The sequence below is a fragment of the Oncorhynchus keta genome, chromosome 5 (assembly GCF_023373465.1).
Source record: "Oncorhynchus keta strain PuntledgeMale-10-30-2019 chromosome 5, Oket_V2, whole genome shotgun sequence".
Classification (NCBI taxonomy): Eukaryota; Metazoa; Chordata; class Actinopteri; order Salmoniformes; family Salmonidae; genus Oncorhynchus; species Oncorhynchus keta.
In genome coordinates, this window is record NC_068425.1 from 2,225,711 (window position 1) to 2,357,497 (window position 131,787).

Sequence of the window (131,787 nt, forward strand, 5' to 3'; positions counted from 1 at the left end):
GTGTCTTCCTCCAAGTAGTACCTCCACTTTTCCAAAGCCCAGACCACTGCAAGGCACTCTTGCTCTGTTGTGGAGTAGTTCCGTTCTGCTCCATTCAATGTCCGACTGGCGAACGCTAGCACTTCTTCAGTGCCAAGTCCAGTCTGTTGGACTAGGACAGCACCAAGTCCAACATCACTTGCATCAGTGTAAACAACAAAAGGGCAATCAAAGTTGGGATGACCTAAAATGGGAGGTGTGACGAGATGTCGTTTCAGGGTTTCAAAGGAAGTCTGGCACTCTGCCGTCCATTGGAATTTCGCTCCTTTTCGCTTCATCGCGTTGAGGGGTTCTGCCACCTGGGAGAAGTTAGACACAAACCGATGGTACCATCCAGCCATACCAAGGAACCGTTGAAGGGCCTTGAGTGTGGTTGGCACAGGGAAGTCTTGTACAGCCTTTGTCTTTTCAGGATCCACATGAATGCCGTCGAAAGACACAATATGGCCAAGGAACTTCAGGGAGGTTTGGCAGAAGTTGCTCTTCTTCATATTTAAGGTCAGACCAGCTTCTCTTAGCTTGTCCAACACCGCTTGAAGATCTTGAAAGTGTCTTTCTCTGTTCTGAGAGTAGATAATTATATCGTCCAGGTAGACGAAACAGATCTTCCCTTTGAGCTCACCTAACGCAATCTCCATGAGTCTTTGGAAAGTGGCAGGGGCATTCTTTAATCCAAAGGGCATCACCTTAAAGGAAAACAAGCCCTCGGCACAGACAAACGCAGTCTTGTCCTTGCTTTCCTGGTCCATCTCAACCTGCCAATAACCACTATTGAGGTCAAGGGTAGTGAACACAACAGCGCCAGACAATGACTCCAGGATCTCATGGATGGTGGGAAGAGGATAGGCATCAGTCTGGGAAACATTGTTGGTCTTCCTATAGTCCACACAAAATCTAAGACCACCAGTCTTTTTTGGGATGAGGACAACAGGAGCAGCCCAGGGAGAGGAGGAACGTTCTATTATATCTTGTGTTAACATATCATTAATGAGTCCCTTTTGGATGATTAGCTTCGCTGGGGACAAACGATATGGCTTTTGCTTGATCGGCATTTCCTGTGTAAGGAATATTTTGTGCTTCAGGAGCCTGGTGCGTCCCAGCTTTGAAGTACATACATCAGCATTATTCTGCAGCTGTTCCAACAGCCTTAACTCCTCTGGCTGTTCCAGCTGAGCTCTTCTCACAGCCTGTAAAAGGAGATCGTCAGAAGGATTATCGAGGGTTAGTGGTACCGGAGCAATGGCAGAGAAGACTGCCACATTTGAACCCCAATCATGTAACTTCATAGCTTCTGATTGGAAGAAATGCTTCTCGCTCGGATTGTATGGAAACCAGTAGCAATTGTGTGCGATATCAATCTGGACACCACTGAAGTACATGAAATCAATTCCCAACACGACAGGAAAAGCAAGGTTCATGGTTTGTAGGATAACAGAAGGAATCATATAGGAGCGGTTACACAGGCGGAACTCTACCTCACTCCATCCAAGGGGTCGTCTAGCCTCACCATCAGCCAGATAGAGTGGACCTTCTGTCCACGGCTTCAAGTTGTATTGTGGACCGTTAACCTCCTTCCACAGTTTCTCATTGAGCAGTGTGTAGGATGACCCGGTATCCAAGATGGCTCTTCCTGTCCATGGGCCTATGGACAGGGGTAACACCAGTTGGTGCGGTATTAACTGAAAGGAAGGGGATGTCGATGGGGGGGCGTAGGCAGTGACTCTTGGGGTTTCAGCTCTGGTTAAAGCACCCAGAGAAGGATGGTCATTGCTGCGAAGAGAGTTAGGTGTGTTGGCCTGTTGTGATTTGTGGTTTCTGGAAGGGTTTACTTGATACGGTCTTGGACATGTAGCTGAAGAATGTCCCTTTTGGCTACATCTCCAACAAAACATGAGAGGGGTCTTGGCTGGAGACTCTGGCTGTTGTTGATGGTCTGTCTTGGGTAACTGTTTGGGTGTCTGTTTCTTTCTCTGGTCATATTGCTGTTGGCATTCTCTGTCCTTCTCAAACTGCTGTCCCAAGCGAACCAGTCCATCGACAGTGGTGACTCGTTCTCGGAGTTGACTGGCTAGTAGTGGGTTGATGTTCTTCAAGATCAATTTAATGACCTCTTCCTCCTCAATGCCAGGTTTCCACCTTCTGCACAGGGAGTGGTAACCGTATGCAAAGTCACGGATACTCTCTTTCTCTCCTTGTACTCGATTTCTGACTCTGTCTGCCAATTCATCTGTGTAGTCCTCAGATAGAAATGCAGAGGAAAACTTGGCCTCAAAGTCCGCCCAGGAGGTAGTGGTGAGACGTGCCACATCCCACCAGTCTCGAGCTGTTCCATGCAACACATTCCTCAATGTGGCAAGGAGTTCTTCGTCAGCCAGGGGATTGAGGGCAAGAAAGTCACGACATCTTTCTAGATACATTAGCGGATCAGGACTGTCATCTTTTTTCCCAAAGGTGGGAAATTGCAATTTAATGGGCATCGCCCCCACATGACGTCTACTCAAATCACCATGAACAAACGAGCTAGGAGGGATTGAGGAAGTAGAGGGGAGGGCGTTATCGGACAATGAAAATGAACACCAGGATGCATGGTGGATTGCATCCTGCAAGGGGTGGCTGCAGCATGGCCTGGTCTTGGCTGTTCAGAGGTGCCAGCTTGGCCCTCAGTGGTCTGAACTGAAGTGGACACCAGGGAAACTCTGTGTAAGGAGTTGTGCCTAATGGAGGCCATGTCCACAGACACGTCATCCAACATTTTAACACAATTAGAGAGCTCTGTCTGCAAGTGGTCTACAGTGTTAACCATGGGAGAAAAACAGAATTAACGTCCTTGAGGACCTCAGTGTGGTGATGTTGCAGGCGCCATTGGAGAGTGGCAGTGAGTTGGTTTCGTTGGTAGTCAAACTGCCTGTCCATGGCACCAGTCATTTCCGTCTTCCACTCTCACTGAGCTCTGTCAGCGTGTGGGTTAGAGTGCTCAGTGAGTTTCTGAATTCCATGGCACTCTGTTGTTGCTCTTCCCTCAGACATTTGAATTTATGGTGGATAAGAGTTTGGAGATGTTGTTGAGTCCGACGAATATCAAGGATGTCACCTTGAAGTTGTAAGACTACAACCTCTGGAGATAAACCAGACAATGGAGGAAGGTTGGGTGTCAGAGGGAGGACTAGCTCAGTACTTCCACACAGATCTATGTCAATAAGTGAGTAACTGGTTAGACCTCCTGTGGCCTGTGGCTCAGGCCGAGCATTCAGATTCCCAGGGCTCTGGCCCAAATCAACTCCATTATCTCCATTCACATTATGATTTGTATTGTCAGCTTGATGGTCAGAATGGCCCTGTGTATTCCCATTGACAGGTATGACATGGATGAGCACATTATCTTGGGGTGAATCCATTGTTTTAATTCCACACAAAATATTTGCTTTGGTTAGTTCTCAATGTTGAGCTGTCCCATCTGGGGTGCCATTTTTTATGTAACGGTTTTGACTTGAGGTTATTATTTATAGGGGTGCCAGGTAGGTTGTGCCTACCAGAGAAAACATTGGTTTCTCCTTTTAGTTTGGGTGGGAATGAGTCCCATCTGGTCCGTCAAGTCTACACCAATACAAAGGACTTATGTAAAAGTCAGGATGGAAATAAACTTTTCATAAACCCTTAAAACATTGAAAAGAACTTCAAAAACAACTATATTCTGTTGCGTGGGTTGTATTAGCAACAACAATGATTACACACACACATATAATAATATCACAATGAGTTCTGGTTCCTCCAGAAATGTCCTGTACCTCGGGCCTAAAAAGAGTCCTGCCCGGTAAAGGAGTTCAGTGAACTCAAGTGACTTTTGTCACGCGATGTTTGTCCGTTCATTCCGTGTAGTGTAAACCCAGTATTAAACATACAATCAATATAACAATTACTTTACCACAGAACCTTAAAGCGGATCAACTCTTAATTAAGTCCTCAACTACCACTAACTACACAAATCACAGTATACATCACATCCAAACAAATGAAATACCGTATACAAAAAGGTGGTAGTCAGTCGGTCAGTCAGACAATCCAATCCGCCAATAGATCTCCAGCGGAGAAAGGCCACGAAGAACGGAGAGGTGTAGTCCAGGGACCGAAGAGTGGATCCGATCCTGGGTAAACTCTCTTAGGCTACAAAACACACGTTTAACGGCAACAAAACAAACGGAATAGAGAAGCTTCGGAACTGAGGGTTGAACACATCCTCATGCACGTCTCCATCACAACCCCCCTTTCGTGCAGCTGATGCTGGCTATTTAATTGGGAATTAAAGGGAAAGCGCCCTATTGGAAGGAGCTGCACTGAGACGGTTCAGAAAAATTCAGGGCCGTGACAACACGTGAACCGCGGAATTACGATATGCCTGTCATTTTCCTATGATTTGCTTAATTGCGTTGCAGACTACACTTTACTCCACAGCAATTTCTCAATGTGGCAACCGTAGTGACCGCAACCCCCTGCCCCTTAAACAACCAATGGACAATTTGCAATGACATCTCAGTAGGAAACCTCCCTAAATGGGTGCCAGGAAGAGATGGGAAACTAAAACCAAAATTCTCTCCACTACAACGTGACAATGTTGAGCGCTAGCGAGACAGAGAGAAGCAAATTTGAAGAGGCACCGCCGTCTTTCAAATCCGCTCTGTGGGAACATTTTGGATTCAGCGTTCAATACGATGACGAGGGTAAGAAGACCGTAAACAAACAAAATACAGTCTGCAAGCATTGCTTTGACACTGTCGGCTACATGAGTGGAAACACTTCTAACATGATGTCATTTAACGTAAACTCACCCCCTTCCTACAAATGTGCGCAACCGCAACATTCAAACCAGGCTACAAAGAAAACTAATGGGACTGTGTTGACGTCAAAATCGGGGCTGTGAACTAGGTTTCTACTCAAGCGTTGATCGACATGGTGATGGCTCTATCCTATTGGAGAAAAGTTGGAAAAACTGACCCTCCGTTACATCGTGACGTGTCATGCCGTAACGTACAGCACGCATAAAGCAACTATTTCTGTCTTACAATCTCTCTCCACCAGGTGTATGTAGCACTTCTCTCATCATTTAAAAACAAGAAATGGACAGTGACAGGGTAAGGGGGGGATACCTAGTCATTTTTTTCTTCATCATTGCATGCGATCATCATTCTCAAAGCCGCTGTTTACTTCTAAGATCACTTTAGCACCGCCCTAAAAACCCGATTCAAATTCGACAAAAACCTTCAAATAGGTATGTAAATGACACATTTTATAAACTCTATAGTGTTTAATTTACATTTTAGAGGCGATAAGGTGATACGCTCTCCTTCTCACTGTCACGCATTAGTTTCGCTTCCCCACCTGCCATTTTTAAAAGGACCCTTGCCTGCTTGAATTATGCAGAAACGGGCAGCGTTTAGGTCATGTAATTGATTCTGTTGGAAAGGGGAGAAATTGTGCTTTACAATGGTATTGATATTACAGTTGATCTGGAACAATCTCTCGCTGCTGCCTTCCAACAACAAAACATAAAGAAATAACAAAAGCAGTGGGAGTATTCATAGCCAAAGATTGTATAGGCAATACAAGTATGTACCCTGTTAATTTAAAATAGAGAAGGCAAAGCACCTACAGGTTTTCAAAGCTAAGAAGGACTTTTAATTTGAATGTTTTTCTCCCCTGGACTCCCCTAGCCAGTCATGCTGCCATTTTCTGAATGGACAGTTGTGTCTATAGGAAAAATAGAGTTCATTGTTTAAAGTTTATTTTTTATTTTTTATGTTTTCATAAATATAAAGATACCGTACCGTTACCGTGGGCCACAAACCGTGATATATACCGATCCGTGGGCCCACTATACTGTTGCATCCCTAATGCACACACACACTGCTGTGTTCTAGAGTCTGTGGCATAGGAGGTCGGTTTTTTTTTTAATCCCTAAACATAGCACACCAAACCATCAAGTCACCTGCTCGAGAGTTCAGTAAGGTACAGTACATGGAAATCAAATTATATGCATAAAGGTGGTTGATTCTTGTTCCAATTAAAATGTTCCATTTGTGTTCTAGAATAAAATATTAAATACAAACACACATGCAGACTAGCCTAATTAACTTAGATTTTTCATTTGGTTGTCTGGTGTGCTGTTGCCAAATTTCTGCCCTGCTAGTGTTACGGTTTTCTTGCGTCGAAGGAGAGATGGACCAAAATGCAGCGTGGTTACTTAGATTCATGTTTAATGAATAAGAACACGAACAGTACAAAAACAATAAACGTAACACAAAAACCTAAACCGCCTAATCTGGTGCAAACTAACAGAGACAGGAACAATCACCCACGAAACACTCAAAGAATATGGCTGCCTAAATATGGTTCCCAATCAGAGACAACGAAAAACACCTGCCTCTGATTGAGAACCACTTCAGGCAACCATAGACTTTTCTAGAAAACCCCACTATACCACAATCCCAATACCTACAACAAAAAAACAAGACTAAACACACTACATAAACCCATGTCACACCCTGGCCTGACCAAAATAATAAAGAAAACACAAAATACTAAGACCAGGGCGTGACAGAACCCCCCCCCCAAGGTGCGGACTCCCGGCCGCACACCTAAACCCATAGGGGAGGGTCCCGGGTGGGCGTCTGTCCACGGTGGCGGCTCCGGCGCGGGACCCCACTCCAACAAAGTCTTAGTCCCCCTGCATCGCGTCCTTAGATTGGCGACCCTCGCCGCCAACCTTGGCCTAATAACCCTCAACAAGGACCCCACTGGACTGAGGGGTAGGTCGGGACTGAGGGGAAGCTCGGGACTGAGGGGAAGCTCAGGTAGGTAGTTGGCTCTGGCAGATCCTGGCTGGCTGGTGGTTCTGGCAGATCCGGGCTGACTGGCGGATCTGGAAGATCCTGGCTGACTGGCGGATCCTGGCTGACTGGCGGATCCTGGCTGACTGGTGGTTCTGGTAGATACTGGCTAAATGGCGGATCTGGAAGATCCTGGCTGACTGGCGGATCCTGGCTGACTGGCGGATCCTGGCTGACTGGTGGTTCTGGTAGATCCTGGCTAACTGGCGGATCCTGGCTGACTGGCAGATCCTGGCTGACTGGCGGCTCTGACGGATCCTGGCTGACTAGCGGCTCTGACGGATCCTGGCTGCTCCATGCAGACTGGCAGCGCTGAACAGGCAGGAGACTCCGGCAGCGCTGTAAAGGAGGAAGGCTCCGGCAGCACTAAACAAGCGGGAGACTCCGGCAGCGCAGAACAGGCGGGAGACTCCGGCAGCGTTGTAGAGGAAGGCTCTGGCAGCGCTGGACAGGCAGGAGACTCCGACAGCGTTGTAGAGGAGGAAGGCTCTGGCAGCGCTGGACAGGCGAGGCGCACTGTAGGCCTGTTGCGTGGTGTTGTCACTGGTGGTACTGGGCCGAGGACACGCACAGGAAGCCTGGTGCGGGGAGCTGCCACCGGAGGGCTGGTGCGTGGAGGTGGTACTGGATAGACCGGACCGTGCAGGCGCACTGGAGCTCTTGAGCACCTAGCCTGCCCAACCTTACCTGGCTCGATGCCCACTCTAGCCCGGCCGATACGAGGAGCTGGTATGTACCGCACCGGGCTATACACCCGCACTGGAGACACTGTGCGCTCCACAGCATAACATGGTGCCTGCCCGGTCTCTCTAGCCCCCCGGTAAGCACAGGAAGTTTGCACAGGTCTTCTACCTGGCGTAGTCATACTCCCTGTGAGCCTCCCCCCAAAACATTTTTGGGGCTGACTCTCGGGCTTCCATCCGCGTTGCCGTGCTGCCTCCTCATACCAGCGCCTCTCCACTTTCGCCGCCTCCAGGCGATATTCTCCAGGCTGTGCCCAGGGTCCTTTACCTTCCAATATCCTCTCCCAAGTCCAGAAGTCCTGTGATCGCTGCTCCTCCTGCCGCTGCCTGTCACCACACCGCTTGGTCCTGTTGTGGTGGGTGATTCTGTTTTCTTGCGTCGAAGGAGAGACGGACCAAAATGCAGCGTGGTTACTTAGATTCATGTTTAATGAATAAGAACACGAACAGTACAAAAACAATAAACGTAACACGAAAACCTAAACCGCCTAATCTGGTGCAAACTAACAGAGACAGGAACAATTACCCACGAAACACTCAAAGAATATGGCTGCCTAAATATGGTTCCCAATCAGAGACAACGATAAACACCTGCCTCTGATTGAGAACCACTTCAGGCAACCATAGACTTTTCTAGAAAACCCCACTATACCACAATCCCAATACCTACAACAAAAAAACAAGACTAAACACACCACATAATAAACCCTGGCCTGACCAAAATAATAAAGAAAACACAAAATACTAAGACCAGGGCGTGACAGCTAGAGCTGCCCCGGTCAAGTGTAAGTGCTGTTATTGTGAAGTGGAAATGTCTAGGAGCAACAACGGCTCAGCCACAAAGTGGTAGGCCACACAAGCTCCCAGAATGGGACCACCGAGTGCTGAAGTGGGTAGCACGTAAATATCATGTCCTCGGGTGCAACACTCACTACCGAGTTCCAAACTGCCTCTGGAAGCAACATCAGCACAACAACTGTTCATCTGGAGCTTCATGAAATGGGTTTCCATGGCCGATATGCCGCACACAAGCCTAATATCACCATGCGCAATGCCAAGCTTCGGTGAAGTGGTGTAAATTCACTGCCATTGGACTATGGAGCAATGGAAACACGTTCTCTGGCGTGGTGAATCACGCTTTACCATCTGGCAGTCCGACAGACAAATCTGGGTTTGGTATTTTATTAGGATCCCAATTAGCTGTTGCAAAAGCAGCAGCTTCTCTTCCTGGGGTTCACATAAAACATAATACAGAATGGCATAATACAAAACATTAATAGACAAGAAAAGCTCAAGGACAGAAGTACATACTTTTTTTTAAAGGCACACACAGCCTACATATCAATGCATACACAGAAACTATTTAAGTCAAATAGGGAGAGGCTTTTTGCCATAAGGTGTTGCTTTCTCTGTTTTTTTTCTCAACCAAATTTGCTGTTTATTTGAGCAATCTGCCCAAATGCATAGTTGCAACTGTAAAGTTTGGTGGAGGAATAATGGTTTTGGGCTGTTTTCATGGGTCGAGCTAGGCCCCTTAGTTCCAGTGAAGGGAAATCTTAACGCTACAGCGTACAATGACATTCTAGACAATTCTGTACTTTCAACTTTATGGCAACAGTTTGGGGAATGCCATTTCCTGTTTCAGCATGACAATGCCCCCGTGCACAAGGCAAAGTCTACACAGAAATGGTTTGTTGAGGTCAGTGTGGAAGAACTTGACTGGCCTGCAGAGAGCCCTGACTTCAACCCCATCAAACACCTTTGGGATGAATTGGAATGCCAACTGTGAGCCAGTCCTAATCACCCAAATCAGTGCCCGACCTCACTAATGCGCTTGTGGTTGAATGGAAGCAAGTCCCCGCAGCAATGTTCCAACATCTAGTGGAAAGCCTTCGCAGAAGAGTGGAGGCTGTAATAGCAGGAAAGGGGGGGGGGGCAACTCCATAATAACCCATGATTTTCGAATGAGATGTTTGACAAGCAGGTGTCCACATACTTTTGGTCATGTAGTGTATGTATTGCGTTCTTTCTTTCAGTAAATCCCCAGCTGTCTTCCTCTGTTTTAATCTTCCTCATAAACATCCTCTATCTAATCTATTTTAATAAACACAATACTCAACAGGTTGGAATTCTCCCCGGGGGGTGTCAAACATCAGCCCCAGCAAACAGGAAGGAGTGGAACCCACTGTTTCAGGACCTCATCACCCCCCCCCCCCCACACACTTTCCATACTTCGCCCCCATTCATATCCTCTCTCAGACCCTCTATTGATTATTTCTTACATTCCATCCCTCCTCTCTCCTTCATCTCGTCTGGCCCTTTACAGTGGTGACACAAAAAGATACACATCTCTCTGCTTTGAATGAAAGATATGTGGTGAATACTGTTACCGTCTGTGTTGTGGGTTCTGCTGAACTCATGTGGGTATGTGTATGACACAGGGTCAGTTCTCTTGCCGGTTTGCCATCGCCTCTGTACGCCGATGACATCATCGTTTGTACTCTTGAACTTATCATCCCCGGATCAGAGGCGGAGTATGGGTTCGATGCAGTGTGGGACAGCTCCTTTTCAGGATTGGGGTATATAGAGCAATATACAGGACAAGCTGTTTACATGTCCACCTTCTAAACAAGTGCTCTGCAGAGTGAGAGGGAAACAAAAAAAGTGTATGTGTGTGTGTTTACCAGAATGGAGTGGATGAGAAAATGAACCCAGAGAAAAAGGGTGGGGTGGGGCTGCTGACTATAAGTGCATCCTATTGATCTATACAGTATGTCCATCCATGCGCAGGCCCAGCCTAGTCTCAGGGGATGTTGCAAGAGAAAAACAGACCGAGACAGAGCTCTGCTAAAGAAGCATCTTCAACTATTCTGAGGAACTGTTCTCCCCATCTTGTGCTTTCTCTGCTTACTCAGGAAAAAGGTTGTTTATATCCATTTATTTATTTGATTCATCAGAGTTATCCAGAGAGCTGCAAAGGTTTCAGGTTGAGTGTCCACCGAGAAGCCAACGGTTATGAGTCAAGCATTTGACTGCTCAAGTGGTCACACACTCTGTGGAATGAAACGGACATCCTGTGTAGCCCATCTTTACGAGAGGTCGTGGTGAGCGAACGCATGTTCAGGTTAGTTATGTGTTACCATCGTCTGCTCTTGGTGAGCGGAGCAGGGCTCCTTCTAACAATCTCCATCGGGCTGTGTGCCCCAACGGCTGACCAGTACTCTCGTGGAGTGGTAAGTAGGAAACCCTACACGCTTCTTCCAGTCCGGTAATGACAACCAATTTAATAACCTTCATTATTCGCATTTATGACATTCCCTCAGATTCATATGACATGTGAGATGTACATAATTAGATATTCAATACGTTTTCATACAATAGACATTGTTCAAATAGCCAGATTGGCATACTATGTTCAATGCTAGTATTGGGACTCTACTAATGATTTACACTAGATCCTTACTGCCATTTGCATTGAATTATTTGACTGTGGTGTTGCCCATAAATGTTATGTTTCAGTTATGTGTTTTAAATGTAAAGAAAAGCACATGGTAGTTATGTGTTTTAAACAAAAGAAAAGCTCATTGGACTCAAATGTGGGCACGCTAATGTTTAACAATAAATTGCATATAGTGGTGCGTGTTTACAATATTCCTTGGAACTGAGGCCAGTGTATATACATACTGTGTGTGTGTGTGTGTGTGTGTGTGTGTGTGTGTGTGTGTGTGTGTGTGTGTGTGTGTGTGTGTGTGTGTGTGTGTGTGTGTGTGTGTGTGTGTGTGTGTGTGTACAACGTGCGTGTATGTTATCATTCTTGAGCTGTCTTTTTCCACAAACATTTGTGTTTCTTCCACATGTGCAAACACACTTAATCACTACTTATTCTGTAATATATCAAGGAATTAGGAATCACTCTGTGGAATCACTCTGTGTCTCTCTCTCTATGGAGGACTGGCTGAGTCGGTATGGGTACCTGCCCCCTCCGGACCCCCGCACAGAGAGGCTCCAGACCAGGGAGGGCATCCAGAAAGCTCTCCGCCAGATGCAGAGGTTTGCTGGGCTAGAGGAGACAGGAACACTGGGTAAACTCTTTAGCATACTTTTGCAACGCTGAGTCTATGTTTAATTGAAAAAAAAAAACATGTTTTAATTGCTAAATGGACAAAATAACTAAATGTTATTAAACAAAATAGTTTAAAAAAATGTTTTATTCAAATATATATATCGGACTGCACAGTGAAGGAAAAGTAGCCAACAAGTGCTCAGAATATGTGTGACTTCCTTCAAGACTGTTGGAAAAGCATTCCAGGAGAAGCTGGTTGAGAGAATGTCTAGAGTGTGCAAAGCTGTCATCAAGGCAAAGGGTGGCTATTTGAAGAATCTCATCTCGACACTTCTTTGGTTACTACATGATTCCATGTGTTCTTTCATCGTTGATGTCTTCACTGTTATTCTACAATGTAGAAAATAGTAAAAAATAAAGAAAAACCCTTGAATGAGTAGATGTTCTAAAACGTTTGACCAGTAGTGTGTGTAATTATATATATATATATATATATATGAGTGAGCCTGGATAACTTCATCTTTGTTTCTCCACCCTAACTGTTATTGTACACACTGATGAAAGAATAGAATATAATTATAAAAATATGAATGTCCTCTATCTCTCCCCCTCTCTCTGGCCCCCCTCCCTCTCCTCCCTCAGACCATGCTACTCTTTCTTTGATGAAGACCCCTCGCTGTTCCCTGCCTGACATTGTCGGAACGGAAGACCTGAGGAAGAGAAGGAGGAAGAGGAAAAAGAGATATGCTTTGACCGGGCTGAGCTGGAAAAAGAATGATATCACCTGGAGGTATGATGTCGCTGAAAAATACTAGTTATAAACTGGTTGGTTTGAGCTCTGAATGCCGTGGTATATCAGACCGTATACCACAGGTATGACAATAAATTACTGTTTACTGTTCTAATTACGTTGGTAACCGGTTTATAATAGCATTAAGGCATCTCAGGGGTTTGTGGTATATAGCCAATAAATATACCAAGGCTAATGGCTGCATCCAGGCACTCTTTGTTGCGCCGTGCATATTAACAGCCCTTAGCCGTGGTATATTGGCAATATACTACACCTCCTCTGGTTTTATTGCTCAATTATACACCATGTTTGTTGACAATGTCTAGAACACAAGTTACCAGATTCTGAATGAACTTAGTTACCAGATTTCGAAACAACTCAGTTACCAGCTGTTTACGTGGCACATACTAGGCCATAATAATCTCCACTCGATTTAACATTTAAAAAACAGAGACGTGCTAGTTAAAAAGCTCAGATTTAAAGTGTGCTTCTTTTTTTTTTTAGAAATGGGTCTTGCCTGTCCCTAAATAGCAAGAAGCCAATTGTACAGTACATTCAATTTTCCTGCCAGTTCTTGACTATTGTGACACCATTTACCAGAATGCAGCAGCCATTACTCATAACCCTTTGGATGCCATCTACCGTAGTGCTCTTCATTTTATCACAGGTGATGGATTTAATCCTCATCACTGTATCCTGTATCAAATGGTTGGCTGGTCCTCATTATTAAAATCCCGTAGATCACTTCATTCCTCCCTTTTTGTTTCCAAAGCTCTACTACTAAGCTTCCGATTGACCTAACTTGTTAAAGTATAAAATCATGAGATACCAAACCTCAGGTCCTCACCGAACTAGGATAATCCGCTTTTAGTTTTACTACACCTCATTGCTGGAACCAACTACAAAATACATTAGAATTGGATGTTCTGGTACAGCTCGGTAATTTAATATAGCTTGGGGACCTTACTGAAGAATGTACGTTTTTCTAGAATATTTATGTTGTGCTGTATTTTATTTTGTTTGACATTGTATCGTAATTTCATTGATTTTGTCTTATGAATTGTATTTACCGGGGTTTGAGTTTTAGTGAAGTCCGGAAAGAGAGGAATCTACGAACACATAGCCTATTAGCTATACAATTGTAACGTTATACCGCTAAAAGGGGGGGAAATATGATTCATTATTCACAATGACACACAGAATCAGCAACTGTTCAGTCAGTTGGAATGATGAATTGTATAAAATCATCAACCCTTCACATAGTTATTTTCTCAAACGACATAGCGTTCACGTTTCTGTTCCTAGGCATTACTAATCAAGCTCCGCACAAACAGACATCAATGGAGCACACAGTCATTGCATTATCACATTCACATGAAATATTAGACTATTAAGATTTTGTATTAATATCAGTGATGTAGTGGTAAAAAAAAGTGGGTAATTAGTAAACTATAAACTCCAGTGGGCGATTGAGATAAGATGAACATCCATCGATACAAACTAAGACCTATTACATTTTTAGAACTGGTATTTATGCATTTTCATTTCATTTTAATGTAAACCTATAGGGAAGATAGGCTATGTGGAGATGTTCATATTGAAACATATATATATATTTGAAAGTTCCTAATAGGGGTGTATCAGTTCACCAAACCCACGTATCAGTAGGTATTTGGGGTTTTACGGCCACAGTTCGGTTTTGGTACAGCGGGAAAACAATGTTCAGCATTCACAATGTTCCTTGCATTGTCTGCTCTGACCGGATTGTTATATTGGGCAATGTAGGTTCCTCGAGTGGCACAGCGGTCTAAGGTGCTGCATCTCAGTGCTAGAGGCGTCACTACAGACACCCTGGTTCGATTCCAGGCTGTATCACAACCGGCTGGGATTGGGAGTCCCATAGGGCGGCGCCCAATTGGCCCAGCTTTGTCCAGTGTAGGCCGTCATTGTAAATATGAATCTGTTCTTAACTGATTTGCCTAGTTAAATAAGGTACAAAAAAAAGTAACGCTTTCACTCTGATGCTGCGTTTTTAACCATGTGCGAGGTGGAAATTTACCAGTAGTGAATTTGTAAATACCAGTTGGATGCATTCATGTGATTTGAACTAGTTGAGAAACACAGATTGGCTAATGGCCAACAAGCTGTGTCAACCATAAACTAAAAGTACAGCTTTCAAGCTTGTAAACAAATTATAGAGTTTATAAACCACGAATAGATTTATTTTTTATAAATAGTTCATGCATTTACAGTGCCTTCAAAGTATTTTGTGGGTTAAAATGGATTAAATTGAGATTGTGTCACTGGTCTACACAAAATACCCCATAATGTAAAAGTTGAATTATGTTTACAGAACTTTTTACAAATTAATACAAAATTTGAAGCTAAAAGTCAATAAATATTCAACTCCTTTCTTATGGCAAGCCTGAAGAAGTTCAGGAGTAAAAATGTGCTTAAAAAGCCACATAATAAGTTGCATGAACTCATTCTGTTTACAATAATAGTGTTTAACATGTTTTTTGAATGAATACCTCATCTCTCTCTGTACCCCACGCATAAAATTCTGTAAGGTTCCTCAGTCGAGCAGTGAATTTCTAACACAGATTCAACTACAAAGACGAGGGAGGTTTTCCAATACCTCGCACAGAATCTTTCGAGGGGAAAGAAGATGAATGGACTGTTTGGATTGAACAATTTGAGTTAGCAGCGCAAGTGAATGGATGGTGAGCGGTAGATCGTTTGAACTTTCTCATGCTGTTGCTGAGGGGAAATGAGCAGAGATTTTGTAGTACTTTACCTCAGGATACCAAGAATGATTAGAACAGTGTGAAAGTGGCTTTGCAGGGGCATTCTGAGCCACCGGCACATGCTGACTGGAATCATGCATTTTTTCAGGACAGAAAAGGTAAAGTCGTTGAGTGCATTCATGACTTTGGGCATGGTTTAGGCAGGCTAGCTTCAAAGGCTTATCCAGATTATAGCACGAGCACACGTAATTCGCTGGCACGAGACCGTTTTATTACACACATTGGGTGCAGTGATCTGCGTATGCAAGGCAGTGCCAGAAACGTTGGAAGAGGCCATTAAGCATGGCTACAGAGCTTGATCAGATAACGCAGATAGAAATGCTGGAAAGTGAAGACACTGCACAATAAAAAAAGTGAACATGTGTGGGACAAGCAAGGTAACTCTGCCTCAAGTTGGAGAGAATGTCAGAGTTCCAAAAGAGATGTTTGAGTCATTGCATGAGAGCGTTGCACAGTTGCGGACTAAGGTGCAGTATTTGGCAGCCACATCAGAGGCGGACATACCAAAGCAGCAAAGTGTTTCCAGGGTCTTTTACAGTAGCGGCAAACGGCAAACGCCACGGGAGGATACAGACCTGACCAGGGAGAGGGAGATCTAGCTTCCCCGGGAGCGACAGAGGATGACCTACGTCGACCAATAGCAGGGCCTGCTGGAAATGTCATTGCACATGAAAAAACTGTCCTTTCCTTTTCCGTGTCAGCACAGCATCGGATTCAACTACATGCACAGCTGACCAGTCAACAGCGAGAATTACATCAAGTGTGGTGGAGAGTGAGGTTTACCTGGAGTGCAAATTTGCCGACTCAGAGTATGAGTTTGTGGTGGACTCGGGGTCCAGGTTTCCATGGAACATGAACAGGTATGGAGAAATGCTACTGGAGATAAGTGGTACATTGCAACCATACCAAAGCATGGTTAAACCTCTCTGGGATATGTGGGACGCTAACGTCAAAAGCCAGAGAAAATGCAGAGCGCCAAATTCAAATTAATTCATATAAAAATAACATTTTCATGAAATCACACATGTAAGATACCAAATTAAAACTACACGTGTTGTGAATCCAGCCAACATGTCAGATTTCAAAAAGGCTTTTCGGTGAAAGCAAACGATGCTATTATCTGAGGATAGCACCACAGTAAACAAAAGAGAGAACATTTCAACCCTGCAGGCGCGACACAAACTGCAGAAATAAAAATATAAATCATGCCTTACCTTTGACGAGCTTCTTCTGTTGGCACTCCAATATGTCCCATAAACATCACAAATGGTCCTTTTGTTCGATTAATTCCGTCCATATATATCCACAATGTCCATTTATTTGGCACGTTTGATCCAGAAAAACACCGGTTCCAACTTGCGCAAATCTCAAAAGTTACCTGTAAACTTTGCCAAAACATTTCAAACTACTTTTGTAATACAACTTTAGGTATTTTTAAAAGTAAATAATCGATAAAATTGAAGTATTGATCTGTGTTCAATACAGGAAGACAACAAACTCAAGCATGCTTTCTGGTCTTGCGCCTCTAGCAAACATGATGTGACACTTGTTCAAGATGGCCGTACTTCTTCATTACACAAAGGAATCACCTCAACCAATTTCTAAAGACGGGTGACATCCAGTGGAAGCGGTAGGAACTGCAAACAAGTCCCTTAGAAATCTGGAATCCCAATGAAAACTCATTGAAAAGAGGGTGACCTCAAAAAAAAAAAGGAATGGTTTGTCCTCGAGGGTTTCGCCTGCTACATAAGTTCTGTTATACTCACAGACATGATTCAAACCGTTTAGAAACTAGAGTGTTTTCTATCCAAATCTACTAATAATATGCATATCTTATCTTCTGTGGATAAGTAACAGGCAGTTGAAATTGAGCATGCTTTTCATCCAAAATTCCAAATGATGCCCCCTATCCTAGAGAAGTTTTTAAAGTAGCAAATGGACAGTTTCTCTCAGTCTTGGAGACCTGGTCCACAGTCATGAACATTGAATCTGACCTGGGATTTTGTCGTTGCTGGCAACGCAGACCAGTGTGTACTGATAGCGACAGACTTTCTGGTAAAATATGGGGCTGTACTTGACATGAAAAAGAAAACACGTGTTTTGGGGAAGCAGATTCCCTTGATTTTCAGGGGAGTGGCAGGGGGAGTGTGTTAAGTGGTGTTGATGAATGGCACGATTATCCCCTCCAGAAGTGAAATGTTTATAACTGGTCAAGTTGAGGGTATAGTAAACAATGACAAAACTGAGGGTCTTCTTGAGGCCTGCGTTAGTCACTGATACAAGTAACCTGTTGGTAGTGTCATGGAAATTCTTCACTTAAATTAATAATTATTTATTATCAGCGCGCTGGAGATGTTCCAAAACACTCAATGCACAAAGTACACATGTCGATCAGGAGCTCTCCTGGGGCAGTCTCGTTAGTTATCTTATATAGATTGCAGCCAGCTAACTGCGGTGCAGCTGAGAGCTGTAAAGGAAATGGTGGGGCGGTATGTGGGAATGTTTAGCACTGGTGATTTTGACTTGGGATGCACTAAACTAGTCCAGCATAGGATTGACACAGGGAACACCAGGCCTATCAAACGAGCATTGAGGCGGGTGCTTGTTCATCTGCAAGCAGAGTTTGACGAGCATTTGCAGGATATGTTAGAAAGGGGAATAGTTAACCCATCCAGCAGTCCATAGGCAGCACCAGTGGTGTTAGTAAGAAAGAAGGACGGCTCAATCAGGTTCTGTGCGGATTACAGAAGGTTAAATGAAAACACTAAAATATGCTTATCTATTTCCTATGATCGATGAGACCTTGGACTTGCTTTCCGGTGCTCAGTGGTTTTCCACTTTAGACTTTGCCAGTGGTTACTGACAAGTCGAGATGCACCGCGAGGATCGTTGCAAAATGGCTTTTATGACAATTAGAGGACTTTTCGAGTTCCAGATAATGGGGTTTGTGTTGACAAATGTTCCAAGCAGCTTCCAGCGTCTAATGGACCTGGTTTTGGCTGATTTACAGTGGACAACATATTTGGTGTACTTAGACGACATCATAGTATTTGGTCGTACATTCCAAGAGCATGTGAAGTGTTTAGACAAGGTTTGGATCATGCAGGACTTAAGGTGAAGCCATCTAAGTGCCATTTGTTCAGGTCACAGGTGAGCTACCTGGGACACATCATCTCGGCTGATAGTGTCGACCGACCCCATGAAAACAGAGACAGAATCTTTTTACGCCTGGCGTCATACTACAGGAGGTTCATACCAGATTTTGCAACTATGGCAGAGCCTTTGTACAGTTTGACAGATAAGGGGGAAATGTTTGAGTGTAACGCAGCGTATGAAGTTGCCTTTAACAAATTAAATTCCAAGTTTACCACATCCCCCCCATACTTGCTTTCCCTGACCCAAATCTAGATTTCATAATGGATACTGACGCATGTGACACAGGCATGGGGCAGTCTTCTCCTAGAAACACGAGGGTAGAGAGAGAGAGTAGTAGCATATGCCAGTCGGTCACTGTCAAAACAGGAGAGGAAGTATTCACCTACCAAGAAGGAGCTTCTTGCTGTGGTAGTGTTTCTTATACATTTCAGACAACATTTCAGTTTTTGCTGGGGAGGAAATGTATAATGAGAACTGATCACAGCTCACTGAGGTGGCTGAGTAACTTCAAACAACCTGAGGGACAGTTGGCTAGATGGTTGGAGAAACTGGATCAGTTTGACAATGATATTGTCCACAGGCCAGAGAGACTGCACAGTAATGCAGATGGTGTGTCACACAACACACACAGACAGAGAGTGTAGACACAGCTGACTCACAGGAGGCCACTGCCTCCTGTAGGCTATGTGAGTCATACATAGCCTACAAGCCACTGATGCAGACCTGTGGAACATCTACATTTTAAAAGTCTAATTAATCCATGTAATATAGCCTACACCTTCACAATAAATACCATTATTTCAGAAGAAAATAATAGCATACTTTGAGTGGTCCTGATGTGGTTATGCCACACACCTGTGGGCTACACTAGTTAATTTAGCAAACAAGATTTGCTTAGAATTCATGTGGCATTCTTTTATAGTATGAAGAAAACAATTGAACAAATATTTTCTCCAAACGATTTGAGAGAGTGCGCACATACGGCTATTCTGTGTTGAGCGGTTAACAAAGAAATAGGTTGTCACGTGAGATGATGCTGGAGAGACGAAGCAGGTACGGGGAGTAAAACATTTAATAAAGACGGACATGGAATGAGACAGCGTCAGCAAACTAATAAAAAAGACCAACAAACAATACAATGCAGCAGCAGGTAACAGAGCTGGGGAACTGACAAATATAGGGGAGGAAATTAACAGGTGATAAGTGAGTCCAGGTGAGTCCAATAACGCTGATGCACGTGACGAGGGAAGGCAGGTGTGCGTGATGCAAGGCAACCTGGCACCCTCTAGCGCCAGGGGGAGGAAAGAGCGGGAGCAGACATGACAGTACCCCCCATCCCCCTCTTGGGGCGCCACCCGGTGTCCCACCTGGGCGAACCGACAGAGACATGGGCGCTGGGCAAGCCGGTTGGGGCGTGGCGTGGAAGCCCGACGAACCGGCAGGAGCGTGAGAGCCTGGCAAGCCAGCTGAGGCATGGGAGCCTGACGATCCGGCTGAGGCAAGACGCCTGTCGATCCCGCTGCAGAGAGAGAGAGAGCCCGATGATCCGGTGGAGAGTGACGTGGGATGGGAAGCCGCCGAGTCAACCGAGGCAAGGAAACCTCTCGAGCCAGCCAGGGCGTGGAAGCCCGACAGGCTGGCTTAGGCAACTCCGGTTCCATCGGCAGCGGAATCCACCCAGACGTCACCAAAAAACTCAAGAACTGACGATCCGGCTGAGGCCCAACGTGGGATGGGCGCCATCTGAGCCAACCAGGGCAAGGAACTCTCGAGCCAGCTAGGGCATGGAAGCCCGACGAGCTGGCTAGGCACCCCCGGTTCCATCGGTGGTGACCCAGATGCCACCATACCAACCGGAACGCCAGTACTCTTGCTTTGTATGTAGGCTACTGCATTCTGTCACATGAGATGAAGCTGGAGAGACGAAGCAGGTACGGGGAGTAAAATGGACATGGAACGAGACAGGAACAGCGTCAGCAAACTAATACGAAAGAAAAAACAATACAGTGCAGCAGCGGGGAACAGAGGGAGGAAATTAACAGGTGATAAGTGAGTCCAGGTGAGTCCAATAACGCTGATGCACATGACGAGGGAAGGCAGGTGTTCGTGATGGATGGCAGGAGTGCATGATGCAGGACAACCTGGTGCCCTCAAGCACCAGGGGGAGGGAAGAGCGGGAGCAGACATGACATAGGAACTCCTAATATGCTTAATTTAGAGTTATTAATGTAACTTTAGTTGTTCTACAAACATTGGGCTTTGTTTTGATTTTTAAGACTTGAAAAAAGTCACTTGAAAGTCATGAGCTCTGCATTGTTTTGTTTTTTTTGCGCAGGCTGTAAACACTCCAATAGTCTCTTATTCACAATTTGACAAGCACTTGATAATGCCTAAATTTCACGGCGGCATCGCCTTTGTTGTCGTAATGCACCCTATAAAAAAATACATGCTTTTTGCGGCCTGGAGTGATGCATTGTGCCCTTCTCCCTGAGTGCTGCGCAATCCGAAGTGCCTCTCACTCAAATGTTTCGCCGACACGTGATCAGCTCTTTCTCACAGGCTACAAATGAAGACAGACACACCGGGGACACAACTGTGCACGTCCTTATCCAATTCCGAGGTGCATATTGAAGATACTGGAAGAACTGTCTATCATTTACTTATCTTCAGCCAACAAGATGAGTAGGTCTAACGTATAGCAAAAGCACTAGCCTATTGTCCCCCATAGTACAAAAGTTGACCCTATTGTGCGATGAATAAATATTCCAAACATAGTCTGGGACAGTTGTGGGGTTCAATAGATCACAAATGAATATAGCCACAAGCATTTTTTTGTGGCTGACGCAATAGATCAGGACGTTGAGATAAACTATTAGGCTATTTCTTCACATTATAAGCGCAGCAATGCACACATGGCAGTAGGCTATAAGCGTGAATGTTCCATTAGCGAGAAAACACCATTATCAAAAGTGACCTCAAATGAGATTATGCACGTAATGCTTTCATTATAAAGTTGCATTTTTTGGGTGAAAATGATCTTTCCCTGACTTGAAACTCATGCCCTGTTTATGTAAGTCAGTTAGGCTTTAAACCCCTTATAAAGCGGATTAATGTGGTTAATTTTAGAAGTTATTTGGCCACATATAGGCCTATGGGCTAGGCTACATGAGGTGTGCGAATATGAATCTAAAAAGTTTAGGGGAAAAAAGCAGTCTCTTATGCTGGGCATCATTCAAGTGATAATATATCATTCATATAACAACACAGGGCGAGACCCAGATGCAGACACAGGAGGCAGATGGTCAGAGTCTCTGATATTTATTAGAATACAAGGGGCAGGCAGGTCGAGGACAGGCAGAAGTTCATTAACCAGGTCAGGCGGGATCAGTGTCAGGGCAGGCAGAACAGGTCGGAACAGGGAGGGCTAAAAAACAGAGAAACACGCTGGTAGGCTTGACAAAACAAGGGAAACTGGCAACAGACAAACAGAGAACACAGGTATAAATACACTGAGGATAATGGGGAAGATGGGCAACAACTGGAGGGGGTGGAGACGAGCACAAAGGCAGGTGAAACGGATCAGGGTGGAGAGGAAACAAGCACAAAGACAGGTGAAACAGATTAGGGTGGAGACAAGCCCAATAGTCACTCAACTGCAAAAGGTCCTGCAAAGACAGGTGAAACAGATCAGGGTGTGACATCACAAGTGATAGGCTAATATTGTCACCCAACAGACTATTCTTGATTTAATATTTACATATACTAAATAATATATGTGTGAAATTGGTTTTGATTTATAATGGACCATTATCATGCACCTGTCTCAACAGGATCGGTGGGAAAAAAATATGCACGTAAATAGCAAATGGCATTTTTTATGACATCACAAAATAACAACCAAAATGACATTCGTGTTCTTTAGATCACCTCTGACCATTCCCCACGTTCTATGTTCGAAATATTGTTCCAGTATTCGCTTTAGAACGTATTAGAGTTTCGGCGGGTAAAGTCTGTTGAAACATTGGCACATTCCTTTAATGAATTTGGAGAGGGAGACCTGAATCTTCTACCTTGATTTACAACAGGGCGCGAGTTAACCCCCATCCAGTTTCCTCCTCCCCCTTCTGCGGGTGAGAGGGCATGTGGTTGCAGTCATTCATTGCAAACCTGATCTGACCTATTTGGATTTGAACAGAACAGTCATGACAAGATAAACAATGTGCTTAATATGGGGTTAAAAAATATAGTAGGCCTAGTCTATAGAAAGCTGAATGGATCCTCCTTTTTTTAGTAGAGGCTATCACTCTGTTTTTTCACGCAGTTGCATAGCCTATAGAAATATTGCACAACGTGAGCTCATGGGCTCTCATTAAGTGTTTGATTAGATTTTTGAATACATTTGCATTGATGTCAGAGTGATTAGAGGGACAATAGATTGCTGAGTACCAAGCAGTTAGCAAGTTTGATCAGCAGCATCAGAGCTTGGAGAAGCCTAATTACCGTGACTAGACAGTCACATGGAATTTGACTGCCTTCATGACTCGTGACCGCCGGTGTGGCGGTAATACGGTCACCGCAACAGCCCTAGTTGCACCAGATGAGCTCTTACATAGATACTTACCTTCCGTCTGGCCACTCTACCATAAAGGCTTGATTGGTGGAGTGCTGCAGAGATGGTTGTTCTTCTGGAATGTTCTCCGATCTCCACAGAGGAATGCTGGAGCTCTGTCAGAGTGACCATCAGGTTCTTGGTCACCTCCCTGACCAAGGCCCTTCTCCCCCAATTGCTCAGTTTGGCCCGGGCGGCCAGCTCTAGGAAGGGTCTTGGTGGTTCCAAACATATTCCATTTAAGAATGATGGAGGCCACTGTGTTCTTGGGGACTTTCAATGCTGCAAAAAAAATGTTGGTAACCCTTCCCCAGATCACAATCCTGTCTCAGAGCTCTATGGACAATTATTTCGACCTCATGGCTTGGTTTTTGTTCTGACACCCTCTGTCAACTTGCGACCTTATATAGACAGGTGTTTTCCTTTCCAAATCATGTCCAATCAATTTAATTTACCACAGGTGAAGGATGATCAATGGAAACAGGATGCATCTGAGCTCAATTTCAAGTCTCATAGCAAAGGGTCTCAAAACGTTGAGTTTGTTGAATTTTTATACATTTGCCAACATTTCTTAACCTGTTTTTGCTTTGTCATTACGGGCTATTGTGTGTAGATTGATGAGGAAAAGTTTTTATTTTATCCATTGTAGAATAAGGCTGTAAAGTAACAAAATGTGGAAAAAGTTGCACAATAGGTTACCTTTCGGGGTAAGCTCCGCCCCGTCTATCTTTCAGAGGTTTATGGAAAATCTGATGAAGGATCTTGATTGGATGGAATGAAAAAGAGCACCCGAGGAACCTGCGAAAGGTCCTGCAACGTCCTCAGGAGAACGGACTCCAAGTGAAACACAGAGAAAATCAAAGCTATCCAGGGGGCACCTGCGCCTACAAACGTGTCGGAGCTATAATAATAATAATATAATATATGCCATTTAGCTGACGCTTTTATCCAAAGCGACTTACAGTCATGTGTGCATACATTCTACGTATGGGTGGTCCCGGGGATTGAACCCACTACCCTGGCGTTACAAGCGCCATGCTCTACCAACTGAGCCACAGAAGGAGCTGAGGGCCTTTCTGGGTCTTGTTAACTACTATTGGCGTTTTGTGCCACAGCAGAGCACAGTTCTAGCGCCACTGTACAGGTTGCTGAAAGACCAAGTGACTTGGCGTTGAAAAAAACTGGAACAGGATACCTTCAACAAATGAAAAGAACTGTTAACGAGTGATCAGGTCTTAGTCCACTGTGACTCAAAACTACCCACTGGGCACACACTGGTTGAATCAATGTTGTTTCCACGTCATTTCAATGAAATTACATTGAGTCAACATGGAATAGACATTGAATTGACATCTGTGCCTCGTGAGTACCTCTTTCTTTGGCTTGTGACGCATTGTACAGTATTGAAGCCATCATCCAGCACATTATGCCAAATAGAGATTCCCCAGCTGAGAAGAAATGCTCACAGATTGAAAAGGAAGCCTTGGGACTAATCTATGGACTAAAAAAGTTCCATCAGAATCTGTGGGGGAGACAATTTAACTTATTGACTGATCACAAACCCTTACTTACCATGTTTGGGGAGCACAAGAGCCTCCCTACAATTGCATCCAGCGGTGGCCAACATTTTGTCAGCGTATGAGTACTACCTGAGACCAGTAATGCCGGAACTGTGTCAGCTCACATTCACGCACTGCTAACAGAGCACTTTGAGGCAGCACTGCTGAATGCTACACAAATAGCCAGGGCAACACACATGGAGAGGGAGCTCTCAAAGGTCTACAAATATATCATGGAGAGTTGGCTTGAACAGGTTGAAGTAAATGTGAAATTCTACACACAGAGGAACGAGGGTGTTTCTTATGGGGCAATACACACAGGACACCAGGACATTGTACAAACGAAACCACTTGCTCGCAAATACTTTAAGTCAGGTGGCCAGAACGATATAGAGAAGTGGACCCGGTCTGGAAGGAGTGTGAAATACCATGACAGGTTTTGTTGCATCCATCGGAGTTCCATGGTGAGTGTTAAATGTTTACACAGACTTTGCAAGCCCATGTCTATGATAGTGGTTGACGCACACTCTAAACGGTTAGAAGTGTTCAGAATGTCACAAATCACTTCACATGCTACCATAACCAGACTGAGAAGTTGTTCCCATCATTCGGGATACCTGAGAAAATCGTAACGGACAATGCGAAGACTTCCAGACGTTTGTGAGGTAGAACGGAATCCTGCCCTCCACCAGCACGCATGGACACCCAGCTTCAAAAGGGCTGGCAGAGAGGTATGTTCAGACATTCAAAAATGGTTTTAATAAAGCCTGCCAGTACCACTCTGGACATAAAGGACAAGATCTCCTTGTTCTGACTGCAGTACCGCACCACAACGGACTGCACAACAGGACAAACGCCCGCTGACCTCTTCTTGAGCAGACATGTTCACAATGCTGTGCTTCGCAGGAAGCAGTACAAGTGAAAGTAAAACCAAATTTAAAATATTGTCACATACATCGGATAGGTGCAGTGAAATGTGATGTTTTACAGGGTCAGCCATAGTAATACGACGCCCCGGGAGCAAATTAGGGTTAAGTGTCTTGCTCAAGGGCACATCGACAGATTTTGAACCTTGTCGGCTTGAGTAGTCAAACCTTTCAGTTACTGGCCCAATGCTCTAACCATGACCAACGTACAGTGGAAAGGTCATTTGGAGTGGATGATGCCGTGTACCTGTGAAATACAACGGGAGGAGGACCGAGATGGATACCTGAGTTTGTCACACAACAGACAGGTCCAGTATCTTACGAAGTGATAGGCAGAGACACTGACCGTCCACATGTGACACAGGGATCAGCTGAGAGCATATGAGTTGCTCCTGAAACACCATCTCTGGTGGTAACTGACTCTTTGACTGACTCGTCTCACCTGTACAGTGTCAGTTAAGGACATTTGAACGCAGACACACAAAGCCTGCGTTGCTCTCACCGGGTCATCAGACCACCCCAGCATTACAGCGCTTAAAGACTTTTACACACACGCATTCACACTGATGAGGCTGAAAAAAAAAGAGAAAGAATTGTTATGATGTGAAAAGATGTATAGACAAAGGTTGTAAAGAAAAAGAAACGCATGATGTCAAACTGTTCATTTAAATGTTTAAAAGATACATACTATTTTAGTTGTTTACAGTACAAGCGTTTCAATTTTTTTTTTTTTTTTTCATTAGGCAAGTCAGTTAAGAACTAATTCTTATTTTCAACAATGGCCTAGGAACAGTGGGTTAACTGCCTTGTTCAGGGGCAGAACAACAGATTTTTAACTTGTCAGCAGCTCTGGTATTCGATCTTGCAACCTTTCGGTTACTAGTCCAACACTCTAACCACTAGGCTACCTGCCACCCATTTAATAGGGATCATTTGTTACTGTTTCTCAGACTAAAAGGAGACGATGATGTAGTGTATTAATTAGCCAAGGGTTCAATTATGGTATTACATTAAAGGGTTAATAGTAATATTGGTACACACAGGTCACCATATGTACCATAGTCAAGGTCAAAGTGCATTATGAGAATGCACATGTCAATTCATTCTGTTATTAAACTTGACGCTAAACAGCATGGCTGCCTCTTGCCTCGTTAATATACCACAGGTAGTTGACCAAAGTTACCGGTATCTTCAGTCATTTTGGTAATTTACAGAAAGTCTATCATAACTTTGGTAATTTATATTTGTATAACAAAAAAAAATGTATTTATATATAGTATCATTTCTGTTGTATCTGTTTCAATACAGTTTCCATATATATAGTAGATAGACCAAATATCCTAATGAAAAAAAGCATCTAATCAACAATGGCATTATTTTCAATTAACTCTGCAACTCTTCCAACTGTTAATGTATTTCACAACTGCCGTCAGCTTGATGCCAAAACATTGACAAAATACATACTGACATAGTAAAATAAATAAAAGTGTGAAAAAATGATTTAAAAAATGATTATTTAATTCAGAATCAAGATGATTGCCGGAGAACAAGGCTGATGTTTTACATATTCCTAACCAATCGTTTTTTTGTTTGTTTCTTTGCGTTGTTTGTAACTTATTTTGTACATGTTGCCGCTACCATCTCTTATGACCCGAAAAGATCTTCTGGACATCAGTACTATGATTACTTGTTTTCCTTTAACGCGTCCGATGAGCCCCACGTGAATGATATACTGCTTCCCCTGGAACAGGCCCAGTTCCCCATCATTTGCGTGAAGAGAAGGCGGAGAAAAAGGGGCCAGAGGGCGGGCTGCATTCTGAGAATTCGTAGGCGATCGAATAAACCCCTACTTCCTTCCATTCTGCTAGCAAACGTGCAGTCTTTGGAAAATAAAAACTACCGGGACATTCAAAACTGTAATATCTTATGCTTCACGGAGTCATGGCTGAATGACAACATTATCGACATACAGTTGGCTGGTTATACGCCGTATCGGCAGGACAGAACAACGTCGTCTGGTTAGACAAGGGGCATCGGACTATGTATTTTTGTAAATAACAGCTGGTGCACGATATCTAAGGAGGTCTTGAGGTTTTGCTCGCCTGAGGTAGAGTATCTCATGATAAGCTGTAGACCACACTATCTACCTAGAGTTTTCATCTGTATTTTTCGTAGCTGTCTACATACCACCACAGACTGGCACTGAAAGCTGGCACTGAATGAGCTGTACTCCGCCGTAAGCAAACAGAAAAATGCTCAACCAGAGGTGGCGCTCCTAGTAGCAGGGGACTTAATGCAGGGAAACTTAAATCAGTAATACCAAATTTCTATCAGCATGTTAAATGTGCAACTAGAGGGGAAAAACTTTGGACCACCTTTACTCCACACACGGAGACGTATACAAAGCTCTCCCTCGCACACCATTTGGTGAATCTGACCATAATTATATCCACCTGATACCTGCTTACAAGCAAACATTTTAAGAAGGAAGCACCAGTGACTCGATCAATAAAAATGTGGTCAGATGAAGCAGATGCTAAGCTACAGGACTGTTTTGCAAGCACATACTGGAAAATGTTCCGGGATTCCTCCGATGGCATTGAGGAGTGCACCACATCAGTCACTGGCTTCATCAATAAGTGCATCGATGACATCATCCCCACAATGACCATACATACATACCCCAACCAGAAGCCATGGATTACAGGCAACATCCGCACTGAGCTAAAGGCTAGAGCTACTGCTTTCAAGGAGCGGGACTCAAACCCGAAAACGTATAAGAAATCCCACTATGCCCTCCGATGACCGATCAAACAGGCAAAGCGTCAATACAGGACTAAGATCGAATCGTACTACACCTGCTCCGACGCTCATTGGATGTGACAGGGCCTGTAACCCATTACAGACTAGAAAGGGAAGCACAGCCGAGAGCTGCCCAGTGACACGAGCCAACCAGACAAGCTAAACTACTGATATGCTCGCTTCTAGGCAAATAACACTGAAACATGCATGAGAGCACAAGCTGTTCCAGAAGACTGTGTGATCACTCTCTCCAGAGTCGATGTACGACCTTTAAAAAGGTAATCATTCACAAGGCCGGAGGGCCAGACGGATTACCAGGACGTGTACTGCAAGCAAGCATGCGCTGACCAACTGGCAAGACATTTTCAACCTCTCTCTGTCCGAGTCTGTAATACCAACATGTTTTAAGCAGACCACCATAGTCCCTGTGCCCAAGAACACTAAGGTAACCTGCCTAAATGACTACTGACCCGTAGCACTCACATCTGTAGCCATGAAGTGCTTTGAAAGGCTGGTCATGGATCACATCAACATCATTATCCTAGAAACCCTACACCCACCCTAATTTGCATACCGCCCCAACAGATCCACAGATGTAGCCATCTCTATTGCACTCCACACTGCCCTTTCCCACCTGGATGAAAAAAAGGACCCTGGGACGAAACACCTCCCTCTGCAACTGGATCCTGGACTTCCTGAGGGACCGCCCCCCAGGTGCTAAGTGTAGGTAACAACACAGGGGCCCCTCGGGTGCATTTTCAGTCCCCTCCTATACTCCCTGTTCACTCATGACTGCACGGCCAGGCACAACTCCAACACATCATTATGGTTGCCGATGACACAACAGTGGTTGGCCTGATCACCGACAAAGACGAGACAGCCTATAGGGAGGAGATCAGAGACCTGGCTGTGTGTTGCCAGAACAACAACCTCTCCCTCAACATGATCAAGACAAAGGAGATGATTGTGGACTACAGGTAAAATGGGCCGAGCACACCCCCATTCTCATCAACAGAGCTGTAGTGGAGCAGGCTGAGAGCTTCAAGTTCCTTGGTGTCCACATCACCAACAAACTAACATGGCCCAAGCACACCAAGACAGTCGTGACGAGGGCACAACAACACCTATTCCCCCTCAAGAGACTGAAAAGATGTGGCATGGGTCCTCTGATTCTCAAAGGTCCTACATCTGCACCATCGAGAGCATGGTAGCATCACTGCCTGGTATAGCAACTGCTTGGCTTCCGACCGCAAGGCACTACCTTCCCCCCTTTACACCGCTGCTACTCTCTGTTATTTTCATCTATGCAAAGTCACTTTAATAACTCTACCCACATGTACATATTACCTCAACTAACCGGTTCCCCGCACATTGAATCTATACCGGTACCCCCTGTGTATAGTATTGCTATTGTTATTTTACTGCTGCTCTTTAATTACTTGTTACTTTTATTTATTGTTCTTACTCATATTTTTTTCAACTGCATTGTTGATTAGGGGCTCGAAAGTGAACATTTCACTGTAAAGTCTACACCTGTTGTATTCGGCGCATGTGACTAACACAATTTGATTTGATTTGAATCCCTCATATTACACACCAATGGTATTCACTAAGTTCATGGTTCATATTCTGAAGTGTCCTAATGGGCCAATAGATGTCTTGTGATAGATTACATAAAACCCTTGAAAGATAATTATGGTAGTTTACAGGTAAACTTAGAAAGTTTCCAGTAATATACCCTCTCTTTGCAACCCAAATCTCCTCTCATGCCCTCCCTCATCCTCCCCCACTCCAGTGTGCTCAGCTACCCCTCCCCCTCCCGGTCCCACTCCCTCCACCCCGAACTGGTGGATCTCATCCTCACCTATGCCCTCCGTGTGTGGAGCAACCCCACCCCCCTCAACTTCCAACTTCTTCACCCCTCCCGGGACCACCCCAACCAAGAGGGGGACTTCAGAGTGTCCTTTCCCAGCTCCTACCACGAGGACGGGTACCCCTTCGATGGCAGAGGGGGCACCCTGGCTCACGCGTTCTTCCCCGGGACGGCGGACATGGCCGGGGACACCCACTTTGACAATGGGGAGAGCTGGAGTTACGGGTATGGAGGTGAGGGAGAGGCTTAGGGCGTAACACACATAAACAGTGTGTACTGTGAACAACATAATGAGATTTTAATTGCTTAATTGCCTATCTATCCATCTACCTCCTTTCCTCCCAACATCTCTTACGCTCTCTCCCTTTCTCTCCCCTCCCTCCATTTCTCTCTTCATCTTTAGCTCCCCCAACCTCTGTCTCACTTTTTTTTCCCTTCCTCCATTTCTGTCATTCTCCCGCTATCGCCAAATAGCCTATACCTACAGTATTTGTATCATCTCGGTACTGGTACCCCTTGTATATAGCTAAGTTATTGTTACAATTTATAATTTTATTCATTGTGTTATTATTTTCTCTTTGCATTGTTGGGAAGGGCACGTAAGTAAATATTTCACAGTCTACACCTGTTGTTTACGAAGCATGTGACAAATACAATTTGATTTGAGGTCTATTGTCTCTTTTTCTCTCCTCTCCATCTCTCTCTCAGATGACATTGGCACCACTGATCTCTTCACGGTAGCAGTGCATGAGTTTGGCCACGCCCTGGGCCTCTCACATACCTCTTCCAATCCCTCCATCATGAGGCCATACTACCAGGGGACTGTGGGGGATATCCAGAGCTACACACTACCTACAGATGACAGACTGGGAATACAGGCTATATACGGTACACACGATCACACACAGTGCACACACACATTTGAAGTCTTTGTTTGGGTCCTCAACAAAGGGAAATATTAGAAAGACCCATATGCAGAGACACAGGAACACAAATGCTCAAAAATACTGAAATGGTATTTCATAGGAAAGAGAAGAAGGTCTGCCACGCATCCCACTCCGGCCCCAACCACTCCCAACCTACCTTTCCTGCCCAGTCCTCCATCCCCAAGACTAACACCACAGTGAGTGTATAACTGGACAAATACTGCAAATACTACAACTTGTTATGGTTAAGATACTATATGAAAATATCATGAAAATATCATAAAGATACAGTACCCTCTCTCTACCGCCCCTTACAAACACAGCCCAGACCCTGCTCTGCCAGATCGCTGTGAGGGGAAATATGATGCCATTGCCAACATCAGAGGAGAAGTCTTCTTCTTCAAGGGTAAGAAGAACAACCATTTTTCATGTTAACTATAGAAAAATGTATGGGCTTGGGACTGTCAGTGTCTGTGTGGCGCCATTTTCTCTTAATGTTCTCCCACGTGGTCCAGCCCCCTAGCAATTTGAGTTTCAGTCGGTGACCTTCAGTCCCTCGCCATATGAGTGACAGCTAGTAAAATGAGAGAGAGAAATCATTTGAGAGATAGCTAGCAAGATGCACACACAGCAGAGGGAGAAAAAAAAACACAGGAACAGTTCCTCTTGTGTACTACCTATATCCTCCCACTAGAATCCACATACTTTAATGAGGACAGCTTCTCTATCTTGGAGGGGGAAATCAATCATTTCCAAGCCCAGGGACATGCACTAGTCTGGTGTCCTAAATTCCAGAACTGGAAAGAAACCTGACACCCGCAGCACACACAAACACCTATCTGGAGGAGACAGCATTTCCTCCCCCATATGCCCCCCTCGGCACAATTACGACAACATAACCAACAAAAACGGGTCACAAATCCTGCAGCTCTGTCACACATAGTCAATGGTAGGCTTCGAGGGGACTCCTATGGTAGGTACACTAATAGCTCATCTCTTGGCAGTAGTACTGTAGACTACTTTACCACTGACCTCAACCTAGTCTCTCAGAGCGTTCACAGTCACTGCGTTCACTGATAACCCCATCAGACCACAGCAAAATCACAGTCTACTTGAACAGAGCAATACTCAATCATGAGGCATCAAAGCCAAAGGAACTAAATAATATTAAGAAATGCTATAGCTGGAAGGAAAGTAGTGTGGAAACCTACCAAAAAAAACAAATTGGCAACAACAAATTCAATCCCTTGTAGACAACTTCCTGGACAAAACGTCCCACTGTAAGAGTGAAGGTGTAAAGTATATTTGACCTCTCAGCTTCCCAATCAAATCTAAAAATGTCAAACAGAAAACCGAAGAAAATGAACAACGATGACAAATGGTTTGATGATGAATGCAAAAACCTAAGAAAGAAATTGAGAAACCTATCCAGCCAAAACATAGAGATGCAGAAATCCTGAGCCTACGCCTTCACTATGGTAAATCACTAAAACAATACAGAAATACACTACGGAAAAAGAACAAACAGCATGTCAGGAAGCAGCTCAATGTAATTGAAAAATCCATAGTCTAACCACGTGTGGGAAAATTGGAAAACCCTAAACAAACAACAATACGAATCTATCCATAACTGATAACTTCTCCTTTCTTTTTGGTCGTAGAACAAACAGCAAAAACATATACATGATCAAATACAAATCTTAGAATCACCTATTAAAGACTACCAGAACCCACTGGATTCTCCAATTACATTGAATGAACTACAGGACAAGATATGGTATCCTCAATGATAGGATCAAATATACAGACCACAAATTCCAATTGGCTATACTTAAACTCTTTAACATCATCATTGGCTCTGGCATCTTCCCCAATATTTGGAACCAAGGACCGATCACCCCAATCCACAAAAGTGGAGACAAATGTTACCCCAATCGTTGGCAATAACAACTGCCAGAGTTACACCAGGAATGCACAATCCCTCCATCAGTGCTCAGACTGTCCGCAATAGGCTGAGAGAGGCTGGACTGAGGGCTTGTAGGCCTGTTGAAAGGCAGGTCCTCACCAGTTATCAGCTGCAACAACATCGCCTATGGGCACAAACCCACCGTCGCTGGACCAGACAGGACTGGCAAAAAGTGCTCTTCACTGACGAGTTGCGGTTTTGTCTCACCAGGGGTGATGGTCGATTTCGCGTTTATCGTCGAAGGAATGAGCGTTATACCGAGGCCTCTACTCTGGAGCGGGATCGATTTGGAGGTAGAGGGTTCGTCATGGTCTGGGGCAGTGTGTCACAGCATCATCGGACTGAGCTTGTTGTCATTGCAGGCAATCTCAATGCTGTGCGTAACAGGGAAGACTTCCTCCTCCCTCATTTGGTACCCTTCCTGCAGGCTAATCCTGACATGACCCTCCAGCATGACAATGCCACCAGCTCGTTCTGTGTGTGACTTCCTGCAAGACAGGAATGTCAGTGTTCTGCCATGGCCAGCGAAGAGCCCGGATATCAATCCCATTGAGCACGTCTGGGACCTGTTGGATCAGAGGGTGAAGGATAGGGCCATTCCCCCCAGAAATGTCTGGGAACTTGCATGTGCCTTGGTGGAAGAGTGGGGCAACATCTTACTGCAAGAACTGGCAAATCTGGTGCAGTCCATGAGGATGAGATGTACTGCAGTACTTAATGCAGCTGGTGGCTACACCAGATACTGACTGTTACTTTGGATTTTGACTCCCCCCCCCCTTTGTTCAGGGACACATTATTCCATTTCTGTTAGTCACTTATCTGTGGAACTTGTTCAGTTTATGTCTCAGTTGTATGAATCTTGTTATGTTTATACAAATATTTACACATATTAAGTTTGCTGAAAATAAACACATTTGACAGTGAGAGGACGTTTCCTTTTTTTGCTGAGTTTATAATGGCTGACCCAACATTGGCTACCATGATATTCTGCAACTTATATCGGCCAATAAAGATCACAGTTCAGCAAAAATAAAGACATACCTTGAAACAAACGATGACATTAATCCAATTGGTATTTGACCATTTATTTTTGCAAAACGTGCAGTGTTGATGGAGTTGTTGTAGCTTGCTTGCTAGCTAGCTAGCCTATTCCATCCCCAAGCACCATGCTAGATCTGAGTGGGCCAGTTCGTTTTGCATGGACTGTTTAAAAAAAAAAATCTACTAGCAACATAACATAACCAAAGTCTTTGGGCAATTTTGTACCTACTTACCCAATTCGCCTCCATCACCGAAGCCACCAGCAGGCTTTTCCTTTCTTGACGTCAAAGCCCAAAGTATTGTTGCTATCGGAGTTTTTGATAAATGTAAATCACATTGCGAAAATAGAAGTGTATATCATTTTTTTTGCATGAAGACTGTTTAGATAAAATACAATACATTTACTTTGTTAGATTTGTGGAACATACTGTCTATCATACTGTCTATCATACTGTCTATCATACTGTCTATCATACTGTCTATCATACTGTCTATCGTGCAACTTTTCCTTTGTCACTTATCTAAAGTCAACTGTAACCTGTACATTGTACACAAATACATATGCATAGTGCATACACTTACTGTATACTGTACACCCAAAACACACACTTTCCCATTTTCTCTCCCCCCAATCTGTCCTTCTCCCTTTATTGTCTCTCTCCCTCCCTCTCTCAGGTGCTTTTTTCTGGCGTGCTCAGCAGTGGGGTTCTCTGGTGTCTTTCATCCCAGCATTGATCCACAACTTCTGGGTTGGGCTCCCCCTAAGGCTGGACCGGATCGACACAGTCTATGAAAGGAGCGACGGACACATCATCTTCTTCATTGGTGGGAATATATTCAAAAATATATAATACTGCATAATATGATATGTTATACCGTAAATATATAGTATTCTCAATTGTATATTGCTTACTGTTATGTGCTTGTGTGAGTAGTATATGAATGCCCAAATGAGCGTCTTCTATCTGTTTATGTCTGATAAATGATATATTTCAATGTGATTAATCTCTCTCTCTGGTTGTCCTATGTCCTCTCTACTCTCTGTGCAGGAGCCCAGTACTGGATGTTCAAAGACAGGGCCTCTTTGCCTGGGTACCCACGCTCCCTAGAGGAATGGGGCATGCATACCATGGAGGGTCGGCCACTGGAGAGGGTGGAGGCGGTGTTTGTGTGGGCGCACAATGGGAAAACGTACGTGTTCAGCGGAGGGGAGTTCTGGAGATTTGACGAAGGGGGGCAGGACAGGAAATTGGAGGGGGGGTACCCCAAAATGGCCTCCCTCTGGACAGGGGTGCCCTCTGACCCAGATGACATCATCAGCTGGGGAGACGGTAAGAAATACGCTTAAGTTAGTGTTTGCACCTAATCACAGATCCAGGATTAGATTGGCCTTTACCCAAATCCAACCATTTTACCCAGAAATGGGCAACCGGCTACCCCCACTTTTGTAGGCCTGCGGATCCATTTGTTATTTGTTTTAGGAACTCAATTGGGGTCGCAACTTACTGTTGAGAGCTGGAACATGGAATACAAAAGGTGCTATTTCAAAATGTTGCATCATTTCTATTATGTCAGTCACTGACAGTCACTCAATTACAGTAGCCCGTGTCAGCTAACATTTTTTAGATTGGTAAATTAGTCTAGTGGCCAGCTATCTAAACTTGTAGTAAGCATGGTCGAATTACCGACCTATGGCAAAATGTGTAGAATTGCAGGAAATTAGCTGTAAAACTGCAAATTCTTTTCCCCGCCCCTTGGCAAAATGAGTAGAATTGCATGAAATGAGTTATGAAATTGCAAAGTCTTCTCTACGCCCCATAGCAAAATGCACCATGCTCTACCAACTGACCAATACAGGATCACACTACAGTACTCCGAGAGAAGCTTTGTGGGTCCTTAAGGCTTAGTAAAGGGAAGTTCTGTGGCACTTTTAGTACCAGTCAAATCTTTGGACACACCTACTCATTCAAGGGTTTTTCTTTATTTTTTAAATATTTTATACATTGTAGAATAATAGTGAAGATATCAACACTATGAAATAACACATGGAATCATGTAGTAACCAAAAAAGTGTTAAACAAATCTAAATATATTTTTGCCTTGATGACAGCTTTGCACACTCTTGGCAATTTGTCAACCAGCGTTATGAGGAATGCTTTTCCAACAGTCTTGAAGGAGTTCCCACATATGCTGAGCACTTGTTGGCTACTTTTCCTTCACTCTGCGTTCCAACTCATACCAAACCATCTCAATTCGGTTGAGGTCTGGTGATTTTGGAGGCCAGGATGCAGCACCATCCCTCTCCTTCTTGGTCAAATAGCCCTTGTGTTTTGGGTCATTGTCATTGTCCTGTTGAAAAACAAATGATAGTCCCACTAAGTGCAAACATATGGGTTGGTGTATCACTGCAGAATGCTGTGGTGGCCATGCTGGTTAAGTGTGCCTTGAATTCTAAATAAATCACAGACATTGTCACAAGCAAAGCACAACATCACACCTCCTCCTCCATGCTTCAAGGTGGAAACCACACATGCGGAGATCATCCGTTCACTTACTCTGCGTCTCACAAAGACATGGTGTTTGGGACCATAAATCTAAAATTTGGACTCATCAGACCAAAGGACAGATTTCCACCAGTGTAATGAACATTGCTCATGTTTCTTGGCCCAAACAAGTCTCTTCTTCTTATTGATGTCCTTTAGTAGTGGTTTCTTTGCAGCAATTCGACTATGAAGGCCTGATTCACACAGTCTCCTCTGAACAATTGATGTTGAGATTTGTCTGTTACTTGAACTCTGTGAAGCATTTATTTGGACTGCAATTTGAGGCCCAGTTAACTCTAAAGAACTTCTCCTCTGAATATATAATATATAATAATATATGCCATTTAGCTGACGCTTTTATCCAAAGCGACTTACAGTCATGTGTGCATACATTCTACGTATGGGTGGTCCCGGGAATCGAACCCACTACCCTGGCGTTACAAGCGCCATGCTCTACCAACTGAGCCACAGAAGGACCACAGCAGAGGTAACTCTGGGTCTTCCCGTGGCAGTCCTCATGAGAGGCAGGTTCATCATAGTGCTTGATTGTTTTTGCGACTGCACTTGAAGAAAGTTTCAAAGTTCTTGACATTTTCCTGAATGATCTTCATGTCTTAAAGTAATGATGGACTGTCGTTTCTCTTTGCTTATTTGAGCTGTTCTTTCCATAATATGGACTATGTCTTTTACCAAATAGGGCTATCTTCTGTATTACATTTACATTACATTACATTTAAGTCATTTAGCAGACGCTCTTATCCAGAGCGACTTACAAATTGGTGCATACACCTTATGACAACCAGTGGAACAGCCACTTGCATCTAAATCTTGTTGGGGGAGAAGGGGGGTGAGAAGGATTACTTACCCTTACTTACCCTATCCTAGGCGTTCTGGATGAGTTGTAGGGGTTTAATGGCACAGGCAGGGAGCCCAGCCAACAGCGAGTTGCAGTAATCCAGACGGGAGATGACAAGTGCCTGGATTAGGACCTGCGCCGCTTCCTGTGTGAGGCAGGGTCGTACTCTGCGGATGTTGTAGAGCATGAACCTACAGGAACGGGCCACCGCCTTGATGTTAGTTGAGAACGACAGGGTGTTGTCCAGGATCACGCCAAGGTTCTTAGCGCTCTGGGAGGAGGACACAATGGAGTTGTCAACCGTGATGGCGAGATCATGGAACGGGCAGTCCTTCCCCGGGAGGAAGAGCAGCTCCGTCTTGCCGAGGTTCAGCTTGAGGTGGTGATCCGTCATCCACACTGATATGTCTGCCAGACATGCAGAGATGTGATTCGCCACCTGGTCATCAGAAGGGGGAAAGGAGAAGATTAATTGTGTGTCGTCTGCATAGCAATGATAGGAGAGACCATGTGAGGTTATGACAGAGCCAAGTGACTTGGTGTATAGCGAGAATAGGAGAGGGCCTAGAACCGAGCCCTGGGGGACACCAGTGGTGAGAGCGCGTGGTGAGGAGACAGATTCTCGCCACGCCACCTGGTAGGAGCGACCTGTCAGGTAGGACGCAATCCAAGCGTGGGCCGCGCCGGAGATGCCCAACTCGACTGTATACCACCCTTACCTTGTCAAAACACAATTGATTGGCTCAAATGACAAGGCACACCTGTTAATTGAAATGCATTCCAGGTGACTACCTCATGAAGCTAGTTGAGAGAATGCCAAGAGTGTGCAAGGCAAAGGGTGGCTAATTTTAAGAATCTCAAATATAAAATATACAGTGGGGCAAAAAAGTATTTAGTCAGCCACCAATTCTGCAAGTTCTCCCACTTAAAACGATTAGAGAGGCCTGTAATTTTCATCATAGGTACACTTCAACTATGACAGACAAAATGAGGGGGAAAAATCCAGAAAATCACATTGTAGGATTTTTAAGGAATTTATTTGCAAATTATGGTGGAAAATAAGTATTTCATAGTTATGATGTCTTCACTATTATTATACAATGTAGAAAATAGTAAAAATAAAGAAAAGTCCTTAAATGAGTAGTTGTGTCCAAACTTTTGACTGGTACTGTATGTGTTGTAGGACTTATCGGAAGATCCGACTGGGAAGTTTCGCTTGAATGACCCTCCAAATCGTAATTACAAGTGGGAAAACAAGTATTTTTTGTTGTGACGTTTTACCTTTCAACTTTTCAATCAAAAGATGAAAATAAATCAATTTGACAATTACAAACTTAGCAATGTGAATATATCAAGTTTGACCATATTGTCAATGTTAAGAAAGCTAGCTAACTTTATTATTAGCAATGTTAGCTAGCTTATCTAGCTACCTACATTTTGTTGGTTTAATAATTGTTCCGACTTTAAAAGCACTTGAACGAAATCTTGTTGGACTTATAATTTCGCATTTCCCACAAGCACATGAATGCCCCATTCGTCACACGAGTAGAATATAAATATAATATATGCAACATTACTGAGAGTGTGATATTGGGAGATTCTCATTTGTGGAAAAGTCTGTCCTCTCCTTGACCCCTCCATCCTTCTCTCCTCTGTGACCACAAAACCGATGAGTCATGGAGGAGAGTGTATGCTCTCTTCCTCGATTACCTACTTCGGCAGAGGATGCACAAGAGTTTCTTCCCTGCAGCTAGTGCAGAAGTGTTTAAAAACAAATCTACCACACCCTCTCGAAGGAGAAAAGCATGCACTCATTTAAAAACTATACAGTAGTTATATAACCATTTTATTTTTGGATTCCTCCCCTGTAAATGTAATTTGCCTGACGACGCACGAGTGGAGGAGAGTCTAATTTCATACAAGCGCATTTCTTTCAACCTTTCCTCTTCTCGCCTCGGCTTCTAGATTACCTTTGACCTTTTTCAAAAGGAGGCGAGGAGATGAAGCGAGGAGTCGAGCAAAACCAATTGAGAATCTCCCAATATGTTTAGTTGACCACATCTCTCCTCGAAGTACACAAACCATACCACAATCATGCTCTTCCCTCTGCCCCTCAGGAGATGCTTATTTCTTCAAGAACACCTCCTACTGGGTGCTAAAGAGAGGGGGGTTGGACCAGGGAAGTATCACTCCAAAATCCACAGCAGTGGATTGGATGAAATGTAAGGTTGGTGGACCAACTCCCACCCACTTACCCAAGATGCCTCGCCCTACAGGCAGAGACTGTGACCGGAGCAGAACTGTAACAATACAAGCATCTTATTGGCTAATCATAGTGTCTGTTTCTGTTTTGTTGTTATTTTCTGTTTCTGTATGTTAGTATTCACTGTTTTCAATGTTTTTTGTCTCTGTCAACTACAATGATTTGGTGAAAATTAAATAGATAAAAAGACAGACAGCAAGCAGGGTTCAGGAGTTGTGATGATTTCAGTGCTCAGAGGACTATAAGACATTTACAGTGTATTTAAGTATGTCCATCTGGTCATTAGGTCTTGTGATGTACTTTATGTCACCTGATATGATGTTATCTGTACACCAAGTATGCCTGTCCTTTGTTGCAAAGACAATTTACACATGGGATATGAAATTATACTATTCTATCCTATCCCGTGTAATGCCATGATTGGTTCAATTATTATTTAGTCGTTCTGAACTTAACTTAGGGGCACGTTCAGTTGATTGAATGTTTTGCTACATTTGCGAACAAGAACACAGAGATGTTGGTAAAGATAAGATATCGAGAACAATGATGTAATTCAAATCAACATGTATTTGTCATATGCACAGGATACACATGGTGTACAATTAAATGCCTTCTTGCAGGTTCACCTCTTAGATTGTATTAAAAAAATAATAATCAAGAAATGTAAATGAAAAAGGCTGAGATTTTTTGGGGCATAAAACACATGAACAATAAGTCCCAAACACAAGATGTGTTGTGACAATACTGAATGCAAAGTGTGTAAATGTGCCCATATAGTTTCATAAACATATGATCCAAAAGCAAATGAATCATCACTAACAAAAATGAATGATTAGCAATAATGTTGCGGGTAACATTATATAGAACTCAGCAGTGTCAATTCCCATGAATTGACAAATGACTGACGGCATCAGATAAACAATGCTAGAACCATTACATTCTAAACCGTCAACATGTGAGCTAACAATAGCTGAAACTTAATAGCCTAAAGCTAGCTAGAGATTGGCGAAGCTAAATTCAGTTAGCATGAAGCTAGCGAACTGTGAAATACTATTTCCTTAAAAATAAACACTTTCAACACATTTTAATGTAATGTCGGAAGGGATTCAGACCCCTTCACTTTTTCCATATTTTGTTAGGTTAGAGCCTTATTCTAAAATAGATTCAATGTTTTTTTCTCTCTCAGCAATCTACACACAATACCCCATAATGTCTTTTTGTTGCTAATAAAATAAAATAAAAATGTCACATTTACATAAGTATTCAGACCCTTTACTTAGTACTTTGTTGAAGCACCTTTGGCAGCGATGACAGCATTGAGTCTTCTTGTATGATTCTACAAGCTTGGCACACCTTTATTTGGGGAGTTTCTCCCATTCTCTGTAGATCCTCTCAAGCTCTGTCAGGTTGGAAGGGGAGCGTCGCTGCACAGTTATTTTCAGGTCTTTCCAGAGATGTTCGATTGGGTTCAAGTCCGGGTTCTGGCTGGGCCATTCAAGGACATTCAGAGGTGTCGCAAAGCCACTCCTACATTGTCTTGGCTGTGTGCTTAGGGTTGTTGTCCTGTCGGAAGGTGAACCTTCACCCCAGTCTGAGGTCCTGAGCGCACTGGAGAAAGTTTTCGTCAAGGCTCTCTGTACATTGCTCCGTTCGTCTTTCCCTCGATCCTGACTAGTCTCCCAGTCCCTGCCACTGAAAAACCTCCCCACAGCATGATGCTACCACCACCATGCTTCACCATAGAGATGGTGCCAGGTTTTCTTCAGACGTGAGACTTGGCATTCAGACAGAGTTCAATCTTGGTTCCATCAGACAAGAGAATCTTGTTTCTCATGGTCTGAGAGTCCTTTAGGTGCCTTTTTGGCAAACTCCAAGTGAGCTTGCATTTTACTGAGGAGTGGCTTCCATCTGGCCGCTCTACCATAATGGCCTGATTGGTGGAGTGCTGGTTGTCCTTCTGGAAGGTTCTCCCATCTCCACAGAGGAACTCTGGAGCTCTGTCTGAGTGACCATCGAGTTCTTGGTCACCTCCCTGACCAAGGCACTTCTCCACCGATTGCTCAGTTTAGTCGGGCGGCCCGCTCTAGGAAGAGTCTTCCATTTAAGAATGAAGGAGGCCACTGTGTTCTTGGGGACCTTCATTGCCGCAGACATTTTTTGGTACCCTTCCCCAGATCTGTACCTAGACACAATCCTATCTCGGAGCTCTACGGACAATTCCTTCGAACTCATGGCTTTGTTTTTGCTCTGACATCCACTGTGTGTGCCTTTCCAAATCATGTCCAATTAATTTAATTTACCACAGGTGGACTCCAATCAAGTTGTAGAAACATCTCAACGATGATCAATTTTAACAGGATGCACCTGACGTAAATTTCGAGTCTCATAGCAAAGGGTCTGAACACTTATGTAAATTAGGTATTTCTATTTTATTTTGCAAACATTTCTCAAAAATGTAATCCATTTTAGAAAACGTAGTCTGGATACTTTCCCAATGCACAGTATTTATGAAAAATATGTTGGATTATATTTGACTAACTACCATAGCATGCTGTCAAAATGTATTTGGGATTTATTTAACTCTGCAAGTCAGTCACGAACAGATCCTTATTTACAAGAGGCTGGGATTAAAAATATAGGACAAAACACATATCACAAGAGACACCACAACACCACATAAAGAGAGACCGAAAACAACAACAGCATGGCAGCAACACATGACAACAACATGGAAGCAACACAACATGGCAGCAGCACAAAACATGGTACAAACATTATTGGGCACAGACAACAGCACAAAGGGCAAGAAGGTAGAGACAACAAAACATCATGCGAAGTAGCCACAACTGTTAGTAAGAGTGTCCATGTTTGAGTCTTTGAATGAAGAGATGGAGATGAAACTGTCCAGTTTGAGTGTTTTTTTGCCACTCATTCCAGTCACTAGATACAACGAACTGAAAGACGAGCGACCGTAATCTAACATGGATAGGATGGTCCCCTAAATAAGGGTTACTTTGGCAGCTGGGTGAAAAAGGAGCAATTAAGATAGAGGAAACCAAGTCTAGATTTAACCTTAGCCTGCAGCTTTGACATGTGCAGACAGAAGAACAGTGTACCGTCTAGTCAAACTCCCAAGTACTTGTATGAGGTGTCTACCTCAAGCTGTAAACCCTCGGAGGTAGTAATCACACCAGTGGGGAAAGGGGCATTCTTCTTACCAAACCACATGACCTTTGTTTTGGAGGTGTTCAGAACAAGGTTAAGGGCAGAGAAAGCGTTGTTGCAGAGCGTTTAACACAAAATCCAGAGGGGAGAATACTATAGACATCAAGAAAGCCCGCTAGTTAATCATTGACAAGTTTTTCCAACATTGTTGATAAACAGGGAAAATAGAAATAGGCCTATAACAGTTAGGATCAACTTGATCTCCCCTTTAAATAAATGACGCACCGTGGCTGCTTTCCAAGCAATGGGAACCTCCCCAGAGAGGAGAGAGATGTTAAAAAGGTCAGAGATAGGCTTGGTGATGATAGGGGCAGCAACCTTAAAAAAGAAAGGGTATTATCCATCTGACCCAGGTGTTTTTTTGGGGTCAAGTTTAGTTATGCATTAGGGGGCGCTATTAACATTTTTGGATGAAAAACGTTCCCGTTTTAAACAAGATATTTTGTCACGAAAAGATGCTCGACTATACATATAATTGACAGCTTTGGAAAGAAAACACTCTGACGTTTCCAAAACTGCAAAGATATTGTCTGTGAGTGCCACAGAACTGATGTTACAGGTGAAACACAGATAAAAATCCAATCAGGAAGTGTCGCATTTTTTAAAACCGCCTCATGCCAATGACTCCTTATATGGCTGTGAATGAGCTACGAATGAGCTTACGTTTTCCACGTATTCCCCAAGGTGTCTACAGCATTGTGACGTCTTTTTACGCACTTCCATTGCAGAATAGCCGTAAGGGAGCATATTTAGCAAGTGGTCACATGGTGTCTCCCGCAGAAAATCTTGCGTAAAATACTGAGGTAGCCATTTTTCCAATCGCTTCTTATGAGAAACCAATTGCCTCGACGGATATATTATCGAATATATATGTTAAAAACACCTTGATGATGGATCCTAAACAACGTTTGCCGTGTTTCTGTCGATATTATGGAGTTAATTTTGAAAAAAGTTCAGCGTTGTAATGGTAGCATTTTCCGGTCGATTTCTCAGCCAAGCATGATGAACAAACTGGAGCTATGTCGCCTACAAAAATAATATTTGGGGAAAAAAGGAACATTTGCTATCTAGTCTCCTTAGTGAAAGCATCAAAAGTTCTTCAAATGTAAATTATTTAATTTGGTTGCTTTTCTTATTTTGGTGAAAATGTTGCCTGCTGCCAGCAGAGCCATGATAAACATACACAAATGCTTGTCTAGCGTTGGCTGTAACGCATATTTTGAAAATCTGAGATGACAGTGTTGTTAACAAAAGGCTAAGCTTGTGTTTGAATATATTTATTTCATTTCATTTGCGATTTTCATGAATAGGAAAAGTTACTAGGGGTATTTATGTCCGCTGCGTTATGCTAATTCGTTTGAGGCTATGATTACGATCCCGGATCCGGGATTGCTTGTCACAAGAGGTTTTAAGGAGCTCCTTTAGCACCTCGGACTCAGTGACCGCCTGCATGGAGAAACTTTGTAGCGGGGCAGGGGAAAAAGAGGAGCAGCATCGGGGATAGTCACATTAGAAGGGGTGGGAGATGAGGAAATGCTGGACGGACAAGGAGGCATGGCTGAGTCAAATATGATGCCTGACAATGAAATGGTGATTAAAGAGCTCAGCCATGTGCTCCTTGTCAGTAACAACCACATTATCGACATTAAGGGACATGGGCAGTTGGAAGGAGGAGGGTTTATTCTCCAGGTCTTTAACCGTGTTTCATAACTTCTTGGGGTTAGACCCACAGAGAGAGAACTGCTCCTTAAAGTAACTAACTTTGGTCTTCCGGATAGCCTGAGTGCACTTATTTCTCATTTGCCTGAACGAGAGCCAGTCAGCCTAACTATGCGTGTGCCGAGCCTTTCGCCAAATGGTATTCTTGAGGTGGAGTACAGTGCCTTGCAAAAGTATTCAGCTCCCTTGGCATTTTGCCTATTTTGTTGCATTACAACCTGTCATTTGAATCCATTTTTATTTTGGATTTCATGTAATGGACATGAACGGTACAACTGAAAATATAAAAAAAGGAGGTCCAGGCGTCTTCTACAGAGGGGATAAAGCTGTTTCTTCATCAATTTACAGAGACCAGGTCATGAAGGAAGGCTTGCTCATTAAAGTTTTTTAGCAGGAATTCATGACAAATCAGGACAGGTCGTTTCACTGAGCAGCCATTACAAAAACAGGCTATAAAAATTGTGATCACTAAGGACATTACAGAAAACACCAGACTGATACCTATATCAGGATTCTTTGTGAGGATAACATCAACGAGATTAGCCTTTCCTGGGTGTTTGGAGTCATACCTTGTGGGATTGGTAATAATCTAAGAAAGATTTAGGGAGCCCCATTGCTTTAGGACTTGGTCAGGTGGTTTAACCTCTTAGGTCGATCCGACACGCAGGCGTCCCATCTAGACATCTGGAAATGCAAATGCGCTACGCTAAATGCTAATAGCACTCGTTAAAACTCAAACGTTCATTAAAACACACATGCAGGGTACTGAATTAAAGCTACACTCGTTGTGAATCCAGCTAACAAGTCAGATTTTTAAAATGCTTTTCGGCGAAAGCATGAGAAGCTATTATCTGATAGTATGCAACACCCCTAAAGACCCGCAGGGGACGTAAACAAAATAATTAGCATAGTCGGCGCTACACAAAATGCAGAAATAAAATATAAAACATTCATTACCTTTGATGATCTTCTTTGTTGGCACTCCTAGATGTCCCATAAACATCACTATTGGGTATTTTTTTCAGATTAAATCGGTCCATATATAGCCTAGATATCGATCTATGAAGACTGTGTGATCAAGGAAAAAAACTGTGTTTTATAACGCAACGTCATTTTTTTAAATTAAAAAAGTTGACGATAAACTTTCACAAAACACTTCGAAATACTTTTGTAATGCAACTTTAGGTATTAGTAAACGTTAATAATCGATCAAATTGATCAAGGGGCGATGTATATTCTATAGCTCTACGTCTTGAAATAATGTCCGGATAAATCTCAACCAAAATATCCGGTCAGAGACCGGAAGAAATGGGCTGTCTCTTCTTCGTTTGACCAAGAAACAAAGCCTAGGCAATTGACAAGACTGGTGACATCGTGTGGAAGCTGTAGGAATTGCAATCTCGGCTCCAGGTAATGTGGTTTCCATTCAACAATACATTCAAGTGGCGCATTGATATATTTTCCAATTTTCAGTGATCAGATTTTCCTGCGCTTTTCAATGAAACGCACGTTCTGTTATAGTCACAGCCGTGATTTAACCAGTTTTATAAACGTCTGAGTGTTTTCTATCCACACATACTAATCATATGCATATACTATATTCCTGGCATGAGTAGCAGGGCGCTGAAATGTTGCACGATTTTTAACAGAATGCTCGAAAAAGTAGGGGGTAGGATCAACAGGTTAAGCATGTCCCAGTTTAGGTCACCTAACAGGACACATTCAGACTTAGTGTAAGGGTCCAGGAGAGCGCTTAGGGCAATTAGAGGACAGGCCGGTGCTGATGGAGGACGATAATACCCAGAAACAGTCAAGAGCTATTTGAAAGTTGAATGCTTAAAAACAGTAAATCAAATTGTTTGGAGAAAGAATTTGTGGAGACAAGCAAGCACTGAAGGTGTTCCTTGGTAAAGATTGCCAGAGCACAAGTGAGAATTAGGGCTAGCAACAGTAGATGCACCAGGGTGTACATGCACATTTCCAGATATCATCAGCAGTAATACAATCAGGGCACGGCAGAGGACAGGGAGAGCTCTGTAGTGTTGATTTATGACATTTGAATGTGGATTAGATGGCAACAAGATCATATTGTAAAGCAATTTCATCAGGTAACATGAATACAAAGTTGGCGTCCCGAGTGTGGAAACAAACGTAGTCTGTCCCACGGTTGGGTAAACAAGCAAGTTCATAGTCAATCAAGCACACAGGAGTCATGAGGCAAATAGCTTACAGCACAAGATAAAATATATAACTTGGGGCTAGCAAAGAGTCACTCACCCCAACAGTGCATGTGCTGGAGGCGAGTGAAAGCTTGGGAGAGAGGGGGGAGTGTGGCGGGGGTACCTGTACCAGACAGGGGGAGAGCACAGGTACCCAGACAGGCTAGGGCACACGGTGAACAGATCGCCAGGTGGAATCCAAGCAGCAGTGTAGCAGGCAACGGGAGTATGTGTCACACCCACTTGGGAGAAGATTTTTCAGGTTCCTTGTAGAAATTAGCTAGCTAGCAAGTCTTTGTCCACGTTTTTTTTCCACGTGGAAAAGGAGGACGTTAGCTAGCTATATCTCTTTAGTGTTGGCGAATCGTCCTTTACGACTTCCAAACAAAGTTGTCCTGCGGCTGTTGTATTTTGGAGATTGGGGGGAGTTTATTTTCTGATGTGATCAAAGCAACAAAATAGTTTTGAGGTAATTAACAGCATATCAGTTCAAAATAGAGATAAATCCAGGGGATACTGTATTGTAAGGACCTCTGCACAGATGGGGGGGCGTCAAAGGCCTCTGCATTTGGGTGGGGGAGGCTGTGAAACTCTCCTGCCATTGTTGGGCTCAAGGGCTTTGACACCTCTCACTTCACACTTGTGCTAATTGATCTGACCTGTCCTAGCAAGCTTGGTAGCCTTAACTTCGCATTCAGTCCTTATAAAGTAAAATATATCATATTTATTTTTCTTCTTGGCTTTAAAAGTAACTTCAGAGTAAACATTACTCAGTTCCAGGTTAGATGGTGTTTTCAGGTCTCTTGTGTTTATTTTGCTGGTAGTCGGTTTGCCAGCGCATTCGTTGTATATACCTAGGAAATAATCTTAGGTAGTAGGAATCCTTCCAGGCAATTCTGTCCAAAATTAGGTTGCAGGTTTGGAGTTTTGATTTGGATTGAAGGTTATGTTGTGGAGGGTAGAATCCTGTATATGTCCTCGCAGAAAAACTCAACTTTATCTAGCTCTTAATCCATCTTTCTATAAAAACATGCTGAAAATACAGGAGCCCATCTGCTCATTAGCTCTCTCTGAATGTTTTACTCTGAATTTCCACATAATTTAAATATATAAACATATGTGGAAATATATAGCAGTCACGCTGGACAAGTGTGCCTGCTAAATTACTAAAATGTTATCTACAATCACCACTCACTCATTTCATGCATTCTGTAATATTGCTATTAGGATTTTGGTTGGGAACAACACCAAACAGTATATCATGTCTGGATACATAATTGAAGTAGGTCAGTTTTTTTTTCTCTTCAATCCATGCATCAACTGGCTAAATAAACAGAACTTGAAACCTCCAGCAGATAAAGGAGATTGATACAAAAAGATTTTATTTTCACAATATCAAAAGTCAACAGTGAACCCTACAGAGATTTGTGGATCAATAGGCATCAACAGGGTAGAGAGAAAAAAAATAAACAGTTGTGTGTAGTGATCCCATTTAACCAGTTACTTTATTTGTTTGAGTGTAGGTGCATGCTGAGTAGCATTGAGAACAATGTTTTTGAAAACTGAGGTGGAGACGAAACACAAGCAAACAGTAAACTGAAATAGCAAACTGGAGCAAAAATAATTTTTGCAGTTCATCCTTTACACAACAGTTATACAAAAATCTAAGAAAAGAAAAATGTGTAAGAAATTATGCATATGGAAAATTCAACCCAGAAATGGGGTTTAATTTCCTATATCTGCAGATTAAAATATTCTCATCTCCTTTCAAGTATCCCGCCATCTGTAGGACAATGTTCCCATTTTCAAATGTAAAAATACTACAAGATTAGGGGGAATGGCAAATACCAAACGACTCAATGGCGGCAAGAGGGGATAAGAGAAGTTAATAGGAGGGGAGGAAGAAAAAGGAGAACTCCGTGATGGCCATTTTATAGAGCTGAAATAACAACAGTCATGGGCACAGTTTCAAACGGACCCAAAGCGGCCACAACTAAATACTTCATGATCTTCCGACCAAGGTCCGGACAGTATCAGCAGTATGGTAATAGCTCCACCTCATCCTCTTGACAGGGTAGATAAAGGGCTAGGTAGAGTTTCTTCCATATTGCTCACACCGACACAGCGCTTTCATTTCTCCAGTGGGGAATCAAGAAGTGTCTAGAGTGGGGCTTGCAACCCTGGTCCTGGAGTGCGGCAGACACTTCCTGTTTTTGATTAAACTGACCTGGAAGACCAAGTGTGGTGAATTTAGGCAATCACTGAACAATAAGCTTAGTAGCTCAGTGTAGCTCTTTGAGACAATTGTACAGTACCTGCGGCACTCCAGGAACAGGGTTGTCTACCCCTGGTCTAGGGGTCAGTTTGAAACAGAACTGAAGAGATTCAAGACACCAGAATCCATCCTAACATAAAGGGCGCGTTCCTCTGCCCAGGCATTGCTGACGCATGCCAGATCTTACAACCCCTGGATAGGTATTTTAAGTATCAGCTAACCACATCAAGTTATAGCAAACGATGCATCAAGTTATAGCAATCGACGACAGTCGATGACGTGGCACGTAACCATTGGTTGATGCACGCAACGACTAAGCAGGGGAACGCGACCAAAGGCGCCATATTCCCTCCAGGGTGAGAGGTCACAGGAAGTAGTCTGCCACTGGCTTTTTGGAGGGAATGCCCCTGGTTTCCTGCGGAGCGGCTTCAAATATGATGAACTCCCTCTGCAGGTGCTCATCCAGCTCCAAGATGGCCGCCACATTACCACATCTGTTTGTCACAGAGAGAGAGAGAGAGAGACAGAAGGGGGCAGGAGAGAGAGGTGGTTGCTATTGCGCCCTAAACATTGTTATAAGCTAACAAAGCACATGCATACACAGCAGAGTTTGGCCATAAACTCAGCAGTTCAAATACAGAATATATAGGAAGGGAGAAGAAAACGAGACAAGCGAGCAAGAAAAAGATGGAGACAGGACACAGACCTGTAGCAGTAGTTGGGTGCAGACCACACAGTGAGCACGGTCTCATTGAAGTGCCACTTGTATCCCTCCATGACCAGCTGGTGGGCCCTGCAGATCATGTGGATGTCGTTGGCTGCGTTGAACTGGGCCACCACGTCACTGCCAAACAGGTAGCCCGCCCCCCTAGGGCTCACACCCCACCCTGTGGTGTCTGGGAGAGAGAGGAGCAGAGACATTCTGGTTGCTACTGGAGTCATCTCATTCCTTTTCGTTGGGGCATAGATGCTACAATGTGTGACAGGATGACTTGGAGGAATCTTCACCATCTTGCTTACAGCTACACGTTTTTGGGGCAGAAGTTTATTTAGGGGGTTGTTTTTGGACAGTACCAGTATCTTACCTTCTGGGTCAGACCACAGCAGGTCACACATGGGGCCGTCGTGAGGCACTTCCTGCTTCCTGTCGATAGTTCTGATTTGGTCCAGAGTTTGAATAGATGGAGAAAGGCCGCCGTGCACACAGAATATCTACACAAAGAGAAAATATAAACAACATGTAAAGGGTTCGTCCCATGTTTCCTGAGCTGAAATAAAAGACCCATGACATTTTTCATACGCACAAAAAGCGTATTTCTCTCAAGCTTTGGCCACAACTTTAGTGAGCATTTCTCCTTTGCCAAGATGATGCGCCACACCTGTCAGGTGGACGGATTAAGAAGCCGATTAAACCGCATGATCATTAGACAGGTGCACCTTGTGGTGGGGACGATAAAAGGCCACCCTAAAATGCGCAGTTGTGTCACACAACACAATCCCACAGATGTCAAGTTGAGGGACTGTGCAATTGGCATGCTGACTGCAGGAATGTCCACCAGAGCAGTTGCCAGAGAATTGAATGTTAAGTTCTCTCCCATAAGCCATCAACATCTAGAGATGTTTGCCGACGTCAACATTTTGAACAGAGTGCCCCATGGTGGCGGTAGGGTTATGGTATAGGCAGGCATAAGCTATGGACAACGAACACAATAGCATTTTGTTTAATCAAAGGCCATTTGAATGCACAGAGGCCCATTGTTGTGCCATTCATCCGCAGTCATCACCTGAAATTGCACGGCCCCATGTCGCAAGGACCTGTACACAATTCCTGGAAGCTGAAAATATCCCAGTTCTTCCATGGTCTGCACACTCAGAAATGGCACCCATTGAGCATCTGTGGGATGCTCTGGATCAACGTGTATGACAGCGTGTTCCAGTTCCTGGCAATATCCAGCAACTTCACATAGCCATTGAAGAAGACTCAGACAACATTTCACAGGCCACAATCAACAGCCTGATCAACTCGATGCGAAGTAAGTGTTGCACTGCATGAGGCAATTAGATTTTTTTCCAGGGTTTCTGTGAGCAACAGATGCATATCTGTATTCCCAATAATGTGAAATCCATAGATTAGGGCTTAATTTATTTATTTCAATTGACTGACTTTCTCATATGAACTGTAACTCCGTAAAATAATTAAAATTGTTGCATGTTGTGTTTATATTGTTGTTCAGTCTAGTTAAGGCCTTGACACAATCCAACTCCAGAAACAGGTTTCTTTAAAAACATTCTTCCTCATACAGCAGCAAAACATGTTTGAACCGAGTCCAATTGCGATTGTTACTTGCATTAATTACAGAGTTAACAATTACAGAGGAAAACTAGAGCTAGCAGGAAAGATATAAAGAGGGGATATTGTGGCAAGTCATGCTGTTTTAGTGAGAGCTAGCTATTTAGTGGGACTAGCCAATCTAGCATGGTCCCAGATCTATTTGTTCTGAAATGTCAACTACTATGTTCATTGTCACGTCCCTACTTGGCATGACCATAGGAGTTGGTAAGATGGCACAAATAACAATCAGAGAGAAGCAGAGAAATATGACTGAAGGGGCCGGGGAGCGCACCTTGCCGTCGATGATGGCAGAGAGGGACAGGTAATCAAAGATCTCGGTGCAGTATCTCCAAACAGTGACCGAGCCGTACTTGCGGAGGCACTCGTCATAGAAGCCATAGACCTGTGTGATCTGCCGTGACTCATGGTTCCCTCGGATCAGAGTGATCCTGTCTGGATAGCGCACCTGTGGGAGGAGGAGGGGGTAAGTTACGTGTTAGAATAGTTCCTTCAGAGGGAACCTACTGGCTAAAAAGCAAATGAGAGGGGTGGTAGGTCCAACTTTGACCTATAGGGAGCTTAGGTTAGTAGTAGGGCTAGACACAAAGGGCACACATCGCACAGTACAATGAAGATGTACACAAACATTTCCAATCATTGCATTTCCTGAATTTATACAAGTTTAAATTGAATTAACGCCCACCTTGCATAGCATTAGAAACACTACTACAGAGGCGGTAAAAGAGAGTCAGAAGAATACAAATAATCGAATAGCTTTGATTTGGCTTCTCTCGAGTACCTTGAGTGCTAGCAGCAGCAGGAACGTCTCCACACTGTAGAAGCCTCGGTCCACAAAGTCACCCATGAAGAGATAGTTTGTCTCCGGAACATCACCCCCAACCTTGCACACACGCAATTGAAGTGTTAAAATAATGACACAGCAAAAAGGGCACAGTAGAATATGACATGTATGTAAATTACATAGAGTTTATGGCATTATGAAGAAAAATGGTGCATATGTTGAGTTTGGAACTGTACACACACACCGCACAGAGCAGCACTCAGAAATCATACAGATGAAATGCAGACAAAGAAAACAGACAACTTACTCTAAACAACTCCTTCAGGTCATAAAACTGTCCATGGATATCCCCACACACCTGTGATAGAAAAGGAGAATTGTAGGGAATTAAAGGGAAACCATTCTTGAAGTAAAGCGGAGCAAAAATGTATTTAATCCACTAATACTAAACATGTGCTTGTAACATAGAAAAATCTATATTTGTGTTTTGACCTTTAACAACGTTTATTAGAGGTAAGGGTAGCGCTATCTTGAATTGCCATGGTAGCGCCGATGTGTCATTGCATTGGTAGGAGTGAGAAGATTGTGAGTTTTGGCACAGAGACGGCAAGTGAATGCTGCCACTGGGAATTTCCTCGCCTCTACCGGACTGCGATCAGGACAACAATATTAAAGGAATGAAACTGTATACAATTAATTTTGATGTAATGACATGTACACTTTAGAGTATTTTTTCAGTTGATGAGTCGGTGAAAATGAAATTGACAACAAGCCGAGTAGACAAATCAGCCAAAATGAGGCAAATTAGTTAATAACTAGCTAGCCAGCCTACTTGATTGAGCTCAACTTGTCTTTTTTATGTAAATATTTTCATTGATAACTACAAACTAAAATACTCCTATTGACACTTTGAAGAGCATTTGTCATTAGGTATGAGCTAGACCTTGCTAACACGAACTGGCTAATGATTAAGTTAAATATGAAGAAGTGCTGCATGGTATACTGGTACCACGGTACCAAAACATCATGATACTTATGGATACCAACATTTTAGAACACCATAGTGCCGTTTCATATGATACTACCTGCGTTATGTATTAATAACATTTAGACTACGGGGGGTTGAATAATGAGGCGCATGGCTAAACACGGAGTTTAGCTTAAGTACATGTTCATTAAAAGTAGTTAGACCTACGCCCCGGTTTGTCATTATACAAGGAACAAAACATGGTGTCAAATTGGTAGTCGCTATGACGAGACAAAGAGAAAAGCAGGACTCCGCAAATTTCCGTGATGAAAATTGAACATTCTACCACAAGTGAAGTGACGCGAGTAGTCGAAGATGCTAGCATGCAAGAGCGAGGACAACGAGACACAGCAGCAAGAGTGACAGTAGCGAGAGCGAGGCTGCATTGGAATCTGTTGACGAGCAAGTTGATGAGCAACATACTGAAGAGAAATTGACACTGTTCCTGTTCTCCGTCATGGATAGGCCTAGCTAGTCCTTCTACACAGTTAACAGGAAATCTAGCTGACAGTTGGAAACATTTCAAGCAGAGATTCAATTTCTACCTAGCTGCCAGTGGAGCAGGGGGAGATGACAAATGGAAGGCTTCCATTTTTCTGCATGTTATTGGAGAGGATGAATTGGACATTTACAATAGCTTTCAGCAAGACGAGGCAAACTTGACACCGACTGTGCTAAATTTGAGGAGTACTTTGTACCATGCCAGAACGTCACGTTTGAGAGATACAAGTTTCTCTCATGATCAGAAACAGGGTGTCAGTTTTGACCCGTATTTGGCTGAGCTGAACACACTGAGCAAAACGTGTGAATTTGAAAAACTGAAAAAGACTCACTAGTGAAAGACTTTCCTGTCTGTGGCACACTTATAAAGCAGTGAATGTGTGTCCCAGCAGCCGAAACCACCAGAGCACAAGCTAAAGAGCTGCACAGGGATGAGACGTCAGTGCATGCAATAAAAAGAGAGGAGCACCACACACACACACACACACACACACACACACACAACAAAACAAAAAACAAGCAAGAGGGAAATCAAAACACTACATGTGGAAAATGTGGATTTATCGACAAGCAAAAAAATTGCCCTGCATATGGCAAATCATGTAACAACAATCATGTGGGAAAAATAATCATTTAACAAAATGCTGCAAAGCTGAGGCTACAAAGAAAAATGGTTCACACAGTCAAGGAGATTGAAGAAATCTTTGTTGAGTCTGGAAATAGGCAACGCAATAAAAGCTGAATGGATTGTGCCATTCACTGTGAATGAAACTATAATACCATTCAAGCTTGATACTGGAGCACAGGTAAACCCTGTTGTTACTGGATGACTACAAAACACTGAAGGTGAAGAGCAAAATACACCTGGTGAAAATTAAGGTTACTGGTTATACTGGGGAGAACGTACCAGTCAAAGAAAGCTGAATAGTAACTTTACAGCACAAAGGAAAACAGTTCAAAGCACAGCTGCTGATCGTGGAAAAGTGTACAGCCTATTCTAGGAATCAATGCATGTGAAAAGCTCAATTTGTTGAAAAGAGTGTATGTATTGGCATTACAGACTGAAAATGTCCAAGAATCGCTACTGGCCGAGTACGAGGACGTGTTTGAGGGTCTTTTGTATGTTTACCAGGAAAACACAAAATATGTACTTATGACAAAATGACTCCAGTTGTGCATGCATGCAGAAAAGTTCCATTTTGCACTGAGGAAAAAGCTCAAGGAGGAACTCGGACACATGGAAAAGATGGATGTCATCACAAAAATGGACGAACCTACAGACTGGGTAAGCTCACTGGTTATTGTGGTGAAAAAGAACAGCGATCTCAGGATATGTCTAGACCCAAGAGATCTCAACAAAGAGAGAGAGAGCATTTCAAGTTGCCAACAAGAGAAGAGAATGTCGCAGTTTGCTGGAGAAAAGTGGTTCAGTAAGCTTGATGCCTCATCAGGATTCTGGCAAATGAAGCTCGACGATGCAAGCTTAAGGCTATGCACATTGAACACACCTGAGGGCAGGTACAGATTTCTTCATCTACCATATGGGATTCTCTCAGCGTCAGAGGTCTACCACAAGACAATCCACATGATCTTCGAGCACATTCCAGGAGTGGAGACCATGATGGATGACATCATCGTCTGGGGGTCCACAAAAGAAGAACACGACGCGAGAGTGAGAAGTGCTGGACCTGACACGGAAAGTCAACCTAAAACTAAACAAGGACAAATGCGAGTTTGGTGTGAAAACACTTACCTTCGTGGGAGACGTACTTTCAAAGGATGGAGTCAAACCAGACCCGAGGAAAACATTAGCCATCAACAACATGGAGCGCCCGGAGAAAAAGGACGACGTGAGATGCTTCATGGGCATGATCACCTACATTGCAAAGTTCATTCCGCAACTTTTAGCAAAGTCCGCTCCACTCAGATGTCTTCTGGAACAGATAAATGAATGGGAATGGTCCCATGAACAGGAAAACTGCTTCAAAAACAAAGACCATCACAGAAGAGCCCGTGCTCAAGTTCTACGATCCAGAGAAAAGCACAAGGATTTCTGCAGACGCGTCAGTTTGGCTTGGGAGACTTCAAAGTAGACACGACCACAAACCATTGGTGTCAATCATGTCTAAGCCACTGAATGATTGTCCAATGAGAATCCAAAGAACGTTGACCAGACTGCAAAAGTATAATGTGAAGAGGATCTATACCCCGGGAAAGTTTGTTCGCCGCCGACACTCTTTCTCAAGCAGTCGACAAGAGAGCTTTGAAACACAGAAACGCACAGATTCAGGCCTACGTCGACATGATCGTAGCGTCACTTCCTGCGTCTTCTGAGAGAATGGAGCAGATCAAAAGAGAAGCTGCAGCTGACCAAACAATGATAGAGTTGAAAGAAACAACACTGATAGGATAGCCCGCACAGGAAAACTGTCCAAGGAGAATACAGGATTACTGGATGTACAGGGCAGAGGTCACCATTGTGGATGACAGTGTTCAAGGGCAACAATATTCTCATGGGAATGACACTACGCAAAGAAACGCTACAGAAAATACACGAGGGCCACTTGGGTGAGGAAAAATGCAAACGACAAGCACGAGAAGTAATGTACTGGCCAAAAATGAACCAGGCTTCATGTGAACTGTGTTTGACCGACAGGCCAAAGCAGCAAGCAGAGCCACTAATGCCTTATCCAGTACCCAACAGACCCTACTACAATGTTGGAGTTTACCTTTTTGACTGCAATGGCAAAAGTCACATTGTTGTTTCTGACTACTACTCAAACTACCCTGAAGTAGCAACACTGCCAAATACCTCCAGCAAAGCTGTAATCACCTACCTGAAATCAGTCTTTGCAAGACATGGTGTTGCGTCTGACCTGTACTCGAGCAATGGCCCGCAGTTCTCAAGTTTCGATCATTCGCTAACGACCGGGGATTCTGACACAACACCTCCAGCCCCAACTTCCCAAGTCCAACGGCTTAGCAGAGTTCAGTCAAAATTGTCTGATGACAAAAGGCACACGATGGAAAGGAGGATTTCCCCAAAAAATCTGACGAGCACATGGGAGGGCTGTGCGGTCCCCCAAAGAAATGCCACCCCACACCATGACTGACCGACCGCCAAACCGGTCGTGCTGGAGGATGTTGCAGGCAGCAGAAAGTTCTCCACGGCGTCTCCAGACTCGTGTCACGTCTGTCACGTGCTCAGTGTGAACCTGCTTTCACCTGTGAAGCGCATAGGGCGCCAGTGGCGAATTAGCCAATCTTGGTGTTCTCTGGCAAATGCCAAACGTCCTGCACAACCCCCATCTGTGGATGTCGGGCCCTCATACCACCCCCATGGAGTCTGTTTCTGACCGTTTGAGCAGACACATGCACATTTGTGGCCTGCTGGAGGTAATTTTGCAGGGCTCTGGCAGTGCTCTTCCTTGCAAAGGCGGAGATAGCGGTCCTGCTGCTGGGTTGTTGCCCTCCTACGGCCTCCTCCACGTCTCCTGATGTACTGGCCTGTCTCCTGGTAGCGCCTTCATGCTCTGGCCACTACGCTGACAGACACAACAAACCTTCTTGCCACAGCTCGCATTGATGTGCCATCATGGATGAGCTGCACTACCTGAGCCACTTGTGTGGGTTGTAGACTCAGCACCACCAGCATTCAAAAGTGACCAAAACATCAGCCAGGAAGCATAGGAACTGAGAAGTGGTCTGTGGTCACCACCTGCAGAACAACTCCTTTATTGGGGGTGTCTTGCTAATTGCCTATAATTTCCACCTGTTGTCTATTCCATTTGCACAAAAGCATGTGACATTTATTGTCAATCAGTGTTGCTTTCTAAAAGGACAGTTTGATTTCACAGAAGTGTGATTGACTTGGAGTTACATTGTGTTGTTTAAGTGTTCCCTTTATTTTTTTGAGCAGTAAGTAAGTAATTAATATACATTTAATTTTTAATTTTTACCTTTATTTAACCAGGCAAGTCAGTTAAGAACACATTCTTATTTTCAATGACGGCCTGGGAACAGTGGGTTAACTGACTGTTCAGGGGCAGAACGACAGATTTGTACCTTGTCAGCTAGGGGGTTTGAACTCGCAACCTTCCGGTTACTAGTCCAATGCTCTAACCACTAGGCTACGCAAGGTCAGAGCGGAACCGACTAAGATACAGTAGAATAGTATAGAATACAGCATATACATATGAGATGAGTAATACAAGATATGTAAACATTATTAAGTGAATGAGATACCATTGAATGGTATAGAAAACAATATATACATATGAGATGAGTAATGCCAGATATGTAAACCTTATTAAAAGTGACTAGTCTTCCATTCCTTAAAGTGGCCAGTGATTTATAGTCTATGCCTATAGGCAGCAGCCTCTAATGTGCTAGTGATGGCTGTTTAACAGTCTGATGGCATTGAGATAAGCTGTTTTTCAGTCTCTCGGTCTCAGCTTTGACGCACTTGCACTGACCTCCCCTTCTGGATGGTAGTGGGGTAAACAGGCAGTGGCTTGGGTGGTTATTGTCCTTGATGATCTTTTTGGAAATCCTGTGATATCAGGTGCTGTAGGTGTCCTGGAGAGCGGGTAGCTTGCCCCGGTAATGTATCAGGAAGACCGCACCACCCTCTGGAGAGCCATGCGGTTGTGGGCGGTGCAGTTGCCATACCAGGCTGTGATACAGCCGGACAGGATGATTTCAATTGTGCATCTGTAAAAGTTTCAGGGTTTTAGTTGACAAGCCAAATTTCTTCAGCCTCCTGAGGTTGAAGGGCTCCGTTTCACCTTCACTACACTGTCTGTGTAGGTGGTCCATTTCAGTTTGTCAGTGATGTGTTCGCCAAGGAACTTGAAGATTTCCACATTCTCCACTGCGGTCCCGTCGATGTAGATAGAGGGTGCACCCTCTGAAGTCCACGATCATTTCCTTTGTTTTGTTGACATTGAGTGAGAGGTTGTTTTTCAGGCACCACACTCCCAGAGCACTCACCTTAGGCTGTTTCGTCATCATTGGTAATCAAGCCTACTACTGTTGTGTGGTCTGTAAACTTTGAGTTGGAGGCATGCTTGGCCATGCAGTCATGGGTGAACAGGGAGTACAGGAGGGGGCTGAGCATGCACCCTTGTGGGGCCGCAGAGTTGAGGATCAGCGGAGGTGATGTTTCCTACCTTCACCACCTGGGGGCAGCCTGTCAGGAAGTCCAGGATCCAGTTGCACAGGGCAGGGTTCAGACCCAGGGCCTCAAGCTTAATGATGAGCTTGGAGGGTACTATGGTGTTGAATGCTGAGCTATGTCAATAAACGTATCGTTTGAGCCGTTGAATTGAGACTTCACTTTGTCTCAATACTTACGTTTTGCCTTGTTTGATTTCCTTGCGGAGTGAATAACTACACACACACACATATATATATACACATATATACACATATATCCATCCCGCGAATGCTACCATCTATCCACGGTCTCTGGTTAGGGTAGGTTTTAATAGTCACACCGGGTACCACATCTCCTATACACTTCCTCCTAAACTCAGTCACAGTATTTGTGTATGGGTCTTGATTATTTTCGCAAGCTGCCCGGAATATTCCAGTCCACGTGACCAAAACAATCCTGAAGCGTGGATTCCTGAATAGTGCGAAGCATGTGTCCTTCCTGTTTGAGTTTCTGCCTATAGGACGGAGCAAGGTGGAGTTGTGGTCAGATTTGCCGAAAGGCGGACAGGGGAGGGCCCTGTAAGCATTCCGAAAATTTGAATAGCAATGGTCGAGAGTCTTAGCAGCGTGAGTAGTACAGTTGATATGTTGACAGAACTTCGACAGCAGAGTTCACAGATTTGCTTTGTTAAAATCCCCAGCTACAATAAATGCAGGCTCAGGATGTGGTTTCCAGCTTGCAAAAGTCCAGTGAAATTCCTTGAGGGCCATCGAAGTAACGGCTTGAGGTGGGATGTTAACGGCCGTGGCGATGACGAAGGAGAATTCTCTTGAGAGATAATATGGTCTGCATTTAATTGAGAGGTATTTTAGGTCGGGTGAACAAAAGGACTTGAGTTCCTGTATGTTTCCAGAATTACACCAGTCGTTAATCATTAAAAACACCCTTCTGTCCCGGAGAGAAATTTATTCCAGTCTGTGTGATGTACTGAGAATCCTGCTGGCTTTACCGGCTCTGAAAGAGTATCCCGAGAGAGCCATGTTTCTGTGAAACAACGTATGTTACAGGCCCCCTTGCTCTAAGCTCACCAACTTTGTTATCGCAAAGTCTAAACCTTTCGAGGGAGGTTCTACTAAGCCAACATATGGATTTGTTTAAAGATGGTCATACCATGGATCATTTAGATATTTTATTTTAGGGCCCCTGTAGGCATCAGAAAATATAAAATATTCAATTAGACTTTCACTACTATAGCCCATTAAAACACATTGAATAACACATTCATAAATGGCAAAACAGACAGTCAAAATATAAATCATAAGGAATAAGGTTTTGAAGTGTGTCATATAGGAGATATACTCTGGAAATATTTGTGTTCTTTGGACATTTATAAACCCTTTTTTGTTGGATAGTGCTGAGCGATTAGCTCTTTTTGGAGGTCAGTTTAGTTAAATAAATCACTTTAAAATGTTTTTTTAATTTTATTTTTTACATTAAATGCATTATGTGGGTTGAATGCTGTAACACAGAATAAAACAATTAATAAAAAAATCCCATGACGGTAATGACTGCCCATTACTGCTTACTAACCATTTATCTACATTAATAAAAATATTTGATGAGTTTATTATTTCATTCCAAGTCATCATTTCATATAGAGCTGCTACCTATGTGGTCTGACAAAAATCACAATTTTAGTAGTTTTCAAAGTAAATAAAGACATAGCCTACTTTTATGAATGCTGAATACCAACTATCAATCCCTTAGATCATGTATTTTCAGGCTCGCGAAGCAACTGCTTTCTATCTCTCCATCCTGTGTTCTCTCTTCTCTCAGTCTCTTGCGCCGCACAGACCGGACAAGTTTAAGTATGCTTACCTATGTAGAATATTGGCCTGGAAACTACAACTCCCTACTACATCGCACAGTTCAGGCTTGATCTGATATATCTACAGAAACTGCATATTATAATAGCTTAAACTGAATGATTTTGATGGGAATTTGTGTATTATGTTAGATTGACTCACGGGTGTATCAATAGATTTAAGGATTATGGACAATCAGATATGAAATGTTACAGGTTTGCTCAAAACCTTTGGACAATAAAATGTAACTGTCACCTTGCAAGCCGTTTGATAACTTGCACAACTCCCTTCCATTCATTGTTCCATTTTTTATGTGCTGAAGGGTCATCATTACTTGGGGAAGATGAGGACGAGATTGAAAACGGACAAGCAGGAGGAAGTTTGAGCCACCACATAATACTGCTGCCTCTGCCAAGCTTTTTGACTGGAAGGTAACTGTCAATGATTATTGTTTTGTACCATTAGGCCTATGTATTTTTTTTTTAAACACTCACTCTCTATATGACACTGTGGTGCACTGTCAGCTCTCAGACCTTTGTGTTGAGGACGACACTATAGACATGTCACCTGTGCACCAGGGAGTCAATAGTTGAACCCACAGTAACAAGGAGAGGCAGGGGCTGAAGAGACTGGACAACATGCTGCAAACAGTGCTGAGAGACAATCACACCCTCGCAGGACAGATACATAGATATACATAGGTACAAGTGAAGTGACTCCTAGTCTTCACCCAATAGCTTAGATTGTCATGAAAGATGAAAGTTGTATATAATGTTATGGTTATGATAGCATGATGTAACTTGCACTTTGTTTTCAGGGTGGAATGAGATTATGTATTCCCTTAAGTAATATAAATCTTTCCATAAAGTTATGTAAGACTAAATTACATTTGTAATATGTTTTGGTGCGTATATGCATTTACTATACTATCCAAATAAGAAAGTGTCTGATCGCAGAACCTTCCATAAACTTCTACAAAAATACCACTGGTCTTTAAAACAGCTGTAACTCATTCACAGTTAAAAGGTATTACTATTCTGATATCAGACAACCCTTACAAAACAAGGAAGATTCAATATATTCTAAGTGTTTCTCTATCTTCATTAGGAAGTGTAAATTGCAGTTTGGGGAAAAAAAAGTGTATGGCACATTTTCACAAGTGTTTTTTCTTGACTGATTACCATTTGATTTACGTCATATCATTTGAAAGGGCTGTTTCTCAGCTTTCAAAATATGTATCATGTTTTCATAATGGTTTGACACCAGCAAAGTGTAGCTCATTTAGGTATGCAAGATCTCAGTAAATTCAGGAATTTCAAAACTCTCCCAACCGATGATGCAACAATGCCAATATGGCGATTTACAATTAAGTCAGGTTTTACAGTCTGTCTATCGACATGTCTGTAGACAATTGTCTTAGCGACATCATGAACATTCTATCGTCGTCCGACATCAAACTTTATACTTATGAAAAAGTATAAACAAAACAGCCTCTGCATGACATCAGCACCCCAGTGCTCCAATTGCATACTTTTTTTTAAATCACCAATAAAACCCATCCGTTTAAAAATGGAATTCAGTAAATGTCAACCTAGCAAGCCAGGCAAATAAAAAGCTATTTTCTAAACAATGTTTTGGTTCGTTGTCTAGCCAGTTCAAATAATGACCACAGTATAGCTGACAACATCTAAACTTTAGTTACTTGTGATCCATTATTACAGGAAAGTAAAGCAACCTAATTATTTACAAGGTAATGGTCGAGCTTACAGAAAATAGCTTAGTGCCATAGTGTGACAAAAATAAAAGTTGGTCATTCTGAGAATTTTTAAAACAGCATCATCAAATGAGGATTTGGTCTGGTTGCTGTGACAGTACGGTAACCACATCAACGGACACTGCGAGTTGCAGAGAAGTAAAACGCTTTTTTTCACATCTGTGCGACAAGGAAAGTGACGGTCTACAGACATTCCACCTGAGTATAAATCAAATGTTGTTTTGACCAGTGACACTGGTCACATTCTAATTGCCTACAAACATGTAGACCAAGTATGAACTAGACTTTACAGTTAACTGGGGTTCTAAAGCCTAGTGTTTCCATTGCCCCTTAATGTATTCAGCCATCCAATATTACACGTAACACGAGGGCTCAGATTGGGAAGTGCAAATAATGGCAGTCTAGGCAGATCTACGAAGTAACCAAGGTGTCTTCTATTCTAAAAATACTCACAGTAACGGGAGAATCCACCCTCTGTACGTTACTCTCCTCTACCAGAATCTCCCTGTAACACAAACAACAGGCTTAGTGATGAAGATTTAGATAGTATCAGAAATGTTACAGTAATATGGCCTTTGTGTTTAATTACCTGGCCTTGGCACACAGTGCTTTGACTTCATTTTCCTTGATAAGTTCACAACGCCTAAGTTGTTCTATCTGTCTGTCCAGATCACTGATGTCCCCCATTGTCACACACATATGGAGCGAGAGGCTCACACACAATCCTCACTCTGGGGTCTGGAGGAGTCACCTACAGGGCCTCGCAAACACAGTGTGTATTCTTCACACACAGTCACCCTGGTCCGGAACACACACACACTCGCTGTTCAGGCAGTTATAGTCACAAAGAGAGAGCGGCAGATAGAGGGATCTATGGAAGAGTAAGAAAATACATTTTTTAGAGCATGGTAACATGTAGACATTGTTATATGTCTGTTCTGTTCAATGTGAGGACTTCAAATGGTAGAAACCCCAATAAACCAACTAGCGTAATTAGTTAGCGTTACTAGCGAAGTTTGCGAGTTAGTTAGCATGAAGTGAGTTAAACATTAACATAATAACGTTAGTTAATTGGTAACGTTACCTCAGTCAGCTAGTTGGCTGGTCTTTTCATTAAGGTTGGTATTATGGCTATATTTGTGTTCATATGGAATACTCAGATAATTTGTGGTAGAAAAGAGAACTGCGTTGTTAGGATTAGCTAACAATCTTGGCCTGTTTATCAGGTACTTACGAAATGCTAACGTTGCTTAGCTAGCTAATTTAGCTTGCTAGCTAGCTGTTACCAATGTGTTCTAGTCGAAACGTCGTAATCCAAAACTAACATAAATACCTTTGAATATTGGGGAAGAAGAACTCGAGATACATACATATAGCTGTTTTATTCCACGTAAAAGCAATTTTTCCGCTCCACCACGGTTATCTTTTTTTCACCGGTTCACCAAACCACAGCCGGACGGGCTCTGTCTGCAACTTCCGCTGTCGGGAACGCGCATTTCGCAGTCATGAAACGGGAGGGGAATTTTTCAGTTTTTAAGCAAATTTCCGACAATTCTACATTTTAACATGACTAATGCTGTGTTCTTATGATGAAACATTATAACAACATCAATGGGGGCCTGACTGTTTACATATATTTTCTACATACTTTCTATTTGGTTTTAGTCGTTTAGGTTGCCACTGAAATAGTTTTTTCCATCCTGAAAATGTCAAATAATAACAATATTTATTTACTATCCACAAACAATTTCACCCCCATTAATGTATATGGACCCCCCGATGGCATTTTCTATGTATTGGCCAATGAGAGGCTTTGAAGCCATTGGCACTCCCCAGAAGAATTGATGGAATTCTACAGAATTTTAATTGAATGTTGTAAGGACAATGTTACATGTATTTAAGTCTTTTTTGTTGTTGTAGTGCAGACACTAACATTAGTACTTAAAAAATATATAAACTTGAAGGAAAATGTATATATATATATATATTGTTTTTTTGTTTAGCGCACATAAAATCTAAATTTAACATGCAACAATTTAAAATATTTTAGTTACAGTTCATGTAAGGAAATCAGTCAACTGAAATAAATAAATTAGGCCCTAATCTATGGATTTCACGACTGGGAATACAGACAGATATGCATCTGTTGGTGGGTCTCATTTCATATCAAAATGATCATTTTAACCATGTTTTGAGGCTATGAAATAGTTGTTTACATTTACATTGTTTTTAAACACTGGGAGTAAACAAGCCTATAGTTTGGGTTCTGACTTGGTACGACAGTTGAACTTAGCTCATGTGGCATTTACAAGTTATATTCTTCAATAATCAAGGGGTATAAACAGTTGAAGTTGGAAGTTTACACACTTAGGTTGGAGTCATTAAAACTCATTTTTCAACCACCCCACAATTCTTGTTAACAAACTATAGTTTTGGCAAGTCGGTTAGGACATCTACTTTGTGCATGACACAATACATTTTTCCAACAATTGTTTATAGATTATTTCACTGTATCACAATTCCAGTGAGTCAGTTGACTGTGCCTTTAAACAGCTTGGAAAATTCTAGAAAATGTCATGGCCTTAGAATGTTCTGATAGGATAATTGACAACATTTGAGTCAATTGGAGGTGTACCTGTGGATGTATTTCAAGGCCTACCTTCAAAATCAGTGCCTCTTTTCTTGATATCATGGGAGAATCAAAAGAAAAAGCTAAGGACCTTGTGAGGATGCTGGAGGAAACAGGTACAAAGGTATCTATATCCACAGTAAAATAAGTCCCATATCGACAAACTGAAAGGCCGCTCAGCAAGGGAGAAGCCACTGCTCCAAAACCGCCATAAATAAATCCAGACTTTTTGCAACTATACATGGGGACAAAGATTGTACTTTCTGGGGAAATGTCTTCTGGTCTGATGAAACAAAAATAGAACTGTTTGGCCATAATGACCATAAATATGTTTGGAGGAAAAAGGGGGAGGTTTGCAAGCAGAAGAACACCATCCCAACCGTGAAGCATGGGGTGGCAGCATCATGTTGTGGGGGTGCTTTGCTGCAGGAGGGACTGGTGCACCTCACGAAATAGATGGCATGAGGGAGGAAAATTATCTGGATATATTGAAGCAACATCTCAAGACATCAGTCAGGAAGTTAAAGCTTAGTCACAAATGGGTCTTCCAAATGGACAATGACCCCAAGCATACTTCCAAAGCAAAATGGCTTAAGGACAAAGTCGAGGTATTGGAGTGGCCATCACAAAGCCCTGACCTCAATCCTATAGAAAATGTGTGGGCAGAACTGAAAAAGCGTGTACGAGCAAGGAGCCCTACAAACCTGACTCAGTTACACCAGCACTGTCAGGAGGAATGGGCCAAAATCCACCCAACTTATTGTGGGAAGCTTGTGGAAGGCTACCCAAAACATTTGACCCAAGTTAAACAATTTAAAGGCAATACTGCCAAATACTAATTGAATGTATGTAAACGTCTGACCCACTGGGAATGTGATGAAAGAAATAAAAGCTGAAATAAATCACTCTACTATTATTCTGACATTTCACAATAAAGTGGTGATCCTAACTGACCTAAGACAGGGAATTATTTACAATGATTAAATGTCAGGAATTGTGAAAAACTGAGTTAAAATGTATATGTAAACTTCTGACTTCAACTGTATAATTAATTTAAAAGTCAAAATGGATGTAGCAACTAAGGATTCTAGCTTTAATTATGCAATTTATCTTATTTAAAAACAAAGTAGGCCTACAGAACAATAAACCACACATTTGATTCAAAATCATTTTTTTTATTTTAAATCACTTGTAGAATCTCAGGTCAGTTTTCAAAAGTTGAACATTGATCATACAAGCCCACCACATGTAAACACTGTTAGTAGAGCAAGTTAGAGCATTCACAATTTTATAACAGTAACTCAACAATAGCAGCAAAGAAAAAGTTAGTGGTTACATTTAAAACAAATATTAGCAGGATACTAGACATTGGAATGTAGTGAAAAGATAAATATATTAAAACATACAATCCTGATAATTATCAAAGGCACATTGACAAACGTCCTTGGTGATGGCAGAAATATTAAAGTTACAGTTGGCTAGTGACTGTTATCTTTCGAAGTAATATGAAACTTGTACCAGTCGTAACAATGTGATTTCTAAGTAAATGGAGGAATCTACCACACACCCAGCAAGGTTGCTAAGGTGCAGGAAGATGTCTGAACAGACCTCTAATTTAAGCATAACAATAATTATCAGCAATTTCCATCCACCCCAGCTGCAGAGAGTCTCTTCTTCAGACCTCCAAGGAAATACCAAGCACTTCAAAACATGATACTACCTCTTTTGCACTTCCCACCAGTCTTTATCCCTCTACTATCTCTCATAGTGAGCAGAAGTATCTGTGGACTGGGAAAGCCATGAGGCCGGAGATGGCGATGCCCAGACTGTCTCCTACACTGGCTGCCACCATGGCAAACTCCCTCTGTCTGTCTCCAGTCTGCAGGGAGAGAGGGGAAAGGGGAGTGGCACGCAAACACACACAAACATGTCCGATCGCTGACCCTCCAGCTAATGTTATATATTGACATAAACACAACCTTACACACACAAACAAACAACAAACAAACAACACACACACACACACACACACACACACACACACACACAGGTGACTGACCTCCTTGCTGATGAAGTAGAATGTGTTGACGTATGCAGCTCCTCCCAGCAACCCCTCGTAGAGGACGATCACAAACACCAGCCATGCACTGGGCAGGAACTGGTAGTACACCGACAATAACAGCAACACCGCGTTCACACACTGAGGGAGACAGAGCAACACCGCGTTCACACACTGAGGGAGACAGAGCAACACCGCGTTCACACACTGAGGGAGACAGAGCAACACCGCGTTCACACACTGAGGGACCAGGGCCCGTATTCACAAAGCATCTTAGAGTAGGAGTGCTGATCTAGGACAATAAAATGACATGGACAGGGGGGGACCCGATCCTAGATCAACACGCCTACACTGAGACGCTTTATGAATAAGGGTAAAAAAGGTAGTGGTGGGGATGGTGGGGGAGCTAGAGGGGAGGAAGAAGAAAATATAAAGCCAGGTGGAGAGAGATAAAGATCAGAGAAAGTTATAGCTCCACCACTAGGTCTGTTACGCTGACCGTATTACCACCACACCGGCAAATCACGAGTCATGACCGCAGTCAAATTCCACATGACAGTTGAGTCACGGTAACTATGCTTCTCCAAAACTGCACTCTGATGTTGCCGATGGTCATTAGTAGCCTACCAAACTTGCTAACAGCCAGTCGCTAATGACCTGGTACTCAGCGCTCTATTGTCCCTCTAATTCAATGCAAATGCATTCCAAAAATCTAATCAAACACTTAATTTTTAAAACGTTTTATTTCACCTTTATTTAACCAGGTAGGCAAGTTGAGAACAAGTTCTCATTTACAATTGCGACCTGGCCAAGATAAAGCAAAGCAGTTCGACACATACAACGACACAGAGTTACACATGGAGTAAAACAAACATACAGTCAATAATACAGTATAAACAAGTCTATATACGAGGTGAGATAAGGGAGGTAAAGGTAAAAAAAGGCAATGGTGGCAAAGTAAATACAATATAGCAAGTAAAACACTGGAATGGTCGATTTTCAGTGGAAGAATGTGCAAAGTAGAAATAAAAATAATGTGGTGCAAAGGAGCAAAATAAATAAATTAAATATAGTAGGGAAAGAGGTAGTTGTTTGGGCTAAATTATAGGTGGGCTATGTACAGGTGCAGTAATCTGTGAGCTGCTCTGACAGTGAGATGAGACTGACTAATATCTCAGTAGCTTTAAATGGCATATCTGTCCAAATGAATATATTTCCATGGCTGAGTTCAATGCTTCCCCTTCTGGCTATTTGGATAAAATCACAATGCAGTTTCTAAATATATATGGCAGGATAAGCGAGCCCGGATCAAATGAAAAAAACTTTAAGAGGGAAAGACGTAGGAGGACTATCCGTACCGAACTTTAAATTGTATTTCCAGGCACTAGCATTTCGTTCCATCCTAAATTGGTTTAGACATGATTCTTCCGCCCCGTTGCGGAGTATAGAGTGAAATATGGTGTCTCCTATTGCCCTGGAAGAGGTGTTCTTCACTGATATAACCCTTAAACAAATGTAAACTACACTTTGGTCCTATTATTGATCACACAATTTCTATATGGCGTCAAATTGAAAATCGATATAACTGGGATTCTAAATGACATGCCTATACTCCAATATTTCACAATAATGCCTTGTGATCTGGAGGGTGGCCTTTTGTATCCCCCCCAATGGTCCAAATGTGAAATCCATACCCTCGCGGATATCATGGATAGTAATGGTTCGTGAACATTCCAAGAACTGAAAGACCGATACATACCAGGCAAATCTTTTTTCTAGATTTACAATTTAGTTCAGCTTTGCTGGCCTATGGAGTCCCCTGGCAAACCCAACTACCGAACCATCCAATGCTTGGATTTATAAATAAATGATCTGGGCTCCTGAAAAGGACTGATCTCTATAATATAGAACACTTTTGGAAAGCTCATTCTGAGCTAGTCATAAAAGAAATGGTCCACAGATCTAATTGAAATCGGAACAACCCTTTAACTGGAACAAAACATTGAAAAACATGACTTTGGCATCCCGTAATCTGAACCATCAATTTATACATTGTCTGTTCACACACGGTATTTAACACAGAGGAATCGTTTTACGATTAAATGGACCCCAACTCCTAAAATCAGGTAGGCACATTCCTCCATATGTGGATGTACCCTGCAGTTAAATGCTTCTTGGCAAAGATACTAAATTAATTCAGAAGTGCATGAATGTAAATTCAATGCTTTGCATCTGTTACTTAACAATGATAGCTCCTTGAATCTCTCAATCAGAGATGATTAATGCTGACAGGCAACACTGCCGCAAAATATTATGTTGGATCTTACACGGCAATCACCTCACTCTCTCCCAATTTGCCAGTGGATACAGTTACTTTTAGAAGTTAGAACATCATTTGTATTTATTATGGTTCCCCATTAGCTGCTGCCTTGGCATTGGAAAACCTTTGTGGTTAAATTTGTTTGAAATTCACTGCTTGACTGAGGCATCTTACAATTGTGTGTGTGTGGTACAGAGATGAGGTAGTCGTTATACACTTATTGTACACAGAGTGAGTCCATGCAACTCGTGTGACTTGTTCAGCAAATGTTTACTTCTGAACTTATCTAGGCTTGCAAAGGGGTTGAATACTTAACTCAAGACATTTCAGCTTTTGATTTTTAATTCATTTGTAAAAATGTCTAAACATAATTCAATTTTTACATTATGAGGTATTGTGTATAGGCCAGTGACCATCTCAATTGAATCCATTTTAAATTCAGGCTGTAACAAAATAAAAATGTAGAAAAATCTAAGGGGTGTGAATACTTTTTCAAGGCATAGTACCAAATAAAAATGGCCTAGAAGGCCAGCATCCCGGAGTCGCCTTTTCACTGTTGACGTTTGAGACTGGTGTTTTGTGGGTACTATTTAATGAAGCTGCCAGTTCAGGACTTGTGAGGCTTCTTCCTAAAACTAGACACTAAATGTACTTGTCCTCTTGATTGATCAGTTGGGCACCGGGGCCTCCCACTCTTTCTATTCTGGTTAGAGCCAGTTGCCACAGATGTCTCAAATTTTTAGGGAGAATGCAATTGGCATGATGACTGCAGGAATGTTCACCAGAGCCACCTCCATTGTTTTAGAGAATTTGGCAACACGTCCAACCGACCTCATAACCGCAGTCCATGTGTATGGCGTCGTGTGGGCGAGCGGGTTTACTGATATCAACGTTGTGAACAGAGTGCCCCATGGTGGGGTTATGGTATGGGGAGGCATAAGCTACGGACAACAAATATAATTGCATTTTATCGATGGCAATTTGAATGCACAGAGATACCGTGACGAGATCCTGAGGCTCATTGTCGTGCACGGCACCATGCCGCAAGGATCTGTACACAATTACTGTAAGCTGAAAATATCCCAGTTCTTCCGTGGCCTACATAGTTCCAAGTTCTTCCGTGGCCTGCATAGTCAGACATGGTACCTGTTGAGCATGTTTGGGATGCTCTGGATTGACGTGTACGACAGCGTGTTCCAGTCCCCGCCAATATCAAACAACTTTGCACTGCCATTGAAGAGGAGTTGGACATCATTCCACAGGCCACAATCAACAGCCTGATTGACTCTATGCAAAGTAGATGTGTCACGCCGCATGAGGCAAATGGTGGTCACAGCAGATACTGACTGGTTTTCTGATCCAGCCTCTTTTTTTTTTAAAGGTATCTGTGACCAACAGATGCATATCTGTATTCTCAGTCATGTGAACTAATTTCAATTGACTGATTTCCTTACATGAACTGTAACTCAGTCAAATCTTTGAAATTGTTGCATTTTGTGTTTATTTTTGTTCAGTATATTATTTAGTATGGAAAGACAACATTAAATTGAGAATAGTCTAACCTGCAACCTGAGAAAGAAACAGCAGAGCGATTGCCTTTCATCCAACTCTTTTCAAAGCATCATTAGTCGCACAACTAAAGTTGCATACATAACTACATATTCAGCATATAGAAGGACCTGTTTCAAATGATCACTTTGTTAACCACAACACAGAATAGCCATATGTGGGCACACCATCTGAAGTCAATATCCTTTCTATTATATTCTTCTTCCTATCAAATAATGCCACGGAATTCTAAGAAAATCCTGTAAAAAGAATTAGTGTAGCCCACAGCCATATGGCAGAGCCAGATCAGGGCCTAACATGAGGACAACTCAAAATATGCTGTTCTGTTCTTCGGTATATGCTACATTTTCTTCATATAATGGTTCTTTAGATCTGCTTAAAATAATTAATTTATTGTGATGGTGTAGGCTATATTAAATGGATTTATTAGGCTTTTTAAAATGCAGATGTTCCAAAGATCTGCATCAGAGTGGCTTGTAGGCTGTGCGTGGAAGCCCAAAGATGCTAAACGTTTTGTTATTTAGAAGGACTATTACCGTGAGACAGGCAGTTATTTGCATAACAGTTACCGGCTGATAAAATGGCATGGCCGACAATTTCATCACCGCTTGCTGGTGACAGTGATTTATTTAGAATTCAAGGCACACGTAACCAGCATGGCTTCCACAGCATTCTGCAGCGATACGCCATTCCATCTGGTTTGGGACTGTCATTTTTCAAGGGCTATTTGACCAAGATGGAGAGTGATGGAGTGCTGCATCAGATGATCTGGCCTCCACAATCACCCGACCTCAACCCAATTGAGATGGTTTGGGATGAGTTGGACCTCAGAGTGAAGGAAAAGCAGCCAACAAGTGCTTAGTATATGTGGGAACTACTTCAAGACTGTTGGAAAATCATTCCAGGTGAAGCTAGTTCAGAGAATGCTAAGAGTGTGCAAAGCTGTCATCAAGGTGGCTACTTAGGAGATTCTCAAATATAAAACATATATTTGTATAACACTATGGTTTACTACATGATTCCATGTGTTATTTTATAGTTTTTATCTCTTCACTATAATTCTACAATGTAGAAAATAGTAAAAAGAAAAGAAAAACCCTGGAATGAGTAGGTGTCCAAACTTCTGACAGGTACTGCATCTCATCTATTGTTCACTCACCTGAAGCAGAGAGAGAGCCCAGATTCTCCTGAACTTCACACAGCAGAGAGAGGATCGTGAGACCAACACTCCCACCTGGTACAGTGTCTGGTACCTGAACACACACACACACAAAGAATGTGAGTTAATAGCTTTACACCAGCTTTACACCACATTTTAACTCAGATTTTCATAATTCCTGACATTTAATCGTAGTAAAAATTCCCTGTCTTAGGTCAGTTAGGATCACCACTTTATTTTGAAGAATGTGAAATGTCAGAATAATAGGAGTGATTTATTTAAAATTGTATTTCTTTCATCACATTCCCAGTGAGTCAGAAGTTTATATACACTCAATTAGTATTTGGTAGCATTGCCTTTAAATAGCCTTCCATAAGCTTCCCACAATAAGTTGGGTGAACTGTGGCCCATTCCTCCTGACAGAGCTGGTGTAACTGAGTCAGGTTTGTACGTCTCCTTGCTCGCACACGGTTCTTCAGTTCTGCCCACAAATTTTCTATAGGGTTGAGGTCAGGGATTTGTGATGGCCACTCCAATACCTCGACTTTGTTGTCCTTAACATTTTTGGGATAGGGGGCAGCATTTTCACTTTTGGATGAATAGCGTGCCCAGAGTGAACTGCCTCCTACTCTGTCCCAGATGTTAATATATGCATATTATTATTAGTATTGAATAGAAAACTCTGAAGTTTCTAAAACTGTTTGAGTGATGTCCGAGTACAACATTACTCCTATGGCAGGCAAAAACCTGAGAAAAATCCAACCAGGAAGTGGGAAATCTGAGGTTTGTAGTTTTTCCAATATACAGTGTCTGTGGGGTCACTTTGCACTTCAGAAGGCTTCCACTAGATGTCAACAGTCTTTAGAACCTTGTTTGAGGCTTCTACTGTGAAGGGGGGCTGAATGAGAGGGGAATGAGCCAGGTGTGTGGCAGAGTGCCATGGGCTTGTATTCATGTGAGAGTTACCTCGCGTTCCATTGCTTTTCTACAGACAAAGGAATTCTCCAGTTGGAACATTAATAAAGATTTATGTTAAAAACATCCTAAAGATTGATTCTATACTTCGTTTTACATGTTTCATACAACCTGTAACGTAACCTTTCGAGTTTTTGTCTGGATGTAGTGCTCGTGCCTCATGAAGATGGATTACTGGGTTGAACATGCTAACAACAAGTGGCTATTTGGACATAAATAATGGACTTCATGGAACAAATCAGTCATTTATTGTCGAACTGGGATTCCTGGGAGTGCCTTCTGATGAAGATCATCAAAGGAAAGTGAATATTTATAGTGTTATTTCTAACTTCGGTTGACTCCAACATGGCGGATATTTCTTTGGCTGGATTGGGCTCTGAGCGCCGTACTCAGATTATGCTTTTTCCATACAGTTTTTTAAAAGTCTGACACAGCGGTTGCATTAAGGATAACTCTTAATTCTGTGAGTAACACTATCTTTTATCAATGTTTATTGAGTATTTCTGCAAAATCACCGCATGTTTTGGAATAAAAACATTACTTCACGTAACGCGCCAATGTAAACTGAGATTTTTGGATATAAGTATGTACATTATCGAACAAAACATACATGTATTGTGTTACACGATGTCCTATGAGAGTCATCTGATGAAGATCAAAGGTTAGTGATTAATTTTATCTATATTTCTGCTTTTTGTGACTCCTATCTTTGGCTGGAAAAATGGCTGTGTTTTTTTTTGACTTGGCTATGCCCTAACAATCATATGTTGTGCTTTCGCTGTAAAGCCTTTTTGAAACGGACACGATGGGTAGATTAACAAGAAGCTTCTTTCATTTGCTGTATTGGACTTGTTAATGTGTGAAAGTTACATATTTCCCCAAAATATTTTTGAATTTCGCGCGCTGCCTTTTGAGCGGAATGTTGTCGAGGGGGTTCCGCTAGCCTGCCCTAGAAAGGTTAAGCCATTTTGCCAAAACTTTGGAAGTATGCTTGGGGTCATTGTCCATTTGGAAGATCCATTTGCATCCAAGCTTTAACTTCCTGAATGAAGTCTTGAAATGTTGCTTCGATATATCCATATAGATGTCATCATGACGGAGGATTTTTTTGGGGTGAAGTGCACCAGTCGCCCCAGCAGCAAAGCACCCCCACAACATGATGCTGCCACCCCCGTGCTTCACGGTTGGGATGGTGTTCTTTTGCTTGCAAGCCTCCCCCTTTCTCCTCCAAACATATCGATGGTCATTATGGTCAAACAGTTATATTTTTGTTTCATCAGACCAGAAGACATTTCCCCCAAAAGTACAATCTTCGTCCCCATGTGCAGTTGCAAACCGTAGTCTGGCTTTTTTATTCCTTGCTGAGTGGCCTTTCAGGTTATGTCGATATAGGACTCATTTTACTGTGGATATAGATACTTTTGTACCCGTTTCCTCCAGCATCTTAACAAGGTCCTTTGCTGTTGTTCTGGGATTGATTTGCACTTTTCGCACCAAAGTACGTTAATCTCTAGGAGACAGAACGCATCTCCTTCCTGAGTGATATGACGGCTGTGTGGTCCCATGGTCTTCATACTTGCGTACTATTGCTTGTACAGATGAACATGTTACCTTCAGCCGTTTGGAAATAGCTTCCAAGGATGAACCAGACTTGTGGATTGACTTGTGGAAGTCTACCATTTTTTGCTTCCAAGGATGAACCAGACCTGTAGACTTGTGGTCTTACAAGTCTACAATTTTTTCTGAGGTCTTGGCTGATTTCTTTTGATTTTCCCATGATGTCAAGCAAAGAGGCACTGAGTTTGAAGGTAGGCCTTGAAATACATCCACATGTACACCTCCAATTGACTCAAATGATGTCAATTGTCCTATCAGAAGCTTCTAAAGCCATGACATTTTCTGGAATTTTCCGAGCTGTTTAAAGGCACAGTCAACTTAGTGTATGTAAACTTCTGACCCACTGGAAATGTGATAAAGTGAAATAATCTGTCTGTAAACAATTGTTGGAAAAATTACTTGTGTCATGCACAAAGTAGATGTCCTAACCGACTTGCCAAAACTATAGTTTGTAACAAGAAATTTATGGAGTGGTTGAAAAATGAGTTTTAATGACTCCAAGATAAGCGCATGTAAACTTCCTAACTTCAACTGTATATATTCTGAATGGTACTGACCAGCGATACTGCTCTGCATGGGAGAGATAGAAGTTTGGGAAATATAGGAGTTCCAACTGTAAAGAAAGTTGAAAAATTAGGGGTCATCCATACTATACAATGAGAATGGAAGTGATGGTGAGAATATCAACTAATTGCAGTGACACTATAAACTGCCAAGGGGCGACAGAGGCCTACTCACCAGGCCCTGGTTGATGAAGTACTCCGCGAAGTAGACAACTCCTAACGGAACCACAAACCTCAGCAGACCCTGAGGGGAGGCGGTAGAATTGATATTAGCAGATTGGCAATAACACATATAGTACTGGAGCACATCAAGACTGACTAAAACTTACTAGGCCAGGGTTAAACTGATTATTTAGCACATGTGAAAATGAAATTAAAGTAAAACTGTTCTGTGTCTATCACATTGGGGAATTGAGTTTGTATCAACTGGGAAAAAATGAGATTTTGGCCTGGCTTACCTTGGTCTGGGCCAACTTTGAGAGAGTATAACTTTTTAATCTGAAAATGGTACAGACCAAGTCCACTTTTCAAAAGTGACTTCAAACTCACTTTAGTGATGTGTAGTTTCTCAATACATGTCAGTGGTCCAGTGACCTTGTCTTCTGTTATATTCAGAAGGAAGGAAGTGAAGATGGGCTGTTTGGTTAATCAATGTCCTACAAAATATTTGACAATTAAAATGTAATATTTCATTACTTAAAAATATATTGTGTTAAACATCCATATTACCACACATCACTTTCCTCAACATTCTTTATCTTACCACATGCTGACATGATAAACACACCTTCAGCACCTTTCTCCCGCTCTTCCTCTTCAGTGTCATCCAATAGGGGCTGCCTGCTCTGTGAGTCTCTGCCCCTCACAGACTCCACCTCCCTGCACTTCCACTGTGGGAAGGATGGGGGGAAGACTAGCAGGAAAAAATAGCTGAGGGGAAAGTGGGGGAAAAGGAAGAGACAAAAAGGGGGTGAAGGGTTCAGATAAACTGACATAAAAGGAGAGTGATCCTTTCCCACTCACCTAACAACACATTAACTTATCACATCAACATTGTTTATGGGACCGACCAGGGGTGAAAGCATACCGAACAAAAATATAAACGCAACGTGCAATTTCAACAATTTTACTGAGTTATTGTTCATATAAGGAAATCAGTCAATTGAAATAAATTCATAAGGCCGTAATCTATGGATTTCACATGACTGGGCAGGGGTGAAGCCATATGTGGGCCTGGGAGGGCCACCCACATGGAAGCAAGGCCCACCCAATCAGAATGTGTTTTACCCCACAAAATGGCTTTATTAGACATAAATACTCCTCAGTTTCATCAGCTGCCCGGGTGGCTAGTCTCAGAAGATCCCTCAGGTGAAAAAGCCGGATGTGGAGGTCCTGGGCAATGGCTACCATGGTTACACATTGTCGGCGGCGGTTGTGAAGCTGGTTGGACATACAAATTATGCACAACCTTTTAGAGAAATAAGCTTTTTGTGCGTATGGAAAATGTCTGGGATCTTTTATTTTCAGCCCATGAAACATAGGACCAACACTTTACATGTTGCGTTTATATTTTTGTTCAGTATAGAACTCATTTCTTCCCGGTATGGGACCTCCTGTGTGTGCATGCGCTTGTCAAACTATCACTTAAAAGGGCTCCTTTACTAGACTACTGACACACGCTCATCCACTCACAACATATTTCCAGCCTCCAAACTGGTGAATGGAAAGAGACATCGGTTACACAAAACACCAAATAAATGTAATGACATTTGGCGATTTGAGAATTGATGCACCCACTGCTGTCCTCGCGCCACTCATCTCTCCCTTGGCAAAATGTTAGTGTTCTCGTGGAACCACGTCGCAGTTTTGAGCGTAGGTTATACCACCATTCGCAAAATGTTCATGCCTCTGACGTACGGTAATGATAAATAATGGCATAAAAGCCTAAAGATTCATTTACATTTGCTTGAATTATTGTGATAGGCTCATGTTTCTGGCACAGCGTACCCCCACTATTTATTTTGCCAGTACGCCGTACCGAACTACCTTACTTTCACCCCTGGGACTGACCTGATCACCATGGCTACAGGGATGACCAGCATGATGAGCAGCGTGTTCCTGGGCGAGAGGCCAGCCTGCGTGAGACCAGAGTACAGCAGAGCCCCGGCCACACCTGCTCCACCGGTGCCCGAGCCCCAGCCCCCCAACACATCTCTAAGAAGGCGGATAGAAAGAGACACGGGGTGAGAGTGTCGGGAAAACAATATTGAGAGGGGTTTGAGTGAGAATACCTTATGTAAAAAAAAATGTAAAAAAAAGAGCTGCAAAGTAAACAACTTACAGAACTGTTAGTAAATCAGGGAGATAGTCTACCTGCTAAAGAAGACAGTGAGAGAGAGGAAGGAGAGCTCTCCCAGTCCAGCACTCACACTGGCAAAGATCACACCTAAAAGATACACAGTACTTTAATATGGATGCAAATATGTACTCTAATACGATACACATAATAATAGGGTTTCAAAAATGAATGGTTAAAATACCGCCTCACAGCATATCGAGTAAGGGTGTAACAATTGTAATACAGTGCCTTATGAACATATTCATTTCCCTTGAATTATTCCACATTTTGTTGTTACAGCCTGAATTCAACATGGACTAAATAAAATAAGTAATACCTCAATGTCAAACTGAAAACATGTTTTTAGTAGTGACTGGGTGTATTGATACACCATCCAAAGTGTAATGAATAACATCACCATGCTCAAAGGGATATTCATATTTTGTTAATTTATTGAAAATGAAATACAGAAATCTCATTTCCTTTTCCTCTAGGATTTTGTCTGTGCTTAGTTCCATCCCGTTTAATTTTGTATCCTAAAGTACTCCCCAGTCCTTAACGATTACAAGTCTACCCATAACATGATGCAGCCAACACTATGCTCAAAAATATAGAATGAGGTACTCCGAAATGTATTGGATTTGTCCAAAACATAATACATTGTATTCAGGACAAAAAAGTAATTGCATTGTCATTTTTTATTTGCAGTATTACTTTAGTGCCTTGTTGCAAAAAGGATGCATGTTGTGTAACATTTATATTCTGTACAGGCTTCCTTATTTTCACTCTGTCAATTAGGTTAGTATTGTGGAATAACTAATGTTGTTGATCCATCCTCGGTTTTCCACTATGTCAGCCATTAAACGCTTTAACTGTTTTTTTAAAAAGTCACAATTGGCCTCATGGTGAAATCCCTGAGCTGTTTCCTTCTTCTCTGGCAACGGAGATAGGAAGAATGTCTATGTTTGTAGTGACTGGGTGTATTGATACACCATCCAAAGTGTAATGAATAACGTCACCATGCTCAAAGGGATATTCAATGTCTGCTTCTTTTTTTTTAACCATCTACCAATAGGTCCCCTTCTTTGCGAGGCATTGGAAAACCTCCCTGGTCTTTGTGGTTGTAATTCACTGCTTGACTGAGGGATCTTACAATTATCTGTATGTGTGGGGTACAGAGATGAGGTAGTCATTAAAAAAATCATGTTAAACACTATTATTGCACACAGAGTGAGCCCATGTAACTTGTGACTTGTTAAGCAAATGTTTACTCCTGAACTTGCCATAACAAATGGGTTGAATACTTATTGACTCATGACATTTCAGCTTCTAATTTGTAATGAACAAAATTCCACTTTGACATTATAGGGTATTGTTTGCAGGCCAGTGACAAATTCTCAATTCAATACATTTTAAATTCAGGCTGTAATACAACAAAATGGAAAAGGGGTGTGAATACTTTCTGAAGTCATTAAGTTCTGCCTTTCTTGTGAGTTGAAAGGGTCTATCTGGGATTGGTACATTATTTTTAAACTATATACAGTATATAGCCATGGATTCTTGAAGAATACTTATAAATGCTTCATGAGCTTAGTTCAACTGTCCTAACCCATCAAAAAAAACCAAATGCAAGTCTGTTTTACTCCATTGTTGGTAAACAATATCATTGTAAACAAATAAGGTTAAGATTCAAAACATGGTTAAAACTATAGCGCCTTCAGAAAGTATTCATACCCCTCGACTTATACCACATTTGTGTTGTTTTACAGCCTAAATTCAAAATGTTTCTCACCCATCTACCTCATAATGCCAAAGTGAAAATATGTTTTGACATTTTCGCAAATATATTGAAAATGAAATACAGATACATCTAATTTACATAAGTATTCACACCCCTTTGCTATGACACTCTGGTGCATCCAATTTCACTTGAACATCCTTGATATGTCACAACAACTTGATTGGAGTCCACCTGTGGCCAACTCAGTTTGGACATGATTTACAAAATAAAAAAACTATATAAAAAAGGTCCCACAGCTGACAGCTCATGTCAGAGCAGAAACTATACCATGAAGTCCAAGGAACTGTCCATAGATCGTCGAGATTTGTGATGAGGCATACATCTGGGGAAGGGTATACAACTATTTCTAGAGTGTTGAAAGTTTCCAAGAGCACAGTGGTCTCCATCATTGCGAAATTGAAAAAATAGAGAGAAAAAAAAGAAGGACCTTGGTCAGTGAGGTGACCAAGAACCCAATGACCACTCTGACAGAACTACAGAGTTCCTTGTCATAAATAGGAGAACCTGCCAGAAGGACAACGGTCTCTAGAGCACTTCACCAATCTGGGCTTTATAAGAGAGTGGCCAGACAGAAGCCACTACTTAGAAAAAGGCACGACAGCACACCTGGAGTTTGCAAAAAGACATGAAAGACTCAGATCATAAAGTAAAGGATTCTGTGGACTGATGAGACAAAGAATGTACTCTTTGGCCTGAATGCAAAGCACCATGTCTTGAGAAAAGGATATTTGAAATTGGATGACAACTTGTTTTTAACCAAGAAAGAATCATTTATAATGGACTTTTTCCAACATAACATAGTCAGATCCCCTTATTGTATGGGACACTTTTAAAATGTTCCTTTAGAGGACATGCAATTCAAAACTCATCTTTAAAAAAAATAGCAATTTAGGTCAGGAGTTCATATTAACAAAGGAAATAGCAGGACTAACAGTACAGATAGATAGCAATAAAAACGGTACCAGGGGCACAGAATATGTGGAAAACCAAAACAAATAGAGGAACTTATTCAAGGAAGAACAAGTGTAATATATTATAAAAAATAAAGCGAACTGCTAAAAGCTTGGAACACCTGTATTTGGGGAGTTTCACCCATTTTTCTCTGCAGATCCCCTCAGGTTTAAGTCCGGGCTCTGGCTGGGCCAATCAAAGACATTCAGAAACTTGTCCTGAGGCCACACCTGTGTTGTCTTAGCTGTGTGCTTAGGGTTGTTCTCCTGTTGGAAGGTGAACCTTCGCCCCAGTCTGAGGTCCTGCAAGCTCTGGAACAGGTTTTCATCAAGGATCTCTCTGTACTTTGTTCCGTTAATCTTACCCTCAATCCTAACAAGACTCCCAACCCCTGCCGCTGAAAAACATCCCCACAGCATGATTCTGCCACTATCACGCTTCAATGTAGGGATGGTGCCAGGTTTCATCCAGGTCACCTCCTTGACCAAGGCCCTTCTCTCCCGATTACTCAGTTTGGCCGGGCCGACAGCGCTAGGAAGATTCTTGGTGGATCTAAACTTCGTCCATTTTTGAATGATGGAAGACACTGTGTTCTTGGGGACCTTCAATGCTGCAGACATTTTATGGTACCCTTCCCCAGATCTTTGCCTTGACACAATACTGTTTCAGCGTTCTACGAACAATTCCTTTAACCTCAAGGCTTGGTTTTTGCTCTGACATACACTGTCAACTGTGGGACCTTATATAGAGAGTTGTGTGCACCTTTCCAAATCATGTCCAAACAATTGAATTTACCACAGGTGGACTCCAATCAAATTCTAGAAATATATCAACGATGATCAACAGAAACAGGATGCACCTGAGCTCAATTTCTCGTCTCATAGCAAAGGGTGTGAATACCTATGTAGATAAGTTATCAGTTTTTAAGTTGAAATAAATGTGCTAAAATGTCTAAACTTGTTTTTCGCTTTGTCATTATGGGGTGTTGTCTGTAGATTGCTGAGGATTTTAAAACATGTATTTAATCCATTTTAGAATAAGACTGTAATGTAACAAAATGTGGAAAAAGTCAAGGGGTCTGAATACTTAACGAAAACACACACACACTACCAGTCATAAGTTGACACACCTACTCATTCCAGGGTTTTTATTTGAACTATTTTCTACATTGTAGAATAAAAAAAATCCACCCTTTGCCTTGACACTTGGCATTCTCTCAACCAGCTTCATGAGATAGTCACCTGGAATACATTTCCATTAGCAGGTGTGACTTGTTAAAAGTTCATTTGTGGAATTTATTTCCTTCTTAATGCGTTTGAGCCAATCAGTTGTGTTGTGACAAGGTAGGGGTGGTATACAGAAGATAGCCCTATTTGGTAAAAGACCACGTTCATATTATGGCAAGAACCGCTGAAATAAGCAAAGAGAAATGACAGTCCATTACTTTAAGACATGAAGGTCAGTCAACGTGGAACATTTCAAGAGGAGGAGGAGCCTCTTAAAAGAAAAAGTTACAGGTCTGTGAGAGCCAGAAATCTTGCTTGTTTGTAGGTGACCAAATACTTATTTTCCAACATAATTTGCAAATAAATTCATTAAAAATCATACAATGTGATTTTCTGGATTTTTTTTTCTCATTTCGACTGTCATAGTTGAAGTGTACCTATGATGAAAATTACAGGCCTCTCTCATCTTTTAAGTGGGAGAACTTGCACAATTGGTGGCTGACTAAATATTTTTTTTGCCCCACTGTATGAGCCCTGTATCAACAGGTATAATAAACAGATATATATAGAAGGTTGAAGGTTGAATATATTATTATATTATTATTACCTGCTATCTCTCTTATATTATGACATTTCAGCTAGATCTACTGTCTCTATTATATTATGACAGACCAGCTGTATCTACTGTCTCCATTTCACTTTTGCCATTGATGTGGTCCTTCCCTCTCCTCAACGGCCTCAAACAGGCTATTTCATGTGGGTTGGGGTGGGGTGGCAGACACACGCATCTCACATTGCATGACATTACATGTTTATATATTGCTTCTAAAATAAATTGTAAAAAATCACAAATAATATTTTCTATTATTAGTTTCAAACAAGGGCATTAGCATGTTCAAAAAAATATTCCTCCACAATCGCTAAATGAAGCATCCTACAACAATCTCTGTCTCACTTTCCCAATCAATTTATTCTAAAATTGTGTGTACATCTGTATATCTAGACTTAGATGTAGCTTTCCCTGACTTAGTCGCCATAATGATTGATACATATATACAGCTGAATCTGCGCGTTTACCAAACAATGCAGTGTGTCATATGTGTAGCTCCTTCCGGTATGAAACTTCAAAAGCGAATGACTCTCGTTAAGCTGTAGCTTACGACATGGGTTGGTCTTGCAACACATAAACATGGCGTATTACTGTTTAGCTCAGCTCATTGGCTATCTACCCAGCTAGATTCCAAGACGATCAGTGGTCATTGGGTTAAAAAACAGTCAATCAACGAAACAGCAAGCAAATCATTGGTGCACAATGATGTCATGACTTGTTGTCTTCAAATCAGTTTCTTTCAGTCAATACGTCCCGCGAAATGGCCCATCACATTTGATTGTGTTACAAACAAACCAGTTGATTGCAGTGAAACCAAACATGACTAGAAAATTCACGTTTTGTGTGGGTTATTTACCTGGAATGTGTCGTCAAATGGAATGAGACGGAATTCACGACACGGTTCACAAAATTTTATCAAACAAAAGATCATTCATTGTGTAACAATGAGCATTGGAATTGCAAACAGACGAAGATCGTCAAAGGTAAACTATTTATTTTAATGCAGTTTGTGATTATGTTACGCCTGTGCTGGTTAAAATTGTTTTTTTTTATGGGGCTCTATGCTCAGATAATCACATCGTATTCTTTCGCAGTAAATCCTTTTTTAAATCTGACAACGCAGTTGGATTTGCAAGATTCTAGGCTTTCGATACATGTGAGACACTTGTATTTTCATGAATGTTTAATATGACTATTTATGTAGCGTGCGCAGAGAGGTTAATATACACATGACCGAAAGGTTGCTGGATTGAAACCCTGAGCTGACAAGGAAAAAAATGTGTCGTTCTGAACCACAAGGCAGTTAACCCACTGTTCCCAGGAACCACTGCTTTTAATCAGGGCAAGGTGACTGGAAACATGACCGAATACAAACAGTGTAGCTATTCCCTCCGCAAGGCAATCAAACAAGCTAAGCGTCAGTAGAGACAAAGTAGAGTCGCAATTCAACGGCTCAGACACGAGAGGAATGTGGCAGGTTCTACAGTCAATCACGGACTACAAAAATAAAACCAGCCCCGTCACAGACCCCAATGTCTTGCTCCCAGACAAACTAAACAGCCAATGTGAGTAAAACATTTAAACGTGTTAACACTCGCAAGGCTGCCGGCCCAGACGGCATCCCAAGGCACGTCCTCAGAGCATGCGCAGACCAGCTGGCCGGTGTGTTTACGGACATATTCAATCTCTCCCTATCCCAGTATGCTGTTCCCACATGCTTCAAGAGGGCCACCATTGTTCTTGTTCCCAAGAAAGCTACGGTAACTGAGCTAAAAGACTATTGCCCCGTAGCACTCACTTCTGTCATCATGAGGTGCTTTGAGAGACTGGTCAAGAATCATATCACATCCACCCTACATGACACCCTCGACCCACTCCAATTTGCTTACTGCCCCAATAGGTCCACAGACGACGCAATCGTAATCACACTGCCCAAACCCATTTGGACAAGAGGAATACCTATGTAAGAATGCTGTTCATCGACTACAGTTCAGCATTTAACACCATGGGTCTCGACTCCACCCTGTGGAACTGGGTCCTGGACTTTGACGGGCCGCTCCTAGGTGGTGAGGGTAGGAAACAACATCTCCACCCCGCTGATCCTCAACACTGGGGCCCAACAAGGGTGCGTTTTCAGCCCTCTCCTGTACTCCCTGTTTACCCATGACTGCGTGGCCATGCACGCCTCCAACTTGATCATCAAGTTTGCAGACGACACTACAGTGGTAGTCTTGATTACCAACCATGACACGACTGCCTACGGGGAGGAGGTGAGGGCCCTCGGAGTATGTTGTCAGGAAAATAACCTCACACTCAACAAAACCTTGGTCCTTCTGTGGCTCAGTTGGTAGAGCATGGCGCTTGTAATGCCAGGGTAGTGGGTTCGATTCCCGGGACCACCCATACGTAGAATGTATGCACACATGACTGTAAGTCGCTTTGGATAAAAGCGTCAGCTAAATGGCATATATTATTATTATTATATATTAAAACAATGGCGATGATCATGGACTTTAGGAAACAGCAGAGGGATCACCCCCCTACCAACATTGACGGGACAGTAGCAGAGAAAGTGGAAAGTTTTAAGTTACAGGGGGGAACACATCATGGACAAACTGAAATTGCTACACCCACAGACAGCGTAGTGAAGAAGGCGCAACAGCGCCTCTTCAATCTCAGGAGGCTGAAGAAAATTGGCTTGGTCACCAAAAACACTCACACTTTTACAGACGCACAATCGAGAGCATCCTGTCGGCCTGTATCACTGCCTGGAACGGCAACTGCTCCGCCCATAACCGCAAGGCTCTCCAGAGGGTAGTGAGGTCTGCACAACGCGTCACCGGGAGCAAACTACCTGCTCTCCAAGACACCTACACCACCCGATGTCACAGGAAGGCGAACAAGGTCATCAAGGTCAACAACCACCCGAGCCACTGCCTGTTCACCCAGCTATCATTCAGAAGGCGAGGTCAGTACAGGTGCATCAAAGCTGGGACCGAGAGACAGCTTCTATCACAAGGCCATCAGAATGTTAAACAGCCATCACTAACAATGAGTGGCTACTGACTCAAATCTCTAGCCACTTAAATAATACAAAAATTGGATGTAATAAATGTATCACTAGTCACTTTAAACAATGTTTTCATACCCTGAATTACTCAGCTCATATGTATATACTGTACTCTATACCATCTACTGCATCTTGCCTATGCTGTTCGGCCATCGCTCATCCATATATTTATATGTACATATTCTTATTAATTACTTTACACTTGTGTGTATAAGGTAGTTGTTTGTGAAATTGTTAGATTACTTGTTAGATTCTACTGCATGGTCAGAACTAGAAGCACAAGCATTTCTCTACACTCGCATTAACATCTGCTAACAATGTGTATGTGACCAATACAATTGTATTTGATTTAGGCTGTCATTGTAAATAAGAATTTGTTCTTAACTGACTTGCCTAGTTAAATAAACATTAAATAAAAATTTATAAAGATTAATTAATCAGCTAAATCAGCTAATTAATCAGCTAAATCAGCTATTAACAGAACTGCTGACTGGCTGATAGATCCCCATGGTTACCATATCAGTGAGATAGTGTCTGGTTTCAGGGGAAATGTCAGAGCTGCAATGTTCTAGGAATTAAAATAGTGATCAATGATCATATCTCAAACGTTTCCATCCCCATTCACAAACATAGGCCTACACACACACACACACACACACACACACACACACACACACACACATTACCCAAAACGCTTATCCACATGGTAGAAGAGAAGGACACCACAAGGAAGCTTGCAATCGCTGTTGCAACGCATACCAACACTCGGAAACTGTGGACAAAAACACAATCTCCAAATTGACATGTGCACTCAAAATTTGCAAACCTTTGCAAACTCAAACAAACTGGTAATGTAGGATAATATTGTTTCTGTATTATGTTATGATTAGCAAAAGCTAAGATACGGCCATTGACAACATCTTATTACAATGTTAATTTACTGTAAGAAAAAGTATTCAAAGACAACTGGGAAAGCACCATCTGTCCTTCTCTTACCCATAAGGGAGATTGTGGATGAAGAATGGAGCAGAAAACTTGATCACGAGAGTAGGAAGAATATCAGCCAACAAAACAGCCTTGGAAAGGGGGACAGAGAGGTCACACACATGTTAACCAGGCAGGATCAGGCTGGTCACTTTAATAAATGTTTACATACTGCTTTGCTCATTTCATATGTATATACACTGTATTTTAGTCAATGCCACTCCGACATTGCTCGTCCAAATATTTATAGATTTCTTAACTGCATTCTTTTACTTTAGATTTGTGTGTGTTGTTGTGAATCGTAAAATATTTATGCACTATTGGAGCGAGGAACACGAGAATTTCGCTACACCCGCAATAACATCTGCTGAGTGAAATAACATTTGATCACACACACTTTCACAGCTGCAGCGCATCTCTATTTACCGCGGTAGAAACAGGGCTGCAGTCGTAACGACTTCTCTTTCCACTTTCAACGTCCAAGGCAACTGTGGATGGGGTCTGAAGAAGAAGGACATGGAGAGAGAATATTGCCAATATAGTACTTTGATACTAACAACAGATACAAATGCTATGGTGATACAGCATTCTTACAACCCATTCTTACAGGCGATGTGGAGTTGTGAGACCCTTGTTGATTTAAGATGTCATGGGCTGCACTCAGCATCACCACGTACGCAAAGTTATTGCACAACCCCAGCAACCTGAAGACAAGGGTCAGGAGGAAAGGTGGGAGACACAATGTTGAATTTCAAATCATTCATTTCTATTGCCTGCATTTCAGAACATTCAGTGCATGCAGAGATGATGATAAGTATCACTGAATGATAGCAAGTTCACTGAGGCTACGCAATGATGTTGTAGGGCAAACTGAGGATAAGATGTAGCCAGCCTTCCTATGTAGATTAAGACACCGCGAAGCTAGTGCAAGATATGTCTTGGAAAACGTACCTCAATCTAGGTATGACAATTGCGTTGTACTACGAATTGTCCCAACTGCTACACCGAGTAGAAGGAACGACTGCTAGTTTTTAAGTAAACTGACGTTTTTGTCCTCATGCTAGCTAAGCAGAAGCCACAGCAGCCATTTTAGAATTTCATAATGGCTGCTGTGGCTACATACATACTTATAGCTGGGGCCAGACAGAATCTACAAGGAGGGGTTTAGTCAGTCTTTACAACATATAGTTCCTTCAGAAAGTATTCACACCCCTGGACTTTTTCCACATTTTGTTGTGTTACAAAGTGGGATTAAAATGTATTTAATTGTCCTTTTTGTCAACAATATACACAAAGTATTCTGTCATGTCAAAGCGGGGGGGACACACACTGATATAAACAACCAACCAAAAGTTTATGGACACCTGCTCGTCGAACATCTAATTCCAAAATCATGGGCATTAATATGGAACTGCGGGCACTTGAATCCATTCATCCACAAGAGCATTAGTGAGGTCGGGCACTGATGTTGGGTGAATAGGCCTGGCTCGCAGTCGGCGTTCCAATTCATCCCAAAGGTGTTCGATGGGGTTGAAGTCAAGACTGTGCAGGCCAGACAAGATCTTCCGCACCGATCGACAAACCATTTCCCTATGGGACCTCACTTTGCGCACGGAGGCATTGTCATGCTGAAACTGTTGTCACAAAGTTGGAAGCATAGAATGTATGCTGCGATGTTAAGATTTCCCTCCACTGGAACCTAAGGGGCCTAGCCAAAACCATGAAAAATAGCCCCAAACCATTATTCCTCCTCCACCAAACTTTACAGTTTGCACTATGCAATAGGGCAGGTAGCGTTCTCTAGGCATCCGCCAAACCCAGAGATGTCCGTCGGACTGCCAGATGGTCAAGTGTGATTCATCACTCCAGAGTCCAATGGTGGTGAGCTTTACACCACTCCAGCTGACGCTTGGCAATGCGCAAGGTGATCTTAGGCTGGTGTGAGGCAGCTCGGCCATGGAAACCTATTTCATGAAGCTCCCGACGAACGGTTATTGTACTGGTGTTGCTTCCAGAGGCAGGTTGGAACTCAGTAGTGAGTGTTGCCACCGAGGAGCTACGCGCCTCAGCACTTGGCGGTTCCGTTCTGTGAGCTTGTGTGGCCTACCACTTCGCAGCTTAGCCATTGTTGCTCCTAGATGTTTCCAATTCACAATAACAGCACTTACAGTTGACAGGGGCAGCTCTAGCAAGACAGAAATTTGACAAACTGACTCGTTGGAAAGGTGGAATCCTATGACGGTGCCATGTTGAAAGTCACTGAGCTCTTCAGTAAAGCCATTATACTGTAAATGTTTGTCTATGGAGATTGCATGGTTGTGTGCTCTATTTTATACATCTGTCACCCACGGGTGTGGCTGAAATAGCCAAATCCACTAATTTGAAGGAGTGTCAAAATACTTTTTTTTTTTTTTTCCGGGTAAGTCTAAGACCTTTCCAAATCTGGATTGTGCAATATTTGCCCATTTTGTTTTCCAAAATTCTTCAAGATCTGTCAAATTGGTTGTTGATCATTGTTAGACAACCATTTTCAGGTCTTGCCATAGATTTTCCTGAAAAACTGCCCAGTCCTTAATGATTACAAGCGTACCCATAACATGATGCAGCCACCACTATGCTTGAAAAATATGTATTGGATTTGCCCCAAACAAAACTTTGTTTTATTAACAAAAAGTTAATTGCTTTGCCACATTTTTTGCAGTGTTACTTTTGTGCCTTGTTGCCAACAGAATGCATGATTTGGAACATTTGTATTCTTTACAGGCTTCCTTATTTTTACTCTGTCAATTAGGTTAGTATTGTGGAGTTACTACAATGTTGTTGATCCATCCTCAGTTGTCTCCAATCACAGCCATTAAACTAACTGCTTTTAAGTTACCATTGGCCTCATGGTGAAACCCCTGAGCGGGTTCCTTCCTCTCCGGCAAATGAGTTAGGAAGGATGCCTGTATCTTTGTAATGACTGGATGTATTGATCCACCATCCAAAGTGGAATTAATAACTTCAACATATTGAATGGATGTTTTTTTTTTACCCATCTAAGAATAGGTGCCCTTCCTTGAAAGGCATTGGAAAACCTCCCTGGTCTTCGTAGTTGAATCTGTGTTTGAAATTCACTGCTCAACTGAGGGACCTTACAATTATCTGTATGTGTCAGGTACAGAGATGAGGTAGTCATTGAAAAAAAATGTTAAACACTATTATTGCACACAGTGAGTCCATGCAACTTATTATGCGACTTGTTAAGCAAATTTTTACTCCTGAAATTATTTAGGCTTGCCATAACAAAGAGGTTGAATACGTATTGACTCAATACAATTCAGCTTTTCATTTTTAATTACATTTGTTTAAAAAAATGTTGGAAAACATAACACTTTAGAGGTGCTCATGAGTGGCGCAGAGGTGTCACGACCGACCCTGGTTCGATCCCAGGCTGTACCACAACCGGCCGTGATCGGGAGTCCCATAGGGCGGCGCACAATTGGCCCAGTGTCGTCCTGATTAGGGGAGGGTTTGGCCGGCATTGTAAATAAGAATTTGTTCTTAACTGACTTGCCTAGTTAAATAAAGGTTAAATAAAATACAATTATGGGGTGTTGTGTGTAGGCCAGTGACAACAAATCTCAAATGAATTCCTTTTAAATTCAGGCTGTAAGAACAAAATGGGTAAAAAGTCAAGGGGTGTGAAAACTTTTCTGAAGGCCCTGCAGCTTGCCTATCCTATTCCATCGACCACTTAACATGCGCACCAATTATTCAATACTCAACTGTTTATGGCGTAAGGCCTGCGAGTATGGAAGTCGTCATGTAAACACCGTACTCTGTTTATCTATATCGGTGTAAGGTCATAATCGACGTAAACATACGCCGATTAAAACACTTGGTTTTATGAGCAATCTTTCGATTTATTAGCACATATTAACAGTTTAATCGGCGATACACTGGTGCATTTGCGCGAGTGAAGTGAGTTAGGAAAAACATATATATGCATCTTATAAATTGTTTTTACATACAAACTTCATACAGTGTGTCCGAAATCCGATTCAAATAGTCTACGCAAAAACAACATGGTCACTGTGGTAGAATGTTTCTTGATTGGCGACTTTCTGCATTTATCAAAAGTCCCATCAGCAGCCTGATTTCACGTGTCGAAGCATGTAAAACACATTTTAAACAAACTATTGTATTAACCTGACTATCCACAGTAATCGCAAGATTGTGTGCATGTAACCGTGTTCACTGTAGCTAGCTAAATAGGTTTGATTCAAATAACGTTACATTTAAAGAAATGAAACACTGGTCGCTAGGCTCGTTTCTGATGTCACATCACATTCACCACAGTAGAACATAATCCCAAAACTAAACTCACCAAAAACCAGTCCAATTTCTCCAGCGCGAGCTACGACCTACAGACAGTAGAGAGAGATGGTGTTAATAAAATAAAATATAAATAGTGAAATAGCCTACTAACTAGCCATCCACACAGCAGTGTGATCTGTCTGATCGGTGTAACAAATCATAAGTGTGACACACGATTTACCTTCACTGTCAGATGGCATATCTGGGTCTGCATTGACGCTGACTGCTTGGTCCATGATTAAAAACGAATTAAATCGATTATTAAACAGCAGCTACATAAACAGCTATCTAACGTTATTCTTACACAGCTGTCCGATTAGCTAGCAATCTAGCTAGCTACTTCCTCAATGTTATCTTGTGGTGTTCCGCAAATTTCCATACGTCACAGATTTGACAGCATTTTTTACAGAACTTCGGGCAGATAGAAAAATGTTATAGCTAACTGACTAGTATAAAATGTTTTTCTCATCGCTTAAATTTTGGTTCATACTTGTTTACGACATTGCAACTTCGGACCGATTCAAGGAAAACAACAAACATCGCGTGTAGCAGCGAAATATCCCCCCCTTGAAAATACTACAGCGCACTGCTGGTTCCACATATTGCAAGTGGAGTACCACAGTATGAGTCATAATACTCATAAAACCTATTTTGTATAGACTTACCCTGCCATGACGTTTTGATAACCATGCATATCTCTCTAGGCCAAGGTTACTTCTCAGCTGCAGATGTAATGATGTCCAGCTTCTTGGACTTCTTGGACACTTGTGCAATATAATTAATAACTGTGGCTATACAGTTGAAGACAGAAGTTCACATACACCTTAGCCAAATACATTTAAACTTTTACATTTTTACTAGGATTAAATGTCAGGAATTGTGAAAAACTGTCTTAGGTCAGTTAGGACCACCACTTTATTTTAAGAATGTGAAATGTCAGAACAATAGTAGAGAGAATGATTTATTTCAGCTTTTATTTCATTCATCACATTCCCAGTTCGTCAGAAGTTTACATACACTCAATTAGTATTTGGTAGCATTGCCTTTAAATTGTTTAACTTGGGTCAAACGTTTCGGGTAGCCTTCCACAACCTTCACAAGTTGGGTGAATTTTGGCCCATTCCTCCTGACAGAGCTGGTGTATCTGAGTCAGGTTGGCACGCTTTTTTAGTTCTGCCCACAAATCTTCTATAGGGTTGAGGTCAGGGCTTTGTGATGGCCACTCCAATACCTTGACTTTGTTGTCCTTAAGCCATTTTGCTTTGGAAGTATGCTTGGGGTCATCGTCCATTTGGAAGACCCATTTGTGACCAAGCTTTAACTTCCTGACTGATGTCTTGAGATGTTGCTTCAATATATCCACATAATTTTCCTACCGCATGATGCCATCTATTTTGTGAAGTGCACCAGGCCCTCCTGCAGCAAAGCACCCCCACAACATGATCCTGCCACCCCCGTGCTTCACGGTTTGGAAGGTGTTCTACGGCTTACAAGCCTACCTCCTTTTTCCTCCAAACATAACGATGGTCATTATGGCCAAACAATACTATTTTTGTTTCATTAGACCAGAGGACATTTCTCCAAAAAGTACAATCCCCATGTGCAGTTGCAAACTGTAGTCAAGCTTTTTTAATGGCGGTTTTGGAGCAGTGGTTTCTTCCTTGCTGAGCGGCCTTTCAGGTTATGTCGATATAGGACTCGTTTAACTATGGATGTAGATACTTTTGTACCCGTTTCCTCCAGCATCTCCACAAGGTGCTTTGCTGTTGTTCTGGGAATGATTTGCACTTTTCACAAACAAAGTACCTTCATTTCTAGGAGACAGAACGAGTCTCCTTCCTGAGCGGTATGACTGCTGCATGGTTCCATGGTGTTTATACTTGCGTACCATTGTTTGTACAGATGAATGTGGTACCTTCAGGCATTTGGAAATTGGTCCCAAGGATGAACCAGACTGGTAGAGGTCTACAATTCTATTTCTGAGGTATTGGCTGATTTCTCTTGATTTTCCCGTGACGTCAAGAAAAGAGGCACTGCATTTGAAGGTAGGCCTTGAAATACATCCACAGATACACCTACAACCTACAATTGACCCGAATGATGTCAATTAGCCTATCAGAAGCATCTAAATCCATGACATCATTATCTGGAATGTTCCAAGCTGTTTAAAGGCACAGTCAACTTAGTGTATGTAAACTTCTGACCCACTGGAATTGTGATAGTGACCGATAAGTGAAATAATCTGTCTGTAAACAATTGTTGGAAAAATTACTTGTGTCATGCACAAAGTAGATTTCCTAACCGACTTGCCAAAACTATAGTTTGTTAACACGAAATTTGTGGAGTGGTTGAAAAACAAGTTTTAATGAATCCAACCTATGTGTATGTACATTTCTGACTTCAACTGTAAATGCTACAAAATCCACCTTCTTCACAATAAGTGTATCTAGATCAGTTGATTGACGTATAACATTTGCAACTGATTGAGGAGCATCCAACGCCACATCTTCTCCAACACTGTGGCCTCTTGCCCCCGTCAACTCTTTTCACAACCTCCGCATAGGAGATTTGCTGTACAGCCCTGATCCTTGACACCTAAACCTCTTTCACCATAACAGGGCACTGAGGGAATTCAGGAATATAATGCCCGCCACACTTGCAACATTCAATAACGTCTGCAAACACTTGACACATGGCCAAACGTTTTACACTTCTTGCATTGCATCGGGTTTTGCACAAACACTCTCACAAAGTATCTTTTACAGTGTATTCGGAACAGTATTCAGACTCCTTGACTTTTTCCACATATTATTATGTCCTTCTGTAGCTCAGTTGGTAGAGCATGGCACTTGTAACGCCAGGGTAGTGGGTTCGATCCCCGGGACCACCCATACGTAGAATGTATGCACACATGACTGTAAGTCGCTTTGGATAAAAGCGTCTGCTAAATGGCATATATTATTATTTATATTATTATTACATTGCAGCCTTATTCTAACATGTATAAAAAATATTCCATCATCAATCTACACACAATACCCCATAATGACAAAGTGAAAACATGTTTTTAGAAATTTGAGCAAATTTATTAGAAATAAAAAACAGAAATACCTTATTTACATAAGAATTCAGACCTTTCCCTATGAGAATTGAAATTGAGCTCAGGTGCATCCTGTTTCCAATGATCATCCTTAAGCGGTCTCTTCAACTTGATTGGAGTCCACCTGTGGTAAATTCAATTGAATGGACATGATTTGGAAAGGCACACGTGTTTATGTAAGGTTCCACAGTTGACAGTGCATATAAGATAAAATAAAATAAAATTGTATTGGTCACATACACGTGTTTAGCAGATGTTAATGCAGGTGTAGCAAAATGCTTGTGCTTCTTGTTCTGACAGTGCAACAATATCTAACAATTAATATCTAACAATTTCCCAACAAATACCTAATTCACACAAATCTAAGTAAAGGAATGGAATTAACAATATATAAATATATGGATGAGTAATGTCAGAGCGGCATAGACTAAGATACAGTAGATAGTATAGAATACAGTATATACATACGAGATAAGTAATACAAGACATGTAAACATTATTAAAGTGGCCAATGATATCAAGTCTGCGTATGTAGGCAGCAACCTCTCTGTGCTAGTGATGGCTAACAATCTGAATGTCTTGAGATATACGTTTGTTTTTTCAGTCTCTCCGTCCCCGCTTTGATGCACCTGTACTGACCTCGCCTTCTGGATGATATCGGGGTGAACAGGCAGTGGCTCTGGTGGTTGTTGTCCTTGATATGTTTTCCCTTCCTGTGACATCGGGTGCTGTAGGTGTCCTGGAGGGTAGGTAGTTTGCCCCCGGTGATGCGTTGTGCAGACCTCACTACCCTCTGGAGAGCTTTGCGGTTGTGGGCAGTGCAGTTGCCGTACCAGCCAGTGAAACAGCCCAACAGGATGCTCTCAATTGTGCATCTGTAAATGTTTGTGAGGGTTTTAGCTTACAAGCCAAATTTCTTCAGCCTCCTGAGGTTGAAGAGACGCTGTTGCACGTTCTTCACTACACTGTCGGTGTGGGTGGACCATTTCAGTTTCTCAGTGATATATACGCAGAGGAACTTAAAACTTTCCACCTTCTCCACTACTGTCCCATCAATGTGGATAGGGGGGTGCTTCCATTGCTGTTTTTTGAAGTCCACGATCATTTCCTTTGTTTTGTTGATGTTGAGTGAGAGGTTATTTTCCTGACACCACACTCCCAGAACACTCACCTCCTTCCTGTAGGCTATCTCGTCGTTGTTGGTCATCAAGCCTACTGCTGTTGTGTCGTCTGCAAACTTGATGATTGAGTTGGAGGCATGCATGGCCACGCAGTCATGGGTAAACAGGTGCTGAAGGAATTTTGTCAATATTGACTAAATAATGTATACATTTAGGCATAGAGTTATAACTCACAGAGTTATATGTTGTCTGGTAAGGAATATGTTGGTACATTTACATTTAAGTCATTTAGCAGACGCTCTTATCCAGAGCGACTTACAAATTGGTGCATTCACCTTATGACATCCAGTAGAACAGTCACTTTACAATAGTGCATCTAACTCTTAAAGGGGGGGGGGTGAGAAGGATTACTTATCCTATCCTAGGTACATAGGCAAAGAGGAAGGGTCAACAGACAACTCGTGACCACAGTGAAACTAACAACAGGAAATATGTCTGGTCCCCAACCAGGGTGGGGAGAAACCGTTGGGTGTGCAGTAGATTGTGTAACATATGGTAGCAGAACATAAGCAATGTATGTGTTGGAATGGAATTGAAAAGCAGCTTTGTCATGGTCCAGGAGGAGGAGAGACATATTCATAAGACATGGCGCAATGTGGGATATATTACATTTACATTACATTTAAGTCATTTAGCAGACGCTCTTATCCAGAGCGACTTACAAATTGGTGCATACACCTTATGACAACCAGTGGAACAGCCACTTGCATCTAAATCTTGTTGGGGGGGGGTGAGAAGGGGGGTGAGAAGGATTACTTACCCTATCCTAGGTATTCCTTGAAGAGGTGGGGTTTCAGGTGTCTCCGGAAGGTGGTGATTGACTCCGCTGTCCTGGCGTCGTGAGGGAGTTTGTTCCACCATTGGGGGGCCAGAGCAGCGAACAGTTTTGACTGGGCTGAGCGGGAACTGTACTTCCTCAGTGGTAGGGAGGCGAGCAGGCCAGAGGTGGATGAACGCAGTGCCCTTGTTTGGGTGTAGGGCCTGATCAGAGCCTGGAGGTACTGAGGTGCCGTTCCCCTCACAGCTCCGTAGGCGAGCACCATGGTCTTGTAGCGGATGCGAGCTTCAACTGGAAGCCAGTGGAGAGAGCGGAGGAGCGGGGTGACGTGAGAGAACTTGGGAAGGTTGAACACCAGACGGGCTGCGGCGTTCTGGATGAGTTGTAGGGGTTTAATGGCACAGGCAGGGAGCCCAGCCAACAGCGAGTTGCAGTAATCAAGACGGGAGATGACAAGTGCCTGGATTAGGACCTGCGCCGCTTCCTGTGTGAGGCAGGGTCGTACTCTGCGGATGTTGTAGAGCATGAACCTACAGGAACGGGACACCGCCTTGATGTTAGTTGAGAACGTCAGGGTGTTGTCCAGGATCACGCCAAGGTTCTTGGCGCTCTGGGAGGAGGACACAATGGAGTTGTCAACCGTGATGGCGAGATCATGGAACGGGCAGTCCTTCCCCGGGAGGAAGAGGAGCTCCGTCTTGCTGAGGTTCAGCTTGAGGTGGTGATCCGTCATCCACACTGATATGTCTGCCAGACATGCAGAGATGCGATTCGCCACCTGGTCATCAGAAGGGGGAAAGGAGAAGATTAATTGTGTGTCGTCTGCATAGCAATGATAGGAGAGACCATGTGAGGTTATGACAGAGCCAAGTGACTTGGTGTATAGCGAGAATAAGAGAGGGCCTAGAACAGAGCCCTGGGGGACACCAGTGGTGAGAGCGCGTGGTGAGGAGACAGATTCTCGCCACGCCACCTGGTAGGAGCGACCTGTCAGGTAGGACGCAATCCAAGCGTGGGCCGCGCCGGAGATGCCCAACTCGGAGAGGGTGGAGAGGAGGATCTGATGGTTCACAGTATCGAAGGCAGCCGATAGGTCTAGAAGGATGAGAGCAGAGGAGAGAGAGTTAGCTTTAGCAGTGCGGAGCGCCTCCGTGATACAGAGAAGAGCAGTCTCAGTTGAATGACTAGTCTTGAAACCTGACTGATTTGGATCAAGAAGGTCATTCTGAGAGAGATAGCGGTAGAGCTGGCCAAGGACGGCACGCTCAAGAGTTTTGGAGAGAAAAGAGAGAAGGGATACTGGTCTGTAGTTGTTGACATCGGAGGGATCGAGTGTAGGTTTTTTCAGAAGGGGTGCAACTCTCGCTCTCTTGAAGACGGGAGGGACGTAGCCAGCGGTCAGGGATGAGTTGATGAGCGAGGTGAGGTAAGGGAGAAGGTCTCCGGAAATGGTCTGGAGAAGAGAGGAGGGGATAGGGTCAAGCGGGCAGGTTGTTGGGCGGCCGGCCGTCACAAGACGCGAGATTTCATCTGGAGAGAGAGGGGAGAAAGAGGTCAGAGCATAGGGTAGGGCAGTGTGAGCAGAACCAGCAGTGTCGTTTGACTTAGCAAACGAGGATCGGATGTCATCGACCTTCTTTTCAAAATGGTTGACGAAGTCATCTGCAGAGAGGGAGGAGGGAGGGGGGAGGATTCAGGAGGGAGGAGAAGGTGGCAAAGAGCTTCCTAGGGTTAGAGGCAGATGCTTGGAATTTAGAATGGTAGAAAGTGGCTTTAGCAGCAGAGACAGAGGAGGAAAATGTAGAGAGGAGGGAGTGAAAGGATGCCAGGTCCGCAGGGAGGCGAGTTTTCCTCCATTTCCGCTCGGCTGCCCGGAGCCCTGTTCTGTGAGCTCGCAATGAGTCGTCGAGCCACGGAGCGGGAGGGGAGGACCGAGCCGGCCTGGAGGATAGGGGACATAGGGAGTCAAAGGATGCAGTAAGGGAGGAGAGGAGGGTTGAGGAGGCAGAATCAGGAGATAGGTTGGAGAAAGTTTGAGCAGAGGGAAGAGAAGATAGGATGGAAGAGGAGAGAGTAGCGGGGAGAGAGAGCGAAGGTTGGGACGGCGCGATACCATCCGAGTAGGGGCAGTGTGGGAAGTGTTGGATGAGAGCGAGAGGGAAAAGGATACAAGGTAGTGGTCGGAGACTTGGAGGGAGTTGCAATGAGGTTAGTGGAAGAACAGCATCTAGTAAAGATGAGGTCAAGCGTATTGCCTGCCTTGTGAGTAGGGGGAAGGTGAGAGGGTGAGGTCAAAAGAGGAGAGGAGTGGAAAGAAGGAGGCAGAGAGGAATGAGTCAAAGGTAGACGTGGGGAGGTTAAAGTCGCCCAGAACTGTGAGAGGTGAGCCGTCCTCAGGAAAGGAGCTTATCAAGGCGTCAAGCTCATTGATGAACTCTCCGAGGGAACCTGGAGGGCGATAAATGATAAGGATGTTAAGCTTGAAAGGGCTGGTAACTGTGACAGCATGGAATTCAAAGGAGGCAATAGACAGATGGGTAAGGGGAGAAAGAGAGAAAGACCACTTGGGAGAGATGAGGATCCCGGTGCCACCACCCCGCTGACCAGAAGCTCTCGGGGTGTGCGAGAACACGTGGGCGGACGAGGAGAGAGCAGTAGGAGTAGCAGTGTTATCTGTGGTGATCCATGTTTCCGTCAGTGCCAAGAAGTCAAGGGACTGGAGGGAGGCATAGGCTGAGATGAACTCTGCCTTGTTGGCCGCAGATTGGCAGTTCCAGAGGCTACCAGAGACCTGGAACTCCACGTGGGTCGTACGCGCTGGGACCACCAGGTTAGGGTGGTCGCGGCCACGCGGTGTGGAGCGTTTGTATGGTCTGTGCAGAGAGGAGAGAACAGGGATAGACAGACACATAGTTGACAGGCTACAGAAAAGGCTACGCTAATGCAAGGAAATTGAATGACAAGCGGACTACACGTCTCGAATGTTCAGAAAGTTAAGCTTACGTAGCAAGAATCTTATTGACTAAAATGATTAAAATGATACAGTACTGCTAAAGTAGGCTAGCTGGCAGTAGCTGCGTTGTTGACACTACACTAATCAAGTCGTTCCGTTGAGTGTAATAATTTCTACAGTGCTGCTATTCGGGGGCTAGCTGGCTAGCTGATGTACTTTGTGATTATGTTCAGTACTCTCGAGAATAAACGCTATTAATGGATTTTGAGACTGGTCTCTGTCCATTTTATGCAAATAAGTATCTTACACATTCTTAGAAACGGACAGTGTTTTAATTGAATTGGTTAACATATAGGAATACAATTCCTTTAACAACAGGGAGTACAGAGGAGAGTGCTGAGCACACAACCTTGTGGTGTCTGTGGGGTCATTTTGCACTTCCCAAGGCTTCCACTAGATGCTAACAGTCTTTAAGAACCATGTTTGAGGCTTTTACTGTGAAGGGGGGCTGAAAGAGAGGGGAATGAGCCAGGTGTGTGGCAGAGTGCCATGGGCTTGTGACGTGCGTTCATGTGAGAGTTACCTCGCGTTCCATTGCTTTTCTACAGACAAAGGAATTCTCCAGTTGGAACATTATTGAAGATTTATGATAAAAGCATCCTAAAGATGTCACGTTCTGACCTTAGTTCCTTTGTTTTGTCTTTGTTTTAGTATGGTCAGGGCATGAGTTGGGTGGGTTGTCTGTGTTAGTTTTTCTATGATTTTCTATTTCTGTGTTTGGCCTGGTATGGTTCTCAATCACAGGCAGCTTTCAATCATTGTCCCTGATTGAGAACCATATTTAGGTAGCCTGTTTTCGATTGTGTTTTGTGGATGGTTGTTTTCAGTCTTTGTGTGTCTACACCAGACAGAACTGTTCCGGTTGTTTCTTTGTTGTTTTGTTATTCAGTGTTCAGTTTACTTGATTAAAAAGATGAACACGTACCACGCTGCACATTGGTCCTCACCTTCTTCCCAAGACAGCCGTTACAAAAGATTGATTCTATACTTCGTTTGACATGTTTCTACGACGTGTAATATAACTTTTTGGACTTTTCGTCCGACCTTTCGGCTGGACCTGCCCACGTTTCATGAGTTTGGATTTGTGGATTCCGATTGGTCAGACCAGTGTTGAATAGTCCTTAGCACGGGTACTTCCTGTTTGAGTTTCTGCATATAGGAAGGGAGGAGTAAAATGGAGTGGTGGTCAGATTTGATGAAAGGAGGGTGGGGGAGGGCATTGTATGAATCCCGGAAGTTGGAATAACAATGGTTGAGTTTTTCCAGCGTTAGTACTACAGTCGATATGCATATTGAATTTAGGTGGCCTTTTCCTCAAATTTGCTTTGTTAATATCCCCAACTACAGTAAATGCAGCCTCAGGATATATGGTTTCCAGTTTGCATAACGTCCAGTGAAGTTCCTTGAGGGCCGTTGTGGTATCGGCTTGAGGGGGGATATACACTGCTGTGACAATAACCAAAGAGAATTCTATTGGGAAATAATATGGTCGGCATTTGATTGTGAGGTATTCTAGGTTGGGTGAACAAAAGGACTTGAGGTCCTATATGTTATTACAATCATACCTGTCCGTGTGATGAACTGTGTATCCAGATGGCTGGACCGACTATTTCCCGAGAGAGCCATGTTTCCTTGAAACAGAGTATGTTACAATCCCTGATGTCTCTCTGGAAAGAAACCCTGCCCTGATCTTCTCAACTTTGTTATCCAGGGACTGAACATTAGCGATTAATATACTCGGAAGCAGTGGGTGGTGTGCGTGCCTCCTAAGTCAGACTAGAAGACCTATTCGAGTCCCTCTTTTTCACCGGCGTTGTTTTGGTCAGCCCCTGGAATCAGTTCAATTGCCCAGAACAAAGGATCAGCTTCGGGAAAGTCATATTCCTGATCGTAATACTGGTAGTGCTGGTGAGTTACCGCTGCTCTTATATCCAAAAATTCTTCCCAGCTGTATATAATAACACATAACATTTTCAGTAAAATACACATGACAGCCCACTTGGAGTTTGCCAAAAGGCACCTAAACAACTCTCAGACTATCATAAATAGGTGAAGCATGGTGGTGGTAGCATCATCCTGTGGAGATGTTTTTCAGTGGAAGGAACTGGGAGACTAGTCTGGATCAAGGGAAATATGAACGGGGCAAAGTACAGAGAGTTCCTTGATGAAAACCTGCAATAGGACAACGACCCTAAGCACACAGCCAAGACAAAGCAGTGGCTTTGGGTCAAGTCTTTGAATGTCCTTGATTGGCCCAGCCAGAGCCCTAACTTGAACCCGATTGAACATATCTTGGGAGACCTGAAAATAGCTGTGCTGCGATGCTCCTCTTCCAACCTGACAGAGCTTGAGAGGATCTGCAGAGAAGAACGGGAGAAACTCCCCAAATACAGGTGTGCCAAGCTTGTAGCTTCATACCCAAGAAGACTCAAGGCTGTAATCACTGCCAAAGGTGCTTCAACAAAGTGCTGAGTATATGGTCTGAATACTATTCTAAATGAGATTTCCATTTCTATTATTTATTTTTTAACAAAGATTTCTAAAAACCTGTTTTTTCTTTGTCACTATTAGTGGTCTGAATACTTTCCGAATGCACTGTATATCCAACTTTACATAGGTTGGTAGATACTCTACATCAAACATTAATAATAGAGCTACTTTTTCTCATTCTCCACACAGGTCAAGCGATGTGCATTAACTACCCCTGGATTTTTTTTGCCTAAGATATTGATTTTCAATGTCCAACGGGATTCCAGAAATATCTTTTGCTCCGAAAATCACAGCTGTTCAATTCATGCATTGCTAATTTTGTGAGCCATAATGCGCGCTCCTTTTGCTATATTAACATCAAACCGCTCCTGGTTACTTTGACTGCATCCACTTCTCCCAGCGCCTTCTTTACCTCGTGACTTCAAAAGGGTTTCCCAAAGGAACTTCAATTTTAGCACTTTTTGTTTCATTCTTGGACTTCACTGTTCACTCATCTTTCTCACTAACTGTAGGTGACGTGCTTTCAGCTTCAAATAACACTTCTGATTCCACCATGTCAACTTCCTCCATCCGGGTCAAAGTTACATTCCTTCATCAATCAAAATCGACACAAAACACAACAAGAGCCCACTTTCTAGGACTAAATTAAATAAATTACATTGTTAAATACATGTGAGAATTGCTTTAGGAAATGCAGTTCAAATGTACAGTATTGAATTGAGTGAAGTCTGACGGTAGTCACATTTTGATTTGGTCCTTTCTAATTTGCCCATCTAGCGATTATTACCCCCTGGCCTCCACCTAAAGCAACCATTAACATACAAAATGGAGGGGAAAAGAATAGTGTGTGTGTGTGTGTGTGTGTGTGTGTGTGTGTGTGTGTGTGTGTGTGTGTGTGTGTGTGTGTGTGTGTGTGTGTGTGTGTGTGTGTGTGTGTGTGTGTGTGTGTGTGTGTGTGTGTGTGTGTGCAAATTGTAAGCTACACACAAGTCATTGTGTCTGTCATTTGGTTGGATGGTAACTGGAAGAGCTATGGGTTGTTGGTGACTACTGTCTGTAGTTCTGCTGGTCCGTGATGCTGCAGGTGAGGTCAGAACATTATTTATCAAAAGATAATAAATCATTATTTTGACTTACAGTACCAGTCAAAAGTTCGGACACACCTACTCATAGAAAGGTTTTTCTTTATTTGTACTATTTTCTACATTGTAGGATAATAGTGAAGACATCAAAACTATGATATAACACATGGAATAATGTAGTAACCTAAAACGTGTTATACAAATCAAAATATATTTTATATTTGTCACGACTATCACCGAAGGTGGCTCCCCTTCCCGTTCGGGTGGCACTCGGGCGGTCGTCCGATCCCTTGTCCCCTTTTTGTTTTGTTTGGTCTAATTGGTTTCACCTGTTCCTTGTTTGGGGTTTTGGGTTGGGGTTATTTAAGTTCAGTTAGCCTGCCTGTGTTCGTGCGGGCTTGTTTGCTGTTTTTGGTTCAGGAGTGTCCTGTCATTGATTTTCCGCTGTACAGCGTATGTACCGGTGTTGTACATTTTGGAGTGTTTTACGCCTGTGTTCGGCGTTACCCTCTTTTGTTCGCTGTGATTGTTCCGGAATAAATGTTTTTTCCGAATCCTCTGCTCTCTGCGCCTGACTCCACACCCATCACTCTTCGAAGCCTGACAATATTTGAGATTCTTCAAAGTAGCCACCTTTTGCCTTGACGACAGCTTTGCACACTCTTGGCATTCTCTCAGCCAGCTTCACCTGGAAGGCTTTTCCAACTGTATTGAAGGATTTCCCACATATGCTAAGCACTTGTTGGTTGCTTTTCCTTTACTCTGCGGTCCAACTCATCCCAAACGATCTCAATTTGGTTGAGGTCAGGTGATTGTGGAGGCCAGGTCATCTGATACAGCACTCCATCTCTCCCCTTCTTGGTCAAATAGCCCTTACACAGCCTGGAGGTGTGTTGGTTCATTGTCCTATCATTTGTTTTTCAACCAGATGGGATGGCGTATAGCTGCAGACTGTTGTGGTAGCCATGCTGGTTAAGTGTGCCTTGAACTCTAAATACATCACAGACAGTGTCACCAGCAAAGCACCCCCACACCATAACACCTCCTCCTCCATGCTTCACGGTGGGAACTACACATGCGGAGATCATCCATTCACCTACTCTGCGTCTCACAAAGACACGGCGGTTGGAACCAAAAATCTCAAATTTGGACTCATCAGACCAAAGGACAGATTTCCACTGGTCTAATGTCCATTGCTCGTGTTTCTTGGCCCAAGCAAGTCTCCTCTTCTTCTTATTGGCTTTGTTTTGTAGTGGTTTCTTTTCAGCAAATGAGGCTCCCAAGTGGTGCAACGGTTAAGGCACTGCGTCTCAGTCCAAGAGGTGTCACTACAGACACCCAGGTTCGAATCCAGGCTGTGTCACAACTAGCTGTGATTGGGAGTCCCATAGGGCAGCGCACAATTGGCCCAGTGTCGTCCGGGTATGGCTGGTGTGGCCCGTCATTGTAAATAAGAATTTGTTCTCAACTGAGAGCCAGTTTCATCATAGCACTTGCAGAAACTTTCAAAGTCCTTGAAATTGTCCAGACTGACTGACCTTCATGTCTTCAAGTAATGATGGAATGAGGGACTCGTTTCCCTTTGCTTATTTGAGCTGTTCTTGCCATGGACTTGGTCTTCTACCAAATAGGGCTATCTTCTGTATACCACTCCTACCTTGTCACAACACAACTGATTGGCTCAAATGCATTAAGAAGGAAATAAATTCCACAAATTAACTTTTAACAAGGCACACCTGTTAATGGATATGCATTCCAGGTGACAACCTCATGAAGCTGGTTGAGAGAATGCCAAGAGTTTGCAAAACTGTCATCAATGCAAAGGGTGGCTACTTTGAAGAATCTACAACAATAAAATATATTTGGATTTGTTTAACACTTTTTTGGTTACTACATGATTCCATATGTGTTACATCACAGTTTTGATGTCTTCACTATTATAGTAAATAGTAAAAATAAAGAAAAACCCTGGAATGAGTATGTGTGTCCAAACTTTTGACTGATAATGTACATATAATAATGCAGGTTAATTGTTCTTAGGCCGGGATTCAGTCCATGGAGCGCTGAGCCATTTAAAGGTAATTTCAGCCTTGCCTGGTTCCTCTATATAGTAAACACAAACTCTGGTTGAAAACTAGAAATGTCAGTGGACACTGTTTCTTTAATTGAATAGTTTGAGATAGAAATATGACCTCATCTCTCTTTTTGAGAATTTTGCATTCTGAAAATAAAAGAAAACATGATTTTATCAGCAACCCAGATGAGCAGCCTGCTATCATTGGAACTGTTAATCAGATTGCACATGTGTAACATTGATGTAATCTAAGCATGGACGACTATAAAGCTGGACATCAGTCAGTCAGTGTCTATGCATCAAACAGCCATCTGGTTGGTTGGATACTGACAGGAAAAGCTATGGGTTTTTGGGGACTACTGTCTGTAATTTTGCTGGTCCAAGATGCTGCAGGTGAGGTCAACAGAAATGTATTAATTAAAAGAGCATCAAATCGTTTTTAGCTTGCTTGGTCCACAGTAACTATTACATTCATCAGATAGTGATGACATTTGTTTTACTGGTGTTGTTTTCATTTGAGCATCATTAGCCTACATATTTGGACATGTACATAATTGTTTTGTCATCTACTAGAACAAAGAACTTCAAGCATATCTCTCTGTTTTGGCATTAGTGATCACTAAGGGCCTCGATTCAAACCATATTTATAGCTCAGATTTAAATGTAAATGTAATTTCCAACTGAGACGACATATGTGGCATTTACAGTGACATGAATGCAGCTTCTGCGAACGCGGGAACGTTGCCTTAAAATGTATTGCACTTTTGTGCAGCTCTTCAGCGCTACGAATGTCACCACTAAATATAGATACATATCACCACTATATCCTCTTAAAGGGGAAATCTGCAGTTGCTACATCCACTTAGGACTTATAAATTAAGCTGATTCTTGAAGAGTATCACTTAATAAATGCCTCGTGAGGTTGAGTTTGTAACCCATCAGAACCCAAAGCTTATTTTACTCCAATGTTTTGCAAAGTAAATGTAAACAAACATTATATAGCCTCAAAACATGGTTAAAACTGTCATTGTGATATCAGTGTTTGTACATGAAACAGTGTCACAGTCTGGCATTCTTTCCACCCTCCATCACCTCCCTCTCTAGAATCGTTTGTGCCCCAGGCTCGGAGCTCTATCGCGGGGGGAAAGGATGCTCAAAGGGGCAGCTGGCCGTGGATAGTCTACCTTTTAATCACGGATGATACAGGCGTCTTTAGCTGTGGCGGATCCCTCCTTACTGAGGAATGGGTGCTCACCGCTGCACACTGTGTTGACCCGTAAGTGTGTTTGTGTGTGAAGGAGGTTTGCATGTTGAACTCATTATCGTGTCTGCAGCCAAAATGACGTTTTTTCCATGGTTGTAATTTTCTTAACGTGTCTACAAGCAGAAAACCAGTTTACCAACTAGAATGACATCATTATCATTTCAAAGGCCAAATTTGCTTGCTGGAATAGAACCGAAAGATCTGTATGAAATATATCAATGTCTGTGTAATGTTTCTATCCAACCTGGACTCAGGGGTAGACATAACAGAGTAAACGTAAATCTGAACCATGCCGATTAGTATGATGTATGGTATCTATTCATTTGTGGATGTCCATCATCCATTTCGTATGATATGTTACAAATTGCAAGTCCTACAATATGTTATGAATTTTCTAAATGTTTAGTAGCAAGGTAGCTAAAAAAAGTAGTAACTAGTTGCAAAGTTGCTAATAACATAAAATGCTAAAGTTGTCCGTGATAAGATTCAAACACGCAACCTTTGGGTTAATAGACATTCACATTACAACCATCCTACTTTAGTTTTTTGCCTTGAGTAACCTATCTTATGTAACCATATCAAATGTAACATATTCTAATTTCAGTGTCTTGGATTTAAATGTACTATGTTACACCTAGTCTATGAGACCAGGCTGTTTTACCTGTCTGCATGTGTATTAGGAATGACAACCCTATTCCAGACCGTTCCTACATTCGTCTGGGGACACACAGCCTGAATGAGCCATCAGTGTTTTATCGAACCATCTCACGCATCGTCAGTCACCCACAGTACCAGAAACAGCGTTTGGCCCTGCTGCACGACATCGCTTTGGTGAAGATGAGTAAAAAGGTGTCCTTTTCCTCCCTGGTGGAGCCCATGTCCCTGCCCAAACCGAATGATTCCTTTGGCCCAAGGTCGAAGTGCTTGATCGCTGGCTGGGGCAATGTCGGGAACAATGGTGAGCAAACACACAGCAACACCGATATACAAACACTCACAGTGCCAGGTTCTAAAGCATAGCTTTGGTTGGTTTGATCTTGACTGAATGTCAGCATTCAATTCTGTGGGCGACATTTTAGTAGTGTAAAATAATTTACCACACACCTCATTATAAAGCTGGTGGTTCCAGCATTGAATGCTGACTGGCTGAAATGCTGATTGGATATGACCCCCCCAAAATGTTTTACCTTTCTAATTATGTTGATAACCTGTTTATAATAGCAATAAGGCACCTCTGGGGTTTGAGGTATATGGCTAATATACCACATCTAATGGCTGTATCCCAGCACTCCACATTGTGCATGGCCGGGGTATATTGGCCATATTTCACACCCCTTTGTGCTTTATTGCTTAATTATAATCTGGCAGTGTGATTTCTAAACTTTTATTTACTCAGAGGAACCTAATTGAGACCAGCTTCTCATTTACAATGGTGCCCTGAGGACCCCAAAAACACAATCAATACAACAACAAAAAAGATAAAAACAAGTTATAATAATCAATTGAAACATTTTCACATTGTTAAAGAAAGATTTCAAAATTAAATCAGAATGCCAGATTATAATAAGATATACTGTATTTTGTGCACTTTACACAATGTATTTTGTTTTCATCCAGCGTCTGTTTGTAGTTAGTGAGTATTTCTCCCTTAAATTCTCCCTCTCCCTGCCCGTTTCTATCCTACATTTGACTCTTCTTCTTTTTCCCTCCCTCCAGTGAAATTGTCTGGTAATAGGACCCTCCAGGAGCTGAAGTTGCCCATCGTGAAAAGGAGATTCTGTAAGAAAAAGTTTCCGGGCATCACTGACAACATGCTGTGTGCTGGCTCCATGAAAAAAGGGAAAGACTCCTGTCAGGTGAGTCCTATTTCCTGGTCTCCTGATTGGTACGTATACATGTTTTATACAAACACAGACCCTCCCTCTCTCTCACACACACACACGTGGGCACACACACTAGTGATGCGCCAGTCCCCGTGAGGCGGGCGGGTTTAGGATCATGACATTTTGTTAATTAATCAACAAATGTTCAAGATGGAAAAAAAGGAACTGTACAGATCATTCTCTATATTTTTGGGTAAGGGTCTTAGATTTTTCGCTTTATCACATAATCAGCTGGTTGTGGATGGGTTATTAGCAATTGTGGGTGGGTGCAGTTGAACAAACAGCTGACCCACATCACTGACACACACACACACACACTCTTTCTCTCTCTCTATCGTTCTCTCTCACGTACACACACACTTACTTGAATGTTGTAAATATATGTCTGTGTTGTTTTTCTTTGTTCTACAGGGGGACTCTGGTGGGCCGTTGGTTTGTCGCTCATCTGGTGAGTTTGTCCAGGTGGGAATCGTGAGTTTTGGGAATTCCAATGGCTGTGCTTTGAAAGGCTTCCCTGGAGTCTACACCCGTGTGAAACGCTACATGGACTTCATCAACAAGACTATAACCTCAGACAGACAGGCTTCTGCTGAGGCCTAGGTCACCATGAAACACTGTCTGTTTACAGTCCATATCCGCCTCTCGCTCTGTCTTCCCTTTCTCCTCAGTTCCCTTTTGAGCCAAAGTCCTTACTTGAGATGCAGCTGGAAGTGATTTAAAATGACAAGATATTGGTATTGATTGTGAATTACTTTGTGGGTTTATTCTTTACCAGGCCTTTAAATTATTGTCAAATATATTTCGAAGTATTTAGTCAACTCTTCCTTGAAGATACAAGATGTTGAATCTGTATTTGAAATATTTATTTGAAATATTGAAGTAGTCTATGCATTTGAAACCTGTTCTGTTTGAACACAGGGGTATTTGTAAATGATTTGGAAACAAGTAATTGAAAATAGTTTAAAATATAATGTATAGAAAATTATTAGAAAATATACAGAAAATACATATTTAAAATGTAAATACTTTAATAAACATGTATTTGAACCCAGGTCTGTTGTAAAAAAAAAAAAAAAGTTCAATGACTTACTGGCTCTGTCCATTTCAATAGTAGCTCCTTAGTAAACTGCAAGCATCAAAACCTTCTGTTTCAGTTTTTTTTGTGTGTGAAAGTGTCACAAAGTAGAAAGTGACTGGTTCTAGAATCTAGGTTGAGCGTTGTGAAGCAGCGACCAGAGCTAGGGTCCTCTCTTATCATCTGGGCCAGGGATTCCGATATCAAAGTATACAGCAGGAGAGACAGGGGACATCCTTGTCTGACATCCATGATCTCTAAATGCCAGGCATGTGCACAGATAGGGCTTCACCAGTGATCAAGCCTTTTGCCCATACTAAGAGTAGTAAGGGCCCTTTTGCCCATACTAAGAGTAGTAAGGGCCCTTTTGCCCATACTAAGAGTAGTAAGGGCCCTTTTGCCCATACTAAGAGTAGTAAGGGCCCTTTTGCCCATACTAAGAGTAGTAAGGGCCCTTTTGCCCATACTAAGAGTAGTAAGGGACCTTTTGCCCATACTAAGAGTAGTAAGGGCCCTTTTGCCCTTCTATCAGCTCGTACATTTTTTTTAGTTGATTAATTACTTTATAGTCTCTTTAAAAATATAGATTTTAAATGTAACGAATTGCACAAACTATCGCATTTAATATTCGTGAATCTTGAAAAATATCTCCTCCCCCACACTCCCACCTCAAGTGCGCACTTGCCTGACATCTGCATGTAGTGCGATGTACAGCGATGTACAGTAAGTGGTGAGTTTGAATACTGGTAGGTTACCTTTGAGTTGGACCTGTCATGTATGTCTTGTACTGTTATGGACAGAGAAGGGGGCAATTCACTTGTTTGTTAGTAAGCGGCAGATGCAAACTCAAATCAAGTAAAAAATAGTTTGGTTTGACAGCATAGCTAACTAGCTAGCTAACTAGCAGATTTACATCATAATTCGCTATGATCAGCTGATCTTTTCCCAATGTCACTCTTTATCCCACTGGGCACACAGTGGTTCAAATAACATTGTTTACACGCAATTTGAATGAATTCATTTTGAACTAATGTGGAATAGACGTTGAATTGACGTCTGTGCCCAGTGGGACGTCTCTAGTTATTACCCTACTAGGAGTCACTGGCATGAGTGTGTTGTATTAAATACATAGGTCATTGCAACAAAACAAAAAAACAATTTTATACAGAAACAGTTTGTAAATTATGAATTTTGAGTTGTGAATTTTCTGGCTGCATTTTTCATTTTGAGAACCTGCATCCCCAAAGGTCTGTGTCTGGCCATGCAACATGCAGCAAAGTTTAATGGGATCGTGGTGGAAACTACTGATGCACCGATATGACATTTCTGGCCCACACAGAACTACACCGGTAAGCAATATAAAGATTTGTTGCGGCCTTTTAAGCATTCTAGTACACTTAAATAGTTAACACACACACACATGGACGCAGCGGTCTACGGCACTGCGTCTCAATGCAAGAGGAGTCATGACAGTCCCTGGTTTGAATCCAGGCTGTGTGGGAGTTAATGGAATGTAACTAGGTGCAGCTGCCATGCTGAGGAAACATAATAACAATAATTAAATTAACAGGAAGTAGTAAGGACAATAATTACATTGGCCAGATGGAGAAATGGTGACACCTAGTGCATTTGCCGTAGGATAAAATGCCAAAGATTACATTAAGCTAATGTACATGAGTACATTCGCCAAGGACAAAATGACATTTGTTACACCTGGACATACTAATGTCAGGAGTACGTGGAGAGAGGATGGTAGCAAAATGACCAACATGTGAAACATAAGTGTGCAATAAATGTATTCTTTTTTTGTACGACATAAGGGGTCCCGCCACCCATACTATAATCTAACCCGAAGCAGATGTGGGCATTATTGGGCGTGAACAAGCAAAGAACTTGGACTCAAAGATAATGGTGGCGAGAGGACGAGGGGAGTGATTTCATTTACATATGGGATGTACCATATGTTGTATGTAAGGATGAAAAGCTATAAAGGCAAAGCTCTGTGCTCAGAGAGGTTGGTTGTTCCGCGGATCAGCACGGCTTTGCTACTTTGTAAGAAAGTCCATTTTGAATTCACAAGTTCTAAGTAAGAGTGTTATATTCTGAGGCAATATTCCACACCATATTTTGGCAAGCTTGCCAGGAGTTGAAGGGACCATAGGACAGTGACGTTTTTGGCTGGCGACGGTTTTTCTGGGCAGTCTCACAAATGTGTGGCCACCCAGCTATATCAGATAAGCTTGTTCTTACACAGTTTAATGTTTGTGTAAATTGCTTCAGGGATTTCTGTCTCAGCGGGAACGGCGTCATGTAGGTCTCTCCTTGCATTTCTTAAAAACCTAGTAATGCTTAGAGCTTTTGAAATCAATAAACTGCATGCATGCTTAAGCTTTGGGGGTTGTTAAACATCATTTTGCATGTGCATTTGTGAGGACTAAGTGCGTGGGGGGTTGTGGACCTCGCTGGTGTTGGCTGTTTGGCGGAGGGGGCTTGCACCTGCTCTGGTCGGACGGTACAACGGACCCGCATGGGTGACCTGTTTGGGTTGGGTTGTCCGGTCTGTTTCTACTTGGCCGAGCGCGACTGTTTCGGGACCTGTTTTGGGATGTGTGTTAACACAGCCCATTCAACCTGATCAGGCGGTTCGTGTTGGGTGTGTGATTCGGGTTGCCCCTCACACCGGTCCGTTCATCTGGGGACCTTGTGTGGTTTGATTGGTGCATTTGTTTGTTCTCTTTGGCTGGACTGTCTGGCCTGGTGTGGGGCTGCGGCTACCTGGATATATTGTCAACACAAATCAAATAAAAGTCCACGATACCGCTCTTAAACAATTATAAAAGGTCTGCTAGGTTTGTTTATTCACAAAACCGCCCCAACGACGTGGGTCTGCTTGGATCAATAGATAGGGCGCCGTAGGAACGTTGACCTGATTAGGCAAGGTTCAAATGCACAACAAATCCTGCGAATAAACGCTCCGTCTGGCTAAACAGGGGTCTGTAGTAAATCAGTAGGTCACACCACAATTGCTACTCTTTAGAACAGAGGTCCAAACGTAGTGTGTGTGAACAAATGTGAATAAAAGCCTGAATGATTGTGAATAAAAGCCTGAATGAGTAAAAGTTTCACTGTGTAGCGGAAGTGCATCAGAGTAAGTTAAGCAGCAAGGAAAAATTGTGTGTGTGTGTGTGTGTGTGTGTGTGTGTGTGTGTGTGTGTGTGTGTGTGTGTGTGTGTGTGTGTGTGTGTGTGTGTGTGTGTGTGTGTGTGTGTGTGTGTGTGTGTGTGTGTGTGTGTGTGTGTGTGCGTGCGTGCGTGCGTGCGTGCGTGCGTGCGTGCGTGCGTGCGTCATTGGTCCAGAGAAAGGATTACACAGCCTCTCTGTGACAGTTAATTGAATTAAGTTGAGAGGAGTGCGTCTGGCTCTCACTGGGAAGAGGGAATAAAATCAATAGATGTTGGATAAAAGGAACTGTGTAAAGACAGGACATTGACATAATAGTGTGTTAAGTGACTATTTTGTCATACATAGAATGTGTTAAATAAAGTATTAAACAAGGCATATATAGTACATGACATTGTATGAAGTGGAAAGATAAAACATACAGATGAGCATAAGCTATACTATATGGTTCAAATAAATAGTAATAACGAATACATAAAGAACAGCACCGTGGCATAGTTTATAGTACCTCATAGAGATACTATAGCACCGTGAAGGACGGTAGGAGGAAACAGTGGGTAATGAAGTACTCTGTAGCAGCAGAACCTTTAGGGAATAAAGCCTAAGGAGAGGACAGACGTGTAAGGTTACAGAAACTAGAAGAGAGAGTGGGTTTTGAGTAAATTCAGTAAAATAGGAATAAAAAACAATAAGTAACAGTAGGATAGAATATAATAAGTGAATAAATAAAGATAAGAAAGTACAAACATTATAAACAGCTGAAATAAACATAGAAAGGTATTAAATAGGATATAACACTGAATAAAGTTAAGATAATAAAATAAGTCAACTGATACAATGAACAGAACACCAGTAGAGATCTTAGGGGCTAGACACCCCCTAAGCAAAGAAGAAATCATAAAGACTTCTGTAAAATGGGAAAAACGCACAAAGAAATTGAACACTAAATGGTCAGCGGCAGGGACATTGGATGTCTCTGTGTGTGAGGAAATGGAGACTCTGATAAAGAACCACAAACCAAATGACAAGAAACAGAAAAGGAAATATAAGCGAGAGAGAGAAAATGAATTACCAAGAATGTTCAAGGAAGAAGGAGTTGGTCTGTTGAAAAGCATGAAGACAGCAAGAAAAATGCTGAAGAGTGATGAAAAACATGCAAAGGAAAGACAGAGTGGGTGACTGTTAAGATATTTTATCAAGGTTTAAGATAAATGATTAAATAATTCTACCAAGAAACTTAACCATCAGGGATTAGAGTTTATGTAGCATGAACAAGGAGTAATAAAACATTAAAAAAAACATATCTCCAACTCGGTTGGAGGGGGGGAAGAGAGGAATGCATGTGTGTGCCTAACGAAAACAAACTCCTTAACCTATGTTGGAACCGACCCAGAGTCCCGTCGTAGACAACCGCCTAGGGATGAGGACACAGAGGATGCTGATTCACCAGGCGGGAGCCCGGGAAGACCAGGAGCAGCGGAGGAAATTGAGACGCTGGGGAGGAGTCAGCAGACCAGGTGGAAGTCAGGATACGACTGATGCACCGCCTAATGCACCGCCTAATGCACCGCCTAATGCACCGCCTAATGCACCGCCTAATGCACCAAGAGGAGGACAAAAGCGAGACAATGCTGCAAACAACTGATATTCTCTCCTGAAGGGCCAGAGAGTCCAGGGTTGGGAGGGGGGTGACATGCCTGCTACTCCTAATGACATACAGTGGGGCAAACAAAATGATAATTTTTTTGGGAGTTCTTCAAAGGTAAATGATTTAATTTGATTGCTTTTCTTATTTTCATGAAAATGTTGCCTGATGCTAGCAGAGCCTAGCCATAGTTTATGCCATGATAAACTGACACAAATGCTTGTCTAGCGTTGGCTGTAAAGCAAATTTAAATATCTGAGATGACAGTGTGATTAACAAAAGGCTAAGCTGTGTCTCAATATATTTCATTTGTGATTTTCATGAATAGGAACATTTTTCTTGGAAGATTTATGTCCACTGCGTTATGCTAATTAGTTTGAGGCTACGATTACGCTCCCGCATGCGGGATGGGTAGTATCAAGAAGTTATATACCCTTTGTTGGCAATGACAGAGGTCAAACGTTTTCCACCAGTCTTCACAAGGTTTTCACACACTGTTGCTGGCATTTTTGCCCATTCCTCCATGCAGATCTCCTCTAGAGCAGTGATGTTTTGGGGCTGTTGCTGGGCAACAAAAACTTTCAACTCCCTCCAAAGATTTTCTATGGGGTTGAAATTTGGAGACTGGCTAGGCCACTCCAGGACCTTGAAATGCTTCTTACAAAGCCACTCCTTCGTTGCCCGGGCGGTGTGTTTGGGATCATTGTCATGCTGAAAGACCCAGCCACGTTTCATCTTCAATGCCCTTGCTGATGGAAGGAGGTTTTCACTCACGATACATGGCCCCATTCACTCTTTCCTTTACACGGATCAGTCGTCCTGGTCCCTTTGCAGAAAAACAGCCCCAAAGCATGATGTTTCCACCCCCATGCTTCACAGTAGGTATGGTGTTCTTTGGATGCAACTCAGCATTCCTTGTCCTCCAAACACGACGAGTTGAGTTTTTACCAAAAAGTTATATTTTGGTTTCATCTGACCATATGATATTCTCCCAATCTTCTTCTGGATCATCCAAATGCTCACTAGCAAACTTCAGACGGGCCTGGACATGTACTGGCTTAAGCAGGGGGACACGTCTGGCACTGCAGGATTTGAGTCCCTGGCGGCGTAGTGTGTTACTGATGATAGGCTTTGTTACTTTGGTCCCAGCTCTCTGCAGGTCATTCACTAGGTCCCCCTGTGTGGTTCTGGGATTTTTGCTCACCGTTCTTGTGATCATTTTGACCCCACGGGGTGAGATCTTGCGTGGAGCCCCAGATCGATTGAGATTATCAGTGGTCTTGTATGTCTTCCATTTCCTAATAATTGCTCCCACAGTTGATTTCTTCAAACCAAGCTGCTTACCTATTGCAGATTCAGTCTTCTCAGCCTGGTGCAGGTCTACAATTTTGTTTCTGGTGTCCTTTGACAGCTCTTTGGTCTTGGACATAGTGGAGTTTGGAGTGTGACTGTTTGAGGTTGTAGACAGGTGTCTTTTATACTGATAACAAGTTCAAACAGGTGCCATTAATACAGGTAACGAGTGGAGGACAGAGGAGCCTCTTAAAGAAGAAGTTACAGGTCCGTGAGAGCCAGAAATCTTGCTTGTTTGTAGGTGACCAAACTATTAAAACATAATAAATAAAAGGCGGTAAAAGGCGCCTTTTATTAAAAGGCGGTGGCCCGTTCCTGTAGGTTCATGCTCTACAACATCCGCAGAGTACGACCCTGGCTCACACAGGAAGCGGCGCAGGTCCTAATCCAGGCACTTGTCATCTCCCGTCTGGATTACTGCAACTCGCTGTTGGCTGGGCTCCCTGCCTGTGCCATTAAACCCCTACAACTCATCCAGAACGCCGCAGCCAGTCTGGTGTTCAACCTTCCCAAGTTCTCTCACGTCACCCCGCTCCTCCGCTCTCTCCACTGGCTTCCAGTTGAAGCTCGCATCCGCTACAAGACCATGGTGCTTGCCTACGGAGCTGTGAGGGGAACGGCACCTCAGTACCTCCAGGCTCTGATCAGGCCCTACACCCAAACAAGGGCACTGCGTTCATCCACCTCTGGCCTGCTCGCCTACCTACCACTGAGGAAGTACAGTTCCCGCTCAGCCCAGTCAAAACTGTTCGCTGCTCTGGCCCCCCAATGGTGGAACAAACTCCCTCACGACGCCAGGACAGCGGAGTCAATCACCACCTTCCGGAGACACCTGAAACCCCACCTCTTTAAGGAATACCTAGGATAGGATAAAGTAATCCTTCTCACCCCCCTTAAAAGATTTAGATGCACTATTGTAAAGTGGCTGTTCCACTGGATGTCATAAGGTGAATGCACCAATTTGTAAGTCGCTCTGGATAAGAGCGTCTGCTAAATGACTTAAATGTAAATGTAATAAATGTATATTATTCTGTGGCTAGAGTGGAGTTGAACCACAAAGACACAAACCAATGGAAGAGAAATAGGCAGAAAACCAGATTTGTGACTAAGTAAGAAGCATGTAATACATAAGAACCCATTCCAGTACTGCATCTCAATAGTTCAACATTTTATTTTTATTTATTTATTTATTGCACCTTTATTTAACCAGGTAGGCTAGTTGAGAACAATTTCTCATTTGCAACTGCGACCTGGCCAAGATAAAGCGTAGCAATTCGACACATACAACAACACAGAGTTACGCATGGAATAAACAAAACATACAGTCAATAATACAGTAGAACAAAATAAAACAAAAAGTCTATATACGGTGAGTGCAAATGAGGTAAGTTAAGGAAATAAATAGACCATGGTGGCGAAGTAATTACAATATAGCAATTAAACACTGGAATGGTAGATCGGCAGAAGATGAATGTGCAGGTAGAGATACTGGGGTGCAAAGGAGCAAAATAAATAAACAAATACCAGTATGGGGTTGAGGTAGGTAGATAGATGGGCTGTTTACAGATAGGCTAAGTACAGGTGCAGTGATCTGTAAACTGCTCTGACAGCTGGTGCTTAAAGCTAGTGAGGGAGATGTGAGTCTCCAGCTTCAGAGATTTTTGCAATTCGTTCCAGTCATGGGCAGCAGAGAACTGGAAGGAAAGACGACCAAAGGAGGAATTGGCTTTGGGGGTGACCAGTGAGATACAGTGGGGCAAAAAATGATTTAGTCAGCCACCAATTGTGCAAGTTCTCCCACTTAAAAAGATGAGAGAGGCCTGCAATTTTCATCATAGGTAAACTTCAACTATGACAGACAAAATTAGAAAAGCAAAATCCAGAAAATCACATTGTAGGATATTTTATGAATTTATTTGCAAATTATGGTGGAAAATAAGTATGGTAAGTGGGAGAACTTGCACAATTGGTGGCTGACTAAATACGTTTTTGCCCCACTGTAGGGATGGGAGAATCTGTGGCCAGGAACATCAGAAACTAGAAATTATAATGGGTTACAATGCCACAAAAGGGGGGTAGACAATTTAGACAAGCTGGTGACTGGCCACAAAAGAGGAACCCTACGCTGGCTACTGATATTCTTCAACATTTTGGACATCTCAGCGTACAACATGTATGTCCTCTGGATGGCGTTGAACACAGATTGGAACAGAGGGAATCTCCAGAGTAGACAGCTCTTTCTCGAGGAGCTATGCAAGGTATTGTTAAGACCTCAAATCCAGAGGAGGCAACATATCATAAAGCACCACAACTTCTGCAGCGATTGTGATTTGTTAAAAATAAACATGATTTATTCCACCTATTTCTTCATTATAATTTTTTTTAAATTACCAAAATGTATTTTTTTATTTTTTTTATTAATAGCGCTTTTGTTGATGAATGTGATATAGCAGAGGTAGATGGCAAATATTAACCATGTCTACATTGCTTGTAATTGATATAAGCCGACATCTAAGTATGAAGTATTTTTACGTCAATTGTTATGATTGTATTGTTTAAAAAACCCAATGATGTTGTGGGTCAATCAGACCAGCGAACATTGGGTGTATAACAAAAACATGAACACCACACAAGGGTTAATAAACCCTGTCTGGTCGTGATGCACTAGTGGTAGTCATGTAGGATTCTTAATGGGCTGAGGGAACTTTAGCATACAATTTAACCTCAGAGCACAACAACGACAAAGGTCTATAGTGACCAGTTTACATTATGAAAACATTCCTTTTCAACAGAAGTCCGAATCATATTGTGTTAACATATTATGTGATTCTTCATTGGAAATGTAAGGAAGATCTAGGTTCTGAAAAAATTCAGCTGAGGCATAATTATCCAAAGTCAAATCAGATTTATATAATATAGAGTAAAAAGAACCAAGCCACATTGATTTCCAAAGGATTAGTTAACAGGTGTGCCTTGTTAATAGTTCATTTTTGGAATTTTCTTCCTTCTTAATGTGTTTGAGCCAATCAGTTGTGTTGTGACAAGGTAGGGGTGGTATACAGAAGATAGCCTTATAGAGGGTAGAGTGTTGGGCTAGTAACCGAAAGATTGCTAGATTGAATCCCTGAGCTGACAAGATCAAAATCCAATTTTCTGCTGCTGAATAAGGCAGTTAACTCACTGTTCCCCAGTAGGCTGTCATTGTAAATAACAATTTGTCATTAACTGACTTCCATTGCTAAATTAAGGTTAAAAAAACAATTATGGCTAGAACAGTTCAAATAAGGAAAGAGAAACGGCAGTCCATCATTACTTTAAGACATGAAAGTCAGTCATTATGGAATATTCAAAGTTTCTTCAAGTGCAGTTGCAAAAACCATCAAGTGCTATGATGAAACTGGCTCTCACGAGGATCCTCACAGGAAAAGAAGACTTACTTCTGCTACACAGGATAAGTTCATTAGCACCTCAGATTGCAGGCCCCTAAAAAATGCTTCACAGAGTTCAAGTAACAGACACGTCTTAAAAGCAACTGTTCAGAGGAGACTGCGTGAATCAGGCCCTCATGGTCGAATTGCTGCAAAGAAACCACTACTAAAGGACACCAATAAGAAGAAGACACATGCTTGGGCCAAGAAACATGAGCAATGGACATTAGACCAGTGGAAATCTGTCCTTGGGTCTGATGAGTCCAAATTTGAGATTTGGTTCCAACCGCTGTGTCTTTTTGAGACGCAGAGTAGGTGAACTGATGACCTCTGCATGTGTGGTTGCCACCGTGAAGCGTGGATGAAGAGGTGTGATGGTTATTACCAACAAGTGAGCTAACTAACTATACAAGGCACAGTACATGAACACTCGTGTTTTATCATTGTAATCATCTATGGATTATGCTGAGAGACCAAGGATTAAGCTGTCAAAAGCTGACCATCTTCAGTTATTTGTGTAAATTTGGTAAGTTATACAACAAAATTAATTAGTTTATCTTTCTTCATTATTCCAATTCATTAAAAAAAATCACTCCCTTTTTATATTCAGATTTGACAAATACGTATCCTTGTTTCTTAATGTTTCATTTATTCTACTTTCCTGCACTAGTAACACATCTGACAGAATGATTTAGATGAGTATTTAGATTAGATTTTATTGAGGTGTTTCATACAGGTGTTTCTGTAGATTGGAGGAACTGCTGAACACTGTTGGTTTAGACGTTTCTGGAAACAATACAGCCTCCTAGTAGTACTGACTCTTATTGGAACCCTCACAGATTCCAAGGTAAAAGTCCTAATTTGGGCAGCAGGTGGTTTTCCAGTCACTGTATGTCTGTCTGTTCAATAAAAAATACAAAAGAGTGACAGACTCTCAGGTCCCTTGGTGCATCACACCACTGATCGCTTCACGTAGCCAGCCAGTACAGTGCCTTTAAGCCGGTGCTTGGTGGAGTCATAGACCCTCCGTCTAGAGCTCTTGGAGGAGAGCTTGGCACAGATCTCGCTGTGTTTCTCCAGGCGACTAGGATCAAAGCACCGGCCGCAGTGCTCACACTGCTTCAGCTTGGAGTTGGCTGCACTCATCCCAAATCGACGTTTCAACACCACCTGAATGAATGGATGTTATCAGATGGGCCAAATAATGGGCAGCTGGGCAACAGAGACAAGATATACAATATGTACAAACCAGATGAGACTGGTGGGAGGAGCTCATTGTAATGGCTGGAATAGAATAAAAGGAACGGTATCACACACATCAATCACATGGAAACCAATTATTTCATTCCAGCCATTACAATGATCCTATCCTCCTATAACTCATCCCATCAGCCTCCTCTGATACAAACACACGTGATCACCAACACTATACTAGATCAGCAGTTAGCATGGCTTTGGAATGTCAAGCTACTTTACCTGTCTGTCCTCCTTTTTCTCTTCCATGTTCAAACCCTTTTTGACTTCCTTTGGCTTGATCACAGTATATCTCATGGCTGTCTGCTTTGGCTTACTTGCCACACTGCTTTGTTCTTCATTTCTCCTCACCTCTTTACTCCTTTCTTCCTCTTCTTCGTTATCTCTTATCATCTCCCATAGGTCAGAATCCACCTTCATCAGGCAAATCTCCTGGATGAACTTCTCCACCTTTTTTCTCAACCGCTCTGTTGCGTTTTTCTCCTCTGAAGCCTGAGCATCCATCTTGGCCCCACTCTTAATCAGTTTCAATTCTTGGGTGACACTGATCAGTTTGGCCTTCATATATGCCATCACCTGCTCAGCCTCTGAGTTAAAGACGTCCCATACCATATCATCGGGGCATGGCGGTAGATCCTGTACAGTTAGGGTCTGAGTCTTGAACTGAACGTGTTTCTTCACAACCAGCCTTCTGTACTTTGAAGCAGCAGGACGAGGGCTGCCCTCTGGTCTGACTGGCTGGAATGGCTTCTTCTTGGCGTCATTGTTTGGCACAGTGACTCTGGCTCTAATGGGAGGCAGTGGCATCTTGGTGACCATATTGGCTCCATGGACTGCCTTCAATGGCTTGGCACTATGGAGGTAGATGTCTTTCACCACGCAGGTTTGATCACTCTTGGTACGGATGGGTTGCAGTGGAATATGGATGGGAGGAACAGTAGCCTTTCCTGACTGCTGAGATGTTGGAGCTACATGCAGTCCTTGACTCCTCCCATTGCAGATGGACCCCTTTTTCTGCAGTACGGGGATTCTGGAGGGAGGATGTGGTTTCTTTTCCACAGCCTTCAAACTGGCAAGTCGCTGCAGAGCACCCTTTCTTTCTTCAGTCAACTCCAGTACTGTGATTCTGGAGGTGTTAAAACTGTTTTGTTTGAGCCCTGGAAGCTTCTCAGTGGCCTTGGGTTGAGATGGCAGGGCAGGCTGAACGGAGTTGCTACTGGCAGCTCCAAGGTTTCCTGTTAAAGCATTATCTTCCTGTAGCGGCCGCAAGAATCTCCTCATCAAGGAGATTGACAGTGGCATTCTTCTAACCTCGTTCAGCAACTAAGTTTTCGTCTAGTAGCACTTTCTATATTTTATGGTGATCTACTGTGTTAACTATATCTCAGGAGGAATCTGCTAGATTGTTTTAGATACTGGTGTTCTATTTTTAGCAACCAGACACCAGAATGTTCAAACAGAACATTTGGAATTTATTGATCAGTTGTGACATCATAATTAAAATAATCCTTATTTTAAGTGTTTCTAAAATTCCCTATGGGGAGAAATGAATGGTGGAAATTTCCTTGTTTGACCGCTATGTTTTATGGATATTATGACTCATACTGTGGTACTCTATTGTACTTACACAAATAACTGGAGTTGGTCAGCTTTTGACAGCTTACTCCTTTGTCTCTGCATGATCATTTGCCTCCAACTACTCACTAGCATGAGAAATCTGCAGGTTATTTCAGTTTTAGCGTACTGGCTTTAGATTTTTTTTTAAATGTGGGTGTTAGCAGCTGTAGATGTTGCACCAGTTTCTTTCATACCCCTCAAGAAATAAATACCTGGGGGTTTGATGTTTAGCGCACCTTTTTCTGTTATGGGTCAGGATGGATGTCGAGAAGGGCAAGATTGAGGACACGGGAGGCAGCGGCGGCTCCTACTCCATCAAGACCCAGTTCAACTCAGAGGAGCAGTGGACCAAGGCGCTCAAGTTCATGTTGACCAACCTCGAGTGGCTTGGCGTGGGTGTCGTCTCAGTTTTACAACCGATTGAGGAGGAAGATGAGGACTCACCCTGGGTGTGCCCCTTGACCCTTCTAAAACCACCATTTTGTCACAATGTGTGACTCTCAAAAGTGATTCTTCTACAATGCGCTCCTTCATGTTTTGAGGGTGGGGAGAAGACTGGAGGAAGGACTTTTGAGATTCACCACTGGTGTGAGTTCCAATCCAATAAGTCTTGTTTCCTTGTTTGATTTCCATATTGACCATTTGAAAGGACAATATAAAACCTGGTAAATTGTACACATTCCAGTCCACCTAGACTCGTAGGTGTTATGAAGGGGAGCTATCTAAGACTTTTGGAGCACTCAATCCAGGATTGAGTCCTAATAGTAGCTAAGTGTCTTCTGGTTGTGTCTTTTCCTTCATATGCACATATTTTATGACACTGGATAGGTGAAAGCTGTTGTTTCCAATTTTCTTGTTGAGTTCTTAAAGATCAGTACACATGATGGGAAGAAGAGAAGGACATGTTGGAACTATTGAGATGCAGTACTGGAATGGGTTCTTATGTATCACATGCTTCTTACTTTGCTCCAGAACGAAGACTGGAGAGTCACAAATCTGGTTTTCTGCCTACTTACTGTCTTTGTGGTTCAACTCCACTCTAGCCACAGAATAATGTACATTTATTATGTTTTAATAGTTTTTCTTTTACTGTGCTGACTATGTAAAGATGGTTTAATTTCGCCATGCATTGGAACAGCATTGGAACGTTTGCCTTGTCTGTTCTGTCTCCCCACACGCAGGGCGCACCAAGGGTCTACCGAAAGCTTTGGCGTTGGGATTATGCTGTGCTTTTGTTCATTGGCAAATTCAACAAGGCAATCCTTTTACTACAAGTGACTTCTTGGTATAGATTTAAATGTAGACAAGGAGGCTTGTGGCAGTTATGTAATGCCCATTTCACTGTATGATTTTAGTTTTTCAAGTTCATTACACATATGAACATGCCAATAATGGACCCACACAGAACACCTTATGTAAAAGGATATTTCCAATTCTAACATTTGTATAAAAAAAACATGACATACAGTGGGGCAAACAAAATGATAATTTTTTTTGGAGTTCTTCAAAGGTAAATGATTTAATTTGATTGCTTTTCTTATTTTCGTGAAAATGTTGCCTGATGCTAGCAGAGCCTAGCCATAGTTTATGCCATGATAAACTGACAAAAATGCTTGTCTAGCGTTGGCTGTAAAGCAAATTTAAATATCTGAGATGACAGTGTGATTAACAAAAGGCTAAGCTGTGTCTCAATATATTTAATTTGTGATTTTCATGAATAGGAACATTTTTCTAGGAAGATTTATGTCTACTGCGTTATGCTAATTAGTTTGAGGCTATGATTACGCTCCCGCATGCGGGATGGGTAGTATCAAGAAGTTATATACCCTTTGTTGGCAATGACAGAGGTCAAACGTTTTCCACCAGTCTTCACAAGGTTTTCACACACTGTTGCTGGCATTTTTGCCCATTCCTCCATGCAGATCTCCTCTAGAGCAGTGATGTTTTGGGGCTGTTGCTGGGCAACAATAACTTTCAACTCCCTCCAAAGATTTTCTATGGGGTTGAAATTTGGAGACTGGCTAGGCCACTCCAGGACCTTGAAATGCTTCTTACGAAGCCACTCCTTCGTTGCCCGGGCGGTGTGTTTGGGATCATTGTCATGCTGAAAGACCCAGCCACGTTTCATCTTCAATGCCCTTGCTGATGGAAGGAGGTTTTCACTCACGATACATGGCCCCATTTATTCTTTCCTTTACACGGATCAGTCGTCCTGGTCCCTTTGCAGAAAAACAGCCCCAAAGCATGATGTTTCCACCCCCATGCTTCACAGTAGGTATGGTGTTCTTTGGATGCAACTCAGCATTCCTTGTCCTCCAAACACGACGAGTTGAGTTTTTACCAAAAAGTTATATTTTGGTTTCATCTGACCATATGATATTCTCCCCATCTTCTTCTGGATCATCCAAATGCTCACTAGCAAACTTCAGACGGGCCTGGACATGTACTGACTTAAGCAGGGGGACACGTCTGGCACTGCAGGATTTGAGTCCCTGGCGGCGTAGTGTGTTACTGAAGATAGGCTTTGTTACTTTGGTCCCAGCTCTCTGCAGGTCATTCACTAGGTCCCCCTGTGTGGTTCTGGGATTTTTGCTCACCGTTCTTGTGATCATTTTGACCCCACGGGGTGAGATCTTGCGTGGAGCCCCAGATCGATTGAGATTATCAGTGGTCTTGTATGTCTTCCATTTCCTAATAATTGCTCCCACAGTTGATTTCTTCAAACCAAGCTGCTTACCTATTGCAGATTCAGTCTTCTCAGCCTGGTGCAGGTCTACAATTTTGTTTCTGGTGTCCTTTGACAGCTCTTTGGTCTTGGACATAGTGGAGTTTGGAGTGTGACTGTTTGAGGTTGTAGACAGGTGTCTTTTATACTGATAACAAGTTCAAACAGGTGCCATTAATACAGGTAACGAGTGGAGGACAGAGGAGCCTCTTAAAGAAGAAGTTACAGGTCCGTGAGAGCCAGAAATCTTGCTTGTTTGTAGGTGACCAAACTATTAAAACATAATAAATAAAAGGCGGTAAAAGGCGCCTTTTATTAAAAGGCGGTGGCCCGTTCCTGTAGGTTCATGCTCTACAACATCCGCAGAGTACGACCCTGCCTCACACAGGAAGCGGCGCAGGTCCTAATCCAGGCACTTGTCATCTCCCGTCTGGATTACTGCAACTCGCTGTTGGCTGGGCTCCCTGCCTGTGCCATTAAACCCCTACAACTCATCCAGAACGCCGCAGCCCGTCTGGTGTTCAACCTTCCCAAGTTCTCTCACGTCACCCCGCTCCTCCGCTCTCTCCACTGGCTTCCAGTTGAAGCTCGCATCCGCTACAAGACCATGGTGCTTGCCTACGGAGCTGTGAGGGGAACGGCACCTCAGTACCTCCAGGCTCTGATCAGGCCCTACACCCAAACAAGGGCACTGCGTTCATCCACCTCTGGCCTGCTCGCCTCCCTACCACTGAGGAAGTACAGTTCCCGCTCAGCCCAGTCAAAACTGTTCGCTGCTCTGGCCCCCAATGGTGGAACAAACTCCCTCACGACGCCAGGACAGCGGAGTCAATCACCACCTTCCGGAGACACCTGAAACCCCACCTCTTTAAGGAATACCTAGGATAGGATAAAGTAATCCTTCTCACCCCCCTTAAAAGATTTAGATGCACTATTGTAAAGTGGCTGTTCCACTGGATGTCATAAGGTGAATGCACCAATTTGTAAGTCGCTCTGGATAAGAGCATCTGCTAAATGACTTAAATGTAAATGTAATAAATGTATATTATTCTGTGGCTAGAGTGGAGTTGAACCACAAAGACACAAACCAATGGAAGAGAAATAGGCAGAAAACCAGATTTGTGACTAAGTAAGAAGCATGTAATACATAAGAACCCATTCCAGTACTGCATCTCAATAGTTCAACATTTTATTTATTTATTTATTTATTTATTTATTGCACCTTTATTTAACCAGGTAGGCTAGTTGAGAACAATTTCTCATTTGCAACTGCGACCTGGCCAAGATAAAGCGTAGCAATTCGACACATACAACAACACAGAGTTACGCATGGAATAAACAAAACATACAGTCAATAATACAGTAGAACAAAATAAAACAAAAAGTCTATATACGGTGAGTGCAAATGAGGTAAGTTAAGGAAATAAATAGACCATGGTGGCGAAGTAATTACAATATAGCAATTAAACACTGGAATGGTAGATCGGCAGAAGATGAATGTGCAGGTAGAGATACTGGGGTGCAAAGGAGCAAAATAAATAAACAAATACCAGTATGGGGTTGAGGTAGGTAGATAGATGGGCTGTTTACAGATAGGCTAAGTACAGGTGCAGTGATCTGTAAACTGCTCTGACAGCTGGTGCTTAAAGCTAGTGAGGGAGATGTGAGTCTCCAGCTTCAGAGATTTTTGCAATTCGTTCCAGTCATGAGCAGCAGAGAACTGGAAGGAAAGACGACCAAAGGAGGAATTGGCTTTGGGGGTGACCAGTGAGATACAGTGGGGCAAAAAATGATTTAGTCAGCCACCAATTGTGCAAGTTCTCCCACTTAAAAAGATGAGAGAGGCCTGCAATTTTCATCATAGGTAAACTTCAACTATGACAGACAAAATTAGAAAAGCAAAATCCAGAAAATCACATTGTAGGATATTTTATGAATTTATTTGCAAATTATGGTGGAAAATAAGTATGGTAAGTGGGAGAACTTGCACAATTGGTGGCTGACTAAATACGTTTTTGCCCCACTGTAGGGATGGGAGAATCTGTGGCCAGGAACATCAGAAACTAGAAATTATAATGGGTTACAATGCCTCAAAAGGGGGGTGGACAATTTAGACAAGCTGGTGACTGGCCACAAAAGAGGAACCCTACGCTGGCTACTGATATTCTTCAACATTTTGGACATCTCAGCGTACAACATGTATGTCCTCTGGATGGCGTTGAACACAGATTAGAACAGAGGGAATCTCCAGAGTAGACAGCTCTTTCTCGAGGAGCTATGCAAGGTATTGTTAAGACCTCAAATCCAGAGGAGGCAACATATCATAAAGCACCACAACTTCTGCAGCGATTGTGATTTGTTAAAAATAAACATGATTTATTCCACCTATTTCTTCATTATATATTTTTTTAAATCACCAAAATGTATTTTTTTTAATTTTTTTAAATTAATAGCGCTTTTGTTGATGAATGTGATATAGCAGAGGTAGATGGCAAATATTAACCATGTCTACTTTGCTTGTAATTGATATAAGCCGACATCTAAGTATGAAGTATTTTTACGTCAATTGTTATGATTGTATTGTTTAAAAAACCCAATGATGTTGTGGGTCAATCAGACCAGCGAACATTGGGTGTATAACAAAAACATGAACACCACACAAGGGTTAATAAACCCTGTCTGGTCGTGATGCACTAGTGGTAGTCATGTAGGATTCTTAATGGGCTGAGGGAACTTTAGCATACAATTTAACCTCAGAGCACAACAACGACAAAGGTCTATAGTGACCAGTTTACATTATGAAAACATTCCTTTTCAACAGAAGTCCGAATCATATTGTGTTAACATATTATGCGATTCTTCATTGGAAATGTAAGGAAGATCTAGGTTCTGAAAAAATTCAGCTGAGGCATAATTATCCAAAGTCAAATCAGATTTATATAATATAGAGTAAAAAGAACCAAGCCGCATTGATTTCCAAAGGATTAGTTAACAGGTGTGCCTTGTTAATAGTTCATTTTTGGAATTTTCTTCCTTCTTAATGTGTTTGAGCCAATCAGTTGTGTTGTGACAAGGTAGGGGTGGTATACAGAAGATAGACTTATAGAGGGTAGAGTGTTGGGCTAGTAACCGAAAGATTGCTAGATTGAATCCCTGAGCTGACAAGATCAAAATCAAATTTTCTGCTGCTGAATAAGGCAGTTAACTCATTGTTCCCCAGTAGACTGTCATTGTAAATAACAATTTGTCATTAACTGACTTCCATTGCTAAATTAAGGTTAAAAAACAATTATGGCTAGAACAGTTCAAATAAGGAAAGAGAAACGGCAGTCCATCATTACTTTAAGACATGAAAGTCAGTCATTATGGAATATTCAAAGTTTCTTCAAGTGCAGTTGCAAAAACCATCAAGTGCTATGATGAAACTGGCTCTCACGAGGATCCTCACAGGAAAAGAAGACTTACTTCTGCTACACGGGATAAGTTCATTAGAGTTATCTGCACCTCAGATTGCAGGCCCCCAAAAAATGCTTCACAGAGTTCAAGTAACAGACACGTCTTAAAAGCAACTGTTCAGAGGAGACTGCGTGAATCAGGCCCTCATGGTCGAATTGCTGCAAAGAAACCACTACTAAAGGACACCAATAAGAAGAAGAGACATGCTTGGGCCAAGAAACACGAGCAATGGACATTAGACCAGTGGAAATCTGTCCTTGGGTCTGATGAGTCCAAATTTGAGATTTGGTTCCAACCGCTATGTCTTTGTAAGACGCAGAGTAGGTGAACTGATGATCTCTGCATGTGTGGTTGCCACCGTGAAGCATGGAGGAGGTGGTGTGGTTATTACCAACAAGTGAGCTAACTAACTACAAGGCACAGTACATGAACACTCATGTTTTATCATTGTAATCATCTATGGATTATGCTGAGAGACCAAGGATTAAGCTGTCAAAAGCTGACCATCTTCAGTTATTTGTGTAAATTTGTTAAGTTATACAACTAAATTAATTAGTTTATCTTTCTTCATTATTCCAATTCATTAAAAAAAATCACTCCCTTTTTATATTCAGATTTGACAAATACGTACCCTTGTTTCTTAATATTTCATTTATTCTACTTTCCTGCACTAGTAACACATCTGACAGAATGATTTAGATGAGTATTTGGATTTGATTTTATTGAGGTGTTTTATACAGGTGTTTCTGTAGATTGGAGGGACTGCTGAACACTGTTGGTTTAGACGTTTCTGGAAACAATACAGCCTCCCTCACAGATTCCAAGGTAAAAGTCCTAATTTGGGCAGCAGGTGGTTTTCCAGTCACTGTATGTCTGTCTGTTCAATACAAAATACAGACTCTCAGGTCCCTTGGTGCATCACACCACTGATCGCTTCACGTAGCCAGCCAGTACAGTGCCTTTAAGCCGGTGCTTGGTGGAGTCATAGACCCTCCGTCTAGAGCTCTTGGAGGAGAGCTTGGCACAGATCTCGCTGTGTTTCTCCAGGCGACTAGGATCAAAGCACCGGCCACAGTGCTCACACTGCTTCAGCTTGGAGTTGGCTGCACTCATCCCAAATCGACGTTTCAACACCACCTGAATGAATGGATTTTATCAGATGGGCCAAATAATGGGCAGCTGGGCAACAGAGACAAGATATACAATATGTACAAACCAGATGAGGCTGGTGGGAGGAGCTCATTGTAATGGCTGGAATAGAATAAAAGGAACGGTATCACACACATCAATCACATGGAAACCAATTAATTTCATTCCAGCCATTACAATGATCCTATCCTCCTATAACTCATCCCATCAGCCTCCTCTGATACAAACACACGTGATCACCAACACTATACTAGATCAGCAGTTAGCATGGCTTTGGAATGTCAAGCTACTTTACCTGTCTGTCCTCCTTTTTCTCTTCCATGTTCAAACCCTTTTTGACTTCCTTTGGCTTGATCACAGTATATCTCATGGCTGTCTGCTTTGGCTTACTTGCCACACTGCTTTGTTCTTCATTTCTCCTCACCTCTTTACTCCTTTCTTCCTCTTCTTCGTTATCTCTTATCATCTCCCATAGGTCAGAATCCACCTTCATCAGGCAAATCTCCTGGATGAACTTCTCCACCTTTTTTCTCAACCGCTCTTTTGCGTTTTTCTCCTCTGAAGCCTGAGCATCCAACTTGGCCCCACTCTTAATCAGTTTCAATTCTTGGGTGACACTGATCAGTTTGGCCTTCATATATGCCATCACCTGCTCAGCCTCTGAGTTAAAGACGTCCCATACCATATCATCGGGGCATGGCGGTAGATCCTGTACAGTTAGGGTCTGAGTCTTGAACTGAACGTGTTTCTTCACAACCTGCCTTCTGTACTTTGAAGCAGCAGGACGAGGGCTGCCCTCTGGTCTGACTGGCTGGAATGGCTTCTTCTTGGCGTCATTGTTTGGCACAGTGACTCTGGCTCTAATGGGAGGCAGTGGCATCTTGGTGACCATATTGGCTCCATGGACTGCCTTCAGTGGCTTGGCACTATGGAGGTAGATGTCTTTCACCACGCAGGTTTGATCACTCTTGGTACGGATGGGTTGCAGTGGAATATGGATGGGAGGAACAGTAGCCTTTCCTGACTGCTGAGATGTTGGAGCTACATGCAGTCCTTGACTCCTCCCATTGCAGATGGACCCCTTTTTCTGCAGTACGGGGATTCTGGAGGGAGGATGTGGTTTCTTTTCCACAGCCTTCAAACTGGCAAGTCGCTGCAGAGCACCCTTTCTTTCTTCAGTCAACTCCAGTACTGTGATTCTGGAGGTGTTAAAACTGTTTTGTTTGAGCCCTGGAAGCTTCTCAGTGGCCTTGGGTTGAGATGGCAGGGCAGGCTGAACGGAGTTGCTACTGGCAGCTCCAAGGTTTCCTGTTAAAGCATTATCTTCCTGTAGCGGCCGCAAGAATCTCCTCATCAAGGAGATTGACAGTGGCATTCTTCTAACCTCGTTCAGCAACTAAGTTTTCGTCTAGTAGCACTTTCTATATTTTATGGTGATCTACTGTGTTAACTATATCTCAGGAGGAATCTGCTAGATTGTTTTAGATACTGGTGTTCTATTTTTAGCAACCAGACACCAGAATGTTCAAACAGAATATTTGGAATTTATTGATCAGTTGTGACATCATAATTAAAATAATCCTTATTTTAAGTGTTTCTAAAATTCCCTATGGGGAGAAATGAATGGTGGAAATTTCCTTGTTTGACCGCTATGTTTTATGGATATTATGACTCATACTGTGGTACTCTATTGTACTTACACAAATAACTGGAGTTGGTCAGCTTTTGACAGCTTACTCCTTTGTCTCTGCATGATCATTTGCCTCCAACTTTCTCACTAGCATGAGAAATCTGCAGATTATTTCAGTTTTAGCGTACTGGCTTTAGATTTTTTTTAAATGTGGGTGTTAGCAGCTGTAGATGTTGCACCAGTTTCTTTATAATATATAATAATAATAATATATGCCATTTAGCAGACGCTTTTATCCAAAGCGACTTACAGTCATGTGTGCATACATTCTACGTATGGGTGGTCCCGGGGATCGAACCCACTACCCTGGCGTTACAAGCGCCATGCTCTACCAACTGAGCTACAGAAGGACCACAAATACCTGGGGGTTTGATGTTTAGCGCACCTTTTTCTGTTATGGGTCAGGATGGATGTCGAGAAGGGCAAGATTGAGGACACGGGAGGCAGCGGCGGCTCCTACTCCATCAAGACCCAGTTCAACTCAGAGGAGCAGTGGACCAAGGCGCTCAAGTTCATGTTGACCAACCTCGAGTGGCTTGGCGTGGGTGTCGTCTCAGTTTTACAACCGATTGAGGAGGGAGATGAGGACTCACCCTGGGTGTGCCCCTTGACCCTTCTAAAACCACCATTTTGTCACAATGTGTGACTCTCAAAAGTGATTCTTCTACAATGCGCTCCTTCATGTTTTGAGGGTGGGGAGAAGACTGGAGGAATGAATTCACGACTGGTGTGAGTTCCAATCCAATAAGTCTTGTTTCCTTGTTTGATTTCCATATTGACCATTTGAAAGGACAAGATAAAACCTGTTAAATTGTACACATTCCAGTCCACCTAGACTCGTAGGTGTTATGAAGGGGAGCTATCTGAGACTTTTGGAGCACTCAATCCAGGATTGAGTCCTAATAGTAGCTAAGTGTCTTCTGGTTGTGTCTTTTCCTTCATATGCACATATTTTATGACACTGGATAGGTGAAAGCTGTTGTTTCCAATTTTTTTGTTGAGTTCTTAAAGATCAGTACACATGATGGGAAGAAGAGAAGGACATGTTGGAACTATTGAGATGCAGTACTGGAATGGGTTCTTATGTATCACATGCTTCTTACTTTGCTCCAGAACGAAGACTGGAGAGTCACAAATCTGGTTTTCTGCCTACTTACTGTCTTTGTGGTTCAACTCCACTCTAGCCACAGAATAATGTACATTTATTATGTTTTAATAGTTTTTCTTTTACTGTGCTGACAATGTAAAGATGGTTTATTTTCGTCATGCATTGGAACAGCATTGGAACGTTTGCCTTGTCTGTTCTGTCTCCCCACACGCAGGGCGCACCAAGGGTCTACCGAAAGCTTTGGCGTCGGGATTATGCTGTGCTTTTGTTCA

At 42.6% G+C, this 131,787-nt stretch overlaps 4 protein-coding genes across 9 annotated transcripts; 2 read left to right on the plus strand and 2 right to left on the minus strand.

The window, feature by feature from the left end:
• The first annotated feature begins 9,951 nt into the window (after positions 1-9,951).
• Positions 9,952-41,041, plus strand: mmp25a (matrix metallopeptidase 25a). 2 transcript variants are annotated; one of them, XM_035770632.2, is made up of 10 exons: positions 9,952-10,896; positions 11,613-11,745; positions 12,369-12,516; positions 30,171-30,481; positions 30,957-31,136; positions 31,275-31,371; positions 31,498-31,580; positions 34,857-35,006; positions 35,231-35,512; positions 39,698-41,041. In XM_035770632.2, the coding sequence occupies exons 1-10, from the start codon at positions 10,780-10,782 to the stop codon at positions 39,958-39,960; spliced, it is 1,764 nt and encodes a 587-aa protein (XP_035626525.1). In that variant the 5' UTR covers positions 9,952-10,779; the 3' UTR covers positions 39,961-41,041. The 2 variants fall into 2 exon arrangements, with proteins under 2 accessions (XP_035626525.1, XP_035626524.1); XM_035770631.2 differs by having other exon boundaries at positions 10,188-11,745.
• Positions 41,042-48,362: 7,321 nt separating this feature from the next.
• Positions 48,363-64,262, minus strand: LOC118384279 (serine/threonine-protein phosphatase 4 catalytic subunit B). Of its 4 annotated transcripts, none has more exons than XM_035770670.1 (9): positions 64,111-64,262; positions 63,330-63,611; positions 63,194-63,245; positions 52,723-52,773; positions 52,413-52,514; positions 51,906-52,079; positions 50,367-50,493; positions 49,988-50,177; positions 48,363-49,775 (listed from the first exon to the last, which is right to left on the minus strand). In XM_035770670.1, the coding sequence occupies exons 2-9, from the start codon at positions 63,437-63,439 to the stop codon at positions 49,646-49,648; spliced, it is 936 nt and encodes a 311-aa protein (XP_035626563.1). In that variant the 5' UTR covers positions 63,440-63,611; positions 64,111-64,262; the 3' UTR covers positions 48,363-49,645. The 4 variants fall into 4 exon arrangements, with proteins under 4 accessions (XP_035626563.1, XP_035626566.1, XP_035626564.1 ...); XM_035770673.2 differs by having other exon boundaries at positions 63,330-63,538; positions 64,111-64,260; XM_035770671.1 differs by having other exon boundaries at positions 64,074-64,228.
• A 2,290-nt stretch (positions 64,263-66,552) lies between these two features.
• cln3 (CLN3 lysosomal/endosomal transmembrane protein, battenin) lies at positions 66,553-91,558 on the minus strand. 2 transcript variants are annotated; one of them, XM_035770654.2, is made up of 15 exons: positions 91,152-91,558; positions 90,981-91,017; positions 87,219-87,315; positions 87,038-87,112; positions 86,624-86,703; positions 86,314-86,399; positions 78,005-78,077; positions 77,702-77,845; positions 76,395-76,561; positions 76,181-76,233; positions 75,807-75,875; positions 75,626-75,681; positions 72,477-72,570; positions 67,429-67,569; positions 66,553-67,248 (listed from the first exon to the last, which is right to left on the minus strand). In XM_035770654.2, exons 1-15 carry the CDS (start codon positions 91,204-91,206, stop codon positions 67,132-67,134), a joined length of 1,344 nt encoding a protein of 447 aa, XP_035626547.1. In that variant the 5' UTR covers positions 91,207-91,558; the 3' UTR covers positions 66,553-67,131. The 2 variants fall into 2 exon arrangements, with proteins under 2 accessions (XP_035626547.1, XP_035626548.1); XM_035770655.2 differs by having other exon boundaries at positions 76,419-76,561; positions 91,152-91,555.
• A 13,395-nt stretch (positions 91,559-104,953) lies between these two features.
• Positions 104,954-108,976, plus strand: si:dkey-16l2.17 (tryptase-2). Its single transcript, XM_035770676.2, has 5 exons — positions 104,954-105,081; positions 105,793-105,964; positions 106,633-106,910; positions 107,669-107,808; positions 108,247-108,976. Exons 1-5 carry the CDS (start codon positions 105,030-105,032, stop codon positions 108,433-108,435), a joined length of 831 nt encoding a protein of 276 aa, XP_035626569.1. The 5' UTR covers positions 104,954-105,029; the 3' UTR covers positions 108,436-108,976.
• The last annotated feature ends 22,811 nt before the right edge of the window (positions 108,977-131,787 follow it).

Bases quoted from the DNA above. Each gene is read 5' to 3' on its own strand.
- cln3 (XM_035770654.2), bottom strand. From the start codon at position 91,206: ATGGACCAAGCAGTCAGCGTCAATGCAGACCCAGATATGCCATCTGAC. The intron at 78,078-86,313 runs GTAATGTGTGTG...TGTATCTTTTAG, and splicing joins CATGTGGATAAGCGTTTTGG to GTGTGATCTTTGCCAGTGTG. The intron at 75,876-76,180 runs GTGAGTTTGAAG...GCCTCCCCTCAG, and splicing joins AGAAACTACACATCACTAAA to GGTCTGCTGAGGTTTGTGGT.
- mmp25a (XM_035770631.2), top strand. From the start codon at position 11,466: ATGTTATCATTCTTGAGCTGTCTTTTTCCACAAACATTTGTGTTTCTT. The intron at 12,517-30,170 runs GTATGATGTCGC...CCCCCACTCCAG, and splicing joins AAGAATGATATCACCTGGAG to TGTGCTCAGCTACCCCTCCC. The intron at 31,581-34,856 runs GTAAGAAGAACA...TCCCTCTCTCAG, and splicing joins AGAAGTCTTCTTCTTCAAGG to GTGCTTTTTTCTGGCGTGCT.
- LOC118384279 (XM_035770670.1), bottom strand. From the start codon at position 63,439: ATGTGTGTGACAATGGGGGACATCAGTGATCTGGACAGACAGATAGAA. The intron at 63,246-63,329 runs GTAATTAAACAC...TTTGTGTTACAG, and splicing joins GCACTGTGTGCCAAGGCCAG to GGAGATTCTGGTAGAGGAGA. The intron at 52,080-52,412 runs GTACTCGAGAGA...CTCCTCCCACAG, and splicing joins TGCTGCTGCTAGCACTCAAG to GTGCGCTATCCAGACAGGAT.
- si:dkey-16l2.17 (XM_035770676.2), top strand. From the start codon at position 105,030: ATGGGTTTTTGGGGACTACTGTCTGTAATTTTGCTGGTCCAAGATGCT. The intron at 105,965-106,632 runs GTAAGTGTGTTT...CATGTGTATTAG, and splicing joins GCTGCACACTGTGTTGACCC to GAATGACAACCCTATTCCAG. The intron at 106,911-107,668 runs GTGAGCAAACAC...CCCTCCCTCCAG, and splicing joins GGGCAATGTCGGGAACAATG to TGAAATTGTCTGGTAATAGG.